This window comes from Gorilla gorilla, chromosome 7 (assembly GCF_029281585.2).
Source record: "Gorilla gorilla gorilla isolate KB3781 chromosome 7, NHGRI_mGorGor1-v2.1_pri, whole genome shotgun sequence".
NCBI classification, from domain to species: domain Eukaryota; kingdom Metazoa; phylum Chordata; class Mammalia; order Primates; family Hominidae; genus Gorilla; species Gorilla gorilla.
The window spans coordinates 4,508,608-4,652,786 of record NC_073231.2 but is presented as its reverse complement, the minus strand read 5'-3'; the positions used below and the strand labels follow the sequence as shown (position 1 = coordinate 4,652,786).

The 144,179-nt window shown below is 42.8% G+C and overlaps 3 protein-coding genes, 2 long non-coding RNA genes and 2 pseudogenes across 9 annotated transcripts; 5 read left to right on the top strand and 2 right to left on the bottom strand.

Moving 5' to 3' along the window:
- Positions 1–41,530: 41,530 nt before the first annotated feature.
- Positions 41,531–55,925, bottom strand: ZNF596 (zinc finger protein 596). Of its 4 annotated transcripts, none has more exons than XM_031013989.3 (6): positions 55,790–55,925; positions 47,304–47,387; positions 45,175–45,301; positions 44,386–44,469; positions 43,485–43,567; positions 41,531–43,032 (listed from the first exon to the last, which is right to left on the bottom strand). In XM_031013989.3, the coding sequence occupies exons 2-6, from the start codon at positions 47,313–47,315 to the stop codon at positions 41,824–41,826; spliced, it is 1,515 nt and encodes a 504-aa protein (XP_030869849.3). In that variant the 5' UTR covers positions 47,316–47,387; positions 55,790–55,925; the 3' UTR covers positions 41,531–41,823. The 4 variants fall into 4 exon arrangements, with proteins under 4 accessions (XP_030869849.3, XP_055204010.2, XP_055204009.2 ...); XM_055348035.2 differs by lacking the exon at positions 55,790–55,925 and adding an exon at positions 55,511–55,779; XM_055348034.2 differs by lacking the exon at positions 55,790–55,925 and adding an exon at positions 55,581–55,779.
- A 16-nt stretch (positions 55,926–55,941) lies between these two features.
- LOC101131852 (large ribosomal subunit protein uL23-like) lies at positions 55,942–81,392 on the top strand (annotated as a pseudogene).
- A 272-nt stretch (positions 81,393–81,664) lies between these two features.
- LOC129524263 (uncharacterized) lies at positions 81,665–83,541 on the bottom strand (annotated as a pseudogene).
- Positions 83,542–97,488: 13,947 nt separating this feature from the next.
- Positions 97,489–105,641, top strand: LOC134759049 (uncharacterized). 2 transcript variants are annotated; one of them, XR_010134905.1, is made up of 3 exons: positions 97,489–97,521; positions 98,571–99,093; positions 105,547–105,641. It is a non-coding gene; the product is annotated as an uncharacterized lncRNA (long non-coding RNA). The 2 variants fall into 2 exon arrangements; XR_010134906.1 differs by lacking the exon at positions 105,547–105,641 and adding an exon at positions 103,742–103,762.
- Positions 105,642–109,709: 4,068 nt separating this feature from the next.
- Positions 109,710–113,435, top strand: LOC129524261 (putative uncharacterized protein FLJ44672). The gene is made up of 3 exons (XM_055349284.2): positions 109,710–109,891; positions 111,960–112,017; positions 112,185–113,435. The coding sequence occupies exons 2-3, from the start codon at positions 112,015–112,017 to the stop codon at positions 113,058–113,060; spliced, it is 879 nt and encodes a 292-aa protein (XP_055205259.2). The 5' UTR covers positions 109,710–109,891; positions 111,960–112,014; the 3' UTR covers positions 113,061–113,435.
- A 6,441-nt stretch (positions 113,436–119,876) lies between these two features.
- LOC129524037 (uncharacterized) lies at positions 119,877–123,436 on the top strand. The gene is made up of 3 exons (XR_008667680.2): positions 119,877–120,396; positions 122,191–122,272; positions 123,355–123,436. It is a non-coding gene; the product is annotated as an uncharacterized lncRNA (long non-coding RNA).
- Positions 123,437–126,109: 2,673 nt separating this feature from the next.
- On the top strand, positions 126,110–143,408 carry LOC129528141 (solute carrier family 35 member F5). Its single transcript, XM_063709005.1, has 7 exons — positions 126,110–126,441; positions 128,519–128,623; positions 132,512–132,671; positions 135,154–135,244; positions 139,051–139,205; positions 140,413–140,510; positions 143,068–143,408. Exons 2-6 carry the CDS (start codon positions 128,545–128,547, stop codon positions 140,486–140,488), a joined length of 561 nt encoding a protein of 186 aa, XP_063565075.1. The 5' UTR covers positions 126,110–126,441; positions 128,519–128,544; the 3' UTR covers positions 140,489–140,510; positions 143,068–143,408.
- Positions 143,409–144,179: the final 771 nt, after the last annotated feature.

Sequence of the window (144,179 nt, the reverse complement as noted above, 5' to 3'; positions counted from 1 at the left end):
TCCCTGCCCTGCAGAAAAACTGCCAGGAACACACTCAGATCCAAGTCGAGCAGGAGCAGGACAAGCACAACACAGCAAAGGAAGGAAACTCCACGCCAGACTGGGGAGCGGGGGAAGGCTGGTTTCTGAATGCACAAGGCCAAGTTGTCCCTGTGGAAACAGCAGAAACTCCAGAGCTGCGGCACTCAGGAAGCTATCCCAGCCTCCCGCCCTGTCTTGCACGCTCAGGAAAGCAGATAACAACCACGGGAAAATCCACACAAGCATTTTCAAATCCCCACCCACGATAAAAGCAAGTCAGGAAAATATAGATTTTCCTGAATATTAAAAAGAAATCACTATGTTAACAACTATAACAATAATGATGAAAGCAAACAAGTTAAAAAAAAAAACAGAAACGTTAAGTTAGACCACCTGGAGGCAAGGTGGGCACTTACATGCTGGGTAGTTTAAGTGAGTATTTTACTTTCGCATCATTGAGAATCAAAATTTTTGATATGATTGAAAGGCAATCGTTGTGCAATCGACGAGGTTAACTCGAAACACTGTATTCCTGAATTTGAATCACCCAGTATGAAATGACTAGTTCTAGCTAGAAAAAAAACTAAAAACAGGCATGAAGTCCAGATCAGTGAACACCTCGTGAGTAGACTGTGGTCACTCACGGCCTCTCTCAGCAAATGACCTGTGGCTTCTGGAGAAATACGGGGTTCCAGGCCTGAACCAAGCGTGTCCCAGCTGCGCCTGCAACAGCACACCACACCCGAAGGAACAGACTTATCAGAGACCGCCGAACTTACCTCCAAAGGCTCAACCCAAATAAGCCCCCATTGGCCAATGCTGCAAGAGTGTGAGCATCAGTAAGGAAAATAAGCACTGTACTGAAACACATCAACTGTTTAATTTATGAGTTAATGGTGATACTAAAACAAAGTAAAACAAAAAGCCCAAAATATGAACTTGACCTCAAGGTAAACAACTAGTCAATTAGGAATTTTTTCTTTAATAAAAATTTGGAATTGAAATATCATCATTTCATAGCTCCTAATAAATTGGTAAATCTAGGCAATAGTCTTCAGTGGCTGCTGACACCATAGGGAGAGGCCGCCAGACACCATGTGCTGCTGGTGGACCTTGCTTGCCCCGTGCAAGGAGCTCAGTATCAGCCACTCTTGCCACATGTGCAGATACAACATAGGGCTTCATGTGCAAAACTTGTCACAGAGAAGTGATGGATGCTCACTCCTACACAGCATGGGCTGGATGTAGAAGTTTCGGGTGCACCATGTTTGGGAGAGGCACTGGCTGTCGGGCTGGTCTGCGTGAACGCCCTTGCAGGGCAGAGCCAGCCCTGCCCATGTCATGTAGCATCTTTGTGGGTGAGCCTCAGAGGTGGGGACGTCGAGTTTCTCTGCATCATGAGTCATCTGTCCAAGGAGTTCCGGGCCAGGAGCCTGGAGAGGGAACAGACATCTAGAGGAGGGTTTGCTCACCACCACCTGGGCTGCTTTCTTACCATCCTGTGGGCTGCAAGTCTGAGACGAACGAAGATGCCAGCAGGCTGGGTTCTGGTGGTGCTGGGTTCATAGATGGCCCTTCTGCCTGTGTTCTCACCAGGAGGACAGAGGGCTGTGGTCTCCTCCTCTTCTTTTGAGAGCAGTCCCATTATGGGACCTCATCTAACCCTAGAGACCTCCCAGAGGCCCCACCTCCTAATACCATCCCACTGGGGGTTAGGGCTTCAGCATAGAAATTTGCAGGGGAGACACAAACATTTGGTCCATGACAGGGCCCGGGACAGCTGTGCCCACCTGGGATGCCAACATTACCCAAAGACCCTGAGGTTCCCGAGGGCAGCCGAGTCCAGCTGAGCTTGCTCACTGCTGAGCTCCCAAAAGGAGGAAAGGAGCCGCCACATCCACATGCATCTTCCATCATTTGGCAAGAAATAAAACTAGAAAGTGGGCCTGACACTGGTCAAACCTCTAGATCCAAGTACAGGAGATGGCGAAATGTGTTAAATGGCTCATGGGAATGCTGTGGGAAATTAGATGATTCTGTATCTTGGACAAAAAAGGAGAGGAAGGGTCAACTCTTAGGTTATAAGAAATGCAAGAAACACACCAATTAATCATGGATGAGACCCTCTGATTCAAACCAAAACACTCTAAGTATAATTGGGAGGCATTTGAGGAAACAAGAATGTGGATGTTTTGTTTCTCTGTTGCTATGTAACATGCCACCCTGAAACCAGTGGCCTAAAATAACATCCATTTTACTTGCTTGCAATTCTGTGAGCCAGGGACTTGTACATTTTATTCTGTCTTTTGTACTATTGGTAAATTTCCATAATAAAAATAAAAAGCAAAATAAATAAGTACAAAGCCACACATACATACACACATCTGGAAGGGAACAGGAATGGACCCCATCCTACAGGACTATGAGTGCTGCAGAATCCTAAGCAATCTCACTTGTAGACCAGAACTGGATGCGCATCCTGTGACACTGGGTGTGTGTGCCACTCTGCAGCATCAAAAGCATTCTAAATTGTACCAAAACCCTCACCAAAGAGGCTGTCTTCCTGACTCAACCCTACCCAGAAGATGAGCTGCCAGAGGTATGTGCATTTTCTGCAAGCTTTATCACACCCAGGGTGCTTTATCTATTTAGATTTTAAATATGGAAGAGCCGGAGAGTCCATTTCAGCAAAATGCTCCTGGTGAGAGGGCAGCTATTCACCCCTTGGGGGCAGTGGCTTGTGGCTTCCCGGGGGCATCTGGAGTCCGTCACACAGTAACCATACACAGAGCTAACGGCTCCTGCAGCTGTGTGGGCAATGCTGCTGGCTCTAGGCCCAGCGGCCTCTTCCCTGTCATGCTTCTTCCCGTCTGTTCTGTGCCCATTCTCTGACCCACTCCACTCCTCTCTCCACACTCACTGAAGATCAGAGAGTCGGACCTTTACTCCAGCTAAGGACTAAATCCCTGGGGGAATTTTGCAGCAAAGGTGCAGGTGGGGTTACCCACATCCTCCTCCAGGCATCACTGAAACCAGGTTTGCTTCTGGCCTAGGCTGTCCCCTGCTGACAGAAGCATCTAGGGAGCTAGGAAAGCTCTGTGCGTGGGTGTTCCTCCTGCAGGTGTTGGAATCTGACTCCCCCACTTCCCCTCTCCTTCCCCTAGTCCCAATATCCAGTCTCAAAGCAGTCCTGTTGATTCTTCTGCCAAAGTCATCTCTCAGCTGAACCAGGCCAACACCTTCTGACTGGCCTCTCACTCTCCCCTCTACAGAGGAAATGAGCCCTTAAGGAGGGAGATCGAGGCCAGTCACATCCACATTGAAAAGATGAAAAGAAGCCAAACCCTTCCCTGCAGCTTCCAGTCCTGCTGGCTCCCTGGCCTCAGGGCAGCCTCTCAGGGCCTCTTTCTGAACTTCGAGGGGGGCGAGCACACTCCGTCCTCTGTCTCCTTGTTTTTCGCTCTGCCTCACCCCGACCTTCCCATTTTCCCAGCCTCCCCATGACTCTAATGGGCTGGAAGGAGGAGCTCCTGCAGGATGCACTGTGTGTCACAGGCCCATCGCTCCATGAGCTTTTCTGGTCTATACAGTCACCAAGTCAACATTTGTGGTCTTTCTTGCCACTCATATACATTTTCCTGAAAGCCAGACCCTTGCCTGTCTCGTGTGCCACATGTCTGAGAGTCCTGGGCCCATGTGGCCAAGGTTAGTGTTCCGTAAGCATTTGCTGAATGATCCCAAATCTGACATGGCCCGATTCTGCCGCTGGTGTCTCAGTGGAGCAGGCTTCATGAGTTCCTCTCCTATGTGAGAGTTTGGCAGACTTTGTGAAGGGAGGAAGAGGCTGCAGAGCCTTCCTGGACAGAAGATTGACTCCTGCAGTGTGGGTTTTACGCATGTGCAGGCCGGCAAGAACAGGCACTGGGAGGCGGGCAGGCCTCCCTGCAAGCCTCTGCCCCACAGGGGGCACCCAGTCGATGACATAACGAGAGCCCAGTAGTGAGGGGGCAGAACTGGGTTCAGGCTGTGGGGTCCAGAAGCTGTATTAAGTCAGGGGCATAGAATGAGGCAGACTATCACTTTGAGGAACAGACACCCCACATTTTCACGGGCCACTCGTGGGCAGCCTCCGCCACCAAGATTCATGACCCGTGGAACAGCATGTTATCCCTGCTTCTCCTGACCTCTCCATGAAAGACCAGCTCTCCTGGATCCTGGGGCAACTGGACCCCAAGGGTACCTCCCTGGGGAATGGATTTATTTTTTACCAGCAGGAATGTAGTGGCTCCCCAGGTTCAGCTGCTGAAGCGATCAAGCATTCCTTCTATGGAAAAACCAAGCCCCAAGAAGTGGCTTTTAACCCCTGTAGTCATTCCAAACTAATTTTTTAAAGGTGTTCATTGGAAAGAAAAAAAATTGCTCATTCATTTAGGTGGATGCTATGTGCTTTAAAATAAGAGCTGGCTGCGTCTCCTAGGAGAAAGTAACTCTCAGTGGCCTCTGTGAGCTCCAGCTCTCGGGTGTGGTGACCGCAGGGCAGCTCCATGCTGAGATCAGCTGAGTTCCAGGTTCAGACTGGGACCTGGAGGCGGCAGATGGCAGCCTGTGCTCCCCTGACCTTGAGAGCAGGGAGGTCAGAAGCCCTGTGGGCTGAGTAATCCTCTGAAGCACTTGCTGGCCTGGAAAGAATGTGTTTTTCAGGCTTAATCTGTTATGATATGTTATTGGAAAATGTAATTTGCTGTGTAAACAAACAGCAGACTGGCCATTCTGCTGGCAGCTGCCGGTGCCCAGGGCCGCCTTCCTGCAGGGCTCCACCCTCTTGTTATCTCAGGCCCTTGACAGATTACATGCTGGGAAAAGCCTCAAGTCTGCATAGAAAGCGCATTTAATCCTTATTTAACCAGGTGAGCTTGCCTCTTGGGACCCCCAGTTGATAGATAAGAAGCACCTGACTTTGAAAAGGAATAAAACCCAAGCAGGCACACTTCACAGTGACTGGATTAATCCCCGTGCTCGCCCAGGCTGCATGCTAAACCCAGTAAGCCTTTCTGAGAGGCTGTTTCACTTCTTTGAATCACATCGGTTCCTCGGAGGGCACTGGAAATGTGCTTTCAAGCTGGGCCTGTGGGAGCCAAGGAGAGAGCAGAGCTCCCACCTGACACCCCCAACCCCAGCCACACCTCCCACCTTGCACCCCACATCCCACACTTCCTACCCCCCACCTCCACCCCCACCCCACAATCTTCACCCCGACCCCACCCTCTACTCCCACCCCACCGTACAGTCCCCAGCCCAATATCCCACACCCCCCCTTTACCCTCACCCACCACTTCCCACTTCTCACCCCTCACCCAGTCCCCACCCTATACCTTCCTCCCCCTCCACCCCAAACCCCATACCCCAACCCCTCACCTGTACCCCAACCCCCACCTCCCACCCCTCACCCCTCACCCCCATCCCCCCAACACCTTCCACCTCACACCCCCTTCCCCCACCCCTCATCTGCACCCCAACCCCTGTTCCCATCCCCACCCCTCAGTCCCCCAACCCCCCACTCCTACACCCACAACCTCCCTCCTGTGTGCCTCCCACTTCTGGCTCCTGGGTTTCTTTCCTTCTTCCTCACTGTGGGGCAGGGTCCTGCCCTTGGCCTTCCTGGGCCCTGGTTTATTTACTGCAGGCCTCTCCCAGGAGGGTGGCATGGGACATATCTGACCCAGGGACCCCCCCACCCCCCATCTTCAGGATCCAGGGCCCTAGAGCTCTGGGTGGGGGGCAGTGCTAAGGAAGTCCAGGGGTCCTGGAAGAAGCACGGTCTTTAGCCTAAACTAAACCTGGGGGTGAATCCCGGCCCTGTCATTTGGGGCTCCCTGGATGTCATATCCCATCTTTCTGAACTCGTTTCTTCACACGTCTTGGGGATGATGCTGACTTTCATGCTGATGCATAGGTGAGGGGATCACCTTGGCTCATAACCCTTAACCTTGTAGCTGAGCAGCTTTGCTTCAAAATGCATTCTGAAACTTTTTTTTGCTTTCTCTTTTCTTACTAGTCTCAAGCAGACTGCAGAAGCCTTTTCCCCTTAACCTTAGAATAGACTCCACATCCCTGCCTCTCCGACTGTAAACCCTTTCCACGTTATCTAGCTGTGTGCTTACTTAGAAGCTACAGGGGCTAACCTTGAGACAGATCAAACCTGGAGACCCAGCTGCAAAATTCCAAATATCACCTTAAAGCCGTTCGTCCACAACCTGGTCATTGTTGTGGTTATGCCAGTCCATGCTCCGGGAGGACTGTGACCCGAGATAGCCACTGAAAAAAGAGACACAGATGTCACACCCCCATCACTCGCTTACCATTACAATGTGAAATGCCTCCCATATCAAGCTTTCCTTCTTAAACCCCTGCCCTCAGCCAACCTTCAAAACAGTTTCTCTAGGTGTAAACCTGGCCACTTCCCCATGTGGCTACGGAAATAAAGTGGCTTTCCATTCACTGCACTTGCTGAGTTTGCACACGGTAAGCAGCCCAGCCTGCCCTGGGTCACAACTTCTCAATTGCCTCCTTCTGCGAGAGAGGGTGAGGTGCTCGGCCTCCACAAAAGGCCTCAGATTAAACAGCATCAAAGGTCCCCCTTGGGCAGCCTTCCCCTATTCTCAACATCTTCAGCACCCTGCCTGCACGGATCACAGTGGTCCTCACTACAGATGGAGTATCCCAGTCACTGATGAAGCACCTGCTCAGGAGGGTGTGATGACTGGGGACATGAAACAGGAAGCCAAGGAACACCCACCACACCCCTCCCCATGCTCCATGCAGGATGTCCTGTGTTCACGCCAGGACAGTGACAAGGAAAGTCAGCACGGCCCCATGCTCCCAGCAGCTCAGTCTCACCTGTGAGTGGCAGGAGTGCGAGGTGTGAGTTGGATGAAGGCTTTGGACCCCAGCGCTAAGGTGGGCTATGTGGAGCTCCCAGGATGCTGGGGTCACAGGCCCCAGTGAGCCTGCTGAAATTGTAGCAGAGACTGTAATATTTTATCTAGACTACAGGATGTAAATTTGCTGTGTGTTCTTGCACTACCAACTTCAATAATAATGTCTTTGCATGCCATCTATTCTCTCATGGGCAATAACACAGATATAAACGGTCCTGAGTGCTCAGCGCTGCTGGGTTTTGGGGTCTGCTTTAGGGGAAACATGATGGCCAGGGTGTGAAAAGCTTTCCAAAACCTGCCATCTGGTGTGTTTGCTCTTCTGAAAAACGTCCCCAGAACCAGCGGCCACCTGGCCTCTGGGGCCCCCCGCAGGTCTTGTGAATACACATGGAGTGATTACACATGTGGAGTGACTGAAACGGATGCTTATGGCTACTTTCCCACCCTGGAGGAGACTCTGCCCTCTGGGTTTGGGTAAAGTCGAGGTAGTGTGTGAATCTGATTTCCCCCTCTATGTAATAAGCTGTTTTCCTGATCTGTGGACCTGTTATGTCATGGCTTTGATGAACAAGAATAAAAAAGGTAAGTGAGAAAACAAACAAAATGGATATATCTGTAGGAATTCAGTGCTCTCGAAGAACTGCAACTCACTGCCTTCTCAAATCTCAGATACTACTATTTAAAGAAGATAGGATGCAGTTAAAAATAAGTAACGCAACGATTTCTGAGTGTCCATATTGGGTAACTGTTGACTATAAGCCTCAGGTATTGCTTCTTTTGTGTGTGTCTCCATTGTTGTGTGTTTAACCCAACTGACTAATTTAGAAAATGTAATATTCTTTTGATATTCCAAAAATTTTTTTAAATTAATTCAAAAATGATTAGGTATGATTTTCACTAGAAGGCAAATAACATCAAAAAGGTATTTTAATGAGAAACGTCATCATTAGATATTCATTTAGATTTTTTCCTTTGGAATTGCAGATGTTTCTGAAAACAGCAAACTGGTATCACGATTTCAGAGTGAAAATGTGGGGACAGAGGCAGGCGGGAGGAAACAGGCTTGGTAGGAAGTGGACACAGGCCTAGAGCTGGAGCTGGGAAGCCTGCAGGCTCCAGTGTGGGGACAGAGGTGGGCGGGAGGAAACAGCCTTGGTAGGAAGTGGACACAGGCCTAGAGCTGGAGCTGGGAAGCCTGCAGGCTCCAGTGTGGGGACAGAGGTGGGCGGGAGGAAACAGCCTTGGTAGGAAGTGGACACAGGCCTAGAGCTGGAGCTGGGAAGCCTGCAGGCTCCAGTGTGGGGACAGAGGCAGGCGGGAGGAAACAGGCTTGGTAGCAGGTGGACACAGGCCTAGAGCTGGAGCTGGGGAGCCTGCAGGCTCTGCTGTGGGATTTGTTTAGCAGTGCAGGGGCAGGTGCTTCTCACTGCCCCTCCCCTCACTCCACTCTCAGAGCCCCCACTGCAGATCTTTGGTTGCTGCTCTTCAGAACCTGTCACACTTTCCCAGGAAGAATTCATCTCATTTTCTCAACAGTTTGCACAGGTCTTCCATGCCCTGTTGAGTTCCCCAGTGCGACATTTCTCTCATTGCATGTAGTGATCAGTTTAGGGTTTGTCGTCTGCTCTGTGTGGTGAGGCTGGAGGGCTCGAACTGTGTCTTATTACTTTCTATATCTGTGGTGCTAAATCTCGAGGAGACGTACAATCTGTTTCTTTTTTTAAATTAATTGTTTGATCCCCTTCGCCCGTATGGCCTAAAGTGACCTAGTCCATCGTGAATTCCCCCAGGCCTCTGGTTCCTCCTTTTCCATTTACCCAGGTGCCCACCCCATGCACTGTCCTGTCCAGGAACTCTGATCTGCTCCACGTCCTTACTCAAGCCCTGTCACAGTGCTGTCTCTGACTCCCCTGATGTCACCAGCTCTGGTTTCCCTCACGTCCTCGGGTACTTAGGGATCACAGCATTCACTTGTACTTTGCACTTGCCCCCCTGCCCCGCCCCCACCAACTGACTTCCTTCTCCAGGAACACAAATCCTACATAGTGAATTGTAAATTTTCAAGTATTACTCTGATCTGTCCTATGTTGGGGAGCTGGCTGGCGCCAGGGGGATGTGTGTCTCGCCCAGCTTTGGCACTGCTCACTGTGAGTCTGGGTAAGTCCCCTCCCCACTCTGGGCCTTGGTTTAGCCCCTTGAAAATGTTAGGTTGTTTGCTTGATCACATCCGTTCTCTAGAGTTCTGTGTATCTGAAAATCAATGCAGCTGTGCATATTTTTCTTGATAAGCCCTGAGCTTATCCATGGGGCTCTGATCTTGAATAGCGCTTCAGTACAATATTTGATACAAATTTGAGCAAAATCCAGTGAGATATTTTTAAGCTATGTAAGTGTGATTTCTCCTCACTTCAACGAAGCATTATAATTTACATGACTATGTCTGCATCTAAAGCATCTGCCATGGTTTCGACCTCTGTGACACTGTAGTCTTTACCAGGTGGTCAAAGCCATCCTCAGCTTAATGAAGACCAACTGTGTGTTCATAAAATTATGAAAGTTCAAAATGATAGTGCTCATTTCAGTTGACAGAAAAAACCCTTCGTGTTCAATATTTTAGTCACCTCAGCAAATACTCTCTCCATTATCACTGCCTTTCTCAAAGCAGATCTTGAAGTGACAGAGCTTACTGTTTTGAATATAGTTGTCCACCCTAATTTTTAAAAAGTCTCTAGTAGCAAAAATTACATTGTTGTTAAGGTTGAGAATGTATGAACTCAAGGCAGTCTGCAAATGTGGTGCCAAATCTCCTTACATTGGTATTCAAACAATGTAACTTTGCTGCCAACATGTAAGATAGATACTTTCCCTCCCTCCCTCTCTTTCTTTTTGCTCTTTGTCCAGTGGTGGTGTTATGTGGATAAGGGAACACATTACTCCTTACACATCGTCTTTATACAACATACATTCAGGCTCAGATTCAACTGCCATCCACTGCTTGCTAACACCTTTTTGAGCATATGACATCTATCAGGTAGCTGCATAGAGTTTAGGTCTAGTTATTCATGGGTTCTGCATAGGAGCTCAGCCTCTGATAAGATCTGTGACAATGCCCATCACTTACCTGTCTCTTGATATTCCTGTCTTGATATTCCATTTTTACTCTATAATTTTCTATCTCCATTTGGTTTTATGTTATTAAACACTTCACTGTAAACTGTTTCAACTCTTTTCTGGAACAGGGTGGCACAGAAACAAACCTCTTACTCTTCTCATCCTTCCTTCTTTTTTTCTTGGGGGAGGGTGGTTATTTCTGAATTTTATTTTTATTTTTATTTTATTTTAAGTTCTGGGATACATGTATAGGATGTGCAGGTTTGTTACACAGGTAAACGTGTGCCATGGTGGTTTGCTGCACCCATCAACCCGTCACCTAGGTATTAAGCCCTGCATGCATTAGCTATTTTTCCTGATGCTCTCCCTCTCCCCGCTCCACCCCCACAACAGTTCCCAGTGTGTGTTGTTTCCATCCCTGTGTCCATGTGTTCTCATTGTTCAGTTCACACTTATAAGTGAGAACATGCGGTGTTGGGTCTTCTGTTTCTGTGTTAGTTTGCTGAGGATAATGGCTTCCGCCTCCATTCATATCCCTGCAAAGGACATGATCACATTCCTTTTATGGCTGCATAGTATTCCCTGGTGTACATGTACCACGTTTTCTTTATCCCGTTTATCATTGATGGGCATTTGGGTGGATTCCATGTCTTTGCTATTGTGAATAGTGCTTCAATGAACACACACGTGCATGTATCTTTATAATAGAATGTTTTATTTTCCTTTGAGTATAGACACAGTAATGGGACTGCTGGGTCAAATGGTATTTCTGGTTCTAGGTCTTTGAGGAATCACCACACTTTCTTCCCCTAACCAAATTTAAAACAGTTAACAATTTATAAAATAATGTATTCCTCTTTTCAAATTATCCAAATTCAGTGAAACATTTCATGTGGAAACTAAAATTTGCTGGACAAAAATTGTACCTCACAGTTCACAGTCTGTTTCACCAACATTTGTGCATAAAACCTATATATCTGAAGGAAAAAATGCCTAAAAGCAAAGATAATTTGAGGGTAGCAATGGGGAAAACATAAATTGGCACCCAAATCCTTGAAAAGTATCCTAACCCATGCTGTTTCAGGTTTACACTTTATTCAATTTATGTTTATCAGAGGGGCCAGAAACAATCAATTCAACTTCATTGACCCTATAATTTACTAAGGGATAGCGTATATATTGGCTTTGGGGTTTCTAAGAAATAGTAAAAGGATAAATAGTGAATTGGTCACCTAATCGGGAAAGGTGGTTCCTTGGTAAGATGATAATTTAAGGTGTGAATGACCACAGTGTATTGCTCTGCCCACTTCTTCAGCCTCATAGCCTCAGGCAAGGTGGCCACTTCAATAGAGCCCTGCAAAGTCAGAGGGCCTGAGTTCAAGCCCTAACGCCTTTGTCTCTCTGATTTACCCACTCCGACACAAGGCAGGCTTCTCACTTCTCAGAGTGTTTCCTCATTAGGAGTCTGATAATAATTCAGATCCTACCTCCCAAGGGAAAAGAGGAAATAATATATACAACAATGCTTTATATAGTATACCTTGATGTCCCTAAATCATTATATTTCTGGATGCTTTTCCTGAAGCAAATGTTTGGCTGCACTACCAAAGTCAATAATTTGATAGGCTTTTCTCAAGTATTAATCGTAACTACTGTCCTCTCCATTTTACATAAAACATTAATTTTCCCATGAGAATACACCAGAGGTTCTATAATTGTACTGCTAGACTTAATTTCTCACCCTTTCCCCCTTAGTCTTTGAATAAAACAATTTCTATACATTTATTGAAAACTCTAAGTCTGAATTATTTGATAACATTAACGTTGATTTCAGATACAGATAGATATATTTCTTCAGCCAAATCATGATATTTTGATGTGGAAAACAATACTCCTAATTCTCTGTTTGTCCTTTCATCCTATGGTGAAGACTTCAAGCACACTATAATTTATTCATGCCTTACCATAGTCCTTCATGCCTTTACACTCTTATTAAATGTCTTTTAAATTAATTTTTATTACATGGTAATACATGCACATAGAAAAAATTAAGAATTCCAAAGGTTATGAAATGAAAAATAAGGTTTTGTGCCCTTCCCCACTCTTCCATTTCTGCTCCCACTCTTAGCAGTTGAAGCATCCCTCCAGAAAAATATCATGTCTATCTAAGCATGTCCACATGGATTTGGCTTCACATTATGGGCTCTGTCAACTAAAACTGTTCTGTGCTGTGGTCTTCTGGTCTAGCGATTATCCAGGCTGCATTCCCACAAGAGCACAGGAAATCTGCCCCACTCTGCCCAGTCCCCAACCAGGTTGTTCCCAACATCCCACAGAGAGTGCCCCCTACATCCCCCTCCAGGGTCCCCCTGGCCACCCTTGTCCCCAAAGCCCACCTGCCAATCCGCCCACGTCCCACTCCAGGTCCCACCCAATCCCCTCCCCCATCTCCCCACATCCCCCCACCGCCCCTGTTCCCCAGACATCCCTTCCTGGTCGCCCTATATCCCACTCCAGGGTCCCCCCAACCCTCCCAACCCCTCATGCCCCCATATCCCCTGTGGTCCCCCCACACCCCCGTCTCGGTCCCTTCACATTCCACTGCAGGATCCTCCTAACACTCCCCTGTCCCCTTAGACCCCACTCCCTGCCCCCCACCACGTCTCACTTCAGGGTCCCCCCAAGCCCCTCTCCCGTCTCCCCACACGCCCCTCCTGGTCCCCTCTCCCGACTCCCACCGCCTCCTCCGCAGGTGCTCACTGACCCCCGGCCTCGCCCGCTCCTCAGCTGCTCACTGACCCCCGGCGGCCCCCACACCACCACAGGTGCGCACTGACCCCCAGACTGCCCCCTCCCCAGGGGGGCACTGACCCCCGGACCGCCCCGTCCCCAGGTGCCCACTGGTCCCCGACGGCCCCCTCCCAGGTGAGCACTGACCCCCGGACCGCGCCCTCTGCAGTTGCGCACTGACCCCCTGCCACCCCCTCCGCAGGTGGGCACAGACGCCCGGACTGCCCCTTCCACAAATGCGCATTGACCCCCAGGCCGTCCCCTCCCAGGTGCGCACTGACCCTCCGACACCCCCATCTCCGCAGGTGCGCACTGACTCTGGCCGCTCCCACCTCCTCAGGTGCTCACCGACCCCTGGCCTCCCCCTCCCCAGGTGCGCACTGACCTCTCGCCGCCCCCTCTGCAGGTGCACACTGACCCCCAGCCGCCCCCTCCCCAGGTGCGCATTGACTCCCGGCCGTCCCCTCCTCAGGTGCGCACTGACCCCCGGGCCGCCCCATCCCCAGATGCACACTGACCCCCGGCCGCCCCCTCCTCAGGTGCGCATTGACTCCCGGCCGCCCCCTCCCCAGATGCACCCTGAACCCCGGACCGCCCTCTCCGCAGGTGCGCACTGACCCCCGACCGCCCCCTCCCCAGGTGGGCACGGACCCCAGCCTCCCCCACCTCCGCAGGTGCGCAGTGACCCCCGGCCGCCCCCTCCGCAGGTGCGCACTGATCCCCAGACCGCCGCATCCCCGTGTGCGCACTGACCCCGGGGCCTCCCCCTCTTCAGGTGCTCACTGACCCCCGGCCGCCCCCTCCTCAGGTGAAGACTGACCCCCTGACCCCCCCTTCCCAGGTGGACACTGACCCTGGCCGCCCCCACCTCCGCAAGTGCGCACTGACCCCCTGACCCCTCCCTCCTCAGGTGCTCACTGATCCCGGGCCTCCCCCTCCTAAGGTGCGCACTGACCCCTGGCGGCCGCGGGAGGGAACTGCCAGATTTTGTCTTAAGCTCCTGGGCTTGGTCTTTTTTAACACTTTTCCCAACTATTGTTTTTCAGATTTGCCAAGTTGTTTCTAATTAAACCTAAACCAACTCTTCAGCCGCGCCGCCTCAGGGACCCTAAGCCCGGCTCTGGTGGACGCCTGGAGCCGCCGCCTCCCGAGAGTCCACACCCCATCTTGTCTCCAGCCTGCGCTGGGTGGGTATCACAGCGCATTATTGAATAATTGGTTCGGGAGACGCAGAAAAATCGTTCTCTTCTGGGGGTGGATTTGCTGGAAAATGCTTTAAAATATGAGTTTTTAATGAGTGTATAAATGCCAGCCTCCCTCATGTCATACAGGAAGAAGCTGAGGTCTGGAGGTCTTCCTCTGAAGGAGCACAGTCCAGGGAGCCACAGAAGGCTGCCTTGAGGAGTGGAACTGCTTCAGGGATCAATGCAAAGTGTCCCCTGTCAGGGGAAAAACCTCTCAGAGGAGGTAAAGGCCCATGGGCCATTCTTGAGCTGCTAGAACAAATTTCCTAAGATGGTTGAATAGCAGGAAACAGAGACAAAAACAAAAAACAAAAAACACCAGAGGCAGGTTACACAAGAAAGCTCTCCTTAAGCAGGGAACACAGATAATAAACCTAATTAGCACTACATTCCTGGAGACATATCCTGATTACACAGACATCAAACTCAACTGGGCTTCTTGTGTGGGACGCGCCCTTTTTAAAACTTTGATTGTATTTATGAAACATTTAAAAAGTTAAACCTCTCATAAAATGTTGGAGAAAAAAGATAAGGGCCTTGTGAAAGTTTATTTGAACATCTAAATGCAGCTCTTAAAAAACACCTTAAGGTAAATGCCAGTAACTTTAATTAAGGGTTTGCACTGGGGAGAAGTTATTTCATTTAGTAAAAATAACCACAATCTTTTTCCTAATCTTCACACAATTAAAACAAATACAGCTGCTGCAACACTTTACACAATTCCTACGTACTAGAGCAAAAACAAAATCTAAATGCACTTGTATTTATAAAACTTGGGTCAAGCTGTCCATAAGAAAATCCCCCTACTTTTCCCTGTAAGTTTCTAAAATGTCACTTACTGTGTCCCAGCATCTGTAGTTATTTAAAAAATTTTAGAAAACTTTTTGTGCATCATCATAATTTCTATTCCCTGGCTCTTTGGCTTAGTGGCAAAAAACCAAAACCATCAAAAATTATTTTTTTCTTGAAGTCACCCATTTTATCCCAAGGATGTAGACAGCGCTGTATCCACTGGCCCCCGGCAGTAGGGACATGTGAAAGATCGCAGCAGCCATGTGTCTATGCAGTCAAGGTGAAAGAAGTGTTTGCATGGCAGACATCGAATGGGGTCCCCACAAACAAATTCCAGTAAACAGATCACACAGTCTGGCATCTCCTCTTCTGATTTATCTCTTCCAGGGTCATAAACTTCTTCAGGCAGACACTGTAGAAGGCTTAGTCTTTGAGCTATTCTAACTTCTTCTTCTTCAGTCAGCAGTATTGCTGACAGAGGCTGGCCAGGTACTGAGTGATAGACTGGAACTGGAGCTTGTTCCATATGTGGCAGTAGGGGCCTAAGATCCTGCCCTGTCGACAGATGCACAATAGTGTCATCTGAGGTGGGGCGTCTCAGGCAGTTTCCCATCTTCCTAGATGCAGGTGGGTGATCAATGCACTCTCTGACCGAGTTCTCAACGTAGCCTTAACTCACTGCTTTCACCTAAGGTTCAGATAAAAATAAAAAGTAAATTATTTAAACTTTAATTACATGTGACCCTCTCCTTGAAGATCATAGATATAGATATAGATTTACCTAGTTATATACATATCTATTTGTCTAAATAACTCTCCCGATAACCCTGCTGTTGGGGTTATTTTCAGTGTAACAAGTGAGCTGAATGTGGGCTCAGAAGGCTTTAGTAACATGACAAAATTTCACAGCTGCAAACTGGGTCCAGTACATCTTTTTCTTTTTTTCCGTTTTTTTTTTTTTTTTTTTTTTTTTTTTTTGAGACAGTCTGGCTCTGTTGCCCAGGCTGGAGGGCAGTGGCGCGATCTCGGCTCAATGCAAGCTCCGCCTCCCGGGTTCACGCCATTCTCCTGCCGAAGCCTCCGGAGTAGCTGGGACTACAGGCGCCCGCCACCACGCCCGGCTAATTTTTAGTATTTTTAGTAGAGACGGAGTTTCACCGAGTTAGCCAGGATGGTCTCGATCTCCTGACCTCATGATCCACCCGCCTTGGCCTCCCAAAGTGCTGGGATTACAGGCGTGAGCCACCGCCCCCGACCTTTGTTTTTTTAAATGGGATCTCCCTCAGTTGCTCAGGCCGGAGTGCAGTGGTGCAATGATATCTTACTGCAGCCTCCAACTCTTGGGCTCAGACAACCCTCCCATCTCAGTCTCCCTGGCAGCTGGGAGTATAGACCTGTGCCACGTGTCTGGTAAGATTTTAAGTCTAGTCTAATTGTAACACTACTCACACACTCATATTTCTAAATATGGTCATCTTGAGAAGTACATACTATACCTAGGTTTTACTGTTGATTCCAGATTTAAAAAAATCAGACGCCACACCCCATAATCATAGCTTTCTCTCCTTTGGGGATGTTCACAGAATCATTTCCAATGTCCACAGTTTTCTACCGCAGGGACCCTAGAGTTAGTTGAACCTAGTTTCTTTCCAATGGCCCTCAAATTTCATCATTTTCACTGCTTAGCTTAATCACCATGACGCTCTTCAATATTGACCAGCAGCATCAAAAATTATCTGTCCATTTGACCTCTTACTACCTCCTACTATCTGATCTTACTCTGGATCTAAACACCAATCTTAGCAGCTTCATATTTTTTCCTATTCGGCAGCCAGTTCTGACAGAGAACATGACTGGGAGGTTGATCCTGGCCTAATAAGGACACACAATACCCAGTAACTCTCAAATATGTCTTGCAATCCCACAGTATCTTGCTATCTAAATAATTCTTTTAGCTCCATAAATACGTCAAATCTACTCCATGACTTTTGCATCACGCACATACTTACCTTTATCATACTCTACACAGATGGAATTTCCTCCTTCTACAAAGATGAATTAAATTTTCTCACCAATTACCTTAGCTCACTGCCATGAAGTCTGCAGTTCTACTTTAATCCATACCCATCCATTACTACTTCTTGCCTATAAAACTGAAGTATTTTCTTCCCTTGGCATGTTTAATTGATTCAAATTCAAACTTTATCTCCTGCCCTTAGGAGCTTCATGTTACCACTTATATAGTAAATCTCCTTTACCAGCTCCCTCTCCTACTCTTCCCAATCTATCATCATGAAGCTTTTGAAGCAAAAACCTCATCTAAACCTATTTTCTCTCTAGTATCTGCTTTCCTGTGCTTTCCCTCATAGTTGAACTGAAAATTGAAAGTCAAAATGGTAACATTTCCTCATCCCCTCTCACCCTTTGACTTACTAAGACCACCAATGGCCTGTTCATTAATATGTCTTGCCAACAACACCAGTAATTGTGCCATAAAATACCTAAAAGAACTGAACTATTCTCTCCTTTTCATACTACTTTTTAAAAATTACTCTGTAGTCACTACTCCCCTAAGTTCTCTGCAAATAGCACAAATGATACTATTAAAATGACCCAGAATTCCATCCTAGACTCTCTTCTCTCTTCTTTTTGTACCCTATCTTGGCACTCTCACACATGTATTCAATTGCTTCCATTTCTTCCGTTGCTATCTCCAAACTGACAATGACAGATTCTTGTCTGGATTCTACTTCTGAGATCATTTACACTTGCATAGTTGCAGTCAATGAAATGTCTGAGGATATTACCTCCCCCACAAAACCATACAAAAATACACCCCCTAGTCTCCAATATTTGTTAATGACAACACCACGTATCCACGAACCAATCTTTTACAGGGCCCCTAAGAATTGCATAATCAAAATTAAGCATGACTTTATCTGTTCCCTCTTTACCATCAGGCTTCATCCACATGTACCTCCACCCCAATACACACAAACACATTTTTTCTTCATTCTCCCTTTCCCACAGTCTAAACTTATATGCCACTCCTTGGAGAACTATTCTCTGGGTCTCAGCTTATTATACTTATTTATGTACTGTATACTTCCACTAATCTAATTGCAGAAAATCAACTTTTTTTTTTTTTTTTTTTTTTTTTTTTTTTTGAGACGCGGTCTCTCTCTGTACTCTAGGCTGGAGTGCAGTGGCATGATCACAGCTCAGTGTAACCTCCAATTCCTGGGCTTAAGGTAGTCCTCCTGCCTCAGCCTTCCAAGCAGCTAGGACTATAGGCATGAGCCACCACCATGCCCAGGTAAATTTTAAATTATATTTTGTAGAGATGGGACCTCAGTATGTTTCCCATGCTGGTATCCAACTTCTGGCCTCAAGTGATCCTCCCGACTCAGCCTTCTAAAGTGGCAGGATTACAGGCATGAACCAACATGCCCAGCCCAGAGAAATCAACTCCTTGTGCCAAGATTAGGTAAGTTTTCCTCTGACCATTACATATGAACTAGAATTCGAGAGAAATTACATGTCCACAGTAACCTAAACTCTTCTCAGAGAGCTTGCCACCAAATACCTGTAGTCCAATCAAACAATAATTTTCGCGTTAAAATTTATTGACCAAAATAAATGGGATGCGTCTGCCCTGGCGAAAATTTCTCCAGTACTCACCAGAAACCAAACAGGAAAATCCAATGGAGCCAGGTCTTTATGGAGGTCGCTGTCACGACACTCTGGTGCTCAGAGCTTCTTCCACTCTCCTGGGAAAGCACCATGTGAGTGGTGAGCCCTCCTTTTATGCAGTTGATAACCTCATCAATTATATATGCTAATCAGTCCTATCATCTCATCAGCTGTATAATCCAAGGGACCCACCTGAATAACTTGGCTCCTGTTAAGCCAAATCTAATCAAGGCTAGCCTCTTTAGCAAAACATTTCTCCTCAGGTAAATTGTGTAGATCCAATTAAGGAAAGCCAATCATGTACCCGGATTCTGCACCCAAGTTATTCAGATGTGGTGACAGTGACCTCCATAAAGTCCTGGCTCTATTAAATTTTCCTCTGTTTGGTTTCTGGATTTAGGACCGCAGGAAATCTTGGGATTGCAATTTTGCTTACTGCACATAAACCTTGAACAAATCTCCAACTTGTCCATTAGATTTTCGATTGGTAGGATTGGAATGTTGTAGGGAGTAGAGAAGGAATTATAAGTCCTCATTTAATTAATTCCTCTATAATTGGTGAAAGTCCCTGAACTGCCTCCAATTTTAGTGGATATTGGGAAAATTTAGGCAGTGGCTTAGAATAGTCTATTTGATATTTTATAGGTTTAATACTTTTAATAATTTAATTAATAATTTTGTGTTCTGGAGCATCCGGAAATTCCAAGATGATTTCTCCCTTGAAACAGAACGTTATGTGTTCTCTCAACTCAGAAAGTAAATGTCATTCCATCAAATTTCCTGGGGCAGTATCACATAGTAGGAAAGCATGTTTTTCTAAAATGATCCAAGCATGATTTGGGCAGGTTGAGACATGGGGATTCCCTGGATAGGATTTGAAACACCCATCACAGAAGTATTTTTTTACTCAGAGGGATACTTTGATTTATTAGAGTTGTTATTAAAGTGAATACCGTGACTCCAGTGACCACAAATAGTGTACAAGAATCTTCAAAATCTTCGTATTAGTTAATAGCTAAGATTCGGAAGCAACCTGTGTCCATCAACAGATGAATGGATAAAGGAAATGTGTTATGTATACACAGTGGAGTACCATTCATCTATAAAAAACTAACAGATCCAGTCACTTGCAGCAATATGGATGGAACTGAAGATCATTATATTAAGTGGATTAAGCCAGGCACAGAAAGACAAACATCACATGTTCTCACGTATTTGTGGGATCTAAAAATGAAAACAATTGGGCTGGACGTGGTGGTTCACACCTGTAATCCCAGCACTTTCGGAGGCTAAGGGGGGGTGGGGCAGATCACGAGGTCAAGAGTTCGAGACCAGCCTGGCCAACATGGTGAAACCCCATCTCTACTAAAAATACAAAAATTAGCTGGGCGTGGTGGCGGGCACCTGTAATCCCAGCTACTCAGGAGGCTGAGGCAGGAGAATTCTTTGAACCCAGGAGGCGGATGTTGCAGTGAGCCAAGTTCACGCCATTGTACTCCAGCCTAGGCAACAGGGTGAGACGCTGTCTAAAAAAAAAAAAAAAAAAAAAAAAAGAAAAGAAAACAATTGAACTCATGGACATAAAGAGTAGAAGTATGGTTACCAGAGGTTGGGAAGGGTAGTGGTGGAAGGGGGAGCTGGCAGGGGGGAGGTGGGAATGATTAATGGGTACAGAAAATAGAATGAATAAGACGTAATATTTCATAGCACAGTAGGGTGACTATAGTCAATAATAACTTAATTGTACATTTAAAAGTAATTAGAAGAGTGTAATTGGATTGTTTGTAACTCACAGGGTAAATGGTTGAGGGGATGCGTTACCCCATTCTCCATGATGTGCTTATTTAACATTGCATATCAGTATCATAACATCTCATGTACCCCATAAGTATATATACCTACTATGTACCCACAATATTTTTTTAATTTCAAAAAAAAGGTATTACAGGAAGTTCCTCACCAGAGAATTCCTCAGGTCCTCCACCCCTGCAGGGTGGATTGTCAAACCCTCGGGTACTTTCTCTGATGGGAATACTGTGTGGTCCAAAAGGAGCCAGCCTATTAGAGGACTACTCCAAGAGCGGATGACATGTCTTCCAGGGACCTCATTGTTTACAATGAATGCAGCCATCTTGAGGTATAGAGCTTACCCAGGTTTCCTTTGTTTAGGACAGCTCAGTTTTGAGTTATAATAGATATAAGGAGGTCTGTTCCTGTAGCTTTTGTACTTGTAAAGGTATTAGTTTATTAGCCTGTTTATTCTTTCTTTTAGCATTTTTTATGATTCTAAAAGTCTTTCAAAGTGCTTACTCATAGTGACCAATTGGGTCATATGAATGACTTTCTATCCAATCTTATGTTTTTTAATCTGGCCTCCAAGCTCTGTTAAGAGTTTATTCATTTAAAAGGCTGTAAGGCATGTCAGTTGTTTCATTATGTATTTTAAGCCTAGAATGGTTTTATATATAAGATTTTAGTCCAGCTCTGTAATAAGGAACTGGCTTATCCTTTTTGTTTGTTTTCATGACTCAATAATGGACCAGGCAATTTTTTGTGGGAAGACAATGGGAATAGCATTTAAGAGGGTTTTTTTTCCCCCTGATATCCTTTGTGCCATTCCTGTAGGAGTAGCTTTTGAGGGAACAGTAATACTGTTATAAATTTTGTTTTTTAATCTTTTTGAGACTGGAGTGCAGTGGCACAATCATGGCTCAGTGCAGCCTTGACCTCCTGGTCTCAAGCCATCCTCCCATCTCAGCCTCCTGCATACCTGGTACCACAGGCACATGCCACCACATTCAGCTAACTTTCTTTTCTGTTGTAGAGACATGGTCGCACTATGTTGCCCAGGCTGGCCTGGAACTCCTGGGCTCAAGAGATCCTCCCACCTCAACCTCCCGAAGTCCTGGGATTACAGGTATGAGCCACTGTGCTAATCCTAACCATGGTTAAAATCTGACAAAAGTTCCCAGTTGATAAGAAAATTTGGTTATATTTATTATATGTAGCATTTTATAACAACCAGAATCATGTCTTACAGCTTCACATCAGGTCCCTGAGATCTTTATAAGTTGTATATAATCTTAGAATACTTACATTTATAACATATTTATATGAATATAACTTTAGAAGATATTTAAGAAAACAAAAGTGCGGCTGATAACAGATTTTCATGAATATATATGATTTTTGGAACATTTATGTCAGGAGCATTTATATCAATAACATACCTATAAGTGTAACTGAAAGATCTTCCATCACTTATTACTTGATATCCTTTGTGCCATGTGTGGTAAAATGTCTCACATATATTTTACCAAATAAGTCTAACCATTTAATCTCTATAAGGTAAGAGGCAATATTTTTGAGGGTTTCCAGGGGTCAACCTTCAAAATCCCAAAGTTAGTTTTAGGCCAAAAAGACTTAATATAGGTTTTTAATCTTGAAGAAACCTGCCAAAGATGTCAGAAGACTCCAAACACTCAATCAAACAGAATCAGGGGTCACTGTTAAATAATAGCAATACAGAAAGTTACATCGATGTAAAAACATTAACCCTTTTATAGCTCTTTTCCTAACTAATCTAAAACCCAATTAAGACAAGGAAGGAATTGCCTTGATAACATGTGCAATCTTTATTTTTGTCTTTTAGGCTAGTTATGAGAAAAGTAAAGAAAAATTTCCTATAGTGTGATAGCTTTTGTTTATAAGAAACCCATTTAGATTTCTTGGAAGTTAAACCTAATGAAAAGGTTACTTGAATTTCATCAGACAGGTAGACAGTGTCCACGGCTATGAGTATGTAGAGAAATGCAACCGAAAAACTGATACCTTGGACAGGGAAATCCATGGCTGTTAGTAACCACATGAAAAGTTATTGGCTGGGCGCTGTGGCTCGCACCTGTAATCCCAGCACTTTTGGAGGCCGAGGCGGGTGGATCACAAGGTCAGGAGATCGAGACCATCCTGGCTAACATGGTGAAACCCGGTCTCCACTAAAAAAAAAAAAAAAATTAGCCGGGCGTGGTGGCGGTCTCCTGTAGTCCCAGCTACTCGAGAGGCTGAGGCAGGAGAATGGTGTGAACCCAGGAGGCAGAGCTTGCAGTGAGCCGAGATTGCGCCACTGTACTCCAGCCTGGGCAACAGAGCGAGACTCCTTCTCAAAAAAAAAAAAAAAGAAAAGTTATCTGACTGTATGGAATAATTTTGATATATCAAGAAAAACGGGCCAGCTTTGGTGGCTCACGCCTGTAATCTCAGCACTTTGGGAGGCTGAGGTCGGAGGGTCTCTTTACCCAGGAGTTTGACATCAGCCTGAAACATAGTGAGACCCCATCTCTATGAAGCTAAAATTAAAAACTTAGCCAAGCATGGTTGGTGTTGTGGGAGGGACCAGGTGAGAGGTAATTGAATAATAGAGGCAAGTCTTTCCCGTGCTGTTCTTGTGATAGCGAATAAGTCTCATGAGATCTGATGATATTATAAGGTGGAGCTTCTCTGCACAGCTCTGTCTTTGCCTGATGCCATCCACCTAAGATGTGACTTGCTCCTCCTTGCCTTCTGCCATGATTGTGAGGCCTCCCCAGCAAGGTGAAACTATAAGTCCATTTAACCTCCTTTTTTTTGTAAATTGCCCATCCTCGGGTGTGTATTTATCAGCAGGGTGAAAATAGACTAATATTATGAATTGGTACCAGTAGCGTGGGGTGCTGCTGAAAAAATAGCCGAAAATGTGGAAGCGACTTTGGAACTCAGTAACAGGCAGAGGTTCTAACAGTTTGGAGGGCTCAGAAGAAGACAAGAAAATATGAGAAAGTCTGGAACTTCCTAGAGACTTGTTGAATGGCTTTAACCAAAATGCAGATAATGATATGGACAGTGAAATCCAGGCTGAGGTGGTCTCAGATGGAGATGAGGAACTTGTCGGGAACTGGAGCAAAGGTGGCTCTTGTTATGTTTTAGCAAAGAGACTGCCAGTATTTTGCCCCTGCCCTAGAGATATGTGGAACTTTGAACTTGAGAGGGATGATTTAGGGTATCTGGCAGAAGAAATTTCTGAGCAGTAAATCATTCAAGATGTGACTTGGGTGGTGTTAAAGGCATTCAATTTTATAAGGGAAGCACAGTATAAAAGTTCAGAAAATTTGCAGCCTGGTGGGTTACTGACACAGTGCAGGCCCCTCCCACTGCGGCAGCTGAGCCTACTGGCAGGGCAGCCATAGTGTCACCACCTTACGTGACACCCACCTGTCTGACTGGCAGACCAGTGGGTTACAGGCCCCCCCCTGTGCAGGACCCACCCTTTGTGGCAGTTAAGTCCACCCAAGCTGAGGTATCCTGGCGAGATCTTCACCTGGGTCCCATGGGGAAAATCAGTCAGCACCATATGTGCTCTGGTGGACAGGTGAGTGTCCCTTATGCCCCCATCGCCATAGTATCAGGAGAACTAGGAAATAAAATAAAAGCCTTTGGCTAGAGCATGTCCTTGTCACCCCTTCCCTGAGTACTTTCTCTTTGGACTCCATTGTGTTGTTCCATTAGTTATTTTATTTTCAGTCCTAAAATGTGTGCAGTCTTATGTTTGGTTTTACCTTTGTGTTAATTGTTTGGGGACGATTAAGGCAGGGTACTTTGTTGTGAGAGATCACCACTGTTTTTGCTCTGGGATGCTAGAGTCATGTTGTTTGTTGACCCCAATTTGGTCTTGGATTGACTGTTGGCCACACTCTGGGTGCCCCAGGGTTTTCAGGATTTGGTGAAGGGACCCTTGTTGGCTGAAACTTGGGCCTTCTGAGTTTTCAGCATTGGTATTTTGGCCACCCCCTATATGATCTGGAGTATTTGTGTTGACATTCCCTCTAGGGTTCTGCGGGATATATGAGTTATAGCCCTCTCCCTAGGGGAATATTGGTCTTGCCCTTTTCTGCCCTATAAGTTAGAAGTATTTTCCTAATAGCAATTTGCTAGCCCTTCCTTTATGCTGTCTTCCAACTAGCTTGCTCAAGCCACTGTTGGTCAAAGGAATTGGGAATTCCCAGGCCCCTGGCATAATGGAGAGCCACCTACAGTGGTAGACAATTGGCCACGTGAATATTTTTTTCAGTGTCTCTGCTACGGGATAGGTTCTCCAGCAGGTCAGGGCCTCTGAGGTCTCCCCTTGGGCAACACTGTTTACCTCTTCCATTTCTCCCTTCCACAGTCCCTCCCTTCCATTTTTTAGCCCACCTCTCTACCAACCGTTGCTGTCTGTGGCATTTAGGTTCAAAACCCAACTGCCCATTTGAAGCTCATAATCCACTTTGTAAAAATTATACTTTAAGTTCTAGGGTACACGTGCACAACCTGCAGGTTTTTACACGGGTATACATGTGCCATGTTGGTTTGCTGCACCCATCAACTTGTCATTTACATGAGGTGTTTCTCCTAATGCTATCCCTCTCCCAGCCCCCCACCCTTGTCAGGCCCCAGTGTGTGTGTGATGTTCCCCACCCTGTGTCCATGTGTTCTCGTTGTTCAACTCCCACCTATGAGTGAGAACATTTGGTGTTTTGTTTTCTGTCTTTGTGATAGTTTGCTTATAATGATGGTTTCCAGCTTCATCCATGTCCCTGCAAAGGACATGAACTCATCCTTTTTTATGGCTGCATAGTATTCCATGGTATATATGTGCCGCATTTTCTTAATTCAGTCTGTCACTAATGGACATTTGGGTTGGTTCCAAGTCTTTGCTATTGTGAATAGTGCCACAATAAACATACGTGTGCATGTGTCTTTATAGTAGCATGATTTATAATCCTTTGGGTATATACCCAGTAATGGGATCACTGGGTCAAATGGTATTTCGTGTTCTAGATCCTTGAGGAATTGCCACACTGTCTTCCACAATGATTGAACTAATTTACACTCCCACTGACAGTGTAAAAGCCTTCTATTTCTCCACATCCTCTCCAGCATCTGTTGTTTCCTGACTTTTTAATGATCACAATTCTAACTGGTGTGAGATGGTATCTCATTGTGGTTTTGACTTGCATTTCTCTGATGACCAGTGATGATGAGCATTTTTTTCATGTGACTGTTGGCTGCATAAATGTCTTCTTTTGAGAAATGTCTGTTCATATTCTTTGCCCACTTTTTGATGGGGTTGTTTTTTTTCTTGTAAATTTGTTTAAGTTCTTTGTTGATTCTGGATATTAGTCCTTTGTCGGATAGGGTAGATTGCAAATATTTTATTCCATTCTGTAGGTTGCCTGTTCACTCTGATGGTAGTTTCTTTTGCTGTACAGGAGCTCTTTAGTTTAATTAGATCCCAATTGTCTATTTTGGCTTTTGTTGCCATTGCTTTTGATGTTTGAAGGGGTGGCCTTCCCCTCCACACCTGTGGGTATATCTCACCAGGTGGGATGAGAGATTGAGAAAAGAAATAAGACACAGAGACAAACTATAGAGAAACAACAGTGGGCCCAAGAGACCGGCACTCAGCATACAGAGGACCTGCACTGGCACCGGTCTCTGAGTTCCCTCAGTTTTTATTGATTATTATTTTCATTATCTCAGCAAAAGGAATGTGGTAGGAGAGCAGGGTGATAATAAGGAGAAGGTCAGCAAAAAAACATGTGAGCAAAAGAATGTATGTCATAATTCAGTTCAAGGGGAGGTATATGCCTGGATGTGCACGTAGGCCAGATTTATGTTTCTCTCCACCCAAACATCTCAGTGGAGTAAAGAATAACAAGACAGCATTACTGCAATCATGTCTCGCCTCCCACCATAGGGGGGTTTTTCTCCTATCTCAGAATTGAACAAATGTACAGTCGGGTTTTATACTGAGACATTCACTTCTCAGGGGCAGGCAGGAGACAGTGATCTTCCTCTATCTCAACTGCAAGAGGCTTTCCACTTTTACTAATCCACCTCAGCACAGACGCTTTACAGGTGTCGGGCTGGGGGACGGTCATGTCGTTCTCATCTCACGAGGCCATATTTCAGACTATCACATGGGGAGAAACCTTGGACAATACCCGGCTTTCCAGGGCAGAGGTCCCTGCGGCTTTTCACAGTGCATTGTGCCCCTGGTTTATTGAGACTAGAGCATGGCAGTGACTTTCACCAAGCATACTCTTTGTAAACATTTTGTTATCAAGGCACATCCTGCACAGCCCTAGATCCCTTAAACCTTGATTCTGTACAACCCATGTTTTTGTGAGCTCAAAATTGGGTCAAAGTGGCTGGGGCAAAGTTAAAAATTAACAACATTTCAGCAAAGCAATTGTTTAAGGTACGGGTCAAAATGGAATTTCTTATGTCTTCCCTTTCTACATAGACACAGTAACAGTCTGATCTCTCTTTCTTTTCCCTACATATCCCCCTTTTCTTTTTGACAAAAACGCCATTGTCATCATGGCTCGCTCTTGCTTGTCGCTGTCTCTCCGAAGCTGCTGGATACACCTGTAGAGTAACAACAGAGAGAACAGACATGCAAGGATTAACACAAAATTTGTAATAGTGGAATTTCCAATGGTTTTAACCCAAGTGACAGGGTTAAGATTTGTGAGGCTATGAACAGCCTTAACATTGCCTCAGTTTCTGGCACCAGATTTAATTGCGCTTTTGATGCCTCAAAAATTTGTTCTTTTAATTTTGAAATATCTAAAGTAAGATTATCTTCTCTTCCTTGTAGATGGTGTCTAACAATGTCCCAGTGATGTTTAGATTCATTATAGGCTCAAGGTGTAATACAAAAATCTGACATATTCCAGTCACACTGTAACTGTAAAAGATATTTCAAGCTCATGAGCCTATCTCCCATACAAATGACAGTTTGTCTAAGATCATTAATTTGGTTTGCCAATTTTTTATCTATATGAGACTGATAATTCCACAATTTTGAGGAATTCTTTTGCCAATTATTCACATATTTTGCAGTTTGAACAGAGGAGTGTAAAGCAATTCCAGCAGCTGCAGCAGTAGCTGTGAGTGCAATAAGACCCATAATCATTGCAATTAAAGTAACAATGAATCTTTTGGATCTAGTTAGAACTCCTTTTAATAATTCTGTTAAAATATGGACAGAGGGGGAAGGTCCCCACGGTTGGTCCATGGTCACAGGGATCCACACACCCTCTCTTGCCCTCGCCAGCAGAATATGGTGCTGCTAATCAAAAGTTGAATCAATGCACGTAAACAATCTACAATTTTCACAGGTTATAGTTTGGGAATATGGTTTAATAAGTATGTTTCCTACAACTAGCATATAAGGGGGTTTTACACAACTTTGCAAAGGAACTGTCAGATTGGAGTTTAGGTTAATAGTATAATATGGCTTATGATTTCTTGTTCCCATAACTTGATTTCCAGACTAAATTCGAATACAGTGTGAGGCCACAGTAAGCTTCTATAATTCTGGGTTTTCAGGACTAGTAACAGGACTAACTAACTTTGGTCAGGGTGATGAAATTCCCTTTTCACCCCATTTCCATGGATAGGGTGATTCTAACCTTCTGTAAACCTGGTCTAGCCTTTCAGTCAAATCACTGTCATAGGCCGGATTAGTGGGCCAGAGAGATGGAGCCTGTCAACATGAATGAGTCTGGCCTATAGAATCATAATGTAATTGGCCTCAAGGGGCCCAGTCTATAATAGTTCCACATTTATTGTTTTGTAATATTACCGCAGTATTAGCCACACATTCTTCCCAAACTAAGACTTTTGGTTCTTTTGTTTCTTTGGGAATTTCCTTGGGGCAAGGTTTTCCCTTTGGCCTAAATTTTAATGATCTTTGAAAAAAAGACTCCTGTAAATTATTCATTTGTGACTTGAGTGACATTCTACTTACTATGTGATAAGTAAGTTTACTGGTGGCACCGCCAGTAAGTACTTCTACCAACCAATTTTGGGTTGTAGGCATTAAGCATCTTGGTGCTTTCTCCAGGCAAATAGGAGGATAATGATACCCAGTGGAAATGTTTATCATCATTCCTTTTTCTTCAGGTTGGGCAGAGCCACGGTCATCTGTGGGGCCTGGTACTCATGCACTATTATTAACACATACTTTAATAGGATTATCTATCCAAGTGACTGCCCGAATTAAGGGCAGGAAAGGCACATAGGCCCAGTAAGTATAATTAGCTGCAGTTGCTCCTGCAGACATAGGGAGACTTACCACCATTGATACAAACATTAAATCTGCAAGCAGCATATTCTCTGGAGTTTGTGTTACCCTTGTGTTCTTCAGGCTTTTTTTAGCTAACTGTGTCAGCTTTTTTAGCTGGGCCCAGGTCAGTGGCTCTGCTTCCTTGGTAGATGGCAACTTCTTCTGTAATTTGTAGGTACCGAAACTAGAAGCTAATTTTCTCCTGGTGAAACACAAGCAAAACCTCTCTCCCACGTTATCGCCTTCCCATATTTCCCATGTCTTATTTTTGTTGTCTTTCCACCAAATCAGTTTTCCCTCATGTGGGCTGTTCTTCTTACCAGTAAAATGTTCTGCAGAAGGAGTGGTCTGATTTCTATAAATGTTTAAAAAATTTAAAGTATGGAGTGCTAGATTAAGTTGCATCTGGGGCGTGTTATACTCCTTACTCTCTTTTTCCTTTTTCTGTTTAACCAATTGAGCTTTGAGTGTTCTGTTAGTTCTTTCAATTATGGCTTGTCCTTGGGAATTATAAGGGATTCTTGTTGTATGTGTAATTTTCTATTGATTTAAGAATTTTTGAAATGCTTTGCTAGAGTATCCTGGCCCATTATCTGTTTTAATTTTTTGTGGAACTCCCATAACAGCAAAACAAGATAATAAATGTCTTTTAACATGGGAAGTACATTTTCTGTCTGGCAGGTTGCCCATATGAAATGTGAATAAGTATCAACTGTCACATGGAGAAATGACAATTTTCCAAATGAAGGTACATGAGTGACATCCATTTGCCATAGTGCATTAGGACATAAACCTCTGGGATTAACTCCTGCCTCCTGAGTGAGCAGGTGTAGGACTTGACACTGAGTATAATGTTGTACAATATTTTTTGCCTGTTTCCATGTGATATCAAATTTATTTTTTAATCCTGTTGCATTTATATGAGTCAAGGCATGAAGTTCTTGTGCTTCTATGAAGGCAGATGATACTAGCAAGTCAGCTTGTTCATTTGCCTTAGTTAAAGGCCCTGGTAAATTAGTATGTGTTCGAATATGAGTAATATAAAATGGGAAATTTCTTTTTCTTACAGTTTGTTGTAACAAATTAAACAGCTGATTTAACTGATCATCCATACTATATTTGATTAGGGCTGTCTCAACATCCTTTGTAGCCTGTACTATATATGCAGAATCTGAAACAATGTTAATAGGCTGATTAAAATCATGTAACACTGAAATGACAGCAACCAACTCTGCTCTTTGAGCTGAGTGATATTGAGTTTCAATGATTCGTTCTTTTGGCCTGGTGTAAGCCACTTTTTCATTGCTGGAACCATCAGTAAACACCATCAGAGCATTTTCTAAAGGTTTTAGTCTGGTAATTTTAGGTAAAATCCAAGTAGTCAATTTTAAAAACTGGAAGATTTTTGTTTTTTGGTAATGATTATTAATAACTCCCACAAAATCAGCAAGACCAATCTGCCATGCAGTAGAATTGATAAAGGCTTGTCTAATCTGTTCCTTGTTTAAAGGAACAATGATTTTAACTGGGTCACTTCCACACAATTTTACTATTCATAGTCTTGCCTGACCAATTAATGTAGCCATTTGATTTAAATACAATGTAAAAGTCTTAATTGTATGGTGAGGAAGAAATGACCACTCCACATGATCTGTATTTTGAACAATAATGCCTGTTGGAGAATGTGCAGTAGCAAAAGTCAAAGTTGGAGTGGGGCTAAATGATCTATTCTGTTTACTTGTGCTGACGGAATTTTTTCTTCAATTAATTCAATTTCTTTAGTTGCCTCTGGAGTTAATGTTCTTTTACTATTCAAGTATGAATCCCCTGTTAAGATAGAAAACAAGTTTGTCATGGCATAAGTAGGAATGCCTAGAGTTGGCCAAATCCAATTAATATCTCCTAGCAATTTTTGAAAGTCATTTAATGTTCTTAATGTGTCTTTTTCTATTTCTATTTTTTGTGGTTTAATTTTTCTTTCCTCTACCTGCATTCCCAAATAATGAAAATGAGTGGAGGCCTGAATCTTATCAGATGCTATTGTCAGTCCTGCATTTGCAACCTCTGTCTGCAGAAATGTGTAACAGTCAATTAATTTGTCTCTTGTTTCTGCAGCACACAAAATATCATCAACATAATGAATGATATAACAGTCTGAAAACTTGTCTGTAACTGGTTGAAGAACCTGAGCTACAAAAGTCTGACAAATAGTTGGACTATTAAGCATTCCCTGAGGCAACACTTTCCACTGAAACCTGGTGGCTTGTTCTTTATTATTTATGGCTGGTATAGTAAAAACAAATTTTTCAAAATCCTGTTTTGCCAGAGGAATGGTAAAAATGTAATCCTTTAGATCAATTATAATTAAAGGCCAATCTTTGGAAATCATGGCCAGAGAGGGCAGCCCAGGTTGGAGAGGCCCCATGGGTTTTATTACTGCATTAACGGCTCTTAAGTCAGTTAGCATGTGCCATCTGCCTTATTTTTTATGAATTACAAACATGGGAGAATTCCAAGGCGAAAATGAAGGCTCAATATGTCCCTTTTCTAATTGTTCCTTTGCCGATAAGTGTAAAGCCTCCAGCTTTTGTTTTAGTAGTGGCCACTGATTTACCCATACAGCCTTTCTGTTTTCCAAGTTAATGGAATGGGTTTTGGAGGCTCTACAGTGGCCACTCCTAAAAAGGATACCCTATTCCTTTTCCTTCTGGATTTCCTTTAGCCTCAATTGGGACTTTAATGCCTTCTCCATTCTGCCCTAGTTGTTTGCCAGGGAGATATCCCATTTTAGTCGTGATTTTTTGACTCCTGGGGCTGTATAGGGAGACTGGAATAGTAATCTCTGCATGCCATTGTTGTAACAAGTCTCGGCCCCATATATTAATTGGAATAGAAGTAATCATAGGCTGAATTGTACCTTCTTGATTATCAGGTCCTAGACAACGTAAAATCATGGCACTTTGATACACATCTGAGGCGGTGCCCACACCAACAAGTCCTGTAACAGACTTTTCTTTAGGCTAATTTTTTGGCTAATGATTTAAGGCGATGATGGAAACATCAGACCCAGTATCCACTAATCCTTCGAACTGCTTTCCCTGAATAGCGACTGTACACACAGGTCTATTCTCTGAGAACTGACTAGTCCAATAAACAGTTTTTCCAGCAGGGTTGGTACTTCCAAACCCCCTCCTGTTCTTTCTGTTTTGCTATCCCCAATTTTAATATAAGGCAAAAGCAATAATTGAGCAATTCTATCACCTGGATTCGCAGTCCAGGGAACGCTGGTCACTAACTGAATTTCCCCTTTATAATCTGAATCAATTACCCCAGTATGAGTTTGGACTCCCTTTAAATTTAGACTTGATCTTCCTAAAATAAGGCCTACCATCCATTCTGGCAGCAGGCCATATACCTCTGTAGGAATCTTTCGTGGGGGCTCTCCAGGGAGTAAAGAAATCATTTGAGTAGAACATAAATCTACTGCTGCGCTGCCTGCTGTGGCGGGGGATAACTGTTGTATTGTTGTAATTGGCCGATTCCCTGAAATGGTGGTATTTGCTGTGGGGGTTGTTGTCCCTGAAAACCCTGAGGAACAAATGGCTGAATTGGGAACATGCCACTTTGTTGCGGCACCTGAGGCTGGCCCCTATTCCCCCTTCCCAACAATGGTTGCCCATTTTTATCAAACTTAGAACGACATTCCTTAGTCCAATGTTTTCCTTTTCTACATTTTGGACACAGGCCAGGTGGCTCTTTATTTTTACTCTGTTTATTTAAGACTGGGCAATTCTTTTTTAGATGACTGATTTGACCACAATAACATTTCCCCCCAAATGTTCTAACTTGTCCTCCTAAAGCAACGCCCGTAATTCCTTGAGGCAATAGCACTGCCTTATGCATAGCTCTTCCAATCCCATCACAAGCCTTCACATATTCTGTAATTACATCAACTCCTGCTGGAATCTTTTCTCTTAATGGCTTTATGGCCGATTGACATTCTGGATTTGCATTTTGATAAGCCATTATTTCTACAACAACTTTTTGGGTGGCATCTTGCAACCTTGCCACAAAGTCTGGATATGGATTTTCAGAGCCTTGTCTGATTGAACTAAAAGAAGGGCAGGAGGTTCCTGGGTCCTGAATTTTTTTGAAGGCCCTGAGGCAAATAGCCCTTAGTTGTTCAATAGCCTCACTCTGCATTGCTAATTGTTGGTTAATAGTGCTCCAATTTGGACCTTTTCCTAGCAATTGGTCTGCATCTATATTAACAGCAGGATAAGTAGCCTGATTTTTCCATACCTGTTCTTGTGCTCTATCAATTCACCAGGTTTTAAACAGCAGAAACTGAGAGGGTGAAAGGGAAGACTTAGCCAAAATTTCCCAATCATAAGGAATAAGTCTATTTCCATGAGCAATGGAATCTAACAATGTTCTCATATAAGGAGAGTTGGGTCCATATTGTTTAACTCCTTCCTTCATATCTTTTAACATTTTCATGGTGAAATATTCATATCTAGCCTCAGTTTGGACAGACGCTCCTGCTTGACTCCCTTTCCCGGCCGGTATTTGTTGTAAAATTACCAGGTACTGCCATGCCTCAAGATCTCCCTGTTTTCTGGCTGTATCAATGGTTTCATGCAGTGCACTATCTTGTCCACTAGGTGGTGCTGTGGGATCAAATGCCACCGCTATGGGTTGCTGATATAGTGCCCTGCTATTTGGCACAGGACATACCGCCTGAGATCTATACTGAACCTCTGGAGGCGGCCGGTAGTGAAATTCGGCTGGCAGCCGGTATTGATAAACTACCGGTGGTTGGGTTTTATTTTCTACTGGCTGATATTGTGGATACTGTGTCTGGATTGGCATTGCTGGGATAGAGAGTCTATCCTTTTCTACTTGATATTCTCTTGCAGTTTGCACTTGTCTAACCTGCATTTGAGGTTGTAATGTCATAGGCATCTGAACCACGGGAGGAGGAGTTGATGGCCATTGTCGTTTAAACTCTGATGGCCCAAATAATTCTGGACCTCCTTCCCCCGATTTTGATGATTCAGGATATATTACCTCCTGTAATTGATTATAGTCAACATTTTGCGTTGACCAAGCCATTAAGACTCTGCTAAATTTGTACAATGTGAACTTTCCATTCCTTTCTTGAACTCTGTTCCTGACTCTTCTTCACAATCTATTACAGAGGCTTCAGGGGCATCAGAAACTGAAACACTATCTTCTTTTATTTGAAACAGTTCTAAAGTTGCTTTAATAATGGCCCAATCATTCCATACTGTAAGTGGGATGATTTTACCTTCCCTACTTGCTTGTTTTAATTATTTGCCAGTTTCTTCCCAATCTCTTAAATCTAAAGTTCCCTGTTTTGGAAACCATGGGCAGAATTGTTCTATTGCTTGAAACAGTGTAATTAGATTTTCTGTAGAAGCTTTAACTCCCCCTCTTCTTAAGAGAATTTTAATGAAGCTGAGATAAGAGGCATATTTACTTTCAGTTTGCCCCATTGTTACCCTGGATTCCTCCGAGTGCACACGCTTACCACAAGGCTGACCGTGGACGTACTTGGGAATCTCTCGTCGGCTGTCCTCAATGTTCACATTCTTAGCGTAACTTCACCCTAGAAAAAGGCCGCATGTTGGGTGCCAGATGAAGGGGTGTCCTGCCCCTCCACACCTGTGGGTATATCTCACCAGGTGGGATGAGAGACTGAGAAAAGAAATAAGACACAGAGGCAAAGTATAGAGAAACAACAGTGGGCCCAGGAGCCTGGCACTCAGCATATGGGGGACCTGCATCGGCATCAGTCTCTGAGTTCCCTCAGTTTTTATTCATTATTATTTTCATTATCTCAGCAAAAGGAATGCGGCAGGAGAGCAGGGTGATAATAAGGAGAAGGTCAGCAAAAAAACATGTGAGCAAAAGAATCTATGTCATAATCAAGTTCAACGGGAGGTATATGCCTGGATGTGCACGTAGGTCAGATTTATGTTTCTCTCCACCCAAACATCTCAGTGGAGTAAAGAATAACAAGGCAGCATTGCTGCCAACATGTCTCGCCTCCCACCATAGGGGGGTTTTTCTCCTATCTCAGAATGGAACAAATGTACAGTCGGGTTTTATACTGAGACATTCACTTCTCAGGGGCAGGCAGGAGACAGTGACCTTCCTCTATCTCAACTGCAAGAGGCTTTCCACTTTTACTAATCCACCTCAGCACAGACCCTTTATGGGTGTCGGGCTGGGGGACGGTCATGTCGTTCTCATCTCACGAGGCCATATTTCAGACTATCACATGGGGAGAAACCTTGGACAATACCCGGCTTTCCAGGGCAGAGGTCCCTGCGGCTTTTCACAGTGCATTGTGCCCCTGGTTTATTGAGACTAGAGCATGGCAGTGACTTTTACCAAGCATACTCTTTGTAAACATTTTGTTATCAAGGCACATCCTGCACAGTCCTAGATCCCTTAAACCTTGATTCTGTACAACACATGTTTTTGTGAGCTCAAAGTTGGGTCAAATTGGCTGGGGCAAAGTTAAAAATTAACAACATTTCAGCAAAGCAATTGTTTAAGGTACGGGTCAAAATGGAATTTCTTATGTCTTCCCTTTCTACATAGACACAGTAATAGTCTGATCTCTCTTTCTTTTCCCTACAATGTTTTAGTCATGAAGTCTTTGCCCATGCCTATGTCCTGATTGGTATTGGCTAGGTTTTGCTAATCTACTTTTGTAACACCTTGGCATCTATAGAAATAGGGAAATGAAAAGGGAAAAGTAAGTATGCATTTGCTAAACGTAGGCTAACTAAAACCCCTTGTAGTGAGCCTTACTAGACATGGGGACAACAGTAAGCATTCAAAAAGACTTGCCACTTGGGTGTCATTTAGGCCATTGCAGTAGGTTCAAATTATTAGACAGGTTGAAAAAGAAAAACCTTGTTTACTATTGCAATAATGTTTGGATTCAATAAAAATTGATAAACCAACATATTTATTCTAGACATGGTTCTTTACATTATAATGATATCATACAATTAGATTTGTTGTGTGAAAGGGAAATAAAATGGTAAGAAGTTTGCTATGTGCAGGCTTTTATTTCCCTCTACCAGGATCCTAATCTAAGGGCTAGCTGTAGAATGTGTCTGAAGCTGCACCAGATACCCTAGATGACCCCCTTTTAGCTGTTCCTCTGAGATCTGTGCTCCCACTTCAGAGCCTCCCCAGTCTCCTACTTTTGAGGGGGACCCCACTAGTTCTTTGGTGCAGAATTACACTCCAAAGTGATCAGGAACCCCTCCCACTTATCCAACAAGCCCTGGCCCCTATTCCCCGCTGCCTGAAGAAGCCAGGTTCAAAAGGCCCTCCAAGCATATGGAAACGAAGTATTGCCCCCTCCCCTATTCAACCAGGAGATTAATAAAAGAATTAACCCCCCATTCAATCAGGAGATGCAGTTTTGCTGGAAACTTGGAAAGAAATATCCCCCGAAGATCAACTACAATCAAAATGGAAGGCCCACTATCAGGTTTTATTGAGTACTCCCACCACTGTGAAACTTCAGGAAAGAACCAGTTGGGCATACCTGTCCATGATTAAACCTGTTTCTGAGTCACAGGCACAAAAAGAGGACATCATGACCTACATCTATGAGTTTTTGGAAGACCTCTGGTACCTATTTAAAAGATTCAACACTCAGCTAAAAGTGGAAATGTGATGCTGTGGGTGGGAATAGGAGCTTAATTTTTCTCTTCTTCTTAATTGAACTTCTTTTATGTTGCTTTAGCCAACTTCTGCAAAACACCTGTTTTGTCCTTGTTGGGTATAGAGACCATGCTAATGCCTAGCTGGACACCATGTTGTCACTGTTGATGTTTGCTCTTCCAATTACCCTGATCCAGTGTGGGTGAGAACATAAATCTATAGTAAAGATTTCTAAGATTATAGCATCAGGGAATCATCTTCACAGTTGTTAGATTTGTCATCAACATCCCCAGGATAGAGAGTTATATCTTCTGGCTTACCTGGAAAATCTCATGACCATCCCCTCTGGCCTCGTAACTAACCGTAGCAATCCAGAAATAATCAAACCCCTACTAGTTAAGTGCAACTCTCCCCCACTTAATGTATTCCACTTGAACCCCTCCTCCACCACTATTCCCTGGACCTGGGAAGTTAGATATCCATATCTCCAGTGCACAAATGATTCTATCCTTTGCTCTCACGTCTGTGTTAATGACACAAAAGTGGAGTGATGCTCTCTGATCCAACTTTAGTTGTCAAGTTTCCAAGGCTGCAGTAAGTGGGATTCCACTTGTAAGTGAGAAGAAAACATATATGGTGATTTCTGGATCAGAACATACAAAGGAGAAACGACTGCCCAGTCCAGGAAGATGGAAGTACTGCCCACTTCTGGGAAACAAAGATTATCTGACCACCCCCATTGGAACAGGGAGAAAATATCTCTATAGACCCAACTTGACAGCAAAGAATAAACATCATACCCCATAGGGCTTCTGTTTGTGGCCATGAATGGGAATAAGTCAGAATCTGTAACCACTCCCAACTCTAGGGAGTCACCTGTTCTTTTAGGAGTAGCTTTTCTTTGTCAAGTACTTGGAACAGAAGTGAATGTACATTGCCCCCCCTTGACTCACCAGGGGTCACTGTCTGTAACCCCAATAGACCCAAGAATACCAGAAGTAAGCAAGCGATAGGATTAATTCTGGCAGAAATGAGGGCAGTGATAGGATTAGCAGCACCCTGGGGCAGCTTTGTCTACCATGACTTAACTCTAAGGAACTTGACTCAAACCCTTAGAAAGCTTAGCCACTATCACAGGTCAGGCATTAAAGGGAAATCAAGTCCTTAGACTCTTTGGCAAATTTAGTTCTCTATAAGAGACTAGTGTTGAATTATTTACTAGCTGAACAAGGAGGAGTCTGTGAAGTTATTAGTAAAACCTGCTGCATGTATATTAACAAATCAGGACAAGTTGAGATTAACATTCAAAAGATCTATGAGCAAGTTACCTGGTTACATAATCAGGGCACTGACTCCCAACTATATCTGGTCAACTATGAAAAGTACCTTCCCAAGTCTCACTGGTCTTTACCTCTCCTAGGACCTTTGATAGCTATCTTACTATTCTTTGTCACTTCCTTGTTTAACCTCTTAGTAAAGTTTGTGTCTTCTAGATTACAAAACTTCCAGGTAAAGACAATGCTGGCAGAAGAATTCCAACCATCCTGGTTACTGACCCAGAGAATGAAAAAGTGTCCTGCCTGTGGGTCCCTTAGTTGAGGTACCCAGGGATTTTTCTTTTTTTTTTTTTTTTTGACGGAGTCTCGCTCTGTCACCCAGCCTGGAGTGCACTGGCATGATCTTGGCTCACTGCAAGCTCTGCCTCCCAGGTTCACGCCATTCTCCCACCTCAGCCTCCCGAGTAGCTGGGACTACAGGCACCCGCCACCATGCCCAGCTAATTTTTTGTATTTTTTTAGTAGAGATGGGGTTTCACTGTGTCAGCCATGATGGTCTCCATCTCCTGACCTTGTGATCTGCCCGCCTCGGCTTCCCAAAGTGCTGGGACTACAGGCATGAGCCACCGCGCCCGGCCTGTACCCAGGGATTTTTACTCCTCCAGTGCTAGGCAGGGCCTATGCCCATAAGCTCAGCAGGAAGCAGTTACAGAATACAGACCCCTGCCCTTCTACAGCGCCCTTAAGATTAAGGAGGAATATCTAATCTCTGAGGAGAGGATGAGGTAGGGGGTGGGACTTGACTCCAGAGGTAGGGCTCAGACACTGGACCAGATTGAGGAGTAGCTAAAACAAAGCCATAGCAAAAGCAACTTTCCAGAGATACCCACCAGTGTGTCATATCTATTTACCACTGCCATGGCAACACCCAGGGGTTACCTCCCTTTCCATGGCAATGACCTGATGACTCAAGACTTACTAGCCCTTACCTAAAAATTTCTGCAGGAACCACTTCTTAATCTGATATCAAAAGAAATCTGGCTGTGCATGTGTGTGCTCTTACTATGGGTATCTTATACCTTGGCATCAACACAGAAACCCAGGACTGGGAGCAGGGACACATGTGGCACAGGGAGAAAATATACTGACTTCTGTCACAGGCCAAAAGAGCCAGGCCTTATGGTCGCATGTGGTAAATGAGGCAGCTGACACCAATGGATTTAATGTGATTTTAAGCTGTGAACAGTGGAGAACTTTTTCGTATAGAAATAGTCATTATTGTGAAAATTCTGATTTAATTATTTCACCCATAAAAATAGAATAACCATTATTTGGCTTAAAATATTTGAGTAAATAATTTTTGTTCCCAGCATGACTGTGGATTTTATTGGACCAACCCACCATTAACAGTAACAAAACTTAAACGAAATACATGAAACAGCTGCTTTAGGCATGAGGGTAGCCTGTTCAGACAGGATTTTCTGAGGTAGAATTCATGAGAAAGGGGAGAGTCAATGAAGTATCACACTGGATTTTCTCAAGCACTTGAAAATTAACATGAAGGAAACATAAGGTCCCAGAAGAAAGATGGCCTGTCTAGGCTGAGGAAAAATAAGCTGAAATTTTTGTTTTGTGCAAAATAGTGGGGTTTCTGCTTCTGGGTAGGATGGAGTGAATAAAGATGAAACAAAAAAAGAAAAAAAACCAGATTAATTTAAAGTGTAAGCTTTAGAGGCTAGAGAGGAATATTTAAGCTAAGATTCCATAAATAAAAGAGCCCTTGTGAGGAGAAGTGAGAATATTAAACATTACACACAGAACAGAAAGGTTCTTAAAGAAAAAAAGCCCATGGCTACAAAAATCTCTATGTTATGATGCTCATACCTGATTCTGGGAGACATTCATGCAAATTTAACCACAATTATCCAGCACTGCCAAATTATATTTAAATAGATTCATTTGTAATTAGTTTTATTTTTGCAATGGTAAATCATATAATATATTGCCTATACTTATCAATACTATATTATATACTTAAAAATTTGCTACAGGTTGATGTGATGTAAGTGGTTTTATCACAAAGTGAACAATGAAAAATGAGGGAAGGAAATTTTGGAGAGAATGAATGTTTGTGGCACAGATGGTGGTGGTGATGGTTTCCTGGGCTTATCCTTATCTCAAAACTTATTAAGTTGTATACATTAAGTAACAGCTTTTGTCAATTACACTTTGATAAAGTGGTTTAAAAACAAAAAGGCAAATTTAAGCACCATAAGACTGTACTTTTAAAGTGAGTCTTTCATAATCCATGTTTGACTTAATCATTACCATGTACATATATACCACTACTATAGTTAGGACCTATAATTTTGTGTTCTATGTGTATTAGTTCCATTGAATGTCACTGTCTTTTTGTTTTGAGCCAGAGTCTCACTCTGTTGCCCAGGCTGGAGTGCAGTAGCATGATCTTGGCTCACTGCAACCTCCATCTCCTGGGTTCAAGTGATTCTCCTGCCTCAGCCTCCTGAATAGCTAGGACTACAGGCATACACCATCATGCCCAACTAATTTTGTATTTTTAGTAGGGATGGGGTTTCACCATGTTGGCCAGGCTGTTGTCGAACTCCTGACCTCAAGTGATCCACCAATATCAGCTTCCCAAAGTGCTGGGATTACAGGTGTGACCCGCCATGCCCATCCGCATTTTCTAACTGACCCAAATCTATGTGTTTAAAACTGAATTAAAAACATAGAGTTTGGGCCGCGCGTGGTGGCTCATGCCTGTAATCCCAGCACTTTGGGAGGCTGAGGCAGGCAGATCACGAGGTCAGGAGACCAAGATCATCCTGGCTAACACAGTGAAACCCTGTCTCTACTAAAAATACAAAAAATTAGCCTGGTGTGGTGGTGGGTCCCTGTAGTCCCAGCTAGTCGGGAGGCTGTGGCAGGAGAATGGCATGAACCAAGGAGGCGGAGCTTGCATTGAGCTGAGATTGTGCCACTGCACTCCAGCCTGGGTGACAGAGCGAGACCCTGTCTCAAAACAAAAAACAAAAAACATAGATTTTAATAAACCTATTAGATTAATCAGCAACAACACTTAATGCTTGTATTTTTGACAGTACTAATTTAATCTTATTACTTCTTACATAATTCTGCATTCAATATTCCCAGGTTATTTCAGAATTGTACACTTCAACCCACATATTTTAAGTAGAAAGTCTTTGTTTTAAATTATAATTTTTTTCTCAAGCACGTGCTTGATGGCTTTATGTCTTGTCCCCCAGCTATACATCTCGTCAATGGCTTTTTAGAGTTTTTGTCCCTGTCTCACTTTTTTGACATAAAAGCTGCCTGAAGGTTTTTCCACTATCCTGTCAAGATAGTTTTCTCACTGGAAAAATGCTGGTATTGACTAAGGAATGAGTAATTTACTGAGGACTACCCTCCATTCATGTCATTGAGAGTTCTACACCATGTGAATTCTGATCTATTATAGAAGTGCTGCTGTATTAAGAAAAGGATTTCTCATGAGTTTTCATTGAATAACTTCTCGACTATGAATTTCTGGAATTGTTCAAGAGGCCTCATCCACCTAATAAAAAATATTTTCACATATTTCCTGTTTTTATCAGTTACCTGATAATGAATTTTCTTGCACACACCAAAATTGGTGCTTAGCTGAATGAGAGTGCACAGCAATTACAGACATATGGTTGCTTGCCTGTGGATTTTACTCATTTGTTTAGAGGATAAATTATCAGCAAAGGCATTTTCACACTGACGACAGGCACAGAATTTTCGTGATGTGATTTCTCCCATTTATTTAACAGTTAGAGCTGTGGATGAAGACTCCTCCACATTCGTTTGATCTATAGTTTCATTCTCTCACATTGTATATGGTCAGCCTAGAGTCTGAAGTTTGTGCCATAAACATTAAATACATCTGGATTCTCTCTACCTTGAATTCATTTAGGTTGAGCAAAGTGGTAAATATAAATAAGGCTTTTCCACACTGATTACAGACATAATATTCCTGTAGTATGTTTGTCCTTGGGTGTATTTAGTGTTAACGCTATGGCTGATGACTCTTACATATTCATTGCTTTTTTAGTGTGAGTTCTCTCATGTTGTCCAAGGTTAAAAAATTTACTAAAGGCTTTCCCACATAGAGGACATACATATGGTTTCTCTCCAGTGTGAACTCTTTTATGAAGTCTAAAGTTATAACTTCTATTGAAGGCTTTACCACATATATTGCATTCATATGGTTTCTCTCCAGTGTGAGTTCTCTCATGTCGTCTAAGGACAGAAGAGTGATTGAAGGCTTTTCTGCATAGATGGCATTCATATGGTTTTTCTCCTGTGTGAGTTCTCTCATGTCGTCTGAGGTCAGAAGATTCAGTGAAGGCTTTCCCACATACATGGCACTCATATGGTTTCTCTCCAGTGTGAATTCTCTCATGTCGTTTAAGCACAGAAGATTCAGTGAACGCTTTCCCACATAGATGACATCCGTGTGGTTTCTCTCCATTGTGACTTCGCTCATGTTGTCTAAGGTGAGAACAGTGAGAGAAGGCTTTTCCACATAGATGACATTCATATGGTTTCTCTCCATTGTGAGTTCTTTCATGTTGTCTAAGGTAAGAACATTTACTGAAAGCCTTCCCACATAGGAGACATCCATATGGTTTATCTCCTAAGTGAGTTCTCTCATGTTTTCTAAGGTCAGAGCAATGAGTGAAGGCTTTCCCACATAGATGACATATCTGTGCTTTTTCTCTAGTGTGAATCATCTCATGTCGTCTAAGGTTAGAACTTTTACTGAAGGCTTTCCCACATAGATGACATCCATATGGCTTCTCTCCAGTGTGAGTTCTCTCATGTTTTCGAAGATCAGAGCAATGAGTAAAGGCTTTCCCACATAGATGACATCCGTGTGGTTTCTCTCCAGTGTGAATCATCTCATGTCGCCTAAGATTAGAATTTTTGCTAAAGGTTTTCCCACACACACGACATTCTAATGTTGTCTCTCTAGTGTGAGTCACACTGTGTGGTCTAAGGGCAGAGTTTTGGATAAAGGCATAATCAAATAGGTGACTTTCATATGATTTACGTCTGGTGTGAATTTCCTTGTGTTGATTAAATGATAACCAGTCACTGAAGATTTTCCCAAACTTTTTGCTTACAAAGTGTTTCTTTCTCATGTAAGTAATCACATTTTGAGTCAATGCTATATGTTGAGTGAAATCTTCTCCTAAATCATTGCATAGAAAAGGATCCTCTTGAGTATGAGATCTCTGGTTTTGGGAATGAAACGAGACTATTAAAGGTTTATCCACACTCATTCATTACTTCATTCATTTCTCTACATATTAATTCTAGAGTAATCATTCAGTGGTAGACTCCAGTTACAATTGTTCCTATATCAGTTATACAAACATAGTATATTATCTAACTGCATGTAGAGAGTTTTCCTGTTGTAGCATCCCAGCTGAAGAGCTATCTGACTAGTTATTAAGACTTTATCATGTTTGAAAGTTTCAGCACGTAGTCAAGTTTATACAATTGTCCTGTCATAAGGCCTCATATTATGGTTTTGATTTGAAGTTAATGTCTTCACTAAGTCCAAACTATCTAAAACTCTACTGGGAGGGCTTTAAGTACAGTCAGGTACCTGTACCAAATTCCAAAGTTGTTTAATGTCCAGGTTTCTATATGTAAGAACAGGGTTTGCATCCATAAAGCTTACCATTGTGCTGATGGTGGATGTGCCTTTCTGATAGATATGTTGAATGAATGGTATCTCTTGATGTTTAATGCCAAATTCTCTACCTGATATAAATGAAAAAAAAAAGATGCTATATAGGCATTAGGGGAATAAAAATGTTAAATAGCTCCAATGCCCATTTGAGTGTGTTTCAAATACACACAGACAGGGAAAGAATGTTAAATTAACCATACTTTAAGGAGAAGAGTATTATAGCACATTGACTACTGACATTTTCAGCATATAAAAAAATAAAGGCAAGTCGAGGAAGTAAAGGAAAGAAAAATTTTCAAAGAAGAGGACCATTATAAAGGGCTAGTATGTAATAGTTTAACTCAAATAGGTACACAAATATCCCCTTTACAAAAGACAAAGACAATGACAGAGAGATACTTGAATAAAAATTGATACCTACAAAGTATAATGACAATAACTGAGAAATGTTTCCCTCAGGTTTTTGCCTACATTTCAGAAACACTGCAAATTTAAGAAAACTTCCGGCTGCGTGTGGTGGTTCATGACTGTAATCCCAGCACTCTGGGAGGCTGAGGCGAGTGGATTTCTTGAGGTCAGGAGTTTGAGACCAGCCTGGCCAACATGTTGAAACCCTGTCTCTATTAAAAATAGAAAAAAATTAGCTGGGCGTGGTGGCGCACACCTGTAGTCCTAGCTACTCAGGAGGCTGAGGCAAGAGGATCACTTGAATCTGGGAAGCAGAGGTTGCAGTGAGCTGAGATTGCGCCACTGCACTCCAGCCTGGGTGACAGAATGAGATTCTGTCTAAAAAAACAAAAGAAATCTTCCTTTGGCAACTGTTGGGTCCTACTCACTCACTGGCCATGTTTCTCCTCCTCCTATTGAAGCACTGCTTCTTAGAGCTCACCTTGCAGTAAGCTTATTCTTTGTGTTGAAAGTTTCTCTACTTGCTCCAGTTGGGAAAGCACAACTGATTTGCAGAGCTGTTTGCCTGTTTTGGGGAAAAAGATACATGGATTTTGAGTTATGTGCTGACAAATGTACTAGGTTATCAGATACAGGGCAGCCTACTGGGAAGGATAAGTTAGCCACTGAAGGTCAGCCTGGGAAGAGTACCTTGAAGACAACATTGACAGTCCTTCATGAGCAAAATGAAAACTTGAGCTTGTTCCCAGACATAAAAGACCTATAATTGCTGATGGCCATGCCTCACTTCAAATACTGATTTCAGAATCCTCAGTATTTTCACTTAGTGAGAAATTACAAATTGTCATAGTGTTTGACATTATATTAAAAAACTATGCAATAAATATTAGCTCCACCAGAACAATCTAGGTTCTGTGCAGAACAGTCCCTATGATAGAATAATTACTTTAAAGAAATCAATACATTTATTTATGCATACAAAAGCAGTGAATTACCATAACTTTTCTGAGTTTGGGAGATTGAAGAGCAGAAGGATGTGAAATTGTGGTCAGAAAGATGACTTTCTAGAGAGAGGACAAATCAATATAAGTGAAAAGGAAAGAAATAGCTGTCAGGTAATTGTGAGAGTTATGAAAGGATCAAAGCAGAAGTTGAAGTGATAGTTGAGAAAGCTGTTCTAAGCACGTGTAGAATGAAAGAATGAATCAGTGAAAAATGAGTGAGTGAATGAATCCATATATACATACATAATAAATATAAAGAGACCCACCAATAGAGACCAGATGACTGATGTTCTCCAGCATCACATCTTGAAACAGCTTTCTCTGGGATGTGTCCAGCAGGGCCCACTCTTCTTGAGTGAAGTCTACAATGATATCCTCGAAGGTCATGGAATCCTAAAACATTATGGACATTCTACTGCAAACAGGGCTATCTCTGCCAATGTTCAGTGGAGCAAGATCAAAGTGACTGTACTAAGGAAGTGTGGGTGGTATGAACAGAAAACTCAAAACAGTGTTTGGGGTTCCTGTCACATTGCTTTAAATCTGAACTGGGAATCTGGCTTTCAGATTTACTCATACATAAAACTTCACATAGAGAAATATCATATGTGGTGTGGCATAATATAACCTGAAGATTTCCCAATAGACTTCTAAAGTATAACTTACAGATACTAATTATGAAATCTGTACTTGGAAATTTAGAACTAAAATTCTCTTCTCCACCACCTTCAAGAAAATCTATAGACTCACTACAAGGGAGGCAGCATCCATAATTTGTCACGTTTTAATCAAGACTATAGTTAGATATTCCACTATAGGACCTCAGTGTCCTCAGAATAAAATAAAGACCTGTTATGAGTTCAAAAAGGTCCAATGAGTTAGTATGTAAAGTGGTTCCTATCTATCACTTTTTAGATACAAGCCACAAATACATTATTCATGAAATGACTGAGAACACTCAGTTGTGTGAACAACTTTCATACAGAACTTGGTATCAGCAGATGCAGCCTCTTATGTCTACACAACTCAGGTGTTCACTGTTAATGGAAAAGGATGAATGGCTCAGCAGCACAGGCCAGGGACTCTAAGACTTCAGTACTGAAAGATGGTCTCATCCTGCCACTTTCCATGGTCTGAGGATTTCCTTTCTCAATTTTATGTGGGATCTTCAAACACCAGGTGATATAGTTTGGCTCTGTGTCCCCACCCAAATCTCATCTTGAATTGTAATCCCCACATGTTGGGGGAGGGGTCTGGTGGGAGGTGATTGAATCATGGGGGTGAACTTCCCCCTTGCTGTTCTCATGCTAGTAATATCTCAGAAGATCTGATGATTTAACAGTGTGTGGCATTTCCTGATTTGGTCTCTCTCTCCTGCTGCCTTATGAAGAAGGTGCTTGCTTCCCCTTCCACCATGATTGTAAGTTTCTGGAGGCCTCCCAGTCATGCTTCCTGAGAAGCCTGCAGAACTGTCAGTCAGTTAAACTTCTTTTCTTCATAAATTACCCACTATCAGGTAGTTTTTTATAGCGGTGTGAAAACGGACTAATGCACTAGGTACTATTCTCTTTTGTTTCTTCATGTTGTCTCTAGATTTAGGGGAAAAAAAAATCCTTTGATTGTCCTGGTCTCTCCACTTCAAAAATTTCCTCAGAGTTTTAAATTTACTCTGTTTCCTATACTTCATCACTTAATGCACAACCAAAATTAAAGAAACAACACTCCAGTTGCTTCCAGTTATCAAATTTGATCAGAGGTTAATTTGGGGACAAGGGTAATAAGAATTTTAATTTTGCTTTTTAAGTTTTTCAAAAGTTCACATTTATTCTCTCAAGACATTATGATTTTTAGATAGGAAAAATAAATGAATAATTCCTCATTGTCTCCTCTGTCCTAACCCTATCTGCTTTCCCTTCAAATTAAACAGCCCTCCCCTAACACCTGAAACACTAGACTGACTGAGCTTGCCTGGGAAAACATCTGCCTTTGTATGGGCTATAACCTGCTCTCACTTATTTTCACCACCTACCCACATATACTCTCAAGCCCACTCCTGCCAATAACATAGGTAATGAGTGAATTTATTTCCCCAACAAGGCCATGAGAGGCTCGTAATGAATGAATGATTTCCCTGAGACTGGATGAGAGAAACAAAAACCTCTCACATCTTAATACACAGCCTTAGTCGAGGCTGGAATGCCTTAGTGTACTGTTGAAAGGACATTACTTCTTGATGACTCTTTGAGCCAATGTAAACATTCCGAAGCCCTGGGGAATCTTAATTGGAGCTTGGATCCTTGAGTGCACTTAGAACATCCATGTTAATAGGATGAATCTGCCCTTAGGCTGGTAACAGGGGTACAAATTTCAGTAGAAAGAAGAATTTCCCACTCACCGGTGATGGCATTGTACTAGCTCAGCCACCAAATGTATTCCTCTGGGTTTTCACTCACACCATCCAAGCACTAAGAAGACAAATCTGAGCAAAAACAAAAACAAAAACAAAAAAACCATGACATTCCAGTTTTGCTTCTAACATCTGCCCCAAAGCCATTAGCCCCAGTCCAACCAACAAGGACATGCAGTGGGTAGGGGGTGGGTTGGGTTGGTGGCTCTCCTCTCCCAGGGTCAGAAGAAATGATTATTGCTGCTAATAAAGATATAAATATTTTTATTTTAGACCTAGAAATGTGAAAATCATGGAGTTTCATATGCCACCTAGCCCATGGAATTCTGAAATGTTTAATTCCCTCTATGATTCCAAATCCTAAGAATCCCTGAATCATGGAGATGTGGCTCCACCTACAGATAAATCCTGGAATTTCTCAGATTTAATTATTCTCAGTTTGTGTGCTTGCAGGCTTTCTCCACATGCATCTCAGCCCTCAGGAGCCTCCCTCCATTCCTTCTCCCTTCTGCTGGTCCTCTGGATACACTTGTACTGAATGATTCTGTCTCTTCCACGTGAGGCTTCTAGAAATACCAGTCCCTCAAGTCTGACCTGTAGATAAATTCAGCATGAATTTATCTACCAAGCAGCTTCAAATTTCATTTTATCATGGTGGATTCCTTAAAAGACACACTTTACAAGTGACATACCTTACAAGAAATGCTAAAGGGAGTTCCTCAAGTTGAAATGAAAGGACACTAAGAACATGAAAACTTGAACATGTATGTGACATTGTTAGTTGTAAGAAATAGATAGTTTGGTTTTCATCCCCAGTTCCCGGCACAGAGCCACCCAAAACCCTTGTAATTTCCTAAGCAATAGAGTTGCTAGGAGAAACTTTTGTTCTTTTTGGTCTTTGACCCTGGTTCCCAGTACAGAGCTCGTAATGCCTTGGAACTTCATGGGTGATAAGAGTGTCTTCTGTTCTAATGAGACAATTATTACTAGGCTCTAGGATGGGGGGTGATCACCTGAAAGACCATGACTTGATTAGAAGCTTGGAACATACAGTCCCACCCCCTATCCTCTGGGAAAGGGACAGAGGCTGGAGATCGAGTTAATAACAATTATGCCTACTTGATGAACACCACATAAAAATCCCTGAATGACGGGATTCCTAGAGCTTCTGGGTGGGTGAAGAACACATCCATATGCTGAAACAATGGTACCTCCCAACTGCTTGGAGACAGACCTCCTAAACCTAAGACACTTCCAAAACTTGCTGTATGTAACTCTTTAGCTGGCTGTTCATATGTAATATTTAAAATGTCCTTTGTAATAAATCAGCTAAGTAAACTGTTTTCCTGGGTTCTGTGAGCTGCTAAACCCTAGTGAATCTAACATAAAAAGGAGTTCTTGCCGGGCATGGTGGCTCACACCTGTAATCCCAGCATTTTGGGAGGCCAAGGCGGGAGGATCACCTGAGGTCAGAAGTTCAAAACCAGCCTGGCCAACTTGGTGAAACCCCAAAACCCTGTCTCTACTAAAAATACAAAAATTAGCTGGGCATGGTGGCAGGCACCTGTAATCTCAGCTATTCGGGAGGCTGAGGTATGAAAATCGCTTGAACCTGGGAGGCGGAGGTTGCAGTGAGCGGAGATCGAACCACTGCACTCCAGCCTGGGTGACAGAGTAAGACTCTGCGTTGGCGGTGGGGGCGGGGAGGAGTTCTTAGGACCCTCCAATTTTTAGCAAAGACAGACAGTTTCTTCACTTTTAAAAAATTCTTTTTCTATTTGCTCTTCTGATTGAATAATTTCAAATAACCTGTCTTTGAGTTCACTGGTTCTTTCTTCTGCTTAATCAAGTCAGCTCTTGAAGCCCTGTATTGATCCAGTTCAGTTACTGTATTCTTCAGCCCCAGAATCTATATTTGATTCTTTTATTATGGTTTTTCTTTGTTGATATTCTCATGTTGTTCATATATTCTTTTCCAGATTTTACTTGTCTATCAGTGTTGTCTCATAGCTCATTGAGCTCCTTTAAGGCAATTACCTTTAATTCTTATCAGGAAAATCAGAAACCTCCATTTCTTTTTCTTTTTTTTAAAGCGGAGTTTCACTCTTGTTGCCCAGGCTGTAGTGCAATGGCACGATAGCAGCTCACTGCAACCTCCACCTCCTGGGTTCAAGTGATTCTCCTGCCTCAGCCTCCCGAGTAGCTGGGATTATAGGTGCCCGTCACCACGACCAGCTAATTTTTTTTTTTTTGTATTTCACCATGTTGGCAAAGCTGGTTTTGAACTCCTGGCCTCAAGTGATCTGCCTACCTCGGCCTCTCAAAGTGCTGTGATTACAAGTGTGAGCCACCGCACCCAGCCAGAAACCTCTATTTCTTTATGGTCAATTATTGGAGATTTATTTTGTTCCTTCAGTAGGGTCACATCTTGATTTTTCAAGGTTGTGCAATATCTCCCAGTCTGACAGAGCTGTGCCAGTTGCCATACGATGCCCTGTATTTTTCCTTAGAGCTGTGCTCCGATAGCCTGGGACACGAAATGCATATTTCATTACTCTCCTTTCCTCCACTAGTCTCACGTATTCTCCTTGGGGAGAAGTCTAAGGGGTCTGTGCTTTCTACCAGTTTCACAGAACCATGGGGGCCACCATGAACCTCCACACAAGCCTCCTCAAAATTCTCTACCTTGGCTCGAGTATGGGAGTCACGCTGCAGACAATGGAGGTATAAGAAAGACATCCAAGGCCCCTGTGAGCTTCTCAATCTCCACAGGCATCACTAAAGGTGGGTGCTAGACTGAAAGGCATGTCCATCCTCATGGGCAATCTCAGGATTCTCTAAGCCCTCCAAGGAGGCCAGCAATGGCTTATGGGGGCCTGGGTCACCCCTGCCAGCAGGGACTAGTACTAAGGATGAGATCGACCAATGGCCACAGCTGAGTTATGCCAAATGAGATGTCCAGACCTCATGGTGCCTAGGAGGACAGATGGCAGAAGCTCAGCCAGGCCATGGAGATTAAAACAGTGCTAGGGGCTTAATGTATGTTTTTAATGGGTCTGCTACATGTCAAGTTTGGATCTGGAGTCCAGCCTATAATCCTAGCAAAAATTAAACACCAAATATGATATTCAAAAAAGTGTATGTGGCTAAAAACATACATTGGAAATACACATAACTAGAAACATCCAAATTCAAAGAGAAACTGCTAATTCCACAAACATGATAGAGTAATTTAATAACAAGATCACACATACGTAAACAGTAAATATAAACTGTATATTTATCTGAGTTCTAAAGACTTTTTTTTCCATCTCAGTACACTAGTGGGTATACGTTACCAGTAAAATCAAAGGGGTATTCCAATTACATTCATGATATTAATAAGTATGATAAATGTAAGTAGCCAGAACCATGGAATTGGGGCTACAGCTGTGATCTTCAAGAAACGTAAAACTTTAAAAACACTCATAAACCAAGAAAAAGATAAAACAGGAGTTACTTGACTTTCCAAATTGTTACAAATTCAGTACATATTAATAAGACTTAAAAAGATAAAACAATTTAATAAATAATAAAATAATGTAATGAATGAACAGATTTGACAGAAATCAATAATTAAAAAGTTTTGAGAGCAAAGTCATGAAACTGAAAAGACCCATAGTGGAAAGAAAAAACACAGGTTAATAAAAGAGCCTGTATTTATTTAAAAGTAGTAATTTAAAATCTAAGAAATGGGAATAATTATATTCTGACATGAATATGTATGATATATTACTTTCCACGAAAATAGAGTAAAAACTTTCCCTCATTCATCAGCACAAAAATCTGATTAGCCAATTTTAATGTTTAAGTTATATATCAGAGTTTAACTGTAAAAGTGATTTGTGAGAGTTCTTACATGTGAAATCACTTCTAGTTCCTTTGTAACCTAAGTTATTTTGAAGGAGAAAAATAAGCCTGTCCTCATTAGTTTATTATGCTAATCAAAATGAACATGAATGTAACAATAACTACAAATTTAACCAACAATTTTCCTTACTTACATTTGCAAAAATCATCAATACAATTTTAGCCATTTGGCTATTTATTTTGGTCACCTGGCCATTACTGGTATGGTTAAATAATGACAGAGCATGGTAAAGTGGAGTTTATTGCAATAATAAAAGGATAATTCCATACTAGAAAACCTATCATTTTCACAAAGTAATTTTAAAGATTAAAAAAATCACATTAATAGACCTTTGAAAAAACATTTTCATATAATTTAAATCTTTAAAAATAATATAAAATCTTTAAAAATCATACCAAATTGTGGGGACTAATTCTTCTTAATCAATAAAATCTCAACAATATATTCAGCAGTTAACAAAAGGACCATTTCCACTAAAGGTAAGGCTGGAAAAAGGAGGCTGGGTGAGGCTGATGCCATTCACCACTGCACATGATGCCTGAGGTGGGACCAAAACAAGAGGGAAAAGGAGAGGGACTACAAAAATGGAGTCAAAGAGCTGAAACTGTAGTTATTCTCAGATGACGTGACTGTAAACTTGAAAAAGTGGAATCAATTCTAATTATCAATACTAATAAGAATATTTAAAAAGTGGGCAAAACTATTATGAATATTCTGAAATCAACATTTCCTGTTTAGCAACATTAGTCCTTAAAAAAAGCAAACACACAAAATCAGTGTCTATTTACAACAGGCAAATATTACGACTACGATTTGAAATAAATTTGTAGACCCATGTAAATAAATTTTAAAACTTAATGAGGATATAAAAATGACATGAATAAAGCCTGAAAATCCTATTATTAGAATGGAGGACATAGTGACATAAAACCTCAGTGACTGTAGACTCAGGGCAACCTAGACTTAAAAGTCCCATGTGGTCTTTTACATGTAAAAAATGAGAATTAGTCTAAAAGTCAATTTTGTCTAAATTTTGATTTTTGGTGAGTATACAGTCAAAATAGTTGTGAAAAGAAAAAAATAAAGTTGTCAAATTTCATGTAACCTATGTTATTTGGAAATTTAAAATAAGTCATATAAATATTTATAACAATATTAAACAATTTCATAAGTGGACTGAATAAAACATAATATTTTATCATATACAATAGCTCCTGCCTTCCTGAGGAAAACATAAAATCAAAGGGCATGAAGGAAGGATTTTGGTTTCACTGCAGAAACATAATAAGACACCGAAGTGTGTGTTTGTGTGTGTGTACATATAATTAAACTACAGAATATAAAATAGCATCTAATATACATCAAAAATGAGTTTCGTAGAAAAATTCATTTTACACATATGCGTATAAAATAATAAAATTTATTCAGCTTCACAATTACTTTGTGAACTGGAAATAACAATGAGTTGTCATTTTATCCAAATCTAAAAAAAAAAAAAACATACATACAGTATCAAGTTCTGGTTAAAGTAGTAGATGAACTTTACGTGGTACATAAGAGTATCTATACAGTTTGTGGGCTGCATCTTGCTAGAATATATTACATTATAAAATGCACCATTTACTTACTCTGCGATCAAACCCCCAACTTGCCCCAAGTGGAGGAACCCTCAGACATTTGCAGAGGAGTCAGTGTGCTAGTAATCAGCATTCTTTACAAATCTATGAACATCAAGGTCTCCTTGGAACAGATGTTCTGTGAACAATTTATAAAACTCCCTCCTGTTAGACACTTAGGTTGATTCCATTTTTAAATCAATTACTGAATAAAACACACTCCATCGTGTGGATGAAATGCTACCTTAATTTGTCAAAGCTATCATTTTCTAAACTTTTCTTTTTAATTCAAATCATTAATATTTTGTGGTCAGATCAATACTGATTCATTGTTTTAAGCTTCAAATGCATTATACAGTTGGGCAGAACACATTTCCTCTCATCAATCTTCTTTTCCAGGATTTGTCAGATATTCCTGACATTAATTCACTACTAATATGCACAGTTTCTCTAATCATGGTCAACAAAGATCTGACAGTGCATTGTCCCTAAACAATCCATACTTGCCTCACTGACACCATGTGGCCCACTTCCCATCTATAATCTATGTCTGGGTGTGAAGCCCTTCCCATATGATCCCCCGAATGGAACTTCACAAGTTCGAATTCACTGGGTCACAGTGTGATAGTGTGAAGATGGGAGAACGTTAAGGTAAGGCTATGGGTGAGTTGGGAAATGTGTTAGGCAGGGTCAGAGATTACCACATCCTAAAAACAACACTTAAGGCGGGAGATGACAAAACAATCAATGAATAACATGACTTTTTCCAGTGAAAGTGCCATATCTAATCCTTTTCCATTTTTGTTCTCTGAGCTTCTTTCTTAGGGAAGATCCTTCTTGAGAAGCCCCTGCTGAGTATTAGGAAAATGCATTTCAGGACCTCTCATCAACACACCCTCTTTCTTTACCACAACCACATATATGGGGGCATAACTCAACATGTGTAAAAGACAATCTTCTGCTTTTCACTGAAGCTCCAGGAATTCAGGACAATAAACCTCTACATGCAGACCAACAGGTGAGTTTTTCTGCCCCTTCTTTCATAACACCGTTCTTCCCTAGTGAAGTCCACACACATCCTTACATGGCAGCTGTGAGTATATCAACTGGTCTGACCCCTTTTAGTCACAGAGCCTGAAGTCTGCTAGCACCTGCTGAGCACAGTGTCATGGGTGAGAATGGGCAAGGCTTTTTCTTTCTCTGGTTCCTGAACTTCCCAGGCTCTCTCACTTCCGGATCCTGAATACCCAAATCGCAAGCTTCCTTCCCAGAACCAACACCTCCTCCTCATTAGAAAGATACCTTTGTTCTGTGCTTACTTTATAAAGTCTTGCTCTTTCCCTGTCCACTGCCTTGTGTCAGTATGTGTGTGTCTTGGGGCCGGTGGAAAGGTGAACAGAAGCCAGTAGGGAGTAACCAGCACCAGCTTCACAGGAATGGCATGACCTTGATACGATAGCGGCAGTTTTCCCTTAACATCCCTGCCCCCTAAAGATTTCAGATCATATGTCACACTCTTAAGTAACAGCGATTTGTCTTTCACGGTTTTAATCATATTGATTAAAAGCATTTGTCTTCTCCAGAACATCACATTAAGTCATCAAAAAATATAAACCTTAAAAAGATGTAATTATTGGAACTGAAAAACATAAAAGGTGAGCTTTGGAAATATCTTTGAGCAATTTATTCATTATGAACACATGTAATCTGTTGGAACAAAGTTCTAGGACAATCCAAGTCATCCTTCAATATTTGCAGAAAACAGCACAAAGAAAACTTGATACTTATACTTAGTTGGAAACTTTATGCCACAGCCATTAAATACAGAGATCATATAAAGGAATAGAGGAAGCTGTTGAATACTAAACTAACTCAAATCATCAATATCCTTACGAAGTGCACACTGAATTAATGTAAAAAGTATTTAGTAAACAAAAAGTATTTTCAATATACAATTAAGAATGAAAAGTATTGAGGCCTCATAAGCTGAACCTGACACAATAAATTTAAAAGGGAAACTAATATGGAAATCAGAAAACCATCTAAAGAATTTGGGAATTTGGCTTCTGTTGCCCTCTCTGCTACTGACGGTCAAGGCCTCCTCATTGTATTCTGTCCTCCATATCTCTGCTGATTCCCATTTTGTCTATTTCCATTTACCCCACTACTACTTGCTCAGGTCACTCTCCTTCATTGTCAATGTTTGTTAAAATTCCTCAGACCCATCCACTTCCCATCTAAATTTCCCTTCCCTTTTCTCGCTCGTTGGCTCTACCTCCCTCCTCTCTGTTTTCTCCTCACTCTCCTGCCCCACCTCGACATCCACAGCGAGGCAATGAAGAAGCCCCTGCCAAGGAAGAGCCCACTTCTCAGTGGGACACCGGGAAGGTAAACACCCAACAGTCACCGCTAGTGGGAGGCGATTGTGCAGAAGCACGAGGGTTGTTACAGGATCGGGCAGGTCCCCTACCCCAGTCTCGGACTCAGGGTCCTGTCTGAGGCGGTCACCCCGAAGCGTGGGTTTTGCGGACACGTAGGGCCTGGCGGAGGGAAGGATGGGGAAGCATCTAAGGGAGGACTGGCGTCTGCCGAATCCCAGGGCTGCCCTGAGGGGCCAAGAGGGGCGAGGGTGGGGACGATGGAAGACAAGCCACATGCCGAATGGGGACCTGAGGCCGCGCGCGATAGGATGGGCGGACGGTGAAGAGAACTAGGGTGGAAGGGCCGGACAGGGGCGACCTCAGTGACGGAACCGGGCACAGACGCAGATCTGGCAGCTGAGCGACAGGCTTCGGAGCATTTCTGGGCATCGCGGGACTCCCCGTCGACAGCAGGGCGGTTGCCGAGCCTGTGACATCCGCGGATACCAGCAGACCCCGGGTGTGGAGGATGCCGCAGGAAGGGGACTGCGTGGCTGGGTTTGGCCACAAAAAGCGGAGGGCACTCACCCAAGCGGACCTTGGCTCCGGAGAATCTGTTTCCGGGTCAACAAAAAATGTCGCGCGAGGGGCGGGGCCCGTACGTGCAGGGAGGGGAGGCAGAGAAAAAGGCGGGGCCGGGCCGGGCCGGGGCGGGGTCTCGGGCCTGGGCGGGGAGCTTACTGACTTCCTGTCCCCGCTGCGCGCGTTTCTGGCCCTGCCAGTGTCTCCGCCGTTTGAAAGCGCGTGTCTGCGTCGGATTCTGTTTGAGTGCGTTCGGTGCGCCGTGGGTCCGCGTTGCTTCCACACAACTTCCTGTTAGGTAAGAGGCGCGTGAGGCTCCTGTGCCGGGGGCGGTGCTGCTCCCGAGTCCGCGCGCAGTGGGGACGCGAGTCCGTAGGTGCTGGCGGGAGCGAGAGTGGGGTGGGGACCCTCGCGAGCCCGCACTCCGCCTCTGGGTAGCAACCTTTTCGGCCCCAGACGGCGTGACGTGCGCTCGGGCTCCGCGTTCGCGTTGAGGCAGAGGCGTAGTAGTAGGGGTCGGGCCCAGGGCTGGAGGGGTCGGGACCGGGCGGGGTGCTGCCCTGGACACCGCGCCGGCAGCTGTTCCGCGCGGGTTCATGTCATTACTATTTTCAACCTGTCCTGCTCCGCACCTGAGGTGATTTATAAATTCGGTACCTTTGGGACAGGTGTGGATGACATCCCATAATTTACTTCGTCATTAATTTCTAAATGTAATACATACCACTATCTAAAAGTATTTTTTAATTTGAAATATATTTGTATACATGTACATGTATATTTATTTATTTCTGAATTTTATCTCCTGTACATATAATGAGGCTCGTAAAGTGGATACTGTTCAGGACATAGGTGGATTTTGCTTTTAAGTAGTAAAGACTTAATTGGTGACTTACTGGGGCTATTTGATAAGGATTTTTTTTTAATGAACATTAAAAACAGTGAAATTGTATTTCCTGATTTCGTTAGCTTCGTTTATGTCTTAATTGGTGAAAACTGTAAGTTAATAACTCATTTTTATTTCCTTTGGAGATTCTTAAGTTTGTGCTACCAATGATTATTTCCAAAAAAGGCACACTTCTGGTTTTCCCAGAACTAATGCTAGCTTCTCAATCTTTTGAGTTTACTTGATATTAATGTTTGACCTCAAATCATGTCACATTTTTGAAGAAAACTTTCTCTTAGCCAATGGAACATAAACCACCCTGGAGTTCATATAGAGGAGGGGTTCAAATTCCTCTGATAGTGTCGTGTTAAAACTCATGGCCAAACCCAAGGTCACATAGCTTTCTTTCCATGTTTTCCTCTAGAATTTGTATAGTTTTGTCATTATAAAATGGGTCTTGTCCTGTTCTTGTCCCCAAGAACAGGTTTTTGGATTTCACATGGGAAAGACCTTTTGGCAAGTCACAGAGTATAGTGAAGTTAAGATAGTTTATTAGCGACTACTCAGCTACATAGCAGGGCGTCTCAGAAAGCAAGAGGAGAAATGCACCTGTTGTAAACATATAATTTTTTTTTGAGACAGAGTTTCTCTCCTGTCACAATGGCATGGTCTCGGCTCACTACGACCTCTGCTTCCTGGGTTCAAGGATTCTCCTGCCTCAGCCTCCCAAGTAGCTGGGATTACAGGTGCGTGCCAATATACCCGACTAATTTTTTGTATTTTTGGTAGAGACTGGGCTTCACCATGTTGGTCAGGCTGGTCTGGAACTCCTGGCCTCAAGTGATCTGCCTGCCTCGGCTTCCCAAAGTGCTGGGATAACAGGCATGAGCCACCCGGCGCCCGGGCTTAATGTTTGTTTATATAGGTTATTAAGAATCAGTTTGTGACAGGCTATTAGTATTGTTACTTCTCTTTGTTACTGTCGATTTTAACAACAATTGATGTGTGTACTGTTACCTTTAAAGTAAAACTTATTTTTAAACTAAGAATGCTTTTTGTTCTTAAAGTTCTGGGACATTTAAATAAGTTTCGTGTCTTTATTAACTTGTTCCCACAATCATAAATATTTTATAACCAAAAGTGCTCAACCCCCTAAATATATAATCCAACAAATTTAACGTGTGTGTGTGTGTGTGTGACAGAGAGAGAGAGACAGGGTCTCACTCTGTCGCCCAGGCTGGAGTGCAGTGGTGCGATCATGGCTGGCTCATTGCAGCCTCGAACTCCTGGGCTCAAGCAATCCTCCCGCTTCATCCTCCTGGGTAGCTGGGACTACAGGTATGTGCAAGCATGCCATCTAATATATATATATATATTTTTGTAGACATAAGGGTCTTGCTATTTGCCCAAGCTGGTCTTCAACTCGTGATCTCAAGTGATCCACCCGCCTTGGCCTTCCAAAGTGCTGGGATTACAGATGTGACCACTGTACCCTGCCCAGATTTAACTTTTTTTTTTTTTTTTTTTTGAGACGGAGTCTGGCTCTGTTGCCCAGGCTGGAGTGCAGTGGCGCAATCTCGGCTCACTGCAAGCTCCGCCTCCCGGGTTCACGCCATTCTCCTGCCTCAGCCTCCCACGTAGCTGGGACTACAGGCGCCTGCCACTACACCCGGCTAATTTTTTTGTATTTTTAGTAGAGACGGGGTTTCACCGTGTTAGCCAGGATGGTCTCGATCTCCTGACCTCATGATCCGCCCGCCTCGGCCTCCCAAAGTGCTGGGATTACAGGCGTGAGCCACCGCGCCCGGCCCCAGATTTAACTTTTTAAAAGCCTTTATTTGAAATAAAGTCACTGTGGTTAAGAGGCCTCTGACAGTTTTGCATTTTAAGTCTGAGGACTATGTTGAGTGACTTTTTGCATAAGTTGTAAAATGTGCATTCATGATGATTTCATTTCCTATGGTTTCCAATTAATTGTCTCTTCTGCATTTTTAGAAACTCATGGGCTAATGGGCTCTGTGTCAGTTTGCATTTCTAGAATGATGGCGCAGAACACTCCATGCTGTCTTTTAACTGGTGCAGCAGGAGGGGTAGCAGAGGGCGCCCAGCTTCCGACAGTGCCTTGAGCTCTAGGGCGCTGCAGTGCCCCCGGCCGCCAGCAGAGCACGTGCGAGCCCGGCTTTTCTGAGCCTTGAGGCGGCCGCATCCCGCACGCTTCCTCCGCGCCTGCGCCCTGCAAGGGCGGGAGCCGCGTTCTCCTCAGCACATACCAGGAAACGCCCCGCGCTTTGGGACACCTTGAACCGGCGTCCATGGTTGAGTAAAATCCTTCCTGTTTTCAGCCCTGACTGCTGAGGGATAGAGACCCTTCATGTGGAAAATTAGAAACCAAAATCCCCTGTGAATCCAGCGCACTCGAGGTTCATTCTCCACACCGAAGGCGAGGCGGCCACAGGGCCAAGCTGCGGTCTTGGAACAGAAACGTAGTGTCAGGAAAGCAACTAGAACACCCGCCACACTGATAATAACCTCCGTAGTGCTAATAACACTGCATCTGTGATGCTAGTGTTAGCACCCATCGTATACAGAGAGCACACCCGTCGGGGTAGCTGCTGTCCACATCCAACCCCGGGAACGTGGATGTGTCCCTCTGCGCACATAACGCTTGGAACGCGGAGGTGACATCGTCACCTAACGCTACACCCGTCACACTCATATAATCCCCGGAACACGCGTGTGTCCCTCAGAGCACACACGTAACCCCTGGAACACTCGTTACACAGTCAGACTCACGCCACACCCGTCACACTCATATAACCCCCGGAACACGCATGTATCTCTCAGAGCATACGTACCGCCTGGGATGCAGACATGGCCTTTGCAGCCCACATGAGAGGGTCTGCAGCTCTGAGGATGGAACCTTCTGGCTCTCACTGGGGCGCTGAGTTGACAGCCTCTGCTGGGCTGGGTTTGGGCTGGATTTGGCCTCTGTCATGAAACTTCATGGTGTTGTCTCTGCCTTACTGACGTGGTATTGCCACGGTTGTTTTAAAAAGTAGTGTACTTCCCAATAATGTCATATTTCTGGGAAACTTGCAACAGCACTTAGTATGTCTTCTCCTTTATCTCCAATTCCCCAGCTGTTATTGCTGTGCCAGATTTGCAGCTTCACAAAAAATACCCCCGTGTGTTTCACCAAAAGCAGGAATACTCCTCCAGGTGATCCCCAAATAACCCCCAATTTAGGAAATACATGGTTTCTATGTGAAAGTCCACTCCACAGACCTATTTCACTTCACTCCCTGCCCTAGGTGGGAGAAAAATGTCTATTTCCATGCGGGCCCAATTTTCCTTCTCGGGAACTGTTCCTGAGACTCAGTTTTCTGTTTTTTTTTTTTTTTTTTTTTTTTTTTTTTGACGGAGTCTCCCTCTGTCACCCAGGCTGGAGTGCAATGGCACCATCTCTGCTCATTGCAACCTCTGCCTCCCATGTTCAAGATATTCTTCTGCGTCAGCTTCCTGATTAGCTGTAATTACAGGTACCTGCCACCACACCCGGCTAATTTTCTGTATTTTTAGTAGAGATGGGGTTTCACCATGTTGGCCAGGCTAGTCTTGAACTCCTGACCTCAGGTGATCCATTCGCCTCAGCATCCCAGAGTGCTGGGATTACAGGCGTGAACCACTGCATCCGGCCGACTCTCAGTTTTCACAGCCTTAACAGATGTAAAGAGCAGAGATGACTCCAGCTGGGTCTGCCCAGCGTTTCCTCCTAAACATGTGCAGATCCTGTGTTCCTGGCAGGAACATCCTGGCCTGGTGCTGCGCTCTCCTCACTGCAGCCCACTTGGAGGAGCACCCATCCATCCCACTACCACTGGCGATCTCACTTGGAAAAGGCAAATATTCATTTACAATCACAAATTTCATCCTGTCAAGCTTTGGATTTCACTTTGCCAATGGTTTTCACTGGCCTTAGAACCGTGGACTCCAGACACCGAGTTCTCCTGCCTGCTGTCCTCTCCCATCCAGTCTGCTACAGCTGCCTGCAGTCCCACTCATGGGGACATGGACTCCCAGGTGTCTTGGGGATTTTATGTGTGTTCCCCCAACCCATTCACCCAGTGCTGACCGTAGTTTTTTAAGGCTTTTTCTAGATAAGTCCTTCAAGTCACAGCAATTACGATATCTAAAAGTAGAAAAGTTAATGTTGATTTTCTAAAGACAAAAAAAAAAATTCATTATTAGATCGTCTGTGAGACGACCGTCAATTTTTTTTTTTTTTTTTTTTGAGGATAGAGTCTCCCTATGTTACCCAGGCTGGAGTGCAGTGGCACGATCTTGGCTCACCAGAGTCTCCACCTCTCGGGTTCCAGCGATTCTCCTGTCTCAGTCTCCTGAGTAGCTGGGACTACAGGCACCTGGCACCATGGCTGGCTATTTTTTGCAGTTTTAGTTGAGATGGGGTTTCACCATGTTTGCCAGGCTGCTCTTGATCTCCTGACCTCCAGTGATCTGCCTGCCTTGGCCTCCCAAAGTGCTGGGATTACAGGCGTGAGCCACCGTGCCCAGCTGCCCTCAATTTATAAATCAAGGAAATACTAGTTCTCTGGAACCAAAGTTCATGTTTGAAATAATTAGGAAAGAAAAATAAAATCTCATTGCTGAAAGAAAGGCAAATAGCACAATTGATTATTGAAATTGCAGAAGAGGGCTGGGTGCAGTGGCTCACTCCTGTAATCCCAGCACTTCGGGAGGCTGAGGCAGGCAGATCACCTGACATCAGGAGTTCGAGACCAGCCTGGATAAGATGGTGAAATCCCATCTCTACTAAAAATACAAAAATTAGCCTGGTGTGGTGGCATGCACCTGTAGTCCCAGCTGCTCAGGAGGCTGAGGCAGGAGAATCACTTGAACCCAGGAGGTGGAGGCTGCAATGAGCCGAGATTGTGCTACTGCACTCCAGCCTGTGTGACAGAGTGAGACTCCATCTATATATATAAAAAAAAGGAAATTTCAGAAGAATTTACTGGACAGACTGTTACCTTGCTGTATTCTCTAGCCCTGTGTTAACAGTTACAAGGTATTTTAGGTATAAACACTTATATTTTAGTCATTCGCTATAGTTAACTATCAAAAAGTCCTGTCCACATCATGACAACCTATATAAAATTTGGAAACCTCTTCATCTATACAATGGAAAATTGGTAAAGTAAGTGTAGATATTTAAGCTGATGAATTATTAATATTTAGGTACTGAAATGAGTGAGGGAATGTGATTATGTCATAGTTCTGGCATGGGACTTGGGGGGGCTCCCTCTGTTGCCTCTTGCTGGATGGCAAATTCGTGACCTGTGGAGACTGAAGGATAAACTGTCACCTTCATCGGAAACCCTAGTCCAGAAGGAAAGTCCTCATTTCAAGATATACCACTTTGTCCCATGCATTTGCTTTTTCTTCTTCTGTTTTTTGGAGACAAGTCTTGCTCTTTCGCCCAGGCTGTAGTGAAGTGGCCTGATATCGGCTCACTGCAACCTCCATCGCCCAGGTTCAGGCAATTTTCCTTCCTCAGCCTCCTGAGTAGCTGGGATTACAGGTCTGTACCACCACACTGGCTAATTTTTTTTTTCCTTTTAGGCGGAGTTTCGCTTTTGTTGTTAAGGCTAGAGTATTATGGCGCGATCTATGCTGACCGCAACCTGTGCTTCCCAGGTTCAAGCGATTCTCCTGCCTAGGCCTCCTGAGTAGCTGAGATTACAGACATGCGCCACCACACCCAGCTAATTTTGTATTTTTAGTAGAGATGGGGTTTGTCCATGTTGGTCAGGCTAGTCTCGAACTCCCAACCTCAGGTGATCCGCCTGCCTCAGCCACCCAAAGTGCTGGGATTACAGGTGTGAGCCACAGAGCCTGGCCCTAATTGTTGTATTATTTCCTAGAGAAAAGGTTTCACCATGTTGGCCAGGCTGGTCTCCAGCTCCTGACCTCAAGTGATCCATCTGCCTCAGCCACCCACAGTGCTGGGATTACAGGTGTGAGCCATCTTACCTGGCCCTTTTTATTTTTATTTTTGTTTTTCAGACAGGGTGTTGCACTGTTGCCCAGGCTGGAGTGTAATAGTGTGATCTAAGCTTACTGCAACCTCCACATTATGGGGTCAAGCAGTCCTTCTTCCTCAGCCTCCCAAGTAGCTGTGACTGCAGCTGTGTGCCACCATGTCTGGCTCATTTTTGTATTAGTAGACATGGGGTTTGGCTGTGTCGTACTGGCTGGTCTTGAACTCCTGGGCTCAAGTGATCTGCCTGCTTCAGTCTCCTAAAGTGCTGGGATTACAGGCATGAGCCACCTTGCCCAGCCTATTTTTAACTTTTTGAGGAAATACCAAACTATGTTACAAATAAGCTGCACCATTTTATATTCCGCATACAGTATTTAAGGGTTGTGATTTCTCTCTGACCTTGCCAACACTTGTTATTTTACATTTGTTGGATTATAGCCTTTCTAGTGTGTGTGAAGGAGTATCTGGTTGTGGTTTCAGTTTCGATGGCCATAATGATAATGATATTGATCATCTTTTCATGTGCTTGTTTTCCATTTGCATGTCTTTTTGGCGAAGTGTGTGTTCAGCTCTTTCTCCATTTGTAATTTGGTTGTTGTTGTTGAGTTATACAAATTTTTTATATATTGTAGTTAACAGACTGTTGTTGGATATATAATGCACAAATATTTTCTTCTTTTCTGTGGGTTGTCTTTTCAGTCTCTCTTTTTTAATTTGGAGACCGAGTCTTGCTCTTTTCCCCAGGCTGGAGTGCAGTGGTACGGTCTTGGTTCACTGCAACCTCTGCCTGCTGGGTTCATGTGATTTTCCTGCCTCAGCCTCCTGAGTAGCAGCGATTACAGGCATGGGCCACCATGCCTGGCTAACTTTCTGTATTTTTAGTGGAGACGGGGTTTCTCCATGTTGGTCACACTGGTCTCAAACTCCCCATCTCAGATGATCCACAAGCCTCTGCCTCCCTAAGTGTCATGATTACAGGATTGAGCCACCATGCCTGGCCATTATTTATTTTATTTTTTTCTTTTTGAGACAGGGTCTTGCGCTGTTGCCCAGGCTGGAGTGCAGTGGTGCCATCTTGGCTTACTGCAACCTCCTCATTCTGGGCTCAAGCAGTTCTTGCATCTCAGCCTTCCTAGTAGCTGGGACTACAGGTGTGTGGCACCATACCCGGCTAATTTTTGTATTTTTAGTAGATATGTGGTTTTGCTATGTCGTCTTGGCTGGTCTTGAACTCCTGGACTCTAGTGATCCACCTGCCTCGGCCTCCGAAAGTGCTGGGATTACAGGCGTGAGGCACCATGGCAGGTCTTTTTTGTTTGTTTGCTTTGAGACAGGGTCTTGCGCTGTTGCCCAGGCTGGAGTGCAGTGGTGCGACCTCAGCTTACTGCAGCCTCCACATTCTGGGCTCAAGCAGTCCTCCTGCCTCAGCCTCCCTAGTAGCTGGGACTACAGGTGTGTGACACCATGCTTGGCTACTTTTTGTATTTTTAGTAGAGATGGGGTTTTTCTATGTCGTTCTTTCTGGTCTTGAGCTCCCGGATTCAAGGGATCCACCTGCCTCTGCCTCCCAAAGTGCTAGGATTACAGGCATGAGCCACCATGCCCAGCTTATTTTTAACTTTTTGAGGAAATACCAAACTATGTTACAAATAGTCTGTACTGTTTATATTCCATATACAGTACTTAAGGGTTGTGATTTCCCTCTGACCTTGCCAACACTTGTTATTTTACATTTGTTGGATTATAGCCTTTCTAGTGTGTATGAAGGAGTATGTGGTTGTGGTTTCAGTTTTGATGGCCATAATGATAATGATATTGATCACCTTCTCATGTGCTTGTTTTTCATTTGCATGTTTTTTGGCAAAGTGTGTGTTGTTCAACTCTTTCTCCTTTTTTAATTTGGTTTTTGTTGTTGAGTTATACAAATTCTTTGTATATTGTGGTTAACAGACTGCTAGATATATAACGTGCAAGCAAATATTTTCTTCCTTTCTGTGGGTTGTCTTTTCACTTTCTTTTTTCTTTTTTTTTTTTTTTTGAGACGGAGTCTTGTCCTGTTGTGCAGGCTGGAGTGCAGTGCTGTGCTCTTGGCTCACCACAACCTCTGCCTCCTGGGTTCAATCACTTGTCCTCCCTCAGCCTCCCGAGTAGCTGGGATTACAGGCACGTGCCACTATGCCCGGCTACTTTTGTATTTTTAGTTGAAATGGGGTTTGTTTACGTTGGTCATGTTGGTACTGAATTCCCGACCTCATGTGATCCACCTGCCTCAGCCTCCAAAAGTGCTGGGGTTAGAGGCATGAGCCACCATACCGGCCTTTTTAAATTTTTTTATTTTTTTTTGAGGTAGGGTCTTGCACTGTTACCCAGGCTGGAGTGCAGTGGTTCGATCTTAGCTTACTGCAACCTCCATAATCCGGGCTCAAGTAGTCCTCCCACCTCAGCCTCCCTAGTAGCTGGGACTGAAGCTGTGTGCCACCATGCCTGGCTAATTTTTATATTATTAGGAGTGATGGGGTTTTTCTATGTCATCCTGGCTGGTCTTGAACTCCTGGACTCAAGTGATCCTCCTGCCTCAGCCTCCCAAAGTGGTGGGATCACAGATGTGAGGCAGCATGCCCACCTTTCTTGATTTTTATTTTTTGAGACAGGGTCTTGCACTGTCTACCAGGTTGGAGTGCAGTGGTGCGATCTCAGCTTACTGCAGCCTCCACGTTCTAGGCTAAAACAGTTCTCCTCCCTTAGCGTCCCTAGTAGCTGGGAGTACAGGTGTGTGGCACCATGCCTGGCTAATTTTTGTATTTTTTAGTGGAGACGTGGTTTTGCTATGTCCTTCTGGCTGGCCTTGAACTCCTGACCTCAAGTGATCCACCTGCCTCAGCCTCCCAAAGTGCTGGGATTAAAGGCATGAGACACCGTGCCTGGCCTATTTTTAACTTTTTGAGGAAATACCAAACTGTTACAAATAGGCTGCACCGTTTATATTCCACATACAGTATTTAATGGTTGTGATTTCTCTCTGACCTTGCCAACACTTGCTATTTTATATTTTTTGGATTATAGCTTTTCTATTGTGAGTGAAGGAGTATGTGGTTGTGGTTTCAGTTTCGATGGCCATAATAATAATGATATTGATCATCTTTTCATGTGCTTGTTTTCCATTTACATGTCTTTTTGGCAAAGTGAGTGTTCAACTCTTTCTCCATTTGTAATTTGGTTGCTTTTGTTGAGTTATACAAATTCCTTATATATTGTGGTTAACAGACTGTTGTTAGATATATAACGTGTAAATAGTTTCTTCCTTTCTGTGAGTTGCCTTTTGATTTTTTTTTTTAGGCTGAGTCTTGCTCTGCTGCCTAGGCTGGATTTCAGTGGTGTGACATCGGCTCACCGCAATCTCTGCCTCCTGGGTTCAAGTGATTCTCCTCCTAGCCTCCTGAGTAGCTGGGATTACAGGCATGGGTCATCATGCCCAGCAACTTTTTTGTATTTTTAGTAGAGACTGGATGTCTCCATGTTGATCAGACTGTCTTGGACTGCTATTCACCGGTGATATGCCCGCCTGTGCCTCCCAAAATGCTTGGATTACAGGGGGAGCCACCACGACTGGCCAGTTTTTTTTTTTTTTTTTGAGGCAGGGTCTTGCACTGTTGCCGAGGCTGGAGTGCAGTGGTGCCATCTCTGCTTACTGCACCCTTCACATTCTGTGCTGAAGCAGTCCTCATTCCTCATTCTCCCTAGTAGCTGTGACTACATGTGTGTGCCACCATGCATGACTAATTTTTGTATGTTTAGTAGAGATGGGGTTTTGCTATGTCCTTCTGGCTGGTGTTGAACTCCTGGACTCAATTGATCCACTTGCCTTGGCCTCCCAAAGTGCTGGGATTACAGACGTAAGCCACCATGCCTACTCTTTTTTTTTTTTTTAAGACATAGTCTTGTGCTGTTCCTCAGGCTGGAGTGCAGTGGTGCCATCTTGGCTTACTGCAACCTCGACATTCTGGGCTCAAGCGGTCCTCCCACCTCAGCCTCACTAGTAGCTGGGACTAGAGGTGTGTGGCAGCATGCCTGGCTAATTTTTGTATTTTTAGTAGAGACGGGGTTTTGCTATGTCTCTCTGGATGGTCTTGAACTCCTGCACTCAAGTGATCTGCCTGCTTCAGCCTTCCAAAGTGCTGGGATTACAGGCATGAGTCACCTTGCCTGTCGTGTTTTTAACTTTTTGTGGAAATACCAAACTATGTTACAAATAGGCTGTACCATTTTATGTTCCACATACAGTATTTAATGGTTGTGATTTCTCTCTGACCTTGACAACACTTGTTACTTAATATTTGTGGATTATAGCCTTTCTAGTGTGTGTGAAGGAGTATGTGGTTGTGGTTTCAGTTTTGATGGCCATAATGATAATGATAATGTTATTGATCGTCTTTTCATTTCCTTGTTTTCTATTTGCATGTCTTTTTGGCAAGGTGTGAGTTCAACTCTTTTGCCATTTGTAATTTGGTTGCTTTTGTTGTTGAGTTATACATATTCTGTATGTATTGTAGTTAATGGACTGTTGTTAGATGTATAATGTGCAAGCAGATATTTTCTTCCTTTCTGTGGGTTGTCTTTTTTCTTTTTTCTTTTTTGAGACAGAGTCTTGCTGTGTTGCCCAAGTTGGAGTGCAGTGGCAGGATCTCAGCTCATTGCCACCTCTGCTTCCTGGGTTCAAGCGACTCTCTTGCCTCAGCCTCCTGAGTAGCTGGGATTACAGACATGCACCATTACAGCAGGCTAATTTTGTATTTTTGTTTGAGATGGGGTTTGTTTATCTTGGTCAGGATGGTCTTGAACTCCCGTCCTCAGTTGATCCTCCTGCCTCGGCCTCCAGAAGAGCTGGGATTTCAGGCATGAGCCACCATGCCTGGCCCTAATGTTTGTATTTTTAGTAGAGACAAGGTTTAGCCATGTTGGCCAGGCTGGTCTCCAACTCCTGACCTCAAGTGATCCATCTGCCTCAGCCTTCGAAATTGCTGGGATTATAGGCATGAGCCATCATACCATGCCTTTTTTTTTTTTTTTTTGAGACAGGGTCTTGCACTGTTGCCCAGGTTGGAGTGTAGTGGCACAATCTCAGCTTAATGCAACCTGCACGTTCTGGGCTCAAGCAGTCCTCCTGCTTCAGTCTCCCTAGTAGCTGCTACTTCAGCTGTGTGTCACCATTCACAGCTGGTTTTTGTATTATTAGTAGAGATGGTGTTTTGCTATGTCATCCTGGCTGGTCTTGAACTCCTGGACTCAGGTGATCCACCTGCCTTAGCCTCCCAAAGGGCTGGGATTGCTGGCGTGAACCACAGTGCACAGGGTTTAGGGTTTACAGTTTAGGGTTTAGGGTTAGGGGTTAGGGGTTAGGGTTAGGGGTTAGGGGTTAGGGTTAGGGGTTAGGGTTAGGGTTAGGGGTTAGGGTTAGGGGTTAGGGTTTGGGTTCGGGGTTAGGGTTAAGGGTTAGGGGTTAGGGGTAGGGGTAGGGGTAGGGGTAGGGTTAGGGGTTAGGGTAGTGTAAATAATTTCACATTATTACTAATAATAAATTATTTATATTACACTATTACTTAATGTAAAGGCTATTAAGACATGTTTGTCTTCAAAGAATGGCGTTGGTTTCTGTGGGCAGTTTCTCCTCATGGAGAGGTAGTGCATTCCTGCTAAATCATGGACAAAACGGGCCTCCAGGAGCTACAGGCTGCAGAAGCAGCTTCTCGTCTATGTTCTTCACTGCCTGATACTGTTGTTGACCTTGAAACCTTCTTTTGGGCTAGTTTTATTAACAGAGCTAGTATTTCCATGAGGTTCTACTACATACCAGGTTCCAGAAAGCTAAATGCCTTTTGTTTGTTATTATTCACTAAATACAAATCACAACTCTCTTCTCATTACACACACAACAAAATTTAGCTGAGGGAGATTGAGTGACTTTCCCAGGGTCACACAGCTACTAAGAGCAGAGTCGTGTTTAGATTCATGTGGGAATACTGAACACAGAAATGAACCAACGGAAACATCCTACGTTCCAAAAGCCTACTCAAGCCATTTGTTCTTATTTTAAGGAAAATCTATCATGAATGCCAACATACATCCCTAACAACCCAGTGCTGTTACCCTCCAAACATTTTATGTCTTGCAAAGTATTACAACTTCATATGTGAAGCCATACCACTCAGAGGGAATGCAAAATACATAATGACATGTCCTTTAGGAAGTCCTTAGAGAATTCAAGGAAAAGAAGCTAAATAATTTAAAAGTGCTTTTGGGTACAGCTATTTAGCACTAGACAGTAAGATTAGACGTAGATTGTAAAGACAATAATAGGGTTAGGGATAGGATTAGGATCTGGGTCAGAGTCAGGGCCAGAAGTATGCTTAGAGATGGGGTCATGGTCAGGGTCAAGATCAAAGTCAGGGTCAAAGTTAGGGTCAGAATTAGGGACCAGGGTAGGGATCAGGATTTAGATTCACGGTCAAAGTCTTGGGACAGGGTTAGGGTTAGGATTAGAACCAGAGCTTTTTTCTCCTCAGGACCTACCCGAGGGTGGGTCACCATGGCTTTGGAGCACCTGGTAGTGTGGCGTGCCCACAGTGAAGACCAGAGTTTCATTGTCCTTAAGACTGACCTGGGGAGACATGGCTGCAGGCCATTGAGGAAGGTGAGGAAAAAGCTTCCTGTCTGCTCCCCGTGTGCTGAGGAGGGGGCTCTGCCATGGGCTTTACTTTCACATGTTACATTCCACAGGTCTTGTTTTACAAAAGCATCCGTTCCTTGAGGCTTCGGCTGCTCATCACTGCTCATCATCATAATGTGCCATAACATACAGTAAGATTTGGGTTTGTTTCTGGGGAGAGATCTTGGTATAGAGAAAGGAGAAATGCCTAGAGCCACCATCAGGACAGTTGGGATGAAAGCTGGGGTTGGGCAGAGGCTGGAGGAAACATGTGCACCCCCTGTAAACACTTTTATTCTTGTTTTAATTACTCATTTTTCTTACAGTGTTAAATTAGTAAAAATAGTATTGAAAAATTGAAAAGTAGACATATTAAAACTTGCAACACCACTTAAGCTTAGATGTATTATTTGTACCTCAACATTTTTTATTTTGTTGAGAAAGTTTAAGGTTAATTGGCAGCATATTTCTAATAGTAGATACAATAATGTCTGTTTTATAAACATTGACATCCTACATTACATGTGTCAACCCTGAAAATCTGAGACGACTCTCAGATTTTTTAGAAAGTTTATTTTGCCAAGCTTGAGGATGTGCGCCCGTGATGCATCCTCAGGAGGTCCTGACAACATGGGCCCAAGGTGGTCGGGGCACAACTTGGTTTTACACACTTTAGGGAGACATGATACATCAATCAGTATGTGTAAGATGTACATTGGTTCAGTCCAGAAAGGTGAGAAGGCCAGACAGGTGGCTTCCAGGTCATAGGTAGGTAAGAGACAAACGATTTCATTCTTTTGCATTGCTGATTACCCTCTCCAAATGAGGCAATCAGGTATGCATTTATCTCGGTGAGCAGGTGGGTGTCTTTGGATAGAATGGGAGGCAGATTTGCCCTAAGCAGTTCCCAGGTTGACTTTTCCCTTTAGCTTAGTGATTTTGGGTCCCCAAGATTTATTTTCCCTTCATAAGGTTTTCCTATGAGTATTAATTATTCATTGTGTCTTTTATTACACAAATAAGGCACAGATTTTTGAAAAATCATCAACTTCGTGGCTACCTATATAGACATAATTACATAGAAGTTCAACTAAATTTGCAAACATCCCAGAGTTTGGATTTCCAATAATTCTTTGTGATTCTTTAAAAGGTAAAGTATTTTTTCCCATAAACATAGCAACATTTAAAATCACCCGTAGAATGTCCTGCCATTTTTGTTTTTCTAGTTTCCTCATTTTCTGCAAAGCCTCGCTGAGGAAATTGACTTTGAATATCCTTTTACACTCTTCTGTTTTAGAAATCATTGTGGTAAAACATTGAATCATCATGGTCATAAGTTCTGTCCACATTCTTTCTTTCTTTGAATATTTTTTCCCAGTGAGCAATATTTGATTCTGCTGTATTATGGCTAAAAGGTAGGCATGGGAACAAAATAAAGACAAGAAGTCTTCGGAATAAGTGATCCCATCACAATGAATCAATTTGCCATTGGAACATATTTTTACAAAGTCACTCTTGTGAAAATATTTAGCTATGAATTGAAACAGAGTCTGTATGGTTAATATTTTTCCTGCTCTAAGGTGAACAGCATTTTAGAGAATGAACCCAGGACACAACCACAACACAAGAAAAAAATATGAGAATTAAGTTTACACATATGTGTTACTACAGTAACAGAAAACATGTAAAGAACATTTGTTTTGATTTATATGTCAGTCTGCACTGTTTAATTTTTTTGTGTCATAAATGCTCTTATTTAAAAAAATAGGACTAGTTAACAGTGTCAATTACTAGTAATTCATGGTATAAATAATTAAACAAGGAAGTGTTCAAAAAACAGTGTTTTAAATAAAGTTTTATTTTACATCTTTTTTTACTTACACAGAAATTGTCAAAAAAAAAAAAAAAAAGATTTCCCATGTAGCCACAACCTAGTTTCCTCTCTTATTAACATCTTCTATCAGTGTGTCTCACATGGCTTATTAATATCTTACACAATTTGTCACAGTTAATGAACCAATACTGATAGACTAAAGTTCATATTTCATTTGGATTCCCTTAGATCTGTCTTACTCTGATCCAGGATCCCATTCAGGATCCCGCATGACATGTAGTCATCATGTGGGCTCTTCCTGGCTGTGACAGTGTGTCAGGCTTTCCATCTCAGGTGACCTTGATAGTACTGAGGAGGATTGGTCAGGCATTTTGTAGAATGTCCCTCATTGTCACTTCATGTTCTCAAGGTGAACTGTTACCTTTGATATTCACTTGGATCATTTTGCAGAGCTACTGTTTGTCAGGTTTCTCCACTGTGAAGTTATTTTTCCTCCTTGTCCATACTACATGTGTTTTTTTGGAGCAAGCCACTATGCAGAGCCTCACTCCTTAACGGAGTGAGGAGTTGGCTCCACCTTCTTGATGGCTGAGTGTCTACATCAGTTATTTGGAATTCTTTTGCAAAGGAGATTTCTATGCAACTCCATTTGCTTATTCACCTATGCATACAAACACAGACACCTAGATAATTACTTTAAGCTTTAGCTATTATTCAACACTGCAGCATTATGTTGCACAATTCATTCCTGTGTTGGCAATTGGTAGCTTTTTTTATTGGCTCTCATTTTTCTTTGATATATTTTAATTTTCTTAGTACTTACTTACTTTCTGATACTTCCAGATTATCCTGGCTCCTATATTTACTCTCCCAGTTCTAGTATCAGACATTTCTTCAAGGAGCCTGATTCCTTTCAGAATGGTAGGAAAACTTACGTCTGGCTGCTGAAAGAGCACATTGTATCTTGTCCCTCATTAGTAATGCTAGGAAGTATATGTGTGTGTCTAACCTACCTATACACACCTAATTATAAAGTTTTCTATGTAGAACTGTGTGTATCTATATTAAACTAAACATAAGTTTACGTTTATGTCTCCACCTCTGATCTACTATCACATGAATCATTCTAACCTTCTCGCCTTGCTAATTTGTAACCTCCCACTTCAACAGTGAGAAACCTGGTTCCCACCATCTGCGACTTATGTAAGTCATTGTTTTATTCCAGATACAGACACTGTGGTTTTACAATTGTTCACAATTGCTTCTGTTGGAAAGAACTTTGTAAAATGGAATCCAATGATGAAGTATAGTTCATTTGCCTTCAGCTTACAGATTCTATTCATTTTCAAAGTGACTTAGGTCAACACCATTTTCCCTACACCTTCAGTGAGTTTTTACCTACATTTGTGTCTTAGTCCATTTTGTGCTTCTGTAACAGAATACCTGAGGCTGGGTAATGTATAAGTAAAAAAGGTTCATTTGGCTCACAATACTGGTGGCTGGAATGTCTGAGATTGGGCAGTTGCATCTGGTGGGGCCTCAGTCTTTTTCACCTCATGGTGGAAAGTGGAAGGGGAGCAAGGTGTGCACCAGAGATAACATAGCAAAAGTGAAAGCAAGAGGGAAGCCAAGGAAGCCAGACTCTTTTTAACTAGCTACTTCTGTAGGAATTAATCCATTCCTGTGACAGCAGAACTCATTCACCCCCATGGAGGACATTAATGTATTCATGAGAGATCCGTCCCCATGACCCAAACACCTTCCACTAGGCCCCACCGCCCCACACTGACACATTGGGGGTCATATTTCTCAAAAAGAAATAAAAATTTTTTTGAGACTGGGTCTGGCTCTGTCGCCCAGGCTGGAGTGCAAAGGTGCAATCTCAGCTCACTGCAACCTCTACCCCCTGGGTGCAAGCAATCCTCCCTCTTCAGCCTCCTGATTAGCTGTGACTACAGGCACATGCCATCATGCCCATCTAATTTTTGTATTTTTGGTAGAGATGGGGTTTCACCCTGTTGCCCAGGCTGGTCTTGAACTCCTGGCCTCCCAAAGTTCTGCAATTATAGGCATGTGCCACCATGCCCGGCTAAATTATAGTTTTCCATTGAAACATAAAATTTCTCTCTGTAGTAACCATCATTTTTGATCATAATCAAAGTAAGACTATTCTTGTTTTAAAAATTAGTCTAGTTTTGTTAGATTTTGCTTGATTATTTACATAAGTGCAGCAAGAACAGGAGATGACCACATAGGTGCTTTCAAGTTTCTTTGCTGGAGGTTTTCATACAGAATCTCAGATTTGACTTTTAAAGGCCTTCTTCAGGCTAAAACCCAAGCCAAGCACATACTATCAAATTTCAGCTGCAGTCCTTATAGCTTTGTGCGAATTCCTCTCTTCTTGAGGCCCCCAAAATATCCCCAAATTCCTGGGCCTACCAGGAAATGACCTTCTTTACTAACCTGAAGGCTGTGAACCCTGTAATCTAGGTATCAGGCTGGCTTTTCTCAGAGTGCTGTTGGGAATGAAGATTTTGGTGTTCCAAAAAAACAAAACAAAACAAAAAAAACAACGTGGGAACAAATGATGTCTTAGCGAGCGAGGCGAGCTTTACTTTCTGCATAAAGGGTGCTACTCAATAGCTGTCCAGCCACAAGAGCACACCAAACAAAGGAGACAGAGTTACTTATAACCTGATGTGTCTACCCTAGTGCTGTGTCCAGTTTCCATTGGCTGAAATAGGACCTCACATTTTACACTTTACCCGATTGGCTATTAGTTTAAAACTTTCTTAATTAGGTAAGGGGAATAGAAAAAAGAAAAAAAAGGAAGTTGCCCAGGGATAGTTAAGGAAGCATCTCCAAATAAGGAATGGCATGTACTATGAGCTGGGGCTTGTCTAGTTCTGCCCAAGCATGCTGGAGCAAGCTAGGACAACTGATTTGGAATACACACACACACAAACACACACACACACGTATATATAAAAATAGTGGATAGCAATCTCATAGTAAGAAATTTTGACTTTTTATAATCTTTGAAGAACTTTCCCATTTCTCACAGTGCTTTGTAAGCATTGCCTCCATAAAGTCAACCTTACTTCCTTAAGATTGCTGGTCATAACTGATCTTAGGTACATTTCCTAAATATGATATTCCTGTAAAAACCTTGATAATATAACCAAAATTTCCAATTATGTCCTGTTATAAGGTTCTTATTGGACTTTTGATAACAACTATATCATCATGAAAATAAGAGTATTCAGTAAGAATTTCAAAATCCTGGAGAAATCAGGCAGAGAAAAAAGACAAATGCCTCATTTCTGTTTATAAAAGTATAATCTACTAAATTGTTGTAAGTTACAGTTAGATTAAGAGAAAGAGATTTCTTAAATTCAGAAACTAGAACATTAAAGAACCAGCAATGCTCCAAAAAGCTATAAAATTATAATCAATTTTCATCAGCTCATTCAGTGCCATGTAATCAATTCCAGTCTTGCTGGATCTTGGGTTAGTAGTGTCATGAACCCATCAATTTCTCAACCAGACTTCTGGAGATGTTCACTGAGTCAAGTGTATGGTCTTAGAGTTATTTAAGCAATATCATCAGAAGCCTATAACCAGAGTACCTGTCATACTCTTCTGTGAGTCTCAGAGGGAGTCCTGTGTTGGAGATGAGCATTCTGACCTGTAGCTGATTGCAGGAGCTTTCAGGAAAGCATCAGGGGGAATATCTAAATGACAAAGCGTATGAAATGGCTGTGATGAAAGATCTGATGAGAGTTCATTATACCACAACTGACAAGGGTATTCGATTTTTTCTGTGGCCTGCCAAAGTGCTGGGACTACAGGCGCCTGCCACCACAGCCGGCTAATTTTTTGTATTTTTAGTGGAGACGGAGATTCACCAGGTTAGCTAGGATGGTCTGGATCTCCTGACCTTGTGATCCATCCTCCTCAGCCTCCCAAAGTGCTGGGATTACAGGCATGAGCCACTGCACCCGGCACAATATTTAAAATAATAATTGGAATTATGACTCATTACTCTATAGTGGCACATAGCATGGATAAGGAGGACATAACAAATTTACAGGAATTTTATATCATTTCTGAAAACATAACATTGTACCCATACAAATGTAACACAGGGAAGGTTAGGTATCTCTTTTTATTTGTATCTTATGTATGGTTTTCCTTATAAAAAATACATCCTACTTTACTTGCGAAACATGCCCTACTTTTCTTGTATGCTTTGCATGGGGTTGTTTCTAGTTATTCCATTATTTCTAGTCGTTTTATTTACATATACTGATTATAATTTTAATACTTAGTAATCTTTTATTTTCCAGAGAAAACTAGGAAGTAGTCAGTTATAAACTGTCATATATTAGCATTCTATAGTAGGTTAGAAAATGTATGAATATACCATCTCCCAACATCTAGAGGGATGTGTTTCCTCATAATACAATTTCTCAGTGTGGCAGAAAAAAACATGTTTATTAACGGGCCAAAATATCTTTAGTCTTTCTGTAAAAATAGGAAGCCAAAAGTATATAAACTTGAATTATTTATGTTCAGTAATTAATGTTTTAGTATTGTATCTTATTTATAAATGGTCTAGATATTTAATGCAAATCTTTTACTTAGCTTAAGTTTAAGGTTAAAAATTAGCAAAAGTACTTTGGAAACTACTATTAGGCAGATTTACTGTGAACAAATTATTTTTGAAATAATGTTTTTCGCTTTTTACAAGATGGCACCGAAAGCGAAGGAAGCTCCTGCTCCTCCTAAAGCCGAAGCCAAAGTGAAGGCTTTAAAGGCCAAGAAGGCAGTGTTGAAAGGTGTCCACAGCCACACGCAAAAAAGAAGATCCGCATGTCACTCATCTTCAGGCGGCCCAAGACACTGCGACTCCGGAGGCAGCCCAGATATCCTCGGAAGAGCGCCCCCAGGAGAAACAAGCTTGACCACTATGCTATCAAGTTTCCACTGACCACTGAGTCGGCCGGAAGAAGATAGAAGAAAACAACATGCTTGTGTTCTTCGTGGATGTTAAAGCCAACAAGCACCAGATCAAACAGGCTGTGAAGAAGGTCTATGACAGTGATGTGGCCAAGGTCACCACCCTGATTTTTCCTGATAAAGAGAACAAGGCATATGTGCGACTGGCTCCTGATTATGAAGCTTTGGATGTTGCAACAAAATTGGGATCATCTAAACTGAGTCCAGCTGGCTAACTCTAAATACATGTGTATCTTTTCACCATAAAAGAATAATGTTTTTCTTAAGAGTGACAACTTAAGTAGAATCAAATCTATAAGCTTTAAGATTTTACATTTCTGTAAGTATAATATTAGCTTATTTGACTAGAACTCAAGCAGAATAGGAATTTATGTTTGTTTTATATTCAATAGTGATAACTTTGAAGACATAGTTTTATTACACCAAAAATTTTATATTAATCTCATTTAACTAAGTTTTATCCAAATCATGTTAACTTAAAAAACATTTGATCAGTTCCTATATTTCTAGGAGTTTGGTGAATATTTATTTATAAATGGTTATTTTTTTCCAAGCCAAGTTAGAATAGAGCACTTTTAGAGGATTTTATAAATGAATTTTGCAGTGCTATCCGGAGTTAAGAAAATATCACATATACATAACACACATTAATAGATATACAAACACAAATAGAGATTTCATAGCTTTCATCCTGAAATTTCAGCCATGAATCAGGCATACATATTCTGATGGTTAATTTTAGACATCTACTTGATTGGATTAAGAAACATACATAGCTGGTCAAACGATTTCAGCCATGAAACAGGCATAAATATTCTGATGGTTAAATTTAGTCATCTACTTGACTGGATTGAGAGACACACATAGCTGGTCAAACACAGTTTCTGGGCAGATCTGTGAAGGTGTTTCTGGAAGACACTGAGATAACCCTGACCCAGTGTGGATGGGCACTGATATGGTTTGCCTGTGTCCCCACCCAGATCTCATCTTGAATTGTAGTTCCTATAATCCGTACATGTCGTGGGACGGACCCAGTGGGAGGTGATTGAATCATGGTGGTTGTTACTGCCATTCTGTTTTCATGGCAGTGAGTGAGTTCTCGTGATCCGATGGTTTTATAAGGGGCTGTTCCCCTTTGGCTCAGCACTTCTTCTTGTTGCTGCCATGTGAAGAAGGACGTCTTTGTTTCCCCTTCTGCCATGATTGTGAGGCCCCTGCAGCCACGTGGAACTGTCAGCCCATTAAACCTCTTTGTTCTTTATAAATTGCTCAGACTCAGGTATTTCTTCACAGCTGTATAAAAATGGATGAATACGGGCACCGTCCAATTGGTTGAGAGCCCAGATAGAATAACAAGGAAGAGGAAAGGTGAATTATCTCCTTCTGAAATTGAAACATCCTTCTTCTCCTGCCCTTGACATCAGAATCAGTGTCTCAGAGCTTTGGCCTCAGAATCAGAGTTACACCACTGGCTTCCCTGATTCTGAGTCCTTTATATCTGGAGTGAGCCATGCTGCCAGATTTCCTGGTTCTCCAACTTGGAGACAGGCTATTGTGTAACTTCTCAGCCTCCATAATTATGTGAACCAGTTCCCCTAATGAGTCTTCTCTCATCTATCTACATATATCCTATTGATTCTGCCTTTCTGGAGAACCCTGACTAATGTTATTACAATAATACAAAATTCACTAGTTTATATAGAAGACTTGGTTTTTGTCTTTGCCCCATTTTATATTTGTATTATAACTGTGTATCTGGAAAATGGAACAAGTTTTTATCTTCTTCATATGAGGGTCAAAGCTTTTTTCTCACCAATATTTTTGGAGATTTTTAAGATTTTCTTTTGTTTGGACATACAATCTTATGGAGGCTGAGAAATAAAATTTTTTCTATTTTATTTTTCAGCCCCAGATGTTTGCTTTTGCAGATTCTTGAGCACATTGAGAGCATGGAGAGCACTCCAAGGCATGGAATGGGGTGCCTAAAGTTTCAGTGATTACAGGGAGTTGAGAGACTCAACTGGGAAAGGAAAAGTCTAAAAGGAGGCAATTTGGAAGATAAAAATTTTCTCAAAGGAGTGATTAAATTTCTAAATAATTCTTAGTAAAATCATGTAAACAGGAAAGGAAGTACAATTAGTTCCATATTGGTGGAACACATAGCAGAGGTTTGAGAAGGGAGAATTTAGTCAACTGAGAAGTTCCCATGAAAGGATCAAGTTCAAGATCACAGAGACATCTTGAAACAAAAAGCCAGGAATAACTTCCAACCCAAGAGGAGAACAGAGAGGCCTCAAAACCAAAGCTAGGATAAGAAACTTGTAGCCCAAGATTTATCTTCCAGACAAAGAAGCCTGAGATTCCAATGCAGCTTCAGAGAGTACTCATTCAAAATGTTACTGAAACTGTAGGCTTTTTAATGACTTAGCCATGCATGCAAAAGGCATTCCCTAATGTGGCACAGAAGATGGAGCCCCCATATCCAAAGATATCCAAGGAGAAAGAAAGACCCCTGTTGCCAGAGCCAGTGGGAAAAGGCAACAGAAAAGGAGACAAGGGTCCTAATGGGATGAGATCCTTTCAGATTTAGACTTATACTAACTCCTGAGAACTGGCAGGTTGACAGCCATAATTGGGGTACCAACATTTCTACTCATTGGATTACAAGTTCTCAGGCATCCAAAATGATTAACAAAATGACAATTTCTAGGGCTTCTGTGGGAGAGTATGGAAAGGTCTTTTTGAACCTTCTAATGCTGTCAACGGAAGAATGATGAGGTTCCTAAATTTGGAAAGGAGACATTTCTTCATTTTTATGTTTATTTTTATTTTTTTGAGACAGAGTTTCACTCTTGTTGCCCAGGCTGGAGTGCAATGGTGTGATCTTGGTTCACTGCAACCTCCACCTCCTGGGTTCAAGCGATTCTCCTGCCTCAGCCTCCTGATGAGCTGGGATTACAGATACCCACCACCACACCTGGCTAATTTTTTTTGTATTTTTAGTAGAGACAGGGTGTCATCATGTTGGCCAGGCTGGTCTGAAACTCCTGACCTCAGGTGATCCACCTGCCTCAGCCTCCCAAAGTGCTGGGTTTACAGGCATGAGCCACCACACCCAGTGAGAGATTTATTTCCTATAAAGGGTTGCAGCCTGAAGGGTTGTCCTTCTGACAGGCTGTGAAGCACAGCCTCCAGCCAGAAGCCAGAAACAGATGCTTCAAGGAGGAGGTAAAGGAAATAGTAATTTATGCTGAGTGGAATGGCCAAATACATTTATTTAATAAGCTCTAGGAGGAGTCATGAATATTTATGGAAGGAGAAATGCATGCATGTGCAATTGAGTTTCTTGCTTCTTCATGGGTCCCATGTACAAAAAATGGCAGTGTTAGCATGATCCCAGGGTGGAGTTTTCAGCTATCTGACATTAAAAGTTGAAGCAGAGGACATGAAAACTCGCTCTGTGCGTCCTCTGTACACTGGCCAGAACCTCTCCGTCATGGGTGGTCTCTTATCAGGCAAGAAAGGAGAGGTTGATATCAGTGGTGGAGCCTTTGAAAGGGCTGGTTTCTGTTAAATCCTTAGGGAAGAAAGCCTCATCATGGTTAGCAAAGGAGGGGGTATAATGATGTGTATCTGACCCCCATCATCCCATGCTAGCAAAGCTGAGAACTCGGTTTTGAAAGTTACTCTAGTGTCCCCTCAGTCAAGAGTAGGTCTGTTCAGTCAGTTGGGAGCTTAGGATTTCATTTTCATTTATCATTGCTAATGGGAAAGAGTATCCTGTCTCCATGGCAGCCGAATTTGCAAGAAACTCTTTGGATGGGGTTAATGGCAGTTGTATTTTTCTGGGAGCTCTGCTTCAATTGGATAAAGTAAGTTCTGGTAAGATTTCTTTGTTTATCTTCAGTATTTCAAATGTTGTCATTTAAATAATCTGTATAACAACTTTTGATGTCTGAGTGGATTCCCACACAGTCATCTGTTGTAAGACTTTCTGATTCCTTTTTTTCTCCCTTTGGTCATTATGAATAGGGCTTCTGTAAATAATTGCATGGTAGCTTTTGTTTGGAAATAACATCAAATTAGTTGTCAAAATACTTAGAATGTGATTTTTGGATTGTAAGGTGAGACTTGTTTAGCTTTAGAAAAAACTGCCCAACTTGTATTGGGGAGGAAAAAAATTTTCTGTGTTTTTGGAATTCTTAGATGGGACCCTCTGTAAAAACTGACAGATTAAAATGAGAAAAACAGAAAAATTTAAAAACATGTACACCTTATGGATACATGGGAGATACTCAGGGAAAAATGAGTAAATCTCCAACAGGTGGCTTTCAATTCAAGCATAAATGCTATCTTCAACTTAAAGAAAGAAGATTTGAGGTGCAGTAGTGAGTGGGGAGTTAACCAGCAAAAGCACAGTAGACAAGGGTAAGGATGTTATGCAGACTGAAGTCCATGCATTCTTCATTGATAAGACTCTGTAGTGATTTAGTTATCATTCTCTTCTTGGTGTCCAGAGAGGTAGTTTTAAGTGGTGATTTCCTTTATAGATGTAAGTTTTCCTTACACGAGTGTAACTTCTACTCTGTTTTCAGAACTTCCTTTGTTAGCATTTTTTTTTTCAAAATAATCAGCTTGGAATAATTGTTAAGCCAAAGGGACATATTTTGGGGTTTCATATTCTGGTTTCCTACCATTATATTTTGGGGTGGCATATTTTGGTCTTATACACTGTGTTCCACCGGCAATGAAAAGAGTTCTTGTTTTTCCTCCATCAATTTGTCATTTTTAAAACAGCTTAGCAGTTCTAAGAGATATAGACCAGCTGTGCTATCGTATTGTGGTTTTCAGTTCTCCAGTATGCTGAGCATCTTTTTGTAAGTTTACTTGCCATTTGTAGATCTTCTTTGGTGAGGTGTCTGTTCAGATCTGTGTGCATTTTTAATTGGGCTGTTTAACTTATTGTTAAGTTTTAACAATTTTTTATATATTTTGAATACAAATTCTCAGATCTGCATTTTGCAAATATTTTCTTCAATATGTGGCTTGTCTTTTTGTTCTCTTAACAAGATGTCTTCCAGAGTATAAACTGTAAATATCAAGAAATCCACATTGTCATTTCTTCTGTGTATATCAACCTTCTATGTCATTTGTTAAAATTCATTACCAAACGCAAAGGCACATAGCTTTTCCTCTATAGTTTCATCTAGAAATTGTATAGTTTTGCACTTTTAGTGTAAGGATGATTTTGAGTGATTATTTGTGTAAGTTGTAAGGTTTTCATCTACATGCATATCATTTCTTATGGTTTCCAATTAATCATTCCCTCACTATTTTTGGGAAAGACACAGGATAGTGGGCTCTGTTAGAGTAGATAGCTAGCTAGACATGAACAGGAGGGGGAGCTCCTGGAAAAGGGAAAGTCTGTGAAGGCTCACCTGGAGGGACCACCAAAAATGCACATATTAGTAGCATCTCTAGTGCTGGAGTGGATGGGCACTTGTCAATTGCGGTTAGGAAGGAGAAGAGGTACCTATGCAGAAACACCCTAGAACTTCTCTTAAGATGCCCCAATCATCATTCACTCTGCAATAAAAATGTCAGAATATTGCTAGCTACATGCTGATAAGAAGGACAAAGGGGACATTCTTAAGAGAAACCTGGCACCGTAAGTACAGATTAGGGCAGAGAAAGACATTCAAAACAGGCAGCTGCAGTAGATACAAACGTGACCGCTGTCAGCCTGCCTGGGATGGCGGGAAGGAGGCTGGTGCCAGAGTGGATTCGGATTGATCACCACACATGTACCTCAATCAACAGTGAGGAGGTCCCACAAGCCTAAGTGGGGCAAGTCGGGGACCTAAGGCAGTAGCAGGAAAACCAAAGAAAACAGGCGGATACTTGAGACAGAGGCAGGAATGTGAAGAAGTCCAAAATAAAATTCCCTGCACAGGACTCTTAGGCTGTTTTCATGCACTATCAGCCCACTCCTCCCTATTTTTCTACAATAAGCTCTTTACACTGTATTTCTTTTCAATGAAGTTATCTTCCATCTTTGTACTGCCTCTTGGTGAAAAGCTTTCTTCCAAGTTAATAACTGGGACATCAGCTCTCCCCAGTCATAGCTCCTTTTCAGTTTTAATTTACAGAACTGATGGGGATTAATAACTGGCGCTCTGACTTTAAGTGGTGTAGGAGGCGGCCAGTAGGGGACGCCAGCCTTCACACCGGGAGCAAGAGGGCCCTGCCTAGTCCCCATCTGCCTGCATGTGGCGTGCAGCCTCGGCAATGCCAGCAAGAGGGCCCGGCAGTGTCCCCAGCTGCCAGCACGGGAGCCAGCCGCCACTACACTTGCAGCAAGAGGGCCCGGCAGTGTCCCCAGCTGCCAGCAGGCGGGTGTGCTGCCACTACAATGTGAGCAAGAGGGCCCTGCAATGTCCCTAGCTGCCAGCAGGCGGCGTGCCACCACTATACTGCGAGCAAGAGAGCCCTGCCGTGCCCCGGCGCCAGCAGGGGGCGCTGGACACCACTGTAAGCAAGAGGGCCCTGCAGTTGCCCTAGTCGCCAGTAGGGGGCGCAATGGCACAGCACCGTGGGCAAGCGGGTCCTTTAGTGCGCGGCTGCAAGCAGGGGGCGCCCAAACCGGGCTTTTCAGATTACTCAGGTTCCACCCGTCTCTGCGCCGCGCCGCCGGGGACATGTGTCTCTGCGCATGCACCGCGCCACCCCCGCGCTCCCCGCCCGGCGGCGTGCGACTGTGCGCCTGCAACACGCCCCGCCACCCTCAGCCTAGCGACGTGCGTCTCTGCGCCTGCGCCGCGCCTCACTCCCGCCCGCCCAGCGACCCCTCCCCTCCGGAGACGCGCCGGCGTGCGTCTATGCCCTGCGCCGCGTCTCCCCAGCAGCGCCGCGCCACGCCTCTGTGCACCTGCGCCGGCGTGCCGTGCCTCTCTGCGCCTGCGCCGGCGCGGCACGCCGCCTTTGCGAGGGCGGAGTTGCGTTCTCCTCAGCGCAAACCCGGAGAGCATCGCGAGGGAGGAGCTGCGTTGTCCTCTGCACAGACTTCGGGGGTACTGCGAAGGCGGAGCAGAGTTCTTCCCAGGTCAGACCCGGGCGGGCGGACTGAGGGCACCGCGAGGGCGGAGCTGCGTTCTGCTCAGCACTGACCTTGGGGGCACCATAAAGACGGAGCAGCATTCTCCTCAGCACAGACGTTGGGGGCACTGCCTGGCTTTGGGACAACTCGGGGCCGCATCAACGGTGAATAAAATCTTTCCCGGTTGCAGCCCTGAATAATCAAGGTCAGAGATCAGTTAGAACGGTTCAGTGTGGAAAACGGGAAAGCAAAAGCCTCTCTGAATCCTGTGCACCGAGATTCTCCCAAGGCAAGGCGAGGGGCTGCATTGCAGGGACCAACTGCAGCGTCGGAACACCAATGCAGCATTCCTAATGCACACATGACACCCAAAATATAACAGTCATATTACTCATGTAGGGTTAGGGTTAGGGTTACGGTTTAGGGTTGGGGTTGGGGTTTAGGGTTTAGGGTTTAGGGTTAGGGTAGGGTTGGGGTTAGGGGTTAGGGGTTAGGGTTGGGGTTAGGGTAGGGTTAGGGGTTAGGGGTTAAGGTTAGTGTTAGGGTTTAGGGTTTGGGGTTAGGGGTTAGGGTTGGGGTTAGGGGTTGGGGTTAGGGTTAGGTGTTAGGGTTAGGGTAGGGTTAGTGTTAGGTTAAGGTTAGGGGTTAGGGTTAGGGATTAGGGTTAAGGGTTAGGGGTTAGGGTTAGGGTTGGGTTAGGGTTAGGGTTAGGGTTTACGGTTTAGGGTTAGGGTTAGGGTAGGGTTAGGGTTACGGTTTAGTGTTAGGTTTAAGGGTTAGGGTTAAGGGTTAGGTTTAGGGTAGGGTTAGGTTTAGGTTAAGTTAGGGGTTAGTGTTAGGGGTTAGGGTTAAGGGTTAGGGGTTAGGGTTAGGGTTGGTTTAGGGTTAGGGTTAGGGTTTACGGTTTAGGGTTAGGGTTAGGGTTAGGGTAGGGTTAGGGTTAGGGTTAAGTGTTATTGTTAAGGGTTAGGGTTAAGGGTTAGGGTTAGGGTAGGGTTAGGGTTAAGTGTGAGGGTTAAGGGTTAGGGTTAAGGGTTAGGTTTAGGTTAGGGTTAGGGTTTGGGTAGGGTTGGGGTTAGGGGTTAGGGTTAGTGTTTGGGGTTGGGGTTAGCGTTTGGGCTAGGGCTATGGCTAGGGCTAGTGTTAGGTTTAGGTTTGTTAGGGTGGTTAGGGTTAGGGTTAGTGGTTAATGTTAGGGTTAGTGGTAGTGTATAGGGTTAGGGTTAGGGTTTGGGTTCGGGTTGGGTTAGGGTTATGCGTTGGGGTTAGGGGGTTAGTGTTAGGGGTTAGGGTTAGGGTAGTGTTAGGGTAGGGTTTGGGTTAGAGGTTGGGGTTCGGTTTCAGGGTTAGGGTTAGGGTTAGTGTTGGTTTAGGGTTAGGATTAGTGGTTGTGGTTCGGGTTGGGGTTGAGGTTTAGGGTTTAGGGTTAGGGTTAGGTTTATGGTTAGGGTACTGTAAATAATTTCACATTATTACTAATAATAAATTATTATTTGTATTACACTATTACGTAATATAAAGGCTATTAAGACATGTTTGTCTTCAAATTATGGCCTTGGTTTCTGTGGGCAGTGCCTCCTCGTGGAAGGGTAATGCATTCCTGCTAAATCATTGACAAAACGGGCTTCCAGGAGCTACAGGCTGCAGCAGCAACTTCTCCTCTACGTCCTTCACTTCCTCAAACTGTTGTTGACTTTGAAAGCTTCTTTCAGTCTAGTTTTATCAACAGAGCTAGTATTTCATGAGGTTCTACTACATACCAGGTTCCAGAAAGCTAAATGCCTTTTGTTTGTTATTATTCACTAAATACAAATCACAACTCTCTCCTCATTACTCACACAACAAAATTTAGCTGAGGGAGATTGAGTGACTTTCCCAGGGTCACATAGCTACTAAGAGCAGAGTCGTGTTTAGATTCATGTGGGAATATTGAACACAGAAATGAACCAGTGGAAACATCCTATGTTCCAAAAGCCTACTCAAGCCATTTGTTCTTATTTTAAGGAAAATCTTTATGCTAATTTTAAACTCCAAATACTTATGAATGGCAGAGTTCTATAGATTTGATTCTGATGTAAGAAATGATGGTCACCAGCTGGTTACTGCTACCACCCCACAACCCCGAGCATACTGGACGAATGTCTAAGCCTTGTGGTTAGTGGGGACAATGCTGGTGGAGTCTGAAGTTGTCATGCAGTGACTCATGCAAGCTTAGGCAGATTTGGTGATATATGACACAGAGATGCAAAGAAATGTTGTAGCTGACACACAAAGGCTGGCTCTGGGAGATGCAGAAGGAGCACGTCACCCAAAATAGAGCCAGACAGACATCCTTAAGGAAGGAGCAAAGGGGCTGCATCTTAAAGAATGTAGAAAGGATTTGTCATGAGAGATGGGGCAGGAAGTTCTTGAGAGGCAGAGGGAGAGCATGAGAATGTTGGGAAGGGAGGAGAGATTCTCGCACATCTGGGAAGCTGACAATCCATCAGCATGGCCAGAAGGAAAATAAGGAGGAGGAGCAGAAATAGATGAGGCTGGATATAGAAGCAGGGCTGAAGCTGTGTCGATTGTGGTAAAGAGTTGTGATTCTATCCAGAACGCAATAAGTAGCATTCTAAACAGAGATCTTTTAAAACAAGAGTCAGCAAGTATTTTCTGCAAGTATTTTCTGCAAGTTAAATATTTTAAGTTTTCCAAGCCATATGGTCTCTCTCTCAATGACTCAGCTCTTCCATTATACCATGAAAGTAGCCGGAGACATTATGTAACACATGTATTGGCTGTGTCCCATTACAATTTTATTTACAAACGCAGACTGTGTCAGACATGGTCCATGCATGGTAGTTTGCCACACCCTGTTTTAGAAAGCTCAGGTTTATGATGTGATGGAGAATGCCTACAAGAGCTCTTGTTTTAAATGGTAGAGTGAACATACACTGGAATTCTATCCTGCTTGACCCAAGCTCTTGATAGCGAAAGGTAGAAAAGATAGATGGTAAATAGATAGATAGATGATAGATAAAGAAAATACGTAGCTGTTCCAGAAAACAGAAATGGATAACTTCATGAACCAAAAGCAGAGTAATATACTTTAGAAAGGAAGCAGGCCAGAAAACCCACAGTTGCAAAACAAATAGAATTTCCAACTGCCCCTTGTAGCCCCTTCCTGGAAGTAGTCACAGCCCAGGGTGTTCGACTTCTTCCTCTGTTTTTTGTTTGTTTGTTGTTTGCTTTTCTGTGGGGTTTTTGTTGTTGTTGTTTGCTTTTAAAAAAAATTCCCTTTCCCTGCTTTTTTGTCACAGCAGCCTTTGTCACTTCAAACACCACAAGTGTTCTTTAAAAAAAATTATATCAACCTTTCAATTAAAATGCAACATGTCTGAAACTTGGTATCTGGAGAGGTGAGTTGGACAAAGGAGCCCTTGTTACTGCACGTTTTCATTCTTCAAATTTCACCTTGCACGCAGTAACAGACAGTGCACAAAGCCACTTCCTTATGGACGGAAATTCTGAAATCCTTTTATGCCTGGCCTTTCCATCCTTCAACTTCCCCTCTCCCACGCTGTGAATGATTGTATTGGACATTTTTGTTTTAATGTCAGTGACAGGGGAACAAATGTAGCTCTAATATAGCTGTAACCCAGATGCTTCTGTTTCTAGCATGTATTTATTTTGCAGCAAACATTTACATCCTTGATGTTTCACTGTTTTTTGAAAATAATTAGGCAATATCTCATCTGAGGTAGGATGTTTCTAGGGGTTGTGTTCTGAGGGAGGAAAACTAATCTGTTCTGTTTCCACTGCATTCTAGGAACAGTAAGAGGACCCTGTGCATGAATAATTTGTTTCCACACTACAGAGTGGGTAATAAGCAGATTAGTAAAAACAATTCTGCTTCACTTCAATAACAGCCTCCTCCAACTCATTTTTTCTCAACAAACTTATTTTTCCAGCAGAAGAATCCCAGACTTCTTAGAGAACCCAGTGACTTTTTGCATGTTAAATCTGTGAAATCCTCATGTTTTCTTCTGCCATATCCCTGTAATCCCAGCACTTTGTAATCCCAGCACTTTGGGAGGCCAAGGTCAGTGGATCACCTGAGGTCAGGAGTTCGAGACCAGCCTGACCAATATGGAGAAACCCTGTCTCAACTGAAAATACAAAATTAGCCAGGTGTGGTGGTGCATGCCTGTAATCCCAGCTACTCAAGAGGCTGAGGAAGGAGAATTGCTTGAACCCAGGGGGCAGAGATTGCAGTGAGCTGAGATCGCAGCATTGCACTCCAGCCAGGGCAACGAGCAAAACTCTGTCTCAAAATAAAAAAAAATTTCTTAAAATGATATTTTCAGTATTTTATAGATGATGTGTAAGCAGCAATCTTAATAGGATGTTACCAGACACTTTGCGAGACTGGCAGCTGATTTTATCCAGATGTCTCTAGTTCTTTTTTCTTTTTCTTTTTCTTTTTCTGGCTTTTTTTTTTTTTTTTGACAGAGCCTTGCTCCGTCCCCCATGCTGGAGTGCAGTGGCATGATCTCGGCTCACTGCAACCTCCACCTCCCGGGTTCAAGCGATTCTCCTGCCTCAGGCTCCCGAGTAGCTGGGATTACAGGCGTGCACCACCATGCCCAGCTAATTTTTTGTATTTTTGGTAGAGACAGCATTTCACCATGTTGGCCAGGCTGGTCTCGAACTCCTGACCTTAGGTGATCTGCCTGCCTCGGCTTCCCAAAGTGTTAGGATTACAGGAGTCAGCCACTGTGACTGGCCCAAATGTCTCTAATTCTAACATGAGATGTATTGCAGGATCATAGCAGAGTGAGTTGCTGATGTATCCAGAAGGAAATGGGCATGGAACTCTCACGACAGCTGTCCTGAGAAGTGTGTGTGTGCTGTGCTTGAATATCTCACTGCTCATTTATACACAGGCTTTCTGGTGACTGAGTTAACAGTATCTGTTTCATAAATAATGTAGCCCTCTTTCTTTCTTTCTCTCTCTCTCTCTCTCTTTTTTTTTTTTTTGGAGACAGGGTCTTGCTCTGCTACCCAGGCTGGAGTGCAATGGTGCAGTCTCAGCTCACCGCAACTTCAGCCTCCTGGGTTCAAGCGATTCTCCTGCCTCAGCCTCCCAAGTAGCTGGGATTACAGGCGTGCGCCACCACGCCTGGCTAATTTTTTCTTTTTTATTTTTTGAGACGGAGTTTTGCTGTTTTTGCCCAGGCTGGAGTGCAATGGCACAATCTCAGCTCACCACAATCTTTGCCTTTTGGGTTCAAGGGATTCTCCTGCCTCAGCCTCCCGAGTAGCTGGGATTACAGGCATGTGCCATCACACCCGGCTAATGTTGTAGTTTTAGTAGAGACAGGGTTTCCCTATGTTGGTTAGGCTGGTCTCAAACTCCTGACCTCAGGTGATCTACCCACCTCGGCCTCTCAAAGTGCTGGGATCACAGGCATGAGCCATCACTCCTGGCCTAATTTTTGTATTTTTAGTAGAGAGAGGGTTTCACTCTGTTGGCCAGGCTGGTCTCGAATTCCTGACCTCAAGTTATCTGCCTGCCTCGGCCTCCCAAACTGTTGGAATTACAGGCGTGAACCACCATGCCTGGCCAGCTCTATTTCTTTAAGCCTACATGTTTTGCACTTGTTAAAAGTATTTGAACATGCAATTACTCAGCTTCCCTTGTTTATGCGTGAATTTTGTATAATCTTAAATATTTTTTCCAATCTAAGCTTTATTTTATCCTGTTTCTTCTATATTTGTATAACTTTAGGCGGCTATCTTCATTGAAAGTTTTTTCTCAAAAGCCTTAAGATAGAACGTAGTTCTTGGCAGCAATTTGAAAGTTATTTGAGGAGAAGGGGAGACTTACAATGATGATTCAAATGAAGGAAACTAAAAAGTAATGAAGCAAGGCAGAGGAAAAAACAGTACTCACTTGAGCACATCCCAAAAGAATAACATTTCAAATGTAACTAGAAAAAACTATGCTGAAGTTCTCAATACAGAAATAATTATTAATAAGATAGCTTTAAAGCCCTGCTCAGCTTTTGAATGTTGGGAATTGACCCAGAGGTGGCTGTAACCTAAGATGGTTCCTTCAGTAATGACCATTTTTTCTTTTTCAAGATGATGATTATTCCCCACCTTCTAAGAGACAAAGACCGACGAGCCACCACAGCCACCAGTCCCAGAACCTGCCAATGCTGGGGAACGGAAAATGAGGGAGTTCAACTCTGGTAAGTTCTCAGCGAAATCCATGACCTTTTCCTTTATCTTCTGGACTCTTAACGTGACTGATGAAACTTACCACATGCTCTGCAGGGGGAAATGGTTTAGCATGTGTTACTACATTTTAATCACATCTTTGTAAAGCCAGGAGCATTTTACAAGTCACGTTACAGACATTGTTTCAACATAGTCTGTATTTACCAAAGTATAGGACATTGTATCATCTCATATTAATTAGTTAGTTGGCTCAAAATTAGTGCTAATGACTTAGTAATTCAGTGATTTCGGTTAGCTTTAAAACCTTTATTTCAGAACTATTTCACCTCTTGGTTTTCATTTTTGCTGTGTGTCACTGCCTGCTGGCTGCTAATTTATTAACTCCCAGTGAATCATGTGTCCTGTGAAGGGACTGAATATTAGTGGCAATTTATGTTGATGATTTGTATTTTGAATAAGTAGTTTGAATACATAGAACATTAAGCTTGTATACATTTTGAAAATAGTATTTTAATATTCTACTGTGTCATAGTTACAATGATTGGATATATATTGAATTTATATGTACTTTAAGTTGTTATATGTTTATGGTCTTTAGCATTCTAACGTGCAATTGTATATCTGTTAAGTCTTTTTTTTTTCAAGATTAGACTGATTTATTGAGGCATCTGTTTGATGCCACATTAAGTGGCCCAGGCTTTGTGTAGGGGTTGAGGTTAAAGCAGGAAGAAGGGTGGTGAGAGGCGGGGTACCAGGATTAGGTTGGAATACCTGGGGGTGCTCTGAGGCTTCCCAAGTTTCCCTGGCCTTTGCCGGCTGTGCTGCTGGCCTGGGCATCTGATAGGCCTGCAAGCGTGATCCAGGGGCTAGGGCAGGCACTTTGGAGTCACGCCGTTGGCTTTGAATCCAGACTCCTACACTTGGTAGCTGTGAACTCTCCATGCCTCAGGGACCTGCAGAACTGAGCTCTGTCTGAGCCAGTTTCCATCCAGGCACTGTGCATCCATCCAGAGGGGCACTGCCTCAGGTTGCTTGCTATTCACTGCCTTCTCAAGCAGACCCTTGTCTCCTTCTAGGCCCTCACAATCCAGTGGAGGAGACGAAACTCATCTGCCTCTGTCCCTCTGGGCACGCCTCATGCCAGGTGCATCTGTGGACAGGGGCCATGCTCCTGGGCTTCCAAAGTTGGAGAAAGCTGCCAGGCTCAGGTGGGTACATCACAGCAGCTGCTGCCCTCTGAACACAGTGACAAAATAACACTCTGGGCCTGGAGCCCTGGTCTGGGGCATTGGGCAAGGCTGTTGCACTTCTCTGATCCCATTTCCCCATCATGAAAGTGCGCTGATTGTATCTCCCTGTGGGCACTGAGGGCTCAGTGTTAGTTTGAGAGCCAGCATCTGGGGTTTGGGCTGTAATTCCCCATCAGCCCCATAGCTGCGGGGAACCAGGGACTTTGTTGGGATTACCCTAGGCATCAGTTTAGCTTCCTGCCCCTGGCTTGGGCTCAGCACCTGAAGTAGTCTAGGGGGTAGGTGGTCCTGGTGGGGGCTGGGGCTTTTACCCAGACTGATGTCACACCCAGAGCCAGAAGTCTTGGTGCCTGCTCTGGGCAAAGGTGCCAGCCTGTGTGACAAGAGCGAAACTCCATCTCCAAAACAAAAACAAAAACCTTGCATCATTTCAAGGGGCTCACACCTCCCTAAGGGCCTGGTAATTGGCTGGCTCTGGCCTGCATCTGGCCCCGAGGGTGTAGGTAACACCCCACCTTGCCTGGTTTCTTCCTGCCAGGGCCAATCTTCAGACCTCAGGACTTTACAGCCTATCCCACCTCCCCTCTGGCCAGCCTTGAGCCCTTGTGGGTCCAGCACTTTTTCCAGGCTGTCTCCTGGTTGTCCTTCTGCCTCGAGGCCTGGCTCATGCTGCTCCCCCTCCCACTCTCCAAGACCCACAAGGACCACTCCACACCCAGCTCAGCCCCATCCCCTCAGATAGTCCTTTCTCTTTCCTCAGGTGGCCAGGTGCATATCTTGGTGTGAGGACCTTCACTGTATCTGGGAATGCCTACTGGTTACCTTGATAACAGAGAACAAGGCATTTACCTGATATGAGTGTCTTGGTTCACTGTCTACATGGCTAGGGAGGGAATCAATAATAGGCTTTTCTCTTGCTGCAAGGGCCAGTTCTCCTGGCCCCATGGCTCTAGGGATGGAGGACGCTGCAGGAGATGCACCGCTCACTTCCCAGCTGAGGACTGTGGGTCATCTCAGGGCGATTTCACAGTCCCCACATGCCCCACCCCCTCAGCTCTGCAAATACCAAGCAGTGCAGCCTGCCTAGGGGATGATGGGCTCGAGAGTGCCCAGGTAGTGCCCAGAGTGCCCTTGGCAGGCCCCTCACCTAGCTGCTTCCACAGCTCTGTAGCAAGAGTTCTAACCTTTTTTGACCGTGAAGCCTGCTGAGAATAAGAGCTGTGGACTGTTTTCCCAGAAAGGCATGTACATGCTCTCCACACAAAACCTTTCATCGTGGCCAAGCACAGTGGCTCATGTAATCCCAGAACTTTGGGAGGCGGAGCCAGTCGGATCACCTGAGGTCAGGAGTTCAAGACCAGCCTGCCCAACATGGCGAAACCCTGTCTCTACTAAAAATACAAAAAAATTAGCCAGGCGTGGTGGCAGCCACCTGTAATCCCAGTTACTCCAGAGGCTGAGGCAGAATCACTGGAACCTGGGAGGCGCAGGTTGTAGTGTGGTGAGATCACACCACTGCACTCCAGCCTGGGCGACAGGAGCAAAACTCTGTCTCAAAAAACAAAAACAAAACAAAACCTTGCATCCTTTTGGGGGCTCACACCTCCCTAAGGGCCCAGTAATTAAACCCTTTGGACCTGAGGGTGAGAAACTTTGTCTCAGTTCTTCCCCAAGTGATCAGCCCAGGGGTAAGGAAGGAGAAGCCAGAAAGCAGGACCATGAGAAGGGCCCCCTCCTGGAGTTTGAGGCCCACTCCCTCCTGCCCCTGCCTCTCCTCTGTCCAGGACTCCTCCCTGCTCTGCCCCACTCCTGGGGCCATAACCATGGGGAGCTGTGGTTTTCTACAGGCCCCTGGGCACAAAGTGGGCAGGCTCACCTGGAGGCGATCAGAGTAACATGGCAGGAAGTGAGGGGGAAAGCCGCCCTGGAACTGTGCCTCTCTGCCCCCTGACGTCACTGGCGTGCACTCCACCCTCCCCTCAGGCAGTGGCATGAGTTCCATGTGAGCGCTGTCCTGCTCCCTCTGCTGCCTCTTTTTTTTCTTGGGGCTGCCATAACACTTTCCCTTCCCCAGCCCTGCCAACCTGGTGGGACATTGGGCTTCCCTCTCACAGGGTCCTGGGGACAGGCCCATCCTTTATCATACCCACAGAGAGACCGTTTTTTTCTTCAGGACCTGAGGAGCAGCCAGGTTCCATGAGTTAAATGCAGATCTGAACCAAGCTGGGATTGGGGTACACACTCTCCTCTACTGAAAAGTAGCTAGGGATTCCAACTAGGTGAGAAGGAGAGTGGGGCAGAGCCAGACCAGGCAAGGACTGATCACCTGGAAAAAGCCTACCATCAAAGGTCTTGGCAAATGCTGGGTGCAGTGGCTCACTCCTGTAATACCAGCACTTTGCAGGGCTGAGACAGGTGGACTACTTGAGGCAAGGAGTTCGAGTCCAGCCTGGGCAACATGGCAAAACCGCATCTCTACTAGAAATACAAAAATTAGCTAGGCATGCTACACTCCTGTAATCCCAGCTACTCAGGAGACTGAGGCAGGAGAATCACTTGAACTGGGGAGGCAGAGGTTGAAGTGAGCTGAGATTGTGCCCCTGCACTCCTGTCTGGGAGACAGAGTGAAACTGGCCTCAAACAAAAAAGAATATGGCCTTGGCAGAGAGGGGCCAGCCCAGCAGTGCCTTCGCTTGGGTTTCTTCTGGGTAGGCCTCTGCCATGAGAAGGTGCTTCCTTCTGCCTGTCCATGGCCCACAGCAATGGAATGTCTGCTTCTGGGGGTTGGGTGGGAGACTGCTGGCAGAACTGGAAACCTTCAGGTGGGGTTTTTTTGTTTTGTTTTGTTTTCGAGATGGAGCGTCGCTCTGTCACCCAGGCTGGAGTGCAGCGGTGGAATCTCAGTTCACTGCAACCTCCGCCCCCCTGGGTTCAAACAATTCTCCTGTCTCAGCCTCCTGAGTATCTCAGATTACAGGCATGTGCCACCATGCCCGGCTAGTTTTTGTATTTTTCGTATAGATGACATTTCACCATGTTGGCTGGGCTGGTCTCGAACTCCTGACCTCAAGTGATCCACCCACCTCGGCCTCCCAAAGTGCTGGGATTACAGGCATGAGCCACTGAGCCCAGCCCCTTCAGGGGGGTTTTGAGGCTTCACTACAATACTAGTTTCCTGTGGCTGCTGCAACAAATTACCACACACTTAGTGACTTAAAACAACCAAAATGTATTCCCTTACAGGTCTGAAGGCCAGAATTCTACAGTAAGTCCTACTGAGTCAAGGTGGGAGCAGGGTCGGTGGCTTCCGAGGCTCTGCGGGAGAATCTGTTTCCTGGCCGTAGAGGTGGCCTGCACTCCTCAGCTTGTGCTGCCCGTCTCGAATGACTGGAGTTTCCTGCTTCTGTCACTACACCTCCCACCCTCTCCATCACCTGCTCTGCTCTTACAAGGATCCGAGTGAGTACATCAACCCCAAAAGCCAAAGACCCTTAACTTCATTATATCTGCAAAGCCCGTTTTGCCATATAAGATCATGTTCACCAGTTTCTGGGATTAGGATATGGGCATCTTGGGGGCATCAGCCTGCTACAGCTAGGCTGCAAAACTGTTACACCCTCCTGGTGTTTCAATGATTGGGAGAAAAAGGTTTGGCATTTTTTGCTTAGGGGTCCCTCTTAAACTTGTATCTGTAAGGTCGGGGGTCCCTCTTAATCTTGTGTTCTTGTTTTTGTTTTTTTGAGGTGGAGTCTTGCTCTGTCATCCAGGCTAGCAGTGGCGTGATCTTGGCTCACTGCAATGTCTGCCTCCTGGGTTCAGGTGATTCTCCTGCCTCAGCCTCCTGAGTAGCTGGGACTACAGGCGCCCACCACCATGCCCTGCTGTTTTGTATTTTTGGTAGGGACGGGGTGGGGGTGGGGCTAGGGAGGGGGGTTTTGGCTATGTTGCCCTGAGCTCAAAGCGGTCCGCCTGCCTCTGCTGCCAAAGTGCTGGGATTACAGGCCTGCACCACTGCACCCGGCTGCTGTAAAGTCTTATTTCACACAGCTGAGACATGTTTTAGGAAGTTTGCTAAAAGACCCCTGGAGACCTCCTCATTGTGACCTCCCTGTTATTGTGTTTAATTTGATTGAACTTTTCTGCCCTCCTTTTCAGCTTCTCTAATAGTCTCCCATTAAACCAATTCTAAGAACCACCAAAAAGGGGAAATTTTTTCTTGAAAGCAATAAAATGATATGGACTGTTAGAATATAAAATATATGAAATCAGTCATTATACGTTAGTGCTGCTCTGACATAGGGACGTATTACTGAGAAGCAACTTTTGCTTGATTTTCAGAGAAATGGAATCATCGTATCGCTGATCTACAAAAACAAATTGAAGAATTGTCTGAAAGAAAATATGGTATGTCTAAACTGGAAAAGTCCTGTAATCTTATGTTCGTGGGCGTTTACACAATGGAGTTACTGTTCATCATGGGGGTACCGTGGACAAGCCCAGGGCTGCCGGAGAGTCATGCCATCCTTACACGTTTCTCCTTGTAAGGTGCTTTGTAGTGTCTACACACTTTGTTTCTAGATTGCTGCAAAGCTGAGGAAAAGTTGTATTTCTTTAGTTATTAGTTAGCATTTCTTTTAAACTTTCAGTATGGAGATTGGAAATTTATTTACATATTTATTGCAAAGCCCTGGATCTTAGGGATTTCATTGAATTATTTATTTATTTTTTTTGAGACGGAGCCTCACTCTGTCGCCCAGGCTGGAGTGCAGTGGCACGATCTCGGCTCACTGCAACCTCCGCCTCCCGGGTTCAAGCAGTTCTCTGCCTCAGCCTCCCAAGCAGCTAGGATTACAGGCACCAGCCACCACGCCTGGCTGATTTTTGTATTTTTAGTAGAGACGGGGTTTCATGATCTTGGCTAGGCTGGTCTTGAACTGCTGACCTCCTGATCCACTCACCTCAGCCTCCCAAAGTGCTGGGATTACAGGTGTGAGCCGCCATGCCTGGCCAAATACTATTTTTTTTAAATGAATTGTTTCTCTTAGTCTGCTTTGTTAAATTTGGAATTCATCTGGGCGCGGTGGCTCACACCTGTAATCCCAGCACTTTGGGAGGCCAAGGCAGGCAGATATCTAGGTCGGGAGTTCGAGACCAGCCTGACCAACATGGAGAAACCCTGTCTCCACTAAAAATACAAAATTAGACGGGTGTGGTGGTGCAAGTCTGTAATCCCAGCTATTCGGGAGGCCAAGGCAGGAGAATCGCTTGAACCCAGGAGGCAGAGGTTGCGGTGAGCCGAGGTTGCACCACTGCACTCTAGCCTGGGCAAAAAGAGCAAAACTCCATCTCAAAATAAATAAATAAATAAAATGTTCAGTACTCACTAAGGTGCCCCTATTGTCTCTACTTTTATCTTGATGCATCACTGAATTGATGTTAGATTTCAAATTCATCATTGCCCTGATACTATTCTATCCTGAAGCCACCTTTATATAGTGATGAAAGAAATTAGCGATTTGTTATTATCCTCTCTCTGTTGGTATACATCAAATGCTCACCTAAAAAGAGCAACAACCAGTGGAAAACATGATGTTTTTATTTGGGTGACTATTTACTTGTAACCTACTAGCAAACTATAAAATTGTATGATATGCAGAATTTTAACTGAATTGCTTTAAGTGAACATTTAAACATGATAAACAATATTGATGGTATTTATGTTAATGTACTTAAAATGAACATTTTTCTTCATTATGAGTAATATAACCTACTCCTCAATGAAAACCTAGCACTAAATTTGCTAATGATTTCAATAACATTTCCATAATATTTTTAGTTACATGCTTAAGGTTCTCTTAGTGTTTCTCCCACTTTTTAATAGCTTATGCCTTTTTCACCTTTGTTTTTTTTTTTGGTTCATTTTAAAGCAAAAATCTCACAACACGTGATATCTGGAAACACTGTAACCTAGTGGTAAGACCATAGGCCCTGGGGACACAGGCTGGCCATGTCTCTTCTCCTGTCTGAGCTTTAGTATCCTCTTTTGTGGTCATGAGAACTGAAGATCTGTCCCGAAGATTTGATAAGATAGTAAAGTGCTTCACATAATACCAGACATATAAATACACAGTAAATACTTCCTCCTTATATTTTTATTGATTGATTAATTGAGACAGAATCTTGCTCTCTTGCCCAGGCTGGAATGCAGTGGCGTGATTATGGTTTCTGCAACCTCCACCTCCTGGGTTCAGGCAATTCTCCTGCCTCAGCCTCCCGAGTAGCTGGGATTACAGGTGCCTGCCACCATGCCCAGCTAATTATTGTACTTTTAGTACAGACGTGGTTTTACCATGTTGGCCAGGCTGGTCTCGAACTCCTGACCTCATGATCTGCCTGCCTCGGCCTCCCAAACTGCTGGGATTACAGGTGTGAACCACTGTGCCCAGCCTGTCTTTTCTGTTCACACCCGCAGTTCATGATGAAATATTAAATATGTACTAGTGAATATTACTTTGCTGAATATTGCCTAGTGAATATTAAGTATTTATTCTCACCTTTCAGACATGAACTTATGAATTCAACAGGTGAAGATTTAGAACTTGATGAATCAACTTTGTGAGGTACGTCTTCAGTCTTAAGTCAGATTAGAAGATTATGTGAGGTAATTAACACTTAACATTGATTTAATGGTAGCTTCCACATGAAATAGTATGCCTCTAAGTATTAATTATGTCCTAGGACAGGAGAATTCATGTTGTCAAAATTCTCATACTCTCTAGAACAATAAACTCATTTTCTTTTTATTAGTAAATATTGCATTTATGGGTAGACAAAACTGAAAGAACAATATTTGTTCTACTTTTGAGATGCAAGATTCATCTGGCATAATGCATTGAACAGGTTATTATTGAAGTCTACACCAGTCAACTGAATAAGCATTCATCAAATGTCCATGATATGCAGGACATAAGTTTTCTTTTAGAGTATGGAACCATGCATATTATCTTTTAATTAGATGATTTAGTTAGATATGTTTTCAAAGAACTAGAAATATAATTGATTTTCTTGTTTTGGCTCTGGAGTGGAGTGGGGACGAAACAGAATGGATTCACACTGTTTAGATTTACTAAAATGGAAGGATTGCAGCAAGATCATATCCCTAGTCTCCCCATAGCAAATGTCACCTGCTAGCTGTTTTTTTTTTTTTTTGTTTTGGAGGTTGAAGTTTTGTTCTGTCGCCCACGCTGGAGTGCAGTGGTATGATCTCAGCTCATGGCAAGCTCACCTCCTGGGTTCAAGCAATTCTCCCTGCCTCAGCCTCCTAAGTAGCTGGGATTACAGGCCTCTGCCACCACGCCTGCCTAATTTTTGTATTTGTAGTGGAGTTGGGGTTTCACCATGTTGGCCAGGCTGGCCTTGAACTCCTGACTTCAGGAGATTCACCCGCCTCAGCCTCCCAAAGTGCTTGGGATTATGGGTGTGTCACTGCACTTGGATTTAATGGGATATTTCACTACAGACTTTGGTAAACAGAATATTAGCATTTTTGGTGTTCTTTTTATTTTACTCATACTATTTTTCTTTGGACTCAATCACAATAACAGAATTAAAGATCAAAGTGTAAAAGTTAAAGACCAGTACAGATTCAATAATTATTCTTTTCTACATACTGTGTTTAAATGATATCCCTTTTTCTTTTTGTTCTTATAGCTCGAGCTGTAAAAGCCAAAGGTCCGGTGATGATCCCATACCCTTTCTTCCAGTCTCATGTTGAAGATTTTTATGTAGAAGGCCTTCCCAAAGGAATTTTTTTTTTTTTTTGAGAAGGAGTTTTCACTCTTATCGCCCAGGCTGGGGTGCAATGGTGCAACCTTGCTGGTCACTGCAACCTCTGCCTCCTGGGTTCAAGACATTCTCCTGCCTTAGCCTCCCAAGTCGCTGGGATTACAGGTGCCCACCACCACACCAGGCTAATTTTTGTATTTTTAGTGGAGATGGGGTTTCACCATGTTGGCGGGGCCAGTCTCGAACTCCTGACATCAAGTGATCTTCCCGCCTCGACTCCTGACATCAAGTGATCTTCCCACCTCGGCCTCCCAGAGTGCTGAGATTACAGACGTGAACCCATGTCTGGCCAGGAATTTTGTTTTTTAGGAAGGCTTTCTACTAATGGAATTCCTGGCCTTGAGAGGATGTTACTTTCGAAGAAAAGGATTTTTTTTGTTATTAAAAGGTAAGATTCCTGGATTCTTATTGGACTGTTATGAGTAATCCATCTTTAGTCATTCACCACTAGGGTTGTATTTAATTAAGTCTGAGTTATTTTATGGTGGTTTTGTTTTGTTTGTTTTTACCGAATTTTGTTCTCATTGCCGTGCTTGAGGGCAATGATGTGATCTCAGGTCACCACATTCTCTGCCTTTCAGGTTCAAGCAATTCTCCTGCCTCAGCCTCCTTAGCTGTATTTACAGGCATGCGCCACCATGCCTGGCTAATTTTTTGTATTTTTAGTAGAGATGGTGTTTCACCATGTTGACCAGGCTGGTCTAGAACTCCTGACCTTGGGTGATCCACCCGCCTCGGCCTCCCAAAGTTCTGGGATTACAAGCATGAGCCACTGCGCCCAGCCTGGGCCTGCTTCTTTCTCTTTTTCTTTTTTTTTCATTAGCAGCTTAAAATTGGTGCCTTATTCAGACACAAGCAAAAGGACATTAGCCCAGCTTTGGAAATAGGTGAGAGCCCATCTATGATTTTCCTAGTTTCTCCTCCCCCTTTGCTTTTTGCTCTCTTGTTAGTATATTAATTGTTTTCACTCTCTGAATCTTTTTTCCCCATTTCTTTGGCAGACATTTTTACTTGTCTTGGAAGAGTAGGTGAAGAGCTGTTTTTAGGACTCTTTGAAAGGGTACAGTATGGGTGACAGTCTTGGCTAATGGTAACATCCAGGGAGCTGGGGTCAGCGTGAGCTGGAATCAGTTCAAATTAGCAAAACACTGGCACTCAGTGGCAGGAATACAAGTGACTGCAAAGTGTTAAACACATCTGGAAAGGGATACTGACATCATCCTCAGAATCTGTGGGGAGTTCACATAGCAAGTTAAGACCCATTCCTCTTTGACCCTATAAAGATTCTTTAAAGAATAATACCCTTAGTGGTTTTCTAGCCAGCTTGCCTGCTCATTTATCTTTGAGGACGACATGCCTTGTGGAGCTCCACAGGCCCCAGAGGGGTATGGATTCTGCATTTAAAAGTGCTGAAGCTGAGAGACTGGGTCTTGGTGGACCCCGAGAGTTCTGTTTCTCCTCTACTCATTGTTCCTTTTTTTCCCAACAGCTGGCATTGCTGTTTAAATGGGTTGTTCTTTGCTGTTTTAAGTTGTTTCATAGTGGTGTGTCAGGATTTGGGTTTTCTTAATACTTTCCAAGCTGGTGACTTGAGTGGTGGTTAGGGAGGAAATGTTTTAGGGCTGTTCTGGAGCTATCGAGGTCAGGTGTCTAGATACTCCCAGCTTGTCTGTTGAGGAGAATGCTGTTCTCATTGTGCTGCCTTTGGTGGTGCTGTGTGTGGCTCTTTAGATGTGGGTGGAGGTGAGCTGGGGGAGTTAATGAGATCTTTTTTAGGTGCTTTTGATAAAGTAGCCTGCACTACAGGATTCACTGTGACTTTTTTCCTTAACCTATGCATTTCTCTCTGCTAGCTTTTGCTGTCTTTCTCATGCCTTTGATTTTCCCAGCTCCTCTTAGTTGAATTAACCTAAGTGCTCTGCTATGGTTTAAATATGTCCCCCAAAGTTTATGTGCTGGAAACTCAATCCTCAATGCAACAGTTGGGATGTGGGGCCTAATAAAATAGCCTTCATGAATGAGTTAATGTTATTGTGGTAATAGATTAGTAATCACAGAGTGGGCTTACTATAAAACAGAGTTCAGCCCCTTTTGCCCTCTTGCTTTCTTGCACTCTCTTTTCCTTCTGCCTTCTGTCTTCTGTAGTGGGATGATGCAGCAAGAAGACCCTTACCAGATGCAGGCCCCTCAACCTTGGACTTCCTAACATCCAGAACTGTTAAGAAATAAAATTTATTCCTTTCCTTTCCTTTTCTTCCTCCTTTCCCTTCTCCTCCCTTTTCTTCCCTTCCCCTCCCTCCGTCTCTCTCTCCCTCCCTCCCTCCTTCCCTGCCTTCCTCCTTCCCTCTTTCTCTCTTTCCCTTCCTTCCTTTCCTTCTTTCCCTTCCTTCCTTTCCTTCCCTCCTTCCCTTTTTCCCTCCTTCCCTCCTTCCTTCCTTTTTTCTTTCCTTCCTTTTTTCCTTTTTATAAATTATGCAGTCTGTGGTATTCTTTTATAGAAGGATGAAATGGACAAAGACTCCATTTTCAAGAGCAAGCACTTTTGTAGTTTCTGAGCGAATTATGACTGCAAAGGAAGTTCTATAGGTAGCCTCAGATCCACTACCTAGGAAGCATGCTACCAAGCAGACCTAGGATCTAGGATTTGATCAAGTGCTGGACAACATGATACCTCTGCAATTTAGCACTTCCCTATATACCTCCAGTTGGCTCAGCCCATTAGGGCTAAAACTACCCCTCATATCCTGGTGTCTCTTGTAGGCAGAAGCCTTGCCTAAACCCTAAGCTGCTTGGCTCACATTCTGTCTTGTGGCTTTTTCGTAGGGGGTTCAAATATACACAAAAGAAATATGTTGAACCTCCATGCACCCAACCCACAGATTAAGCAGTTACCTCCATTTTTCCAGATTTGTTTCGTCTGCTTCAATCTCCCTAAAAATTTATGTTTGTACAGGAAAGACTGAATAAATAGCTAATTCTCCACCCTACCTCTCATCTTAAGTCACTTTTCAGAGTAGTAAGTTAGTGACCTAGTAACCTTCCCTCTAGTGACCAGTAGTTTTTTTTCTGAATACCATTATGAACTCATAGATTATTGTTTGCATTTTATGTATTTCAGGCCATTGCAGGCTTTATTGTTTTGGATGCTTACATTGTCTCATTTAGGTTAATAATTATCTCTTCAAGTTGACTTTCATGTCTTTTTGACGTGATCCTGTTGGACTTTGATGGCTTCCTTGCTTTCTGGCAAAAAAGATGTTCCAGGATCAATATACTGCACCATACATGGAGTCAGCCATTTCTCTAGGGAACCTTGATTCCTTTTAGTAGAGAACACAGTTTGAGGTCTTGGACTGAATGACTTTTGTGAACCTCCTCTCCTGAGACTACAGCCTGCATCCCTGCATATAGCCCACTTGGAGCTCTTGCTGGGCACCAACAGATCTCCTAAAACTGCTATATAGTTCTGCCTCACTCTTACAAAGATTCATCTCTGGAGAGTTTTGTGCTCTACCCCCAGATGTGGTCTTTCTGGTTCTGAAGCTTTTGCTTCAGTCACCCTGAATTTTGCCAGCCCTATGCATGCTCTACCTTGGATTGCCAACTTGCTCTCACTGAAGCCGGTTTCTCTCGTTAGAATAGTTGCCCAAACCCATGCCTAATACTCTAGTAAACAAGGTTCTACCTAAGTTCATCAGCCTCCCTAAGTTCTGGAATTACAGGCTGCCACCATGCCCGGCCTTCACCAACATTTGCCATTGTCTGTTTTTTTTTCTTCCTTTATACCTTAAAGCAGTATAAGAACAAGTGTCTTCAATTATAGGAAACAGTATAATCCCAGGGCATTGGGAGGCTAAGACAGGAAGATGTCTAGATGCCAGGAGTTTTTTGTTGTTGTTGTTGTTTTGTTTTTGTTATTGTTGTTGTTGTTTTTGACAGTCTTGCTCTGTTACCCAGGGTGGAGTGCAGTGATGGGGTCCACTGCAACCTCCACCTCCCAGGTTCAAGTGATTCTCCTGCCTCAGCCTCCCGAGTAGGTGAGACTACAGGTACATGCCACTACTGCCCAGCTAATTTTTGTATTTTTGATAGAGTCAGAGTTTCACCATGTTGGCCAGGCTGGTCTCGAACTCCAGACTTCAGGTGATTTGCCTGCCTTAGCTTCCCAAAGTGCTGGGATTACAAGCATGAGCCACCATGCCCAGCCTGATGCCAGGAGTTTTAGACTAGCCTGGGCAACATAGCAAGACCTTGTCTCTACAGAATATTTAAAAATTAGCCAAATGTGGTGGTGCCTGTGTATAGTCTCTCTCCCTCTCTCTCTCTTTTTTTTTTCTTTCTAACTTTTTGTGACATGGTCTGGCTCTGTCACCCAGGCTGAAGTGCAGTGGTGTGATCATGGCTCACTGCAGCCTGAAACTCCTGGGATCAAGTGATCAATCCTCCCACCTCATCCTACCAAGTAGTAGGGACCACAGGTGTATGCCACCCAGGTCTTGCTATGTTGTCCAGGCTGGTCTTGAGCTCCTGGCCTCAAGCAATCCTCTCACCTTGGCCCCCCACAGTGCAAGAATTACAGGTATGAGCCACCATGCCTGGCCCCTACCCTGCCTACTGAGAACCAAAAGAAGGACCCAAATTCTCCTTAGCTCAACTCGAGCCATTTCCTGATTGCTTCATCAGCAAGGAGCTGGTTATTGGGCTGTCCAGGCCTCCCAAGCAGCACAGAAATGAGGTGAAAGAGTTTTCCTGTTGCTCCACTCTGTAAGGAGTTGGAGGGTGATGTTTACTCGTTTGCAGAGAGAGATGACTTGTAGGTACCTCAGGATGGAGAGGACCCTGATTCCAATGTCCTTTTTTTCTTCAGAAACAGGACCTTTCCCTGTCACTCAGGATGGAGTTCAGTGCTCCTATCATGCCTCATTATAGCCTCAAACTCCCAGGCTCAAGCAATCCTACCATGTCAGCCTTCCCGTAACTGGGACTACAGGTAAGCATCGTGACACTCAGTGAATTTTGTTTTTATTTTGTTGTAGAGATGGGACCTCAGTATGATGCCACAGCTGACCTTGAACTCCTGCACTCAAGGGATTTTCCTGCCCTGGCCTCCCAAAGTATTCGTATTACAGGCATGAGCCATTGTGCCCACCGTCTCTGGTTCTTAACCTTCTGCCTCCCTCTTCCAGTTTTAAAGAATGCTTGTAATTACATGGGCTCTCCTAGATACTCCAGGATAATCTTGTTTTAAGGTCAGCTGATGAGCAACATTAATTTTATCTGCACTCTTAATTCCCCCTTCCTATGTAATTGTGCTGTGTAACATAGGACATGAGCAATTGGTGGTGGTGGGGGTTATTACTTTGGCCACCACAGTAACTATTTTATGCCAGGTACTCAGCTAAGCACTGGTGAATTAAGCATGAATAACACACACTCCCTAATCTCCATCCATTCATGGGAGGAGCACTTCACCTGCCATGCTCCTGAGAATCTCGGGAGCCAAAGAAGTCCTCTATGAGGAGGTGATGCCAAAGCGGACAAGTGACAGAGGAGTCGAAGCTAGCTAGGAAGAGAGCAGAGGTTTAAGGGGAAGCATATTATAAGCAGAGGATATTACCCACTTCAGAGACTCCCAGAGGAGAAAGAGTGTGTGTTCAAGGGGCAGATGAGGCTCAGTTGGACTCCATAGCAGATGAAATGGAGAGGGGCAAGCAGTGAGGCTGCCTTGCAAGGCAGGGCAGAGCAGGGGCTGTTAAGGAGTTTGGACTTAATCCCTGAGGCAAGGAGAAGTGATGTAAATGGGGGAGTAACATGATGAGATTCATGGATTAGAGATATGGCTCAGGCTGCTATGGAGAAAGCACCAGGGAGAGCAGATGGCTCAATGGGTGTGCAGGAGACCTCTCCCTGAGTTTAGGGAGAGGTTTTTAAAACAGAAGAAGTTTGAGTAATTTAAATGATGATGGGAAGGAGCTAAAAGTGGGGGATAGGTTAAAGATACAGGAAAGTGGGAGGAAGAACCGACAAGTGAGGTTCCAGAGAGGGCAGGAGAAGAGGAGATTCCCATAGGGGGATTAACACTTTCTTTTCTTTTTTCTTTCTAAGACAGGGTCTCACTCTGTCGCCCAGGCTGGAGTGCAGTGGCACAATCTTGGCTCACTGTAGTGTAGACTTCCCAGGCTCAAGGGATTTCTCCCACCCCAGACTCCCAAGTAGCTGGGACTACGGGTGTGCACCACCACCACACCTGGCTAATGTCTCTTTTTTTTGGTAGACACAGTGTCTCACTATTTAGCACTGATTGGTCTCCAACTCCTGGCCTCAAGCGATCCTCCTGCCTAGGCTTCCCAAATTGCTGGGATTACAGGCATGAGCCACAATGCCTGGCCTCTGCTAGTTCCGTATTCTCTAGAGTTGTCTTTACTTTGTGCTAGTGTGTCCCTCATTGTGCTGATCCTCTGTAATAATTAATACCTTTTTTTTTTTTGAGATGGAGTTTCACTCTTGTTGCCCAGGCTGGAGTGCAATGGCGCTATCTCGGCTCAGCGCAACCTCCACCTGCTGGGTTCAAGCGATTCTCCTGCCTCAGCCTCCCGAGTAGTTGGGATTGCAGGCATGTGCCACCATGCCCAGCTAATTTTGTATTTTTAGTAGAGATGGGGTTTCTCTATGCTGGTCAGGCTGGTCTCGAACTCCTGACCTCAGGTGATCTGTCTGCCTTGGCCTCCCAAAGTGCTGGGATTACAGGCATGAGCCATTTTGCCTGGCCAAAATTAATACTTTTTATATTAAATTTACATATATATATATATATATATACGTTTTTTCTTTTTGATACCAGGTCTCACACTGTCACCCAGGCTGGAGTACAGTGGCACAACCTCTGCTCACTGCAGCCTCCACCTGCCAGGCTCAAACAATTCTCCTGCCTCAGCCTCCCGAGTAGCTGGGATTACAGGTAAGTGCCACCACACCCAGCTGATGTTTGTGTTTTTTGTAGAGATGAGGTTTCGCCGTGTTTCCCAGACTGTTCTCAAACTCCTGAGCTCAAAGCAGTCCACCCACCCTGGCATCCCAGAGTGCTGGGATTACAGGTGTGAGCCATCTTGCTCATTCTAGTTTAAACTTTTGAGTGGTTTGTGTCTCCTGATTGGACTCCTACAAATACAGAATTGATGCTAGGAAGGGTACCAGGAGATAGACGCACACAGATGGGATTTGGGAATAGGTTTGGTTATCCAAGGAGCAGTGCTGAGCTCCTTGCTAATGGGATATGGGATGCTGGTGATTTCCAGGAAGTGAGCTCACAATGACTCAAGCTGCCACATACTGTTGATTGTGAAATGCCAGTTGAAGTATATGTCCTGTGAGCTTAGGGGTGCTACAAGTTGACCACTGCAGCAGTAAAGATGACTCTGAAGAATGGCGTGGGATGGATCCTTTCAAATGCACTTGAGCAGTGGTCTCCAACCACAGGGCCACAGAGCTGGAGGTGAGCAGCAGGCGAGTGAAGGGAAACTTCATCTGTATTTCTAGCCCCTCCCATCGCTTGCATGACCACCTGAGCTCCATGTCCTGTCAGATCAGCAGCAGCATTAGATTCTCATAGGAGCACAAACTCTGTTGTGAAGTGTGCATGTGAGGGATCTAGGTTGTGTACTCCTTATGAGAATCTAATGCCTGATATTCTGTTACTGTCTCCCATCACCCCAGATGGACAGCCTAGTTGCAGGAAAACAAGCTCAGAGATCCCACTGAGTCTACGTTATAGTGAGTTGTAGAATCATTTCATTATATATTACTATGTAGTAATAATAGAAATAAAGTGCACAATATATGTAATGCACTTGAATCATCCTGAAATTATTCCCTCACTCCCAGTCTGTGGAAAAATTGTCTTCCACACATTCACTCTGTTTTTTGGTAGAGGCAGGGTCTTAATATATTGCCCAGGCTGATCTCAAACTCCTGGCCTCAAGTAATATACCTCTCTCAGCTTCCCAAAGTGCTGAGATTACAGGCATAAGCCACCACCCTCAACCAAGACTTTCTTAAACCAAATAAAAATTAAGTGAGATTACTTGAGCCCAGGTGGTCAAGGCTGCAGTGAGCTGTGATTTCGCCACTGCACTCCAGCCTTGGTGACAGTGAGATCTTGAAAAAAAGAAAGAAGAAAGTAAAGAAAGAAGAAATGAGCATGGTGGGCATGGGGACAGATGGCAATGTTAAATAGAATGGTCAGGGGTGGCCTCCTAAGTGAAAATTGAGTAAAGATTTGAAGGAAGGGAAGGAGGTGGCCAAGGTGCTGAGGGAAGAGGATTGTAGGCAGAAACAATAGAATAAACTGTCTGAGGTGTGTCTCTGGCTCTGGAAGGAGGCCCATGGAGCAGATGGAGAGAGGAAGAGAATTAGGGGAGGGAGCCAGGGAGTTGCTGGGTGGGGATCAGTACAGATCACATAAGCCCTGGGAGGTTATTGGTGGGGCTTTGGCTTTTACTCTGACTCAGATGGGAACTGCGGGAGGGTTCTGAGCAGAGAGGCGACATGATCTGTCTCCCGGTTTAAAAGCATTCTCTGGCTGCTGAGTTGAGAAAGACTGTGGGAAGATGTGATAGAAGCATGGGGGCCAAGCTTTGGCAACATCCAGGCAGGACATGATGGTGGTCCTGACCAGGGTCGTGGTGGTGTTGAGAGATGGTCAGAGAGGAGAAGTAGGGGAGGAGGCCAGGGAGTTGCTGGGTGGGGATCTTTAGTAGATGTCGAAGACAATCAACAGGATTTCCTGACAGACTGGATATGGGGTGTGAGAGAAGTTAGGGGTCAAGGTTGAGTTTGATTGTTACTGAAATTATTAAGTAATTTTAAAAAACACTACTGCCTTTCCCAATCCTACCAAGTATGGGATGCTAGATTAAAGAAATCTCTTCAGGCTCATTGCAATGGCTCATGCCTGTAGTCCCAGCTGTTTGGTAAGCAGAGGTGCGAGTATCTTTTAAGGGCAGGTGTTCAAGACCAGCCTGGACAACACAGCAAGATCTGCTCTTTACAAAAATATTTTTCAAAATTAAATAAATGTACCTAGGCATGGTGATGTGTACTTGTAGTTTCAGCTACTCAGGAGGCTGAAGTGGGCAGATCTCTTGAGGTCAGGAGTTTGAGGCCAGCTTGGGCAACATAGCAAGAACCCTCACTCTACAAAAAAATTAAAAAAATAACCAGGCATGGTGACACTCAACTGTACTACCAGCTACTGGGGAGCTGAGGCAGGAAGATGCTTGAGCCCAGGAGGTCGAGGCTGCAGCGAGCTGTAAATGCACAGCTGCACTCCAGTCTGGGTGACAGAGCAGTACCTGTCTCACAATACAAATAAAAATACAAGTAAAATAATATGTCAAGTCAGAGCCTTTTGGCTCTGCAGCCCTTGCAACCCCTCAGCCGTGCAGTGGGGTTTGCGTCGCTGGGAATGAGGAGACCCCTGCCCGGTGTTGTTGCCTGACTAATCAGTGTTTTAAAACATACATTAATCGGGGTGGGCGCGGTGGCTCACACCTGTAATCCCAGCACTTAAGGAGACCCAGGCGGGTGGATCACCTGAGGTCAAGAGTTCAAGACCAGCCTTGCCAACATGGTGAAACTCCTTCTCTACTAAGAAAATACAATAATTAGCTGGACATGGTAGTGGACGCCTGTAATCCCAGCTACATGGGAGGCTGAGGTAGGAGAATCACTTGAGCCTGCGAGGCGGAGGTTGCAATGAGCTGAGATTGAGCCACTTCACTCCAGCCTGGGCAAGAGAACAAGACTTTGTCTCAAAGAAAAAAAGTATTATATCAACGTGTAATGGTTTTATTATTAATATGCAATGAATATTAAATATTTTTAAAATCTTATATCAACATGTAATGGCTTTAATATGTGATGAATAATATTTAACAATTTGGGTCTTATTTTCTAGTTTTCATATAATTATCTACAGAAAGAAATAGAGATCTTCAATAAAGTTAAAAAAGGTAAAGGGATGTTAGACCCCAAAAGATTGAGAATTTCTAGTTTACAAATATTCAGACTAAGCCACATACAACTTGCTACTTGAACTATTTTTTTTCTTTGTTTTTTATTGTAGGAGATGGGGTCTCACCCTGTCACCCAGGCTTGAGTACAGTAGTGCTATCACAGCTCACTGCAGCCTTGAACTCCTGGGCTAAGGGTACTCCTACCTGAGCCTCCTGAGTAGCTAGGACTGTAGGTATACATGACGATACTTGGCTAATTTTTAAATTGTTTTGTAGACATGGGGTCTCACTTTGTTGGCCAGGCTGGTGTCAAACTAATGGCCTCAAGTGACCCTTCCACCCCTGCCTCCCATCCTAGAGGCATGTGCCACCACAAGGAGCACTTGTTCAATTTTCTAAAGAAAAAATTTCTAAAGTAAGGCTGTGGGATGATGGCAGGAAGATAAAAGAAAAACAGAAGAATAAGTTAAAATGACTTATTCACACATATTCTTTTGACAGCAAGAAGAACTTTTAGTATATACATTCCTTACAAACAAACAAACGGCAGATAAACAATGTTGTATAGGAACTTCAACACACACTGTACAATATTCCCACTTTGCTGACATAAGTTATGGAAATTTCGTGGTTTACTTGAGTGTTGCTACCAGTATTTTGCTTCTCTGATGATTTTTATCAACTTCCTCATCTGTTAACTTCTCTCCAAGGTATGTCATGTCACGACATAGTGCCGCTGCATGAACATGGCCAGTGCCTTCCTATTAAACATGTAGAATGCTTTCCTAATTTCTCTTTTTACTCTCTGTCTTTGTGTTTTGCATTTTCCTTACTTTTATTGTCAGAAACTCCAGAAAGTCAGTCGTACTAATTTATCACGATTTGCTTTATTAATTTATACTTTGCTTATATAGAATTTTGCCCAACAGACCTCATTACAATTTCTAACCTGTTTTATTTTGTTTTTTTTTTTCTGAGACAGGGTCTCCCTCTGTTTTCCAAGGCTGGAGTGTAGTAGTGCTATCGCAGCTGACTGCAGCCTCAACCTTCCAGGCTGAAGCGATCCTCCCATCTCAACCTCCCACGTGGCTGAGACTACAGGTGCTTGCCACTATGCCCAACTAATATTTGGAATTTTCGTATACGTGGATTCCAGAGGGGTGACAGCGAAACGTGAGTAAGCATGGATTTTGGTATATGCAGAGATGGGGGGCTGGAACTAATTCTGTATACTGAGGGACGGCGACTGTATATGTTTTTACAATTACGCTGTAGGATACATACTGTTGCATAGCCTTGAAAATAATAATTTTTAATTGAGTGGAATAATAATAATAATATTGCTAAAAGTAGCAGCTGGCCAGGTGTGGTAGCTCACACTGGTAATCGCAACACTTTGGGAGGCTGAGGCATGAGGATGGCTTGAGGCCAAGAGTTTGCGATAGGCCTTGGAAACAAAGGGGGAGTCACCATCCCTACCGAAAAAAACATGAATTAGCCTAGTGTGGTGGCATGTTCCTGTAGTCCCAGCTGCTTGGGAGGCTGAGGTGGGAGGATCATTTGAGCCCAGGGAGGCTGAGACTGCAGTGAGTCATGATCAGGCCTCTGCACTCCAGCCTGGGTGACAAGAGTGAGACCCTGTCTCAAAACAACAAAAAAGTAGCAGCTAACATCAACTGACCTTTTATACCAGGTGCCTATTGATACCATGGTTTAATTTCTTAGAACTGTTTCTTATTTCACTTACCAACTCTGTCTTCAGTTACTCCCAGATTTTTACTGTGTGTGTGCAGATGACCTTTCGTTTAGATTGAATTGTCTCCCCAGAAGTAAGATTACTGTGAGTCATGGTGAATGGACATTCTCATTACCCTTGATGTAAATTGACAGGGTTTTGGGTGCCTCCCAGCTATAATCTTAGCACTTTGGGAGGCTAAGAGAGGAGGATGGCTTGAGGCCAAGAGTTGGAGGAGGCAGTATGGCAGTATGGTGAAACCCTGTCTCCATTATTTTAAAAAATTGACAGGCTTTACCCAGGAAGGCTTATACACAATTTAAACACCCCTCATAGTATAAGAAAGTGCCCATTTCACTGCACCTTTGCCAGCACAGGGTATTATAATTTAGTAAGTCATTTTTTGTTTGATTATTTTAAATAGATAAAAGACCTCATATTACTTTACTTGTCACATTTCAACATCTTTTCTTAGCTTATTAGCTCTATCTCTTTTCTGTCTGTAAATGGTTGTTGTTGTTTTGTTCTTTGAGACAGGGTCTTGCTCTGTCACCAGGCTGGACTGTAGTGGCATAATCATGCCTCGCTGCAGCCTTGACCTCCCAGGCTCAAACTTCAGCATTCCGAGTAGCTGGGACTACAAGTGTGCACCACCACTCCCAGCTAACTTTTTTCTTTTTTTTGGATAGAGACAGGGTCTCACTGTGTTGTCCAGACCGGTCTCTAGCTCCTGGCCTTAAGCAATCCTCCTGCATTAGCTTCTCAAATTGCTGGAATTTCAGGCATGAGCCACCATGCCTGGCCTGGGCTAGTCCTGTATTCTCTAGAGTTCTCTTTACTTTGTGCTGGCCAATCTCTCATTATGCTGTTCACCTGTTATAATGAATAATTCTCTGTATTAAATTTTACCACTTTAAACTTTTGAGTGGTTTAGGCTTCCTGATTGGACTCTGACTAATATGTTAGGAAGGGTCCCAGGAGATAAACCCACACAGATGGGATTTGGGCATAGGTTTGGTTTCCCAGGGGGCAGTGCTGAGCTCTTTGCCAGTGGGAAATGGGATGCTGGTGATTTCCAGGAAGTGACCTCACAATGACTCAAGCTACCACTTACTGTTGATTGTGACGAAATGCCAGCTGAGGCACATGCCTTGGGAGCTAAGTGGTTGCTGCCCTTGACCACTGTGAAGACTGGTGTGGGAAGGGTCGCTTTGGATGCACTTGAGCAGGGGTCCCCAACCCCTGAGCCATGGAGCCGTAAGGAGCCACACAGCAGGAGGTGAGTGGTGTCGAGTGAGGGAGTGAGGGAAGCTTCGTCTGTATTTACAGCCACTCCCCTTTGCTCACATTCCCGCCTGAGCTCCACCTTCTCAGATGAGCAGCAGCATTAGATTCTCATAGGAGAACGCACCCTGTTGTGAACCGTGCATGTGAGGGATCTAGGTTGCGCTGTCCTTATGAGAATCTAATACCTATTGATCTGTCACTTTCTCCCATCACGCTCAGGTGGGACCATCCAGTTTCAGGAAAATGAGCTTAACATGCCCACTGATTCTACATTATGGTGAGTTCTATAATTATTTTATTATATATTGGATATCTAATAAATATATATTTATTATATATATTAATATGTTAAATATATTAATATATTAAGTATATTATTATATATTGTAATAATGGAAATAAAGTGCCTAATAAATGTAAATGAGCTTAAATCTTTTGGCCCAGCTCCTACTTCCCGGCAGCCTCTCCAGGCCCAGAACTTTCTCCAGTCAGCCTCTACAGACCAAGCTCATGACTCACAATGGCCTATTTAGGCCCATACCCCACCTCATGGCAGTCTCCGCAGATGAGCCTACTGCCTCACAACAGCCTCCACAGGCACAGCTCCATCGTTACAATGGCCTCTTTAGACCCAGCTCCTGCCTCCCAGCCTTCTCTCCAGGCCCTGAGCTTTCTCAAGTCGACCTCACCAGGCACAGCTCGTGCTTCTTTGCAGCCTCTCCAGGCCCAGCTCCTGCATCTTGGCCCCTCCCGGCCCAGCCTCTGCCTCTTGTCGGCCTCTACAGTCCCAACATCTACCTCACAGTAGATTCTTCAGGCCCAGCATCTGCCTCACTGTGGACCCCCCAAGCCAAGCTCCCAACCTTTCAGCAGCTTCTACACACCCAGCTCCCTCTGCCAGTGGCCTCTTCAGGCCCATGGGGCTCATTCCTCACAACAGCCTTTCCAGGGCCAGTTTTTCCCTTCTGGCAGCCTCTCTGGGCTGAGAACCTCCTCAAGTTGGCCTCTCCAGACCACTTGCACCCTCCGGGCGTCCTCTCCGGGCCAAGCTCCTCTTCCTGGCTGTGTCTCCAGGCCCGACTCCTGCCTCTCAACAACCTCTTTGGACTCAGTGCCTACTCATCTCCTGGTGTCCTTGGTTGGCCCACAGCTTCCTCAAGCCAAGCTCCCCAGGCCCAGGTCAGGCCTCACGGTGGCCTCTCCAGGATGAGCTCCTGCACTCCGATGGCACCTGCAGGCCCCAAATGGTCTCCGGTCGGTGGGCTTCTCCACGCCAAGCTTGGGCCTCCCGGCGACCTCTGCAGGCCCAAGTTGTCCTGAAGTCGGCATCTCCCGGCCGTGCCTCCCAGCAAGTAAGCAAGCTCTTTTGGCTCAACTCCTGCCCAGCTCCCAACCGCCTTTGTAGGTCCCGAACTTTCTCCAGCCAAGTACTTCGGGCCTAATTCCTGCCGCCTGGTGGCCTGTACGGGCCCAGCAATGGTTGGAGAGTGGCCTCTGCAGGTCCCGCTCTTGCCTCCCAGGGGCCTCTCCAGGCCCAGCTCTTGCCCCCACGGCGGCCTCCCGGGGCCAAGTCCCTGCCTGCCTCCCAGCAGCCTGCGTGCGGCCCAGCTCCTCCCTCACGGTGGCCTGTTGATGCCCATGCCTCTGGTACCCTGCCCAGAGGCATGAGCTCCTGCCACACACTGGCTCCTCCCACGCTGAGAGAGGTCGGCGTGAGCCCCTGCCTCAACAGGCCACCGTGAGGGAGGAGCAGGGTCGCACGCGGGCTGCTGGGAGGCAGGCAGGGACTTGGGCCTGGGAGGTCACGGTGGGGCGAGAGCTGGGCCTGGAGACACCCCTGGGAGGCAACAGCGGGGCCTACAGACTCTGCTCTCCAGCCGGAGCTGGGACTGTTCACGTACTGGGAGGCGGGATGTGGGTCTGAAGAGCTTGGTTGCAGAAACTTCGGGGTCTACAAACACAGGCGGGAGCTGAGCCAAAAAAGCTTGTTTGCTGGGAGGCGGGAGATGCAGCCAGGAGAAACAGCTGTGCCTGCAGAGGCCGCCATGCGGGAGGCAGAGGCCGGGCCTCCTCAAATCGGCCTCTCCAGACCCACTTGCAGCCTCCCGGCATCCTCTCCGGGCCCAGCTCTTCCTCCCGGCTGCGTCTCCAGGCCTGACTCTGGCCTCCCAACAACGTCTTTGGACTCAGCTCCTGCCCAGCTCCCAGCAGGCCCAAGTCGTCGTCAAGTCGGCCTGGAATTGGGCCTGGAAGAGCAGCAAGTCGGCCTCCCCGGGCCCAGCTCCGTCCTCTTGGTGGCCTCTCCAGGTGCAAAACTTCCTCGAGTCAGCCTCTCCAGGCCCAGCTCCTCCTGCCTCCCAGTGGCCTCTTTCGGCCCAGCCCAGCTCATGGCTCTCGGCGGCCTTCCCAGGCCCCGCTTTTGACTTTTGGCAGCCTCTTCAGGCGCAGAACTTGATCTCCAGTCGGCCTTTGCAGGCCCGGCCTCCTGCCTCTCGAAGGCCTGCACGGGCCCGGCCTCGGCCTCGGCCTCACAGCGGACTCTCCACGCCCAGCTAGCTCTCGCCTCACTGCGGCCTCCCCATTCCAAAGCTCCTGCCTTTCGGCCACTTTGGCAGGTCCAGCTACTGCCTGCCAGTGGCCTCTTTAGGCCCAGCTCATTCCTCACAACGGCCTTTCCAGGCCCCGTTTTTCCCTTCCGGCAGCCTCTTGGCCTCTAATTTGTTTATCTCTTGTGTATAAATCCCAAAATATTGAATTTTGGAATATTTCCACCATTATATATTTTGGTAGGTAATTTATTTGGAGTGAGTTTCTGCACCATGCCTGAATTTTTTATTTTATTTTCCTTATTATTTGGTGTTAAACAGGTTTAAAGACGGTCATGGCAACTTTTTGGCACAATGAAAAATATCGCCCATGATCAACGTGTTCTGTTCTGGGGAAGGGGGCAAAGGCAGGGTGAATCACTTTCTTAAAAAGTATAGCTCAAGTTGGGAGTGCAGAGGGAATGGGGAGAAAACCCTCCCGCTGCCTGTGTCGAAGTGCAGGAGCCCCCACCCCCATACTCACCTGAGTCCAGCCCCTCTGGGGAAAGAAGGGGTGCATGAACTCCCCCTAGTCCACAGGCACCTCCCTGTGGCCCAAGGCCCTCTTCACACTCCATCTTGTAGCCCCAACAGGAGCTATTTTCTGAAAAGTGAAAAGCTCTGAAGGTCCCACAATTCATGGTATGTACAGGGGCTCGGAGGAGGGAAACTGCCCAGCTTTCCCCCGGCACAGCTGCAGGGGTAGGGGGTATAGATAAGAGGAGCAGGCCTTGGCCAGGCGTGGTGGCTCACGCCTGTAATCCCAGCACTTTGGGAGGGGGAGGCAGGCAGATCACGATGTCAGGAGATCGAAATCAGCCTGGCCAAGATGATGAAGCCCCGTCTGTACTAAAAATACAAAAATTAGCCGGACGTGGTAGCGTGCACCTGTAATCCTAGCTACCCAGAAGGCTGAGGCAGGAGAATGGCGTGAACCCGGCGGGAAGAGGTTGCAGTGAGCCAAGATCGCACCACTGCACTCCAGCCTGGGTGACAGAGCAAGACTCGGTCTCAAAAAAAAAAAAAAAAAAAAAAAAAAAAAAAAAGAGGCAGGCCTTACTCCGTCCCAAACTGAAAGGATTAAATGGCTTTACCTGGGAGAAGATAACCATCCTGCCCTCCATTGCTACCCCCACATACTTTCCATGTTCTCAGGGGGTACTGTGAGTCCTGGGATCTTTGGGGTTGCCCACCTGCCTGTGGTAGTTAAGGAGACCCCCAGGTGTTGAGGCAGGGCTGGGGTGTCCCCTTCCAACCAGGCTGTCAAGGCCCCAACTCTGGGGCAGAGGCAGTGGCAGGGCAGCCAGGGTTGCGCCAGAGCCTGAGCAGGTTGAGGTGGGGTCAGGCAGGGCTGGGAGTCAGGGCAGGGGCAGCAGCAGTGGACCCGCTATGCACACATCATCTTCTCCAAGGTTTGTGTGCAGAACATCCTGCCCATGCTGCCCCAGAAGCTTCAGTTGGCACCTGCCCCAGTCCAGCCTCTGGGAACCATGCAGCAGCTCCCAGCGGCCCTGCACCCACCACCAGCATCCGTTTCACCTGCAGTTGAAGATCCGTGAGGTGCCCAGAAGATCATGCAGTCATCAGTCCCACGGAGCAGCCCGCGAGGCTGAGGCTCCTCCCACTGGACCGCCCTCCAACTGGCACCACTGCTGCCCCTGCCCCTACTCTCAGCCTCACGTGACTGTCGGGCAGAGGCAGTGGTGGGGCAGCCAGGGCAGCGTCAAGAGTCTGAGCCAGGTGAGGTGCGGTCAGGACCCCCACAGGGCTGGGAGCCAGGGCAGGGGCAGAACAAACCTTGGAGGGGAAGATGTGTGCATAGTGGGCCTGGAGGGTGGCTGTGGCCTAGTGGACAGGAAGAAGCAGTGGGCCTGGAAGAGCTGCATGATCAGGGCCGGCACTGGTCCAGGGCACGTGCAGTGAAGAGGACAGCGCCTTCTCGGTCTCCGGTTCCCTGAGCCTGTCCTCGGCTTCTTCACCTGTACAGGCAAAGGGGAAGCTGTCCCCATCACACATGGCACACTTGGGGGTGTCGGGCTTTGGACTGCAGCTGGAGCATCTTCTCATCTTGCATTTGGGCGTGGTGGGGTCCTCCAGTGTGGGATCCATGTCCGTGGGGTTCCCTCTGCCCCGACCCTGAAAGCCCAGTCAGTTTCTCTTCAGGCTCTGCCCCCCGGTTGGCTCAGCTCAGCTCCTGCCTAGGAAAGCCTTAGTGTTGGGAGGGACCCTGATGACTGAGGAGCCTGGTAGCTCCAGGTCGCCCACACTTTCAGGTCTCTTGAACCAGAAGGTGGCAGGATCCATTGGGAGGAAACAGGTCACCTTGGAAGGCATCCCTGGGCCCCCATCCCCAGGGGTAGGGGTCGTAGGGGGCCCGCTCTGCTGCCTTGACCAGACTCCTGGGCTTTGAAGGCTCCTGGGCCCAGTAAGAAGGAGGTGGGTGCCAAGGTTGAGGAGGAAGCATCCGAGTATGTGTAGGAGGAGGACAGGGTGGGACCATAGACTTTGCCAAAAGCTGCAGGTGGATCAGGGGACCCTGGGGGCTCAGGATCCAGCAAGGGGTGGCAGGAGTAAAGGAGGAAGGAATGACAGGTGCAAATAACTTCCCACCAAAGCCCTTGTTGCCCTCTGGCTCCTCCCCAGAGTTGTCCCCACTCTCAGTCGGTCACCCACTCCTTGAACTTGAGATCGGTGTCAGTGGTGCTAAAGCCATCATCAGCAATGACATCATCACCCCTTCCTCCTCATGGATGACCGTGTGCTCCTCGTCACTCACTATGTCCTCACTGGCCATGTGCTGGGAATGAGCAGCTCAGGTGGGCAGCAGCAGGGCTGCCCACTGGTCACCTCCCTCACCAGGGGCTGCAAAGTGGCCTGGAGCTCCATACTGAGTAGAAGGCTTTGGGCCAGAGTGTGATGCAGTGCCAGACACCACCTGTGTCAGTTCCCGTAGTGCCTGATGGTCTATTTCCCTGCCGTCCAGGCTGTGTACCCCGCTGTGGGAGAAGGCTTGGGCCAGGCTGAGCCAGGTTCCCTGACTGTGTGCAGCCGTTCTGCCCCACAGAAGCTGCTTCTTGGTATCCAAGCTCTGGAGTGTTTGGGCTGCAACTGACAGGAGTTCAGAGGACACCCCAGGGGCAGTGGCAGTGACAGTGCCCGTCTCTGATATGCTCCGCTCCCACGAGCCCTTGTTACACTCCTGCTAGCCCCTGGCTTGTGGGCTTGGCCTCTGAGCTGGACTTCTTTCGGTCCTTGTTGCAAGTGGGCCACCTTCACCTGGAAGGCCAGGTCCTATTTCTGCATCTCATTGTGCCCCAGGGTGTACCACCACTCACTCAGCATCTGGCTGACGGTCTGGTTATCCTGGTTGGGGTGACCCTGGTGCGCCGCGCCAGGGCCTGGTGCCGGTTGCTGAAGATCATGACCGCCACTCATGGGCCACCGGATGTGGTCCTTGCCCCATTTGTTGGGGCTGCGTCCATCCTTCTCAGAAGATGAGTCCTGTTCCTTGCGCAGGGCACTGAGGGACTGGGCCTGACATCATCTGAGTGGTAGAGGCAACTGGGTGTCAGGAGACATGATGGAGAGGAAAGCATCATCATGGTCATTCTCTGTCTCACTGTTCAGCAGGGACTCCCCTGAGGGGCCCAGGGCTCCTCCTCCATGGTGGGAGGTGAGCTTTTACCAGGTTCCACCACCCCCAAAGTGTGTGGGGTTGCGGGCCCTGGGCTTTCAGGGCAGGTGGCTCCAGGGGGCCGCCCAGGGTCAACACTCCCTGTCCCACCTGGCGGACGCTCATGAGCAACAGCTGCCAACTTGGCAGGTTGTTTTCTCTGGTTGGAGGCCACTGAGTGACTGGCAGGTTGCTGGGCCTCGTGTGGCTGCAGGGAGGGGTGAGGAAGGGGATGGAGTACCAGGGGAACACGGCCGCAGAGTGACCTTCCACATTCCTCCACATGAACATGCTGACGCCACGGGAGGCCTCACTGAACTCAGGCCTGGGGGCCGAGTACTTGGTCCGAGCAGGGGGTTCCTGGCAGGGGCTCACACCTCCTCGCCCCCTCCTCAGCCAAGGTGGCTTGGGCCCAGAGAAGGGGAGGTTGGAGAGGAGCAGAAGGCCAGGCCTCAAGTTTTGTTTTTTTTTGTTTGTTTTGTTTTTTGTTTTTGAAATGTAGTTTGACTCTTGTCACCCAGGCTGGAGTGCAGTGGCACGATCTCAGTGGCCTTCATACCTGGCTAATTTTTTGTATTTTTACTGGAGGTGGGGTTTTGCCATGTTGGCCAGGCTGGTCTTGACCTCCTGACCTCAGGTGATCCACCCACCTCAGCCTCCCAAAATGGGATTACAGGCATGAGCCACCGCTCCCAACTTCATTCATTTTTACTTGAAAAACTCCATTAAGCATTTTTTAAGGTAGACCTAGTGGTCCTGAATGCCCTTAGCTTTGTTTGTCGAGGAAACACGTTATTTCTTTTTTCTTTCTGAAGGACAGCTTTGTCAGACATAGTATTAGTTGCTGGCAGTTTTTTTCTTTCAGCACTTTGAATGTATTATTTGATTCTGTCCTGACCTGCAAAGTTTCTTTAACTTTTGACTATTTGATTATATTGTGACTTGGTGAGTATCTATTTGGTTTGAACCTCTTTAGGAATCTTTAAGCTTCATGGATTTAGATGTCTAAATCTTTCCCATGATTTAGGCAGTTTTCAGCCATTCTTTAAATAAGCTTTCTTCTCCTTTCTCTACTTTCCTTCTCAAACTCCCATAACCTGACAATGGTTTGCCTAATGGTGTCTTGTTGGCTTTCTTTTCTCTGTCTCTTTTTTTTCTTTTTTTTTTTTTTTGAGACAGAGTCATGCTCTGTCACCCAGGCTGGAGTGTAATGTGTGGTCTCGGCTCACATTGCACTCCAACCTCCGCCTCCTGGGTTCAAGCGATTCTCCTGCCTCAGCCTCCCAAGTAGCTGGGACTACAGGTGTGTGCCACCACACCCGGCTAATTTTTGTATTTTTAGTAGAGATGGGGCTTTGTCATGTTGGACAGGCTGGTCTTGAACTCCTGACCTCTTAATCTGCCTGCCTCAGCCTCCCAAAGTGTTGGGATTACAGGCTTGAGCCACCACACCCAGCCTTCTTTTCTCTTTTTTATTCTATTTTTCTTTGTCCTCTGACTGGATAATTTCAGAAGATCTATATTCAAGTTTACAGATTCTCTCTCCTGTTGAAGTTTACTATTGTGTTATATCACCCAGTCTGGTCTTGAACTGCTGGGCTCAAGAGATCCTCCCACCTTGGCCTCCCAAAGTGCTGAGTTTACAAGCATGAGCCACTGCATCCAGTCAGTCCCAGCACTTTGGGAAGCTGAGGTGGGAGGATCACTTGAGCTTAGGAGTTTGAGACCAGCCTGGGCAATGTACTGAGAACTTGTCTCTATATTTAAAAAAAAAAAAAGTCTTTGGGAGGCCAAAGCGGGAGGATCACCTGAGGTCAGGAGTTTGAGACCAGCCTGGCCAACATGGCAAAACCCCATCTCTACTAAAAATACAAAAATTAGCCAGGTGTGGTGGCACACGCCTGTAGTGGTGGTGCATGCCTGTAGTCCCAGCTACTCAAGAGGCTGAGGCAGGAGAATCACTTGAACTGGGAGATGGAGGTTGCAGTGAGCTGAGATCGCACCAGTGCACTCCAGCCTGGGCAACAGAGTGAGACTCCATCTTATAAAAGGAAAAAAGAAGAAAAGAAAAATTCCATATCTGAGTGTTTACTCCTGAGTTTTTGAGATTGTTATTAAGATCGTGCTCTACTGTGATGATTTGGGTTTGTTTGATAATCAGAAAAAAGCATATTCTTTTGGGTGTTCAGCCACACTGCTTTGGTGTCACAACTGCACATTGGTTTCACAGCTGCAGGACAAATTCGAGCATCTTAAAATGATTCAACAGGAGGAGATAAGGAAGCTCGAGGAAGAGAAAAACAACTGGAAGGAGAAATCATAGATTTTTATAAAATGAAAGCTGCCTCTGAAGCACCGCAGACTCAGCTGAGCACTGATACAAAGAAAGACAAACATCGTAAGAAGCAATAGTTTCTCTTACTATTCTGAGAGCCTTATCATTCTACATCCCATCTTCCTGTGAGATTGTCTTTGTAGCATTTAACTCTAATTGCAGTTCTCTTTTTAAAAATTGGCTTGCTTATTGTATATTTTCCCCAACTAAAGCGTGAACTCCTAGCAGGTCGTGGTGGCTCATGCCTGTAATCTCAGCACTGTGGGAGGCTGAGGTGGGTCGACTACCTGAGGTCAGGAGTTCGAGACCTATCTAGATAGGCATGTGAAATTATCTAGGAAATCAAAGGATTGCAGATGGAATCAGAACCACGTTGCCACAGTTTCATTCTGGCTTCAGCCTTGAGTACAGTATGGACTGAATGGAGACTACTAGGCTCTCAGCCATCTGCTGCGTTCTGGTAGTGCTCTACAATCATGTGTCTCTACTACTTCTTTGCAATGTAAATACTAGTGTAAAACTACTCAGCCACAAGCTCTGAGAGAGATCGAGAGATGTCATTCTCTTAATAGAGATAAGTCATTTGGTGGAATAACTCTTCGAGTCAACCAGTGTAAGTAACAGAGACACCAAAAACCAGCCATTAGTTTAGTTTGCTTGACCCAGCAATCTACCTCTTAGTATATGCTTTGGTGACACTCATGTACTTATGCACCAGGTGGCAGGTGTGTACTAGAATTAAGATATTCATAGTAGCATTGTTTCAGATAGTAAAAAAGTGTTATCCACAAAAAAATGGATGAATTATCAGTGAAAATTACTGAACTTTGGACACACACACATCCTGCCAACCTTCATCAAAAAAAGTATTATTTCTTATTCTCCATCCTAACCTAGATAAGTGGAAGAGAAGAAAGAATTTTTTAAAAAAAGTCCTGATAGCTGGAAAACTTCCTTCACTGTATCCAAAGTTATGAGAACTCTTTGGGTTGTGTCTCCAAACTGAGATTCAGAAAAGCAATCACAATTAATCAATAAATTATCATTTTCATAGGACATTTCTAAATTTCCAAAGTGAATATAGCCTTTTATTTTTCAATCCAGCTAGCTAGCTAGGTCCATCCATATCCATGCACATCATCTGGTTTAATAGATTTCTCATTATGCTGTATTCATCTGTATATATTCTAATGTTGGAGAATTTTCTCAAATTTAAATATGATTTCGATAAACTTAACAGAGTGTCAGCAGTACTTAGATAAAGCAATTTTTTTTTTTTGAGAAATGGTCTCTCTGTCACCTAGGCTGAAGTGCAGTGAGGCAGTTATGCTTCACTGCAGCCTCAACCTCCCAGGCTCAAGTAATCCTCCCACCTCAGCCTCCTGAGTAGCTGGGATTACAGGTGTGCACTACCATGCCTGGCTAATTTTTGTATTTTTTTTTGTAGAAATGGGGTTTCACTGTGTTGCCCAGGCTGGTCTTTCTGGGCTCAAGCAATCCACCCACCTCAGCCTCCCAAAGTACTGGGATTACAGGCATGAGCCACTACACGCAGCCTAGATAAAGCAAATTTTTAAATTGATTTGATACTTGATTTTACTCATAAAAAAAAACCTGAATGCTAATTGTTAACCAACTATTGTTAAATTTTAGGGGCAATTGGGTAGCATGGTCTTAGGTCTGATTATAAATGTTTGTCTTTTTTGGGAGCCTGTGATTTTTTCAATACAAAGCAGCTTTTAAAACATCTTGTGAGAACGGTATTTAGGAGGAGAACAAAAAAGGGAATTCTGAATTGTAATGACAGATGTAAACATGTCTTTCATTAGGGTTCACTTTGGTTTTCTTTTTCTTTAGTGGTTTTTGGCAAATTTGTCATATCAAGAAGCACTTTCAGACACACAAGTTGCTATAGTTAATATTTTATCTTCAACTTCCGGTAAGAATCTGCATTATAAATCAGTGTATGTATTTCTGGTATATATATGTGTACATGTACAATATTTTAATCTTGTTATAGCTTCTTACATTAGTTCTAATATACATTAGTCTATTATAACTGCCTTTTAATCTGTATACAGTCAGGTGCTGCATATGATGTTTCAGTCTACAACAGACTGCATATACGATGGTGGTCCCATAAGATTATAATACTGTATTTTTACTGTACCTTTTCTATGTTTAAATATGTTTGGATACACAAATACTTACCATTGTGTTACAGTTGCCTACAGTATTCAATACAGTAGCATGCCATACAAGTTGGTAGCCTACAAGCAATAGGCTTATAGCATATAGCCTAGCTGTGTAGTAGGCTATACCATTTAGGTTTGTGTGAGTATGCTCTATGATGGTGGCACAAGGATGACATTGCCTAACGACACACATTTTCTCTGTATTTATCCCTGTTGTTAAGCATGACTGTAGTTTCATGCCTTAGCCTGTACTATTTATGTTCCTTCAAATATATATTTTTTATATAACAACATATTACAGTTTTATAGGCTGGCCTTTTGTATTGTAGTTGCCTTTCCCTTCACACATCCTTTCCAGAGATCTTTTTCTAGACCCTTTGGCTAAAATGTAATTGTTTATTTCAGAACTATAATTTGCCCTATGATAGGTGTTTTATTTTGAAGATTGAATCACCTTTCAAATCTGGAAGACAAAAGTATTTTTAAAGCTATAAAAATAACTTTAGGGACACAGGCTTGATTATGATGAAGTCAGCATGTTAGTCTGAATAAGATTTAAGTTTCCTATTAGTTTAAAATAAATAGGTCTGTACTTGATCTGTACTGTTGAAATAAACATGGTTTAGTTTGGAGGCTATTTTATGCATGAACTTTAAACATTTCAGTCTAGTCATTACTTAACTGCAGTCATTTTCTTAGTTAAGAGTGACAAAAATAATTTGAAAGGTAGGTATATAATTTGCTTATTTAAACAATGAAGTTGGTAGTAAAAATGTTGACAGTATTTAAACTCATGTACCATTTTTAAATTCTTTTCTCCTCATAGGACTTTTTACCTTAATCCTTGCTGCAGTATTTCCAAGTAACAGTGGAGATAGATTTACCCTTTCTAAACTATTAGCTGTAACTTTAAGGTAAGCATATAGTGTGATAGCTAGTTTACTCTGCTTAAAAATACAATATTACAATTTCTGATAGTGGCACCAGGGTAGTTTGTATTGTAAGAGCAAAGAAAGATGTGGATAAAAGAAGGCTTTAAGTGGACATGATGCTACTTAGCCCTGTCACATCCTGCACTAGGTTTCTAAACCTTCCTGGGTAGGGTAACCAGAGGGAAAACCCCAAGGCTGCTTTGGTTCCCATTCATGTGTCTGCAGACTCATCAAGTATTGGACTGACGTTCACACTTAATGTGGCAGCTTAATCCTCATAATCTCCCAAGTTTCTATTTCTTTTTCTTAAGGCAATTTCCCCTCTTTGTTTTGATTTTTATTTCTCGTTTTTCTACTTCTCTTAGAAAGCTAACATTCAGTTTTCTCTAATTGTCTAAGCCTCAGGTGATGTTTCAGTTATTTTCTGTATAATTCATTTGGCAGTTTTGCACTACTGCATAATATGAGTGTTGCTGATAACTATACTTAAATATTTGAATTTAACTTTGTGTATGTTTGTCTTGTCTTCCCTACTGGTTTGTAAACCCTTGAAGGCCATAGCCTTGTTTTATATTTGTGTCATCAAAGACCTAGCATAGGGCTTTGCCCATAGACAGTATTGAAAAAAGATGTGTTGGTTTAATAAAACTTATTTTATGAAACAAAATCAGAGAAGGTAGCAGGATGATTTGATGGAGAGTAGTGTTTCTTGGTTATCAAAGCTGAGATTGAATAAGAGCTCTGCTGTTTGCCCTGGGGCAGTTTCCTTAAACTCTGAAAGGGTTTCCTAGTTGAGAAAATGATATTATCTATTTTACCTTGCAGCCCTGTTTTAAAGTTTAGTGGTAATAGCTATGAAGTGTCTGGTATTGGGCAATCATAGAAGACTGGTAGCTCTTAATATTAAATGTTTTTCTTTTTTAGTTATAAGGGTAAATTAACCACGGTTGCTCCAATGGGCAGCTGGTTGATCCAACTAATTTATCATTTAGACTTTATGGCCACTAGGGATTTATTCTTTTACATGGTTTACTAATGTTTTAAGCCGAGCAAATTTTTGCATTAGGGAAATATGTTTGTATTGGAGAAGTAAATGAGGTTTTATTTAACTTTATTTAAAATATGTGCTAATTTATAACTTTTCTTCGTGGTATCTTAATAAAGACTTGATAAAGAAGGAAATGGATATAAAATATTGAACTTGTAAGTATTTTGACAGAGTACATTACTTCTTCTCATTAAAGTAGGTAGACGAACAGAGGTTGGCAAACTATGTTGGGTCAGCTGCTGGTTTTGTAAATCAGATTGTATTAGAACACAGCCACTCTCATCTATTTGCAAATTGTCTATGGCCATTTTAGCACTACAGAGGCAGAGCAGAATTGCAATACCATGTGGCCCAGAGGCCTAAAATATTTACTATCTGTACCTTTAAAAAAAAGTGTTACTTAGAAATTTTTTGAGTAAGTATATGTTCTTAAGAATTATGTATTAAACATTGTTTAATATTTTGTTTTGAATTGGCATTTTACTAAGAGATTCAATTTCTGAGGCTATAAAAAGAATTTTACATAGCAACAATCTTGAAGGGAATCTAAGCAAAGAAATCTCATTTCATCAATTGAGAGACAAGAGTGTGTCCTCAAGCCAAACAACTTGGAATCCAATCCCATCTCCATCATTACTAGTTTTGAGATCTTGAACAAGTTCCTTACATTTCTGTGCCAATTTTCTCATCTGTATATTGGGGATAATAACAGGATTTCTCTCATAGGATTATTATGAGGATTAAATGAGTAGAAGTTCTAAAGTGCTTGGAACAATGTCTGATACACAACATGAGGTGCTCACTATATTTAGCCATTATCATAATCATCATCATTTAAATGGAAACAAAATCCCTGGTTTCTAATATATTGTGGATACTCAATAAATAATAGCTGAATCTGAATATGAACAGTGATTATTACAGAAAATTGTGATGATTTAATTGAAGGGTTTGCATATTTAGTGTAAGGACTACACTTGAGTTCTGATGACATCTTTCCGTAAGGGAATACATATTTTCTTTCATCTTCCTCTCCCACTGCCACACTGGTCTTTCTCAAAAGGGTGAGAGAATTAGGCTAATTTTTTTTTTTAATTAGCAATATCTCATCTACTTGAAAACGTGTTACAATTTATAAGATTCATAGAAATAGACAATGTAAAGAGTTCCCTGAGGACAGGAACCACATCTGTATTGTTCACTTCTGTAACCCAGTGCTTTGCCCATATTAGATGCCCAGAAAATAACAATTGAGTTTATGAATGACCTCTGATATCTCTACATCCTTAATTCAGTCTTATTTTTATCCACTAAAATCATGAGATTAGTGAAATTGTTTAAGCACGTAAGGATAGTTTTACTGTTAATTTAGATTTTACCAATAAGCAAGAGTAGTACCATTGGTGGATTTATATGGGTTTGATATATTTGTATAATCCAAAAGAAAGATTGGAAAGGGATGACAAGTTGGTTAATTCATTCTTAACTGAAAGACAGTGGATAGCATAGCACATAAAAGCACTGGACTCTGGAGTAAAACTGCCTGTATTTCAGTCTCGGCTATGTGGTCTTGGTCAAGTTACCTTACCTCTTTGTGTATTAGCTTTCACATGTAAAATGGGAATGGCAGTAATAAGACTTCCTTATAAGGTATAATATTGTACATTTTGTGAGGATTAAATGAGTTAATACAAATATAACACTATATTATATTGATATTGTTAGATATTATTATTGAAATTGCTAAATTATTTGATAGTTTTACCCAAAGTTGAGATTAGTCTTGATCACTTATAAATAATTTTTATCTTTATGATTAGCCTTTTCAGAATTCTTTAGCTCATCATTAATGACTGTTATTCTCATAGCATTGGAGGTGTTGTACTGGTAAACCTGTCAGGGTCTGAAAAATCTGCTGGAAGAGATACAATAGGTAAGTACTTGACTCTGGATTCTCTCTGTTAGAGTAAACAAGAAAGTTACATGTGCGTGCTCATGTGCACAGATGAACGTACGAGGGGTAGGCACTAGCAGGGTGTTTTTTTTTTGAACTTTTCCTTTGGAAATAACATAAAAAAATGCGTAAATAGTTTAGTGAATTCTCATAGCCTTCACCCAGATTTTTCAAATGTTAACAACTTACATAAATATTGTACAGTTATAAAAATCAGAAATTAACGTTGATTATGATACTGTTATCTATAAAGCCTTTTCAAATTTTGCCATTTTTTCCACTAATGTTCTTTTTCTGATCCAGGATCATTTATTGCATTTAATTGTCGTGTTTCCTTAGTTTCCTTTAAATGCAGAAGTGTTCCTCAGTCTTCTTGTCTTTTATGACCTTGACACTTTTGTAGGGTACCACCTAGTTGGTTTGTAGAATGTTCCTCAATTTGCATTTGTCTGACATTTTCTTTGGTTAAATTGAGGTTGTGCATTTTTGGTAAGAATATAATGGAAGTGATATTGTTTCCTGATCAGTGCATTCTACCAAAAGGCACATGATATTGATTTGTCCTGTTGCTGGTAATGTTAATTTTAAGGTGGTTAAAATTAACCACCCTACTCCAGTGTAAAGTTACTAATATTTCCCACTGTAAGTAATAAGCATCTTGTGGGGGATACTTTGAGGCTATACAAATTTCCTGTTGCTGTCATATCTTCACCCACGAATATTGTCATTTACTCTTGATTCTTGATTCATAGTTACTGCTATGGTGAACGCTTAGATTTTGATCCATTGCTTAGACTTAACAAAAACAAAAGTAATCAGAACCTAGCTGGGCTGAGCATGGTGACTCATGCCTGTTATCCCAGTGCTTTGGGAGGCCAAGGTGGGAAGATCGCTTGAGGCCAGGAGTTCAATACCAGCCTGGGCAGCATAGTGAGACCTCATAATAAAAAATAAACCTAGATTAATTATTTCTCTTTGAATACTTCTTTAGATATTTGAGGTTTATTGAATAGAACAATGCTTTCTGAATTATTCCTAGCTACTACCCAGTGAGCTGTGCTTTGAACCTCCTCACCTCTTTCTCACCCAGAGCAGCTTTGTGTATATAAAACAATGTACGTATTTGGTATGTGCATGTGTATGCAAGATTTTGTTGACAGGCTTTTCCTTAGCTTTAAAAAAAGTTTGAAAATAATAAAAAAAGTAATAAAACATTCGTCTTTTGAATAATTGATTAAAGTATTGAATATGACCACTTGGCAGAACATTATTTAGCTGTTTGGAAAAGTTTAAATGTTTTTGAGAGTTAATAAAGAGAATCAGTATTTATTATTCATGTACTGTGAGATCTGTATTATGTTAGCTATTTCGGAACATTAAAAAGTATAAATTATGTGTTTGCAGTTTTCAAGGAGTTCTTGATTTGGAACAATATGAGATTTATAAAATGAAGCTACTAGGGATTAAACTAATACCATACTTGACAATAGTAAGTATTGTCTAAAACAGAAGACAGGACAGAAATACAGCCGATTAGAAAGAGGATGCTTTGTGGAAGAAATGGAACTTTAACAGAGCCTTTAAGATGGGAGTGGTAGTGCAATACATATTAAGAATGGTATATGGGGGTAAGGAAGACAATACAAGCAACAGCTTAGTGATGGAAAAAAACATTTGTTAAGTTGGAAAATGCCAGGTGTCAAGATTGTTTATGTAGGGTAAAATAAGAAACATGCATTTCTAAATTAAAAACAAAGTGTTACTTTGGAGTTGTATTATTATAATATGTATAGGTTTTGGTCGGATCATTGAGGTGAATGCTTTTGCATTTATTTGTTAACACATTAAACTCCTTCCTGTACTCCTAGAAGACTTGGATGGGGTAGGCTATACCTTTTCATTATATATCTTTATATCAATATAAAGGTGATTTATATCATTATATATGTTTTCACTTTTGTATATTCTTGCAATATTATCTGACACATTATTGGATTTTAAGCGTATATTGAATGAGCTAATGAGTGATTGCTTTAAATCACGTCCATTTTTACAGGTTCCATTTGGTCTCTTGCTGGAGCCATGCTCTATGCTGTCTATATTGTTATGATTAAGAGAAAAGTAGATAGAGAAGACAAGTTGGATATTCCAATGTTCTTTGGTAAGAATATATGTAACTTGGGAGGCTATTTACTCTAAATGATTAACACAGGGTTTTGCTTTTGTTTTTTGGAGGGAATAGGGAAGCCTTTTTTTTTCTTCCGTATGATTCTTTAAAACCATTTAAAGATTATGAAGGCCAGTCCCAATATTTTCCTTACTTTATCCTGCATAGTTGTGCACCTATGAGGGAGTGCCCATCTCCTCAGTGTGAGACAGAAAGAAACTCCTAACACTTTTTTCAAATTGATGTCTTCAGACTGCAAGTCAGATATTTATCTCACTGATAGGACAGATTTATGCTCTTATAAGCATGTGAGAGTTTACCTGCTGTATTTTACATTTTGCCATTTTTGAATAGTTAGCAAAGGACTGGGGAGACTGCCCCCGAATTATATGTTTAATGCTGTCGCAGTCTATGTACTTATGTACATTAAAAATTGTGGGCCATTTAAATGCTTTTCATTTGCATTTTATCTTTAAGACACAGACACTTTTATAACATAGATTCATTCTCAAATTACCCAATTATAGTTTCTGGATATGGTTTATAAATTTTCCTTTGCCTGACATCAGTTCAGGAAAGAACTTGCGATATCTGTAGGACTGCAGACGAAGAACACATTGACAAGATAATCTTTCAAAAGATATCTGAATATAAATAGATAAAGAAGCTCCGTGATAAGAGTTCAAAGTGCAGCTTACAAGGAGTCAGGAGACCTGGAATCCAGCTGTTGTAACTTTATTTATCTCACAGGCATCTGAAATATGAGGAAATTGGACTAGATGAATGGCCTCTAAACTGTGATTTAGGGAATAGGTAGGCTTCTGGGATGGTTGGAAGGAAATACAGTTGCATGCAGGGGTCTAGTTCTTGGACTCCTTTGCTGCTTCACCTGTGGAACAGCTCTACTTTGTTGAGCATTTTGCATTAGAATTTAATTTATAGTAAAGATTTTTCTTATGGCTGGGCATTGTGGCTCACGCCTGTGATCCCAGCACTTTGAGAGGCTGAAGCAGGAGGACTGCTTGAAGCCAGGGATTCAAGATCAGCCTGGGCAACATAGGGAGACTGCATTTCTATTTAATTTTTTTTAAAAAAGACTATTTTAAAACTATTTTAAAACTAAAAATAGATTAAATACTTGTACCTAAAGACTAACAAATATAAAATGTTTGAAAAGCCATGAGGCTGAATGATTGCTTAAATTCTTTTTAAATATAGAATTCAAGAAATATAGCATAATAGCCAGGTTTGGTTACATGTGTTTGTAATCCCAGCTGCATGAGAGGCTGAGGCAGGAGAATCACTTGAGTCCAGGAGTTCGAGTCTGCAGTGAGCTATGATTGTGTCTCTGCACTCTAGCCTGGGTAACAGAGTAAGATGCTGTCTCTTAAAAAAGAAAAGATAATTTTAATGATATTTTATTTGAGAGTCATAGAAAATTTTATTTGGAATGGAATAAAATGTTAGTTTTTTTAGTGTTATAGGTAGGTGGTTGGGTCAGTGGTACTTTTTAAAAATTTATACATTGACAACTTGCAAGAAAAATTGCTTAATTTACTCATATTAGGGAGAGTGCATATAGACACGTGGCTTGTGTTGGTCCTGTTCATATGTGATGTGATATGTAAAGCAATATTGATCTGCCCTGGGCTTTAGAATAGACAGGATTTGGAGAAGTTAGGATTGGCATGTTTGGGGCTCTTCAGGCAAGGGAGTGTGAGCAGAGGCTTAACAGGGAGCAGTGAGTAGATCTGAATGATTGTGCTGGAACTTCGCTTTGTGGAAGAAGAACAGAAAGGCATGTGGCGCCAGATTCTGGGCAGTCGAGGGAATAGGTGGGATCATTGGGACTTTTGTCTCTAGGTCAAAGGATGTTAATTTATGTGGGATTTCATAGACTCAGCACTTCAGGGACTAGAAAATAGATTTAGATCTTGGTAATGCCACATTTTGGTGTTTCATTAAAACAACTTTGTAATGTTATTTAAGCATTTTAGGTCACGTGTCCTTGCTGTATATGTGTTCTTTTGTTGTTGTTTTTTAATCAATAGATGTAAGTTGGTGTATTAGTCTGTTTTCACACTGCTGTAAAGAACTACCTGAGACTGGGTAATTTATAAACAAAAGAGGTTTAATTGACTCACAGTTCTGCATGGCTGGGGAGGCCTCAGGAGACTTATAATCATGACGTAAGGTGAAGGGGAAGCAAGGCATGTTTTACATACTGGCAAGAGAGAGAGAAGTTGAGAAGGGGGAACTGCCAAACACTTTAAAACCATCAAATCTTGTAAGAACTCACTATGATGGGAACAGCATGGGGGAAACCACCCCCATGATCCAGTCACTTCCCACCATGTCCCTCCCTGACACGTGGGGATTACAAGTCAAGATGAGATTTGGATGGGGACACAGAGCCAAACCATAATAGTTGGGCTCCCTAAAACAGGATATGAGATGGGGAATTTGTGTGGGTGATTTTTTGTGGGGAGTTCACTGAAGGAAAAACTTGCAGTGAAGGAAGCAAGATAGAGAAGGGGAAAGAACCGTGTGGCGCACAAGTATAACTGAGGTTTGGCCCAATTCATTGCAGGTACTGAGGCGGGGAGCAGAGGGAGAGCAGCTAATATGTCTGGGCCTTGAGTCGTGATGGCTGGCCTCGTAAAGCCTCCATCAGTTAGTCATGAGCTGCAGAAGATGGGGTGGAGTGGAGGGTGGGAACTTGCTGGGAAAGGAAGACTTATTTGCCCCCCTTCACAGAAGTGGGGTGGCTGTGAGTCTTTAGCATCAGACAGAGAGTGGGTGCTCCTGACCTGTTAAGATTTAACTAGGCATCCTAACGACTGGTTTATTATTTAGGTGACATAGTAAGTATCAATTATATATCTACTGTAATTTAATTTTCTTTTAAGAAAGCTGTATAGTTACATAAATCATATAGCAAATTTGTGACATAAACTGTGTAGGAAGTACAACAAAATTTATTATAGAATTGTAATCTTTTTTCTTTATGTTCTTTACTTTTACATGTATATAGTCATATATAAACTTAATTTCTATAATAATATTAGCTAACTTTTATTAAGTGCTTACCATGTGCCAGATACTATGCTATATTTTATGTGTTTTGTCTAATCTTCCCAGAAACCTAATTAAATATTATTAAATGTTATTTTATGCTTATAGATTGGAAAACTGAGGCTTAAAGAGGTATAAGGCTTGCACTACTATTGAGTGATATGTAGAGCTGGGATTGGACCCAGGCAGTCAGACTGCCGAGCACACACTTAACCACTATGTGGGATGGCTTTCCTTAATAACTAGTCAGTGGCACTTTGCTCATATGTTGAATAGCTCTTTGTGTGTACATACTTTCTCACTAACTAGTTAGAGGTCTGGGAATGCAGGAACCAAGAGTTTTATCTCCTTTGGAGCCTTCTTCCATTATTGCTCGCAAAGCACAAGTGTTTTGGACATAAATAATTGAATCAGAGAGCAAACCATCTAATTCCTCAAAATTAATTTAGGCTGAGTACACAAACACATACATACCAGTTATTTCTTTTAAGTTCTAGGGCACTATATTATCAGTAGCTAAGGTTAACAACCCTTCTTGTTGAGTTGTCCTAAGTGGTTTATTCCATAGTAGTTGCTCCCATACAATGTGGATAGTTGAACTGAGTGATCACCAGTTGCTTCAGACAGTTTTTTTTAATGGTGTTGAGCTATTCACAGGACTGACTTAAAAACAAACCAACAGAAGTTTTAGCTAAGGAAACCTCCCAGAGTGCTTTTGTGCAAAATCTAATTTTGATTTTAGAGTTAATAAGCTTGGAAAATAGAAATAAATCAATTTTAACTCTTGTCTCTTTTATACATGTTCAGGTTTTGTAGGTTTGTTTAATCTGCTGCTCTTATGGCCAGGTTTCTTTTTACTTCACTATACTGGATTTGAGGACTTCGAGTTTCCCAATAAAGTAGTATTAATGTGCATTATCATTAATGGCCTTATTGGAACAGTACTCTCAGAGTTCCTGTGGTTGTGGTATGTACTGTTTATTCTCCAATTATTATCAGTTGATTAATTTTTGGATATTTTAAGTGTTTATATTTGTCTGTTTGCTGGTGGCCCTTCCTGTGCACCCCATTCTGCAACACACATACAACTGAATACTTTAACTCCACTAGAGCAGGGACTTTGTTTTTTAACTTCTGTGTGCCCATTCTAGAGTAGTACCTTGTCCACAGAAGGAGCTCAGTAAATACTTGTTGAATGAAAGAATGAATATGAATGGTGTAAATCTGTAAAAATGTTTTAGAAAGTGGAGTATTATGCAAATGAAAGTAGTCATTATCTAATGGATATCCAAGCATATGAGGTATGTATGCCAAGTATGAGTGCATGAGTTCTAGTTGAGAATCCAGGAGATGGTGCTTATTTAAGAGGCTTTGGAATATCTGTTTGCTTGTTCATAGGTGTTTTTGTTTTATTTATTTTCAGGACCTTTCATATGGGTGAGCCAGATATGTAAACCTTAAACTGTGATTGATTTGAGATGTTAACATACTTTGATATGCTGTATATCCAATATACTGATATGCGATAATAAACTTAAAATAGTTTGAAGACAGTATCATGTATGGAGTTTGAGAGACCTTTCAAATAACAGAGCTTTATACTTAGTCCTATTTTTATTTAATAGAAATTTGAAATGAATAGAATGAATAAAACATAAGTGAGGCCGGGCGCGGTGGCTCACGCCTGTAATCCCAGCACTTTGGGAGGCCGAGGTGGGCGGATCACGAGGTCAGCAGATCGAGACCACGGTGAAACCCCATCTCTACTAAAAATACAAAAAATTAGCCGGGCGCAGTGGCGGGCGCCTGTAGTCCCAGCTACTCGGGAGGCTGAGGCAGGAGAATGGCGTGAACCCGGGAGGCGGAGCTTGCAGTGAGCCAAGATTGCACCACTGCACTCCAGCCTGGGCGACAGAGCGAGACTCCGTCTCAAAAAAAAAAAAAAAAAATAAGTGAATAAAATGAATTTTATTACATACCCATTGAAACTGTTAACTAGTTTTCCCTTGCAAAAGACTGCAACAGAAATAGACTTTTTTGTGGAGTCTTCCTTAATGCTCTGCCTATAGTGCTGTGTCTCCCTGCCCAGTTAAGAAATACCTATTTTCTTGGTATCCCCCATATCACTCTCTTTTGTGTAATACTTAAAGATTTACTTTGTATTGTAGTAATTTATGTTCTTATCTAAACTCCTTTGCTGATCTAAAATTCTTTAAAATCAATCCATTTGCTCATTAATTTTTTCATCTTTAGTTATGTACATTTTAGATACTCGATTTTTTTAACCTTAACTATTAACAGATGACAAAAGGCTTTAGCCTTTAGCTAAATTGGATCCACCTTAACAGCTGGATTAAGTCAAACAGGCTTTATAATTCTACCTCCCAGGTTTTTTATTATAGTACTCTGCATGATAAACATCCAAGAACATATGCTGTATTTGACCCCGAATGCTCTTTTCACAGAGCAGCTAAGTAGTGGGAACCACAAGTACTTGTTTCCTTTACCTCATCAATAAGGACTCGTTGTTCAGCCTCTGTTCATTACTTCTAGTGACACTTTATTGAGAGATAGCCCCTTTTATTGCAGGACAGCATTATTAATTCTGACATATACTGAGCTAGATTTTACTTGCCTATAACTTCCATGGATCTGTAGTCCTAACGATATACATTATGGTTTTATCTTGGCTTATAATTCATTTTCTCCTTATATGCCCAAATTATCAGTCTTTATAAATGGCTCATCTGTCTCCATTGGGTGTAATATTTTCTTTCAACTCAACACAATTGTATGCAGATAGATATTTCAAAATTTCATACCCACATTGATAATTCAAGGTGAAAATAAAGAGCTTACTTAGCTTTTGGTTAGGACAATTGTTAGAAAAATGGAAAACAACAAGAAAATATTTTTTAAGAATATTCAAGTCTTTCTTTTTTTATGCCAAGCCAAATCAAAAGAGTAACACATGATTTTAGTGTTCATGAAGGTGAGATATTTTTGCTTGGTGACAGAATCACATGTTGGCTTATCACTTCCTTAAAGTCTATGTGTGAAGTACTGTCCTGCAATGTTAATAATGCTGTTTTCTTTGTTATCTACAAATCATCACAAAACTGTAATAACTGTTCAACAGTTTTTTAAAAAAATTAATGAAATATAAGCTATACACCCAAAGTTGAATAATATCTGCAAACAGATCTTGAAAATAGCATAAAATATTTTGAGCTTTTTATACTTATATATTTGTATTTTTAATATTTGAAGAAAAACTTTGAGAGTCATCTTAATAACTTTATTATATTTTATGTTTCAATCCATCCTAGCCTCTTATCTTTACTCCTGATCTCACAGGCCTATATTATAGGATAGAAAGTCTTTGTTCAGTGTTTTTCTTTGGTTGTTTAATTTTTTAAATATAGAAATGTATATTTTCTTTTTTTTAGGGGCTGCTTTCTTACCTCATCATTGATAGGCACACTTGCACTAAGCCTTACAATACCTCTGTCCATAATAGCTGACATGTGTATGCAAAAGGTAAGGAAACTATTTATTATTCATAGATATTTTAGGTGTGTTATTAAAACAAACCTAATGAAAGTTGAGATGTGATTAAATTATAAGGATACAAACATAAATAATACTTGATGCTTTCTCTCCCAAGGTGCTTTACTACATAGAAATATAGAAAGTACCGAAGAAATAGATAATTTCCATTTTTAGCTTTTCCATTTTTTCCCTAAATTTCTAAGTTAAGGGCATCATCTTCATATGTAGTTCTCCAGTTTTTGAGCTGATTCTGTTCCAGATGTTCTTTGGTAAGTCACATTTTATCATACAAGCATTTTAGTTTCTGCGATAAACCCTGTCACAGGCTCCTTCACACTGTGCTGAATGAGCAGCACAGGAATCATGCTGTTTGCAGTAAAAGTTAGCCATCTCTCTCTGGACTCAGCAGAGTGGGTATCCCATCCCTTTTCTCTGAAGGCCTAGTATGGATGTGGGGATTCTCGTGATAAATATTGGCAATGCTAACACCACAGAAAAGAGAATCTGGGATGTTGCTGCCAGCAGCCTAGAAGGGAAGAGTTTATTCAGTGCTCCTGAGTGTAGCAGGAAGAACAGAAGTATGCTATTGCCCAGCACTGAAAGATGGAGCATAGCCATTTATCACACAGTTCAGTATATGTAGGCATTTAACTTTTAACTGCAACTACTAAGTCACAGAAGTGTATGTGTGTGTGTGTGTGTGTGTGTGTGTGTGTGTGTGTGTGTATGTGTGTTTTAGTCTAATATAATTTGAAGAGGGAAATACTTCAAGGCCCAAAGGCTTATAATGTGTACAAGCAATAATCAAAATTTTAAACCTATTTTTCTCTAGGTCTTAGCCAGGCACAGTGGCTCACGCCTGTAATCCCAGCACTTGGGAGGCCGAGGCAGGCAGATCACTTGAGGTTAGGAGTTTGAGACCAGCCTGGCCAGCATGGTGAAACCCCATCTCTACTAACAATACAAAAATTAGCTGGGTGTGATGGCAGGCACCTGTAATCCCAGCCACTTGGGAGGCTGAGGCAGGAGAATCACTTGAACCCGGGAGGCGGAGGTTGCAGTGAGCCAAGATCATGCCACTGCGCTCCAGCCTGGGCAACAGAACAAGACTCCATCTCAAAAAAAAAAAAAAAAAGATAAAAGCAAAATATGCTTAGTGCTGTATATCCTCTTTATTTATAAAATAATTCTTTACTGATATTTAACTTTGTTTTATGGTCAGTAAATTCTTATTTGTCATGGTTAAAGAACTGAGATTCTTTTCTTAATTGAGAATTAATTATCTTACATAACTTGCATTTTCAAAGAATGTGGATATTCTATATAACACTAACATTGCACATTATTACACATCATTCTTTTATAGATTTAAGTAATATCTAGGCCCTTCTTCATCTTCAGGTCATAATCCTGAATATGAACCAAACTGGTTGTGAAACTGGGAAGGTGCTACTTGTTAGAGGATTTTGGTAGACTACTGTGTAAGTCATCTTTATTGTACTGATATTTTAAAAACAAAAGCTTTCGTAGATTGAAAAAAATTGCAGCTTAATGTTCAGGAATTTTTAAGAAAATAGTCACAGGGGACCTAATTGTATTAAATGATTAGTCATTTCATAATTATCATTACAAACAATAATGGTTATAATTTGTTTAATAAAGTATTTTAGGGTAAAGACAAAACGGGGAAATGTATGCACATACAATTAATTATAAAAACATAACCAAACTTTAACTGATTGCCCAGTTCTGGATATGAAGACAATCAAGAAAAGATTTGGTGTTCTTGATTGTCTTCATATCTAGAACTGGGCAGTCAGTTAAAGGAGCAGGCTGTGTGTTGGTGTCAGGATTGAGGTTAGGGAGATTCCATCTGGAAAAAGCAGCAGTGTGTGTCCAGAACTGTAACACAAACATGATAAGAGAAATCTACTTTTCTAGGGTTTTTAGGTTTAATTAGCTAACTGTATTTATATATAGCTTCTGAAATGTTAGCATTTATTAACATTGTGCTTGAAACAAATTGGTTATTTAAATCTATTTATAATCATTTTATATAATAGAAAGCATCCTTGATCATATTCTATTTGATATTCAGATATATTTAGGAATTAGAAAAAAAATTTTTGTTTACATAGGTAATTTTCTTTGTTGTAATAAATGGCTTCATTTCTTTTGTCTTAGCTTGTTGGAAATCAAATTAGAAGTTTTTATTATGAGACAACATATAAACAGCTACATTGTGGAAAGTGAACTTGCCTTCTAAAGTCTTCTAGGGCTTTATCTATCTTTATTAAGTTTGCTTTGATTCAGTTATGAAATAAGGTTTTTTAGTTGAATATTCATGAAATAATTCTATCAACTATATCTACATTTTTAATCGCATTATTTATAACTTCTTAATACCTTTTCTGATCTTGGATAATTTAAATGCAGCATGGTTTTTCCTGATTATTAGTCATTCTGGCAAATATTCCAGGAATATGTTAAAATATATTGGTAATTTCATAACTAAATGAAGGCTTTTCAGTTTAATGACTATTCTTTCCGGGGTGTTCTTAGGCTGACTCAGTCATTGTTTATGAATACCATAGAAATAGGGCATGCATGTTAAAAATTGTCCGTTATTATTCTTGTGTTATGCATTGTGAGTTCCCTCATAAAAGACATTATGCTCACAAAACTCGTTTACTCTGACTAATGGTGCTATGAAATGGAATAGTATATGTTTTCCACCAGAGGGAGTCTTACCTATGATTCCATGCCCTTTTTTTTTTTTTAATTCTCAAAGAGGGCAAACACAGTTTTCCTTCCCTATTTTATAGATAGAAGTTACTATTTTCATCATTATTTTTAAAGCAAACCTCCTGTGTGTTACACTTAAGTCTCAGTGGTTGATCAGTGTAGGCTTCTTTGACAATCGTTTCTGATCTTTAGCTGATTCTAGATGGTAAAAGTGAACTAGTGAAAGGGAAGAATGAGTTTTGTTTTGGATGGCATCTCATTATTTTTTATTTTCTTTTTATTTATATATTTGTTTTTCTTATTTTTTTCTTTTTGATTTTAATACCTCCACCCTACTTACAAATATTTTTTATTTTCTTGACAACCGTGATAAATGATGGATTGGAGGATCAGACTTGTTGACATCACTGATGAGGCTTGTCTTGTTGCTAGTCTTCTCTGGCTAACATTCCTTAGTAAAAATATTTCTATTTTTTTCTTTATTTTATTTGGTCATTATTTCATTTTGAGCTTTTTTCATTTATTACTAGATAAGCGAGTTTCGAGTGTCAAATTTGCACTTAATTTGTTTTTGGTACTGTCATAAGGACTGTAGCATACACAGCATACTACAACTGTAACTTTTTACGAAAATATACATTTTTTGAAGATGACTTCAGAAACTGAGGGAGAGAGACCCACTTGAGACTAGGCGGCAAACAGTGAAGAAGAAATGAGCAACATGGTGTGCAGGAGCAAAGTTTCACACTGTATATCTCTACTCTAAGTGTACAATGCCTATAAATGGAAAGTATGCTTTCTTGGCTTTCCTTTAGCCTATTTTCCAAGCAAGAACTATTGTTGTTGGTAATTTAGGTACATGGAATAGTAAGTTGAAGTCTTGAATTCTTATTTAATAATAATGCACTTAATACATTGTCAGTGTTTAATTTTGTCTTCCCATTGTTCTTATTCCTGCTAGTTTTCACAAATAGAAAACTTACACTGAAGGGGAAAATTGCCTTAATGATAATTGTGGGTGTGTTTTTTCCTCTATCTTTTATTTTTAGGTGCAGTTTTCTTGGTTATTTTTTGCAGGAGCTATCCCTGTATTTTTTTCATTTTTTATTGTAACTCTCCTATGCCATTATAATAATTGGGATCCTGTGATGGTGGGAATCAGAAGAATATTTGCTTTTATATGCAGAAAACATCGAATTCAGAGGTACGTTTAGTCCCAATACACATTTTTAAAAATAGTGTTTGCTAGATAACTGAGAATTGCATCATGCTGGCCTAGCTTTTAGAGATTTTGTGAGGAATTATTGAAAGATGATAACTTATATGTTACGGCAGATGAAAATAATTTGTTTAGATCTTTTGGGTAATAAGATTCTTTCTCTTTCTTTCTTTCTTTCTTTCTTCTTTCTTTCTTTCTTTCTTTCTTTCTTTCTTTCTTTCTTTCTTTCTTTTTCTTTCTCTCTCTTTTTCTTTCCTTTTCTTTCCCTCTTTCTTTCTTCTCTTTCTTCTCTTTCTTCTTTTTTTCTCTTTCTTGACAGAGTCTTGCTCTGTAGCCCAGCCTGGAGTGCAATGGCACGATCTCAGCTCACTGCAACCTCTGCCTCCTGGGTTCAAGTGATTCTCCTGCCTCAGCCTCCTGAGTAGCTGGGATTACAGGCGTGCACCACCTTGCCCAGCTAATTTTTGTATTTTTAATAGAGGCAGGTTTCACCGTGTTGGCCAGGCTGGCTTTGAATTCCCGACCACAAGTGATTTGCCTGCCTAGTAACTACATTTTTTTAAAAAAAATATGATTCACAGGTAATACCAAAAGGTTTACTGTTTTGCCGTAACAAACTTAAATACAGAAAACTTTTATTGGTTTGAACATAATTCATGATAGAATAGTATTGCCTCAGTTTTTCTTTCCAATTTCTTTCTTTTTAAGAATGAAAGCTTTTTACATTTTGCTATAAAAAGAACTTGGTTCCAGTGACTCTGGAGCTCAAGACCAGCCTGGGCAAAATATCAAGACCCTGTCTCTAAGAAAATTTAAAAAAAAATTACCCAGACACGATGGCATATACCTGTAGTCCCAAGCTACTTGGGAGGCTGAGGTAGGAGGATCACTTGAGCCCAGGAATTCAAAGCTGCAGTGAACTATAATAGTACCACTACACTTTAGCCTGGGTGACAAAGTGATACCCTGTCTCTTATTTAAAAAACAAAAAGTGAGACCCTATCTCTTATTTAAAAAACAAAAAACAAAAAACGCTAACCTGGGACAAGTTCTTGGGAAATTTTATCCTAGTGTTGGTTCTGCCACTGACTTGCATCCTGTCCACATAGCTTCAGCCAATGGAATAAATAAGGTTTGAGGTTCCTTTTCAGCTCTAAAGCTTTCCTTAATTATTGCTTTTTTTTTTCTTAAGAGTTCCAGAAGACAGTGAACAGTGTGAGAGTCTCATCTCTATGCACAGTGTTTCTCAGGAGGATGGAGCTAGTTAGCTGTTTGTTGTCTGTAGCCCAGGTTTGTATGTGAGCTGGGTTTAGTATTGAATAAGGTTCTTATCTGTGTCATATTCAAAGGGTTGATTTTCTATAATTAGTTGTTTGAGAGGCAATACAGCCTTAGAGGCTAAAGAGGCTAAAGCCTGGACTCCAGTTCCGTCTTCTCCACATACTAGCTGTGTGGCCCTATGCAAGGTTCTTAATCTCTTGATGCTCCGGCTTTCTTATTTGTGAAATGGGATTACAGTAGAACCTCCCTTATGAGGGTGTTAAAATAGTAAATACTTGGTAAATATAAAGTATGTATAATAGTGCCTGACTCAAATGATCAGAAAGTTTTAACTTATTTTTATTCATGCTAAGGGTCATTTTATTTAATAATATGCTTTAGAAAAATATTTTTTTCTCTGATGATAAAAGAAAAATGTAATATCCTGGGGTACAATATACTGGTTGGAAAATACTAGTCTTTATGTGTGTGTTTTACATAACTGGCACAGTGTTTATCCTCATTCTCTGACATTGCTTTGTCATTTAACAATGCTTCTGGAATATTTTTCCATTTTTTACATTTTAAGAAATAGTGTCTTTTATATGTCTTCGATGATAGAGTACATGACATTTAATATTTTGCTGAATGACAGCTTGAATTAAATGTAACATACAGATTTTGCAGGTACATAAGTGATTATTTAGAATGAAAGATCACAATAAACTACTAGAATTTTTCTAGTTTTTCTAAGACATCTTTAGGCAATTTATATTGAAATGTTTCTTGATTGCTACTGAGTTTTCCCTCCCTATCTAGAACATTGTACAACTCCTGTCAGTTGTTAACACTTATATTAGGCTTGAAGATTAAGTTTTGTTATCCTCATGGTAAACTTGCTTCTAACCTACAGCTAATGGTCCTGGTTTTCTGTTTTTCTTTAGTGTGCTGTTTTTAAATCTAGTTTATACCTGCACATGGTTTGAGCTCTAGTTCTCCAAGTCTTTTTGTACAAGGCAGTTACCCCTGCCCTTCCCTGCCCTGCTCATCCTGCTTTCATTTTCTTCCCACTCTGAGGAAATTAAACTCTTAGCTGATTCTTTTGGTATTTTCCTTCTTGTCTCCCTAAGTATCACGCTTATGACTTGTGTTTCATGAGTTCTCGGTTTTAGGCATCTTCAGCTGACTTTCCCACTAAGATCAATGAGGACAGATTATTTTCAAGTTTACTCCTCCTCTGCTCCCACCTCATATGCCTCCTGTCTCCATATCAGTTCGGCCTCCTCATCATCCCTGTATAGTTATTGCATAATTTTGGATAGATCTGTAGTCAGTGTTTATATTGTTGTCACTAAAAAATTGTTACTTATAACTGAGCTATGTAGGATTCGTCCTGGTATTTCCCTTATCCAGAGATTCTCTGTTACTACCCTTTTTGGAGAGTAAACCTTAAAGTCTTCTCCTGGGATAGAGAAAAGGCACTTGACCAACTGTGAAAAGTAAGAGAGGGCATCTGAGTGTCTGTCTGCTTTTTCTATAGACATTATACCAGTCTTCTTGTTTTTAGTTGTTTCTTCACCCCTCCTTACAGAGATATCTGGTCCTGTTTTTCCATTGCTAACCAAGAGTTGGCTGTTATTTTCTCATCTCTCTACTTTTCTTTTTGTCCATGTGGTTTATTCCTTTTAAGAAAAAAATTCCAGGCTGGGCATAGTAACTCATGCCTGTAATCCTAGCATTTTGGGAGGCCAAGGAGGGAGGATCACTTGAGCTCAGGAGTTTGAGACTAGCCTGGGCAACATAGTGAGACCTTATTTCTGTTAAAAAATATATTTTTTTAACCCTTTGTTTCCTTTTTAGTGAGGTTTTGGAGAACAAGTGGAACTAAATATATGTTTATGTGCCATCTTTAAATTTAAAAAAACGTAAACACAATTACAGTAAGTCCTCACTTAACATCATCAGTAGGTTCTTATAAACTGTGACTTTACGCAAAATTACAGCAAAACTTTTTTTTTTGCATCAACATTATAACATAACAACACTGAACGAAAAAATGTTATTCGGGGACCTAAAGTCAGTTTCCTAGAACCTATGACATTAAGTGAGGACTTTGTATTCTTGAAAGCTTTTTAATGCTGTAATTTATGCATTATTTTTCTTGGGTATGCTGTGCATTGTTCTCATACTCACACTTAAACCTACCCATATCCAGCAAGGTTTCAGTATTTTTAGAAGTGAGAGCTGTGTAAAGAAGAGAGTGAAGACTAGAGAGGATGGATTGCAATAGAGTAGAATAGACTGGGCAGGTGTCTTTGTCTTTGCAGGAGTAATAGTGGAATATACCAGGAGTACAACTAACTGCTAATACACAGTCTTTAGTGTTGATGTCAGCTTTTGACATTGCTATAGAAGTCACATTCATAAGTTCTTAGTACTCCAAATTTGAGTATCCAGTTATTAATTATGTATACAGTGAAAATAGGTATTTCAATTTTAAGATAATTTGCTTTTTAAAATGTAAACTATAGAAAACTAAAACTGTGAAATTATAATCTAATCACATTTCTGTGGTTTCTGTTTTTAGCTTGATAATGGAACTATACAGCGAAGAGACAATCTCTGGCAAGTTTTTGTAGAAAAAATGTTTCAGTGCCTAGTCTGAAAAATAACAGTTTCAGTTCTTTGAAACTCTAAAATATATTTTTCTCATACCTGTTTTCTTCATTTTCATAATGAAGCACTTTGCTATGTAGCTGTGTACATATCACTACAGTTATAGGAAGTTTCAGTCTACAGTCCATCCAAAGGACCAACCTGCCTTACACATCTCAAGGAATTCAGCTGTTGAAATCATTTGAACTAATCAAGGAATAAATCCTAATGTTCTGGGACTTTATTTTCACACGTTAAATGCTGGAATATATTATGAAAATGTTTTCGAGAAATCACTTAAGTGTTCATAGACCAGTATTTCTGACAGGTAAAATGCTAAAATAAGCTACCTGTAATAAATGTGGATTATATTTTTGGGTTTTGTAGAATATTGCAAATTAACTACACAAAAAATGTTTAATTTATGCAACAAGCATGTTTGTGCAAATTTCATGGGACTTTAAAAAGAATAAGTATTTGAGAAAATATCTGGTTCACTTACACTACATTTACTGTATTATTCTTTTATAGCATTAGGTGCCTTGTATTTTAAATCTGTGACAAACCGTGGCAAATTTTTAAAGGGGAAGTATTATTATAAAATGAAGAAATATGTATTTCTAAAGGCTATATTGCTGTAAACTTAATTGATAAAGCTCTGTTTAATTTAGAGTTTTGAAGAAATAGTCTCCCTTCAATTAAGAAATTTTCATAATGGAATGATTTAAATTGAAGTGACAAAGAGTATTATTAAAATACAATGTTTATACGTGTATTTGTGTATTGTAGATGTATCAAGTGATTTCTAATTTTTTTCACATATGAATGGGCCAGATTACTCTAGAACTAGATGTCTCTTCTTTAAATAATTTTAGTTTTCCTGAATAAATTTGTAATGGTTAAAGTACCAAGTAAGTAAGGCGAGAAGGGATTCTGTTTTTAAAATCACATCAGAACTTTTCCTCTACTAAGATTATAAATTAAATGTAAAATACTCCTAATTGCAATTCTTAAACTTAGGCCTTACATGTACTTATTATGCAA

What these genes read in the sequence shown, in the direction of transcription:
- ZNF596 (XM_031013989.3), bottom strand. An exon ending in CAGTCATCTGGTCTCTATTG is followed by an intron (nt 44,470 to 45,174) that starts GTGGGTCTCTTT and finishes TCCCCAAAACAG; the next exon opens with GCAAACAGCTCTGCAAATCA. An exon ending in AAGAATAAGCTTACTGCAAG is followed by an intron (nt 43,568 to 44,385) that starts GTGAGCTCTAAG and finishes CATTTATATCAG; the next exon opens with GTAGAGAATTTGGCATTAAA.
- LOC129528141 (XM_063709005.1), top strand. Translation starts at nt 128,545, where the DNA reads ATGCTCTATGCTGTCTATATTGTTATGATTAAGAGAAAAGTAGATAGA. An exon ending in TCAGAGTTCCTGTGGTTGTG is followed by an intron (nt 132,672 to 135,153) that starts GTATGTACTGTT and finishes TCTTTTTTTTAG; the next exon opens with GGGCTGCTTTCTTACCTCAT. An exon ending in CTGACATGTGTATGCAAAAG is followed by an intron (nt 135,245 to 139,050) that starts GTAAGGAAACTA and finishes TTTTATTTTTAG; the next exon opens with GTGCAGTTTTCTTGGTTATT.